Source organism: Hydractinia symbiolongicarpus, chromosome 4 (genome assembly GCF_029227915.1).
Source record: "Hydractinia symbiolongicarpus strain clone_291-10 chromosome 4, HSymV2.1, whole genome shotgun sequence".
Taxonomy (NCBI): Eukaryota; Metazoa; Cnidaria; class Hydrozoa; order Anthoathecata; family Hydractiniidae; genus Hydractinia; species Hydractinia symbiolongicarpus.
Window position 1 is genome coordinate 12,112,163 of NC_079878.1, and position 113,338 is coordinate 12,225,500.

General features: G+C 33.0%; 11 protein-coding genes across 16 annotated transcripts; 3 read left to right on the top strand and 8 right to left on the bottom strand.

The window, feature by feature from the left end:
* Positions 1-9,975: 9,975 nt before the first annotated feature.
* Positions 9,976-15,815, top strand: LOC130641315 (calcium-binding protein P-like). The gene is made up of 3 exons (XM_057448060.1): positions 9,976-10,132; positions 15,007-15,364; positions 15,543-15,815. Exons 1-3 carry the CDS (start codon positions 10,126-10,128, stop codon positions 15,643-15,645), a joined length of 468 nt encoding a protein of 155 aa, XP_057304043.1. The 5' UTR covers positions 9,976-10,125; the 3' UTR covers positions 15,646-15,815.
* A 2,396-nt stretch (positions 15,816-18,211) lies between these two features.
* LOC130641310 (transmembrane emp24 domain-containing protein 7-like) lies at positions 18,212-19,071 on the bottom strand. Its single transcript, XM_057448053.1, has one exon. The coding sequence runs from the start codon at positions 19,004-19,006 to the stop codon at positions 18,392-18,394; it is 615 nt and encodes a 204-aa protein (XP_057304036.1). The 5' UTR covers positions 19,007-19,071; the 3' UTR covers positions 18,212-18,391.
* A 330-nt stretch (positions 19,072-19,401) lies between these two features.
* LOC130641313 (uncharacterized) lies at positions 19,402-35,458 on the bottom strand. Of its 4 annotated transcripts, none has more exons than XM_057448056.1 (6): positions 35,231-35,458; positions 31,173-31,266; positions 30,845-31,004; positions 30,306-30,365; positions 28,498-28,623; positions 19,402-19,875 (listed from the first exon to the last, which is right to left on the bottom strand). In XM_057448056.1, exons 1-5 carry the CDS (start codon positions 35,300-35,302, stop codon positions 28,500-28,502), a joined length of 510 nt encoding a protein of 169 aa, XP_057304039.1. In that variant the 5' UTR covers positions 35,303-35,458; the 3' UTR covers positions 19,402-19,875; positions 28,498-28,499. The 4 variants fall into 4 exon arrangements, with proteins under 4 accessions (XP_057304039.1, XP_057304041.1, XP_057304042.1 ...); XM_057448058.1 differs by lacking the exon at positions 19,402-19,875 and adding an exon at positions 21,140-21,463; XM_057448059.1 differs by lacking the exon at positions 19,402-19,875 and adding an exon at positions 25,229-26,885.
* LOC130641299 (muscarinic acetylcholine receptor M3-like) lies at positions 23,803-28,493 on the bottom strand. Its single transcript, XM_057448040.1, has 2 exons — positions 27,654-28,493; positions 23,803-25,222 (listed from the first exon to the last, which is right to left on the bottom strand). The coding sequence occupies exon 2, from the start codon at positions 25,207-25,209 to the stop codon at positions 23,947-23,949; it is 1,263 nt and encodes a 420-aa protein (XP_057304023.1). The 5' UTR covers positions 25,210-25,222; positions 27,654-28,493; the 3' UTR covers positions 23,803-23,946.
* A 305-nt stretch (positions 35,459-35,763) lies between the features above and the next one.
* LOC130641301 (ADP-ribosylhydrolase ARH1-like) lies at positions 35,764-37,875 on the bottom strand. The gene has a single exon (XM_057448044.1). The coding sequence runs from the start codon at positions 37,861-37,863 to the stop codon at positions 36,724-36,726; it is 1,140 nt and encodes a 379-aa protein (XP_057304027.1). The 5' UTR covers positions 37,864-37,875; the 3' UTR covers positions 35,764-36,723.
* Positions 37,876-38,131: 256 nt separating this feature from the next.
* On the bottom strand, positions 38,132-41,147 carry LOC130641307 (histone-lysine N-methyltransferase SETMAR-like). Its single transcript, XM_057448050.1, has 3 exons — positions 40,972-41,147; positions 39,289-39,454; positions 38,132-38,885 (listed from the first exon to the last, which is right to left on the bottom strand). Exons 1-3 carry the CDS (start codon positions 41,008-41,010, stop codon positions 38,326-38,328), a joined length of 765 nt encoding a protein of 254 aa, XP_057304033.1. The 5' UTR covers positions 41,011-41,147; the 3' UTR covers positions 38,132-38,325.
* Positions 41,148-41,685: 538 nt separating this feature from the next.
* LOC130641300 (endonuclease 8-like 1) lies at positions 41,686-50,160 on the bottom strand. Of its 2 annotated transcripts, none has more exons than XM_057448043.1 (8): positions 48,702-50,160; positions 48,103-48,300; positions 46,740-46,824; positions 46,506-46,575; positions 46,303-46,427; positions 42,455-42,482; positions 42,348-42,385; positions 41,686-42,133 (listed from the first exon to the last, which is right to left on the bottom strand). In XM_057448043.1, the coding sequence occupies exons 1-8, from the start codon at positions 49,184-49,186 to the stop codon at positions 41,930-41,932; spliced, it is 1,233 nt and encodes a 410-aa protein (XP_057304026.1). In that variant the 5' UTR covers positions 49,187-50,160; the 3' UTR covers positions 41,686-41,929. The 2 variants fall into 2 exon arrangements, with proteins under 2 accessions (XP_057304026.1, XP_057304025.1); XM_057448042.1 differs by having other exon boundaries at positions 46,303-46,430; positions 48,702-50,156.
* A 280-nt stretch (positions 50,161-50,440) lies between these two features.
* Positions 50,441-55,348, bottom strand: LOC130641311 (COMM domain-containing protein 7-like). Its single transcript, XM_057448054.1, has 2 exons — positions 55,013-55,348; positions 50,441-51,751 (listed from the first exon to the last, which is right to left on the bottom strand). The coding sequence occupies exons 1-2, from the start codon at positions 55,290-55,292 to the stop codon at positions 51,444-51,446; spliced, it is 588 nt and encodes a 195-aa protein (XP_057304037.1). The 5' UTR covers positions 55,293-55,348; the 3' UTR covers positions 50,441-51,443.
* Positions 55,349-56,979: 1,631 nt separating this feature from the next.
* Positions 56,980-62,928, top strand: LOC130641318 (signal recognition particle 14 kDa protein-like). Its single transcript, XM_057448066.1, has 5 exons — positions 56,980-57,169; positions 60,945-61,017; positions 61,088-61,209; positions 61,284-61,316; positions 61,834-62,928. The coding sequence occupies exons 1-5, from the start codon at positions 57,146-57,148 to the stop codon at positions 61,924-61,926; spliced, it is 345 nt and encodes a 114-aa protein (XP_057304049.1). The 5' UTR covers positions 56,980-57,145; the 3' UTR covers positions 61,927-62,928.
* Positions 62,929-68,244: 5,316 nt separating this feature from the next.
* Positions 68,245-69,726, top strand: LOC130641319 (probable glutathione S-transferase 7). Of its 2 annotated transcripts, none has more exons than XM_057448068.1 (4): positions 68,245-68,527; positions 68,656-68,876; positions 69,129-69,236; positions 69,510-69,726. In XM_057448068.1, the coding sequence occupies exons 1-4, from the start codon at positions 68,389-68,391 to the stop codon at positions 69,669-69,671; spliced, it is 630 nt and encodes a 209-aa protein (XP_057304051.1). In that variant the 5' UTR covers positions 68,245-68,388; the 3' UTR covers positions 69,672-69,726. The 2 variants fall into 2 exon arrangements, with proteins under 2 accessions (XP_057304051.1, XP_057304050.1); XM_057448067.1 differs by having other exon boundaries at positions 68,336-68,527; positions 69,129-69,241.
* A 33,711-nt stretch (positions 69,727-103,437) lies between these two features.
* On the bottom strand, positions 103,438-107,502 carry LOC130641320 (uncharacterized). Its single transcript, XM_057448069.1, has 2 exons — positions 107,343-107,502; positions 103,438-106,408 (listed from the first exon to the last, which is right to left on the bottom strand). The coding sequence occupies exon 2, from the start codon at positions 106,406-106,408 to the stop codon at positions 104,939-104,941; it is 1,470 nt and encodes a 489-aa protein (XP_057304052.1). The 5' UTR covers positions 107,343-107,502; the 3' UTR covers positions 103,438-104,938.
* Positions 107,503-113,338: the final 5,836 nt, after the last annotated feature.

Sequence of the window (113,338 nt, forward strand, 5' to 3'; positions counted from 1 at the left end):
ATTTTTTAAAAACAAGAGTTGTTAAAAAAGGAGAGGAGAAAGAGGGAATCCACAACTCAATTTTTTAAATTCAAACCTAAGTTTTAATGCTCTTTAGGTAGACTTGCTTTCAAAGTACCTGAAAAAGGTATAATACCAAAAATATTGCAAAACAACTAACTGTGTATGTCAATCTATCTCTTTTGAAAATAAAAGGGACAGTGAAGATCATCCGCATTAAGTAATTCTTACCTGTTTTAAACTCAATATAGAAAAGTAATAACAAAAATTATTAAAATGTTCAGCTTCCATCGAAAAGGATGAAGTAACTTGATGTTGAGTAAGTCAACTAATTAATCCAGCTAGAAAATTTGTTCAGGCTGGCAGAAAATGATGAAACTTCCTTTGTTTTATTTTTTCTTTATATTAATGATTCTCGATAATTTATTCAACTTTTTTGTTCTGCCTCTAAATATTTGATTTCTCTTCAAATATTTAAAATACTGTTAAACAAAGACTAGAAGCACTAATTGTACAAGAAGAGTCTCTAGTGAGAGAAATCTTTAACTCCTAATATGGGCAAAATAGTGAATATAAGATTAGGGATCATAGTGTGCGTGAAACGGCAGCTTTTTAATCGGTAATAGGCATGTCTCTTCATGTGCAAAAGGGTCTGGTTCCCTCCCCCTGGGAGATTTTCTCTTTCAACAGGATTTTCTTAACACGATTTAATGCCAAATAAAAAATTCAGGAAGAGCAGAGACTTCTTTAAACTAACTTACAATAAAGACCATAGCATCCTCTTTTTGCAATACACTAAAAATTTCAAGAGATTGAAGTGATAAGATATAAATGGGAATCCTTTTTTTATTTTAAAAGCTTTGACACATCTCCTATCTACATAATAGATACTATACAGCAGTTAGGGTCGTCTTTGTTGCCAGTGTCTCATGGTCCCTAATACTAATACTAAATTAAAGGGCAGAGTATTAGGGAAGGGATTTATCAGGAGTCAATCCCTCCAGATAAGGTGGTGTTGAGAGGAAATTTACTGGAAGTCAACTTACCAGGGGTTAATTTTCCGAGGAGGAAGGTAGCTGTTTCATGGATACCTATTTAATCATTTTTTGCAATTGACAAAAACCATCAACTATCCAGTATTACAATGCAATTTGAAAGTCCTATTTTCGCAGATACGTAGGCTAAAAAAGTAAGGCATTTAAAACGTACTGGTCGCGTTTTCTGACTTGCCAATAATTAAAAAGACCATGGCGACGTTAGCAACAATTGTATTCATTTTAAGTTTTGCATCTAATAAATATAATAAAATAATAAGCGTGTCTATCACATCATAACACTGTATATAACATAACACACCATGCATAGGACTGCTTGTGTATACATATGTAGAGACTGCTTTTCTTATATGTCCACTAGTATTACGTTGTAATACTGAATTTCATTTATTTCTTGTGCATCATATTTTACTAAATAGCAAAAAGTTTTCCCTATTTTAATGGAAATGCTTGCCTTATTACTTGCTTTGGTATGAAGAGAAATTGAATTTTTTTTGAATACTTTTCTTATGCTACTGATGTTGCTAAGGTAAGGTCCTGAAACATAATAAACTGACTATTTAATATTCATTATTTTTGTCATGTAGGGGTTCCCTTTTATATTAAAAGAAACCGAATGTCATTGCAACTACTTATACATGAAAAAATAAAAATAATTTGCGGACCATACCTTAAATAATGATCAGAATATTGAGATATTGTGATAATAAAAGATCATAGACCGAAAGTCAAGTTGGGCAGCAAAAAAAGTGAAAGAAACCGTAAAATAGTATAGAGAAAAATACTTATATCGATAGCAATTCCTACCAATTTCTAGAAATATTGTTGCCTGTACTTTAAAAAGCGAAGATTTAGAAAATTGCAAAATGTTCCGAGAAACATGTAACTAAAAGCGAACTTTTTAAAAAGAGATGAAGAAATGTTAATTACTTTAATTGCTGTGCTCTTATTGGTTGATTTCGAGTCTAAAATAAACTTGACATGATAATATCTATTTTTTGTTTTTGTTTTGTAGCTGTGGTATAATGTAAACAAGAAAAAAGGCAGTTTCAAGAATGATGAAACTGTAATACACCTTTACGATAATTCAATTGTACATGCGTTCCTACAGCTCTCCATCGTTTTACAATATCGAAAAAAAGGAGGTAAAAATCGTGTTTTTATGAGAGTTTGTTAGAGACGAAAGCGTGTTTTCTCCAGTTTTTTAACTTCCGTCGTCACAATTTCTTTCAAATTTTCAGGAAACGTTAATAATAATAAGATACAACTTATGTATGCTTTTCATTAAAAACAAACCGCGGCAAAAAAAGTTATCACGAAAAAACGTGTTTTCTCCTTAATAAACTCTTATAAAAGTGTAATGTTTATATCCTCCGATCGCAAAATAAGCTGCGATGGAGTGTTAGTTTTCCCGAATTATCGTGAAGGTGTATTAATTTAATTTTTTTGAAAAACCTGCCAACTCACACCGAAAAAGATGGCAGGAGGAGTCAAGCTGGCTATCCGTCACAAGGTCACCTACCTTATTTTATGAAATTAACGGGTCATGAAATTAACGCGGTTTTCAAAATTCGTGTTAATTTAATGACTGTTAATTAAATGCAGTGAAAATTTAAAGACTGTTAATTTGACTCTTTAATATACTGTTAATTTGGTAACTTTTTTACAATATAAAAGAATAAAAAACACAAAAATATAATTTTTTTTACAAATTTTCTACTATTTCCTCCTCATCGGACGATAGCTCAACGGTGTTCTGTTTTTCAGCGATCCTTTTTAAAATAGCTTTTGTATCATCATAATTTGATTCAAGTGGAAAATTAACTGAAAGAACCTTAAATTTTTCAATTTTTAACATTGTCTTTCCAAACAACTTTTATTTCGATTTCCAAACCGCCTTGTAATTTTTTTTATTATTCCGAATATTTATACCCTAGTAACTTCAGTGTTTGAAACACTGTTATTAATGTGGGTCCTGTGTTCGGAATGTATACATTAGGTATACACCAGCATTGCCTACCAATTTCCCTCACATGGCATGGGGCGTAAAGACACTTAGTAAACATGCCCGCGCTGTTAACCGAACCACGGACCTTGTGATTACGAAGCGAACTCCATAACCACAAGACCACAAGCCATAATAGAGGAGACCGCTTAACTACCGTGGATTTGACTGTTGCCGTAATTTGCTTCGTGTGATATTGCATATTCTCAAATTCACGTTAATTAAATGCTTCTTTTAAAATAATTTCATTGAACCGCGTTAATTTCTTGACCGTAAATTTGCGTTAATTTCTTGACTCGTTAATTTCATGGAATAAGGTAACATGTCTTAACAAAAACACAACGACAGCTGACATAACAGGGAATCGCATTACAGCAATTCCTGTAGTACATTCATTACGAGCTACTAGCGTCAATGACATGTCCGTCTTGTTAAGTACAAATTTGGTAACAAAGTGTGGTTGTGTGCAATTTTATTTTTGTATTACTGGATACTAATATTTTAATAAGTATTAACCTAACTAAGTTTTTGTTAGCATGGTGTGTAGTGACGGTGCAGCATGGTCTTTTCAGATTTACAAAGTCAAGTTGGCCATGTAGATTATTATTACGGTACACTTTTGACTGTGATAACTGTATTGTATTCGTTGTCAACTTAATGTTACTGTAGCAAACCATATTGACTGAAATTTAAAATGCTCAGTATGAATAAGGCGAACGTTTTTTTTGCTATTATAGAGGAATTCTTTGCGTGTAAGTAACACTTTTTGCTGATCGTTTTAAAGATTCCAGCGTTGATTTTCTTGTTGTTATCAACGGAATTTTTTTTTTGCAATTGCAGTTTTGCAATGTATAATCTGGTGGAAAGCTAGTGTACGCAAACTTCCAGCGCATTCGATACTTTCGAAGCTCAAGTTGCGAAAAGTTGTAATTTATCTAAGCTGCACCTTTGATTTCAGGTTATCAGTCTGCCATAAACTACGAAATGGTCAAATAAATGAATGTGGGTGAGCTAAAGATGCTCCTCGTGCTTCGTGGTTTAAAGGTTTCAGGTAAAAAGGTTGAATTGGTAGCTAGACTGTTTGTGGCTGACCTTTAAGACTTGACCAGGTGAAGCACTGAGTGTACAATACCTTTCTTCATAAAGTTTTGTAAAAATTCACTAGAGCCTAAGAATGTTTTTTTACACCTTGTCTAAATCCAACCCGTCTTAAGAGCATCTCGAACCTTTTCCGCACTCCAGCATCGCGATCTGTTTTCTAAGAACGAGGCTGACCCAAATTTTGTTTCTAGCGTGTGTTGTTTCATTGTTTATATCGGAGCGGAGTATTATCCTCTTTTTTAGCGTGGTTTCCAGGCGTGCCATTTTTTGCTTGCGACCATAAGAAACAAGTTCCTGCTTCAAAACCCTTTATAGACTGATAAACCTTTTTGGAAGTTAACATTCCAGCAACCAATATATTGTAATTCCTTAAATTTATACTACGTCAGCAATTTACCATGTGACCAAGCATGAAATCGAGACAAGGTCAAAGGCACAGAGATAGGGAACGTTATAGGATTATGGGAGGAGACAATGTTTCTAGTCCAAAATTGAGTGACCACCTTGTAAACGGATAGTAGAGAGAACACGAAAACAGTCTTGTGTCAGCCTCTACACTCATCTTCTAAAAAAACGGTTGAGCGTAGCAGAGAAAAAAGAGAGCTGAGAAGAAAAGAACGAAACAAAAGTTGATGACCAGAGCAGGTAAAATGTTCCAATTAAAGAATAAGAACAAAAAAAATCATTGAATATAAGCTATTTATATAGTTTTCGAAAATTTGTCAACAAAAATGACTAAATTACGTCACCAGTGAGTACATTTTTCGCAGATTTCTATTATTTGCCAATTTTTTTCCTTCCTTATTTTTTCCCTATCGTAATAAAGTATTTACTGCGTTCAAGTATTTAAGTCATTTTATTTATGTCCAAAAACTTATTCCCAAAAGTTTTCCTTTATTGTTGCATCTCATATACAAGTGACATTTTTATTTTTTTTGAACAGCTTAACCTCAACTTTATTAGCCAAATTCATAGGCCGGAGGAATGGGCGCTAATGTTTTGCTTGTGGGGAAAAAAATCCATAATGGGGGGTTTGTTGGGCTTCTAAAGTGAAGCAAATGGAGTTAAACACAAAACGTCCAGCTTTATATTATGTTATAACGTTATTATAAACATTTAGCTGCATAATCGTATAGTTTAACACTTGGTGGAGACCTTTCAGAATATACTGGAAGGTGTCATTACAAACGTTAGCTAGCTAAAAACTACAACAAACAATGGTTAAGTGGTCTTTTGCATCAGCCTTGTGTTTCAACAACCACACAACTTTGGGTATTGATGGGAAACCTTTAAAATTTTATCGTTTACCAAGATTAGAATCTTTAAAATCGCAATATCGGAAGATTTTAAAAACAGATGGTATTAACTGGAAAAATGGGTATATTTGCTGTGAACACTGGAGCTCCAATAAGAGATTATCAGTGACAGACTTGCCAGATGTTGTCGTTTCAGAAAGAAATTTCCAAAAGCTTGAACAGAAATATGAGAATGCTAATACCTTGGTAAAAAAATCAGCCACAAAACTTTACAAAAAAAGATTAATTTGAGGGTACCCATTTTCAAAAACAAGCACTGCTGGCCTTGCTTCAGTACCATATGACTTTTTGACCATTGCTTTTACATATGTACACAAATTATTAACTAAAGTTTTAACAGTTACTATCTTTCTACTCTGTAACATTCTAATAGCCTTTTCTTGCTGGCCTAAACTACCATATTTTTTCATTTTGCAGTAGTTCTTAAATATATCTCCATTGATAAGTGGTAGATCCTCATCCTTTTTACACCATGTAGCTGTAGTTGGAGGAATATCTGTGGGATCTAAGCTACAACTAAACTTGTAATTTTTCTTTGCTTTGTCTTCTAGACGTTTTACTAAACGAGGATATCGCATAAACTTTCTAATTTTTATCTGCAGTTCTTAAACATTTCCTGTGGCACACTGACCTATATTTTTTAGCCATTCTGAACATTCTTCAAAGCTATAATTGCTAACATCCTTTGTATTGTCCATGTTTATAAACTTTAAAGATAATTAACTCCTATATATACGGAGGTGTGGCACCCAAGGGCTAAAATATGCTGATATCAGCAGCAAAAATCTGAAAATCATAAGGCAGAACCACATTTTTTCAAAGTTACCCAGGGTTCCTCGACGTTGTCCATCACATTGGCTAGCGCTGAAACTTGTGAACGAGACGCAGTTGGAAGCTAAGGAATCGTGGCTTCGAACTGAAGACATGCTGAGAAATGCCATGAGTCGTGCAAGGGAAAGGAGAGGAAGTCTTAGTAATTTTTTTTCATTGGATTTACAAGAATTTGAGATACCCCACAATGAGAAGTAAAGAACAGAAACGCCTTTCTGATGTCTGATGATGAGGGATGGTCACATCTGGATAATATTCATTTTGTGATTTTAAGCTACCTAGCTAATACCATGCCAGTACTTCAGGGGCACATTTGTTATTAAATAATTAAGTGTTAAAGTACAAGAGCTAAATATATTAGTTTTATAAGGCTAGCTATACAAAAGATTTTTCAAGGCATTCTGTCATTTCAAATAAAGATAGCTACTTGCTAGCAATTTGGACCTCCCATAACAGTGAACAGTCAAGACATGAGTATATAGCTAGTTAGGTATGCAAGGCATTGCATGTTGGTTAAATATGTTGTCACGACAAACAGAAACCTATATTTCATAAATAAATTTCTGCAAATGTTCAGGTTTCTTTTATCGAACAGAAACCTGTTTTTCATAAATAAATATTTGTAGATTTTCAGTTTTCTTTTATGAAATAACAAAATTTTGGAAAGTATAGCCAGAAGTAATATTCGCTTGGAGCCGGAAGACGTAAGTCTCTGTCCAGGTTAAGACTTAGTAAAGGGTAAACTGTGTCACACGGAGGACACTTAGTGTAATGTGTTACAAATCCAGTGGAGCGCTTATAGCATAAAGGTATAATACATTTTTCATAAACCAACATTCACAGGACTTATGATGAAGCCTATTGTTACTTCTGCAAAGCAAATACAGTTGTTTAGCATTTTTCATTTTGCATAATAAGTTCCTGTAGATATTCAAAGATTAATTGTGAGTGGCACCAGGCTGAGCGATTAGTGCAAGTAAACGTGTTGCAGATCCAGGTGGACAAAAAAATAACTTCTAACAACTTTGTATTTATAGAGCTGGATAAGGTATATGGTCCTAAACCTGGGACACATTTTATCTGTTTGAATTATTTTAAATCCTGAGAATCACTTTGAATGTTATCTGTACACATGGCTTGTCAAAATAATATGCTTTCAAAAAAGGTTTATCGGCGTCCCCAAAAATGGCTAAATTCAGGAACTCAAGAACTATAATAGTAGCAAAAAAATTTTTTGGGTTCATTTCATCAAACTGGTCTAAAAACATGTAATACTAAGTTTCAAGTCATTATTTCAATTTTTACTGAAGTAATAGGACTTTTACTTATTACGGTTTTAGCATAGTTTTTCATACTGCTGACACCAAAATGGCTGCAGGGACTAATCGGTTTGAAATTAATTTATATTATTTTTATAACAACCTTTTTCTATTTATGTGTTTTTATTTTCCTGCAAAAGTTGTTCCATAGCTTATGTATATCACATTATGATAAGGACGAAAAAGTTACTGTGCGACATGGGTTTTGAACCTTATAAATTTCCAGCGAGAAATTTGAAAACTAATAAATGACAAAATCGCAAAATCTTAAAAATTTTCAATTTTGTTAATGTGAAAGTAATCCACTTGAAAAGGTTTCTGAGGTTTTTTATGAAGAAATCTTCCATATTACCCATTATGGGGTAACTTGATGAACAATGAGATTTCCCGCAGGTGTTCTGTAGTATGTGTAATATAATTTTAAAAACTGCGATGTAATTTTCCTCTTAAGTTTTGATTTTAAACCCAGCTAAAAAGCTCAGCCTTGTCCTTTTATACTTAGTCTAGCTAGCTATAGCGAAAAAATTTAATATTTAAACTTGACCTATTTTACTGAGTATTAAGTAATTAATTAGTAGTAGTTTAATCCTTAATGTAGCTATATAGGGTAGCTAAGCTACCTGTAAGAACAACATAAAACAACGTCGAGGCTGTTCTCTTTTGTAAACAAACCCAGTGGTATTTTTGTAATAAGTACCAAATGTGTGCATTTCTTGCGCTTATGAGTGTAATCAAAGTGCCGTGTACGTAAATCCTAAAAATTTATGTCATTGGCTCACTCTTTACGAATGACACCACATAACAAAAAAACCGTGCTTTGCTATTTCCCTTAACCTCTACCGAGATTTGGTTGTGATATATATCAGAATTAATTGTCTTTAATAATCGATATCATAAATAAACTATATACTTTTGCAATATACAACGTTTTTCTTCGATTTATTATTATTTATCTAGCCAAGTACATCAAAACAATCGCCGCCATTATGATTTTTTTCCCTACAAGTGAATTCAGACGAACTTGACCGCGCCGTATGAATTTGGCTAATTGCCTACCAAATACCATCTGTCCCAGGGTATCTTCGCCCCTGAACCGTTATTACGCCGCTATTAAATTAACTAAAAAGGAAAATGCGCTGGGAACGAAGGTTGATCAGATACGCGTTGGTGTAAAGCAATCAAGCAGTGAAAAAATAGTTCTTTTGTGGACACAGATTATATTTATAATAAATAATAATAATAATAATAATAATAATAATAATAATAATAATAATAATAATATAATAATAATAATAATAATAATAATAATAATAATAATACGTGTAATTTTATTAGTTAGCAAAAAAAAAGACAGCTGTTTCAACATTTCTCAGTTGTTACTCATTTTAATTAGAAGTCCCAGGGCATCCCAAGCCCAGCGTCGCAAAGGTCGCAGGTTCCAGCTTGACTTTAATCGGTTGTCTAGTTTGAGACAAATGTGAGATTTCCAAAACACATGTAAAAGCTTTAAATAATCTAGAACCGATTTTGTGTCCCTTACTGAATGTAATTGCTGGGTATATCTTACAAAATGTGAGAAGTAGTATCACTGGTGCAGGGTTTCTACAAGCATCAGCTAAAAGTGAGGCAGCATTAACAGGCTTAACATCTTTTAGCTTTCAATATATATTTATAATTTTCTTATATTTAAAATCATTGTAATCTCATCCCTTCCCTGGAAAAAGAGGTAAAATTATTTCCTTTTTCTTGACCCAAGTGAGAAAATACGAAAAAAAGGATTTTTGAAACTCTTCACGCATTCTTTGTCTTCTTTACTAGCTACAGTTGTTAAAGAATCAGAAAATTAGACTTCGGCGTGTGATATTTTCCATAACACAAACATTTCTCTCGTGATGCCATAAGCCAATCTTTGATGCAGAATGTCAACACTGCTTAAGAATTTTCGTGAATTTAGAAGAGCAGGGGAGAGCCCCCACTTTGGAAATTGTAGCGCCACCCCTAAAGAGTCATGCCGGGAGTAGTTCAGGCAGACAAACAGACGTGGAGCTATTTTTGGAATCAAATTACCAAATCAAAAACAAACTTTTTGTAACTTTTGTTCATTTTTAGCTGTTTACATTGTTCAATGACTGTTTACACTTCCCTAACTAAAACCTCTGCGTTAAAGGGTGTGTATTATTGTTGATATAGTTCATCTTATATCAGATTTCAAGAAAGGCCTATACACACGTCGAGTATATTTTACGCACTACATTTTATTCATGTTTTATGTTATTCATGTATTTTCTGAAAAGAGGCAAGTTTTTTTTTGCTTCTTTGTAAAACACAAGACTAAAACGTAAGTAAATAAATATGTAACTTCATGTAAAATGCATATGATATCTCAGGCGAGATATCATATGCACGAACTTCTTATAAATGTAAACATACTTTTATTGACAATTGCTTGAAAAACTGACAGTAATTAGTTTCGTTGTGGCATCCGACAAACACTAAAGATGGCTGGTAAGACTATGTTTTGAAGTATTTCACTTGGAAAACTAAAAACTTGTGCATTTTTCTGCTGTTCTTCTTTCACATTTACAATTTCCTTTACAGTAAGCTCCCAGTAACTCGAACCTCCGATAACTCGAACATACTTCAGCTCGACCCATTTTTGGCCACAATATGGCCAATTTTTTTTGATAAATCGAACGTTTTACTCGAGAAAAGGAAATCAAAGATTAGATAAATTTCAGATTTTAATTTTTTTTTTCGATTTTTGCCACGTGAGTTAGAATCTTCAGTATCGCCTGATGATATGTAGATAGAGACAGTGCAGACCTGGATGCCTCTAAGTTGATGGTATCCAGACTACTAGAAGCTATCAGCTTCGATTTCGTTTTTTTACCAAAAAGGTCCTTGGAACCAGGTTATTATGATTTCTAACAATAAGATAATAAGGACAGTAATGCATTATGGGCCCTATTACAGGGACCGCTGAGGTTCGGAGAAATTTTCGGTTTTTTTCTGATGCGAGAAAAGTTGTTCTGCTGTAGTAAGTTGTTTGATGAATTGCGCTTTGCTGCTGTCTGTTTACCAGCATTAATATCGCCAGGTTTATGTATAAATCACAAACAAGAAAACGAACAACTTGTTGATTTGTATTAAAATCATGGCTTGAAATGTCGTCGACTGCTACCCTACTAAGCTAATTTTAGGATTAGCCTATTCAGTTAATATTTTGCCAATGCAAAAACAGCTGTTTTAACAGGGCGGGCAAATGGCAATTTTTTGCTGTCATAAAAAAAAAATAATTAAAACGACTGAAATTTTTGGATTGCGTATATTTTAATTGCTCTTATCTTGGTTAGGAGAGACGTCCTCACCAAACTTGCCATGCTTATCGGCTATATGCGTGATGTGGCAATGTGGCACTCCACATTTTCCTTTCCTTTTTTACACATCGCCGTTAAAGATAGTGTATGCATGTCTAAAACCTTAGGGTATAGCCAAAATGTTCTCGTTTTCAAATCAGCCGTTATCAAAACATCGACCATCGACATTTTCAAAAAATATTGAGCTACGTATTTGAACGCCTAAATACTAAAAAAATATCGAGTTAAAATTTCGCTTTTTTTAAAATATCGCTGCCTTAAAATCTGTAATATTAATGTTTTATATATTTAGTTGTATTGTGTATACACTTTTTTATAATAACAAAAAAAAGTGTTCCTAATTTTTCTAAAGCTTGGTATTTTACAAATCTTTGAGACCTGGAATATATTATTTGAGTCTGTGAAAAATCCTACGTTAAAAGATATTTTTAATGTTGACTTTCACAAAAAAGAGAAAATCGGTAAAATTCCAGACTTGCCATTGTTTTTATTTTGTTTTTATTGTTCAACAATTTTCAGCCATATTGTTGTTCTTATAAAATTATTTTATGTATGCAATTAAAGTCGGTTATGATTCAAAGTTCCAACAAGAAGCCCTGGGGGCTCTAAGAATTTCCGCTCGCTACCAAAATATTTGATGACAACCTGCTAATTCGTTGTTATCGTGCCAAACATTCGAAGAGGTTTGGTGCTTGAAGCTCTGAAGATAAAACACACAAGTGACATTACATCTTACAACAAACGCAAACAAAACGAAACGTGTCAAAATAAACTCACACTTTAAAAGAAATTGCGAACAAAAATTATAGCCTATCATTCATGGTTGAAACGTTTATGGTCTTAAACGGCATTTAGTTGACCAAAAAACAAGATTTTGATGCCACCATCATGTTCAGCATACTTTTTTTATTAACTGTGTCAAATTTTGTCGAAAATAAAGTAGTTTAAATTTTTGGACCAATTTTGGCCTAAAATGACATTTCAGGTGGCAAAAAATCAAAATTTTGATGTCACCATCATGTTCAGCATATTTTTTTGTGATCTGTGCAGAATTTTGTCGAAAATAAAGTAGTTTTAATTTTTGGACCAATTTTTGCTAAAATGAGATTTAGGTGGCCAAAAATCGAAGTTTTGATGTCACCATCATGTTCAGTATACTTTTTTTGTTAACTGTGCCAAATATTGTGGAAAATAAAGTAGTTTTAATTTTTGAACCAATTTTGGCGTAAAATGAAATTTAGGTAACCAAAAATCAGAGGAACGTGAAATCCCAGGGTCGATTTTTTCTCAAAAAATGCTCCAAAAGAAAAAACGACGGTTTCAAAGAATTTCCTACGCCTTCGGGCGCGGAAATTCAATAATAATAATTAAGAATTGAATTTTAAAATTTTTAGAATATTCAATGATTTTGTTTTCTACATATTACTCGGTTAAGATCCACTTCAGTATTTTTTTTCAGATTATTCCTCTATAGCGCAAATATTTAAGTCGCAGGGTTTAGTTTTTATAGGAGAGGTGAAAAACCTTTTTGCTACCTCGCCACAAAATAAATTTTAGGCGAGGTAGCAAAAATTAAGCAACGTCTAAATCCCAAAATCTAATAAATTAACTACTATAACCACACACAAATAACTATGTTTCATAAATAAATAATCATATTCCTTTGTAGCAACATTTTTACAAAGTTTTTATGGCTGTGTTGGTAAAAAATAAGACCTTTAACTCAAGATAACCAAGTATATTTTACATACAATCGTAGTGCTAGCCAGGAGACCCAGCGTAATTTTTCTTATCACCGGGAAATCGGAGTAGTTAAGGTGGGAAAAAACGATATTTCTGCGGCTAAAATCTGACCGCGCTTTTTTAATGACTAATTCTATTGCTCTTTGCTCACGTGGTCCATGTCGGGGAAACCCTTTTCATCGAATATTCCAGCGAGTGGTTTCACTCACCCTAACAAACATTAGTAAACTATAACGTTTTTACCATAGTAAGATGTGGCCAAGCATGGTAAACAACTCACAGATAAATTAAAATGGCCTCCGAAGCGATCAGTCACATTGTTTAATTTAAACTCGGGGTTTCCGCTGAGTCATTCGTTCACGTCTAGAATTTGCTTGAGAGAAACTCATTTTATCAACTCGAAGAGAAAGCTTAGTTAACTAGGCTATCGTAGTGCCAGCATTAGGTTTCGCGGTTTTTGGGGCCTTTCCGCGAAAGTTTCTTCTGCGAATTTTTCTAAAACGTATGTCCGCGAAAGTTTTTTCCCGCGAATTATTTTGTAAATTTAGTTCCCAGTGAAGGCTATTTATATTAATTGTATTTAACTACTCAGTAAAAGCAAAAAACAAGTATCATTGTGAGTTTATAGGAATGGCTTTGAGAAAAAAAGGCTTAGAAACTATAACGAAGGTGATAAAGAAGCAAAACAATAATTTTTGTAATTTTCGTCAACGAGAAAATAATTTTCATTCAAAACGCTAATGAAATTTCGGAAGATTGCGAAGACATTATAATCATAGACTAAGAATATTATATAGTATTTTTTTTGTGATAAAATAATTACAACATTCATATCCTCTGTTTTATATTGTTTTTTAATACTTCATTATCGGTTCGCGTAAGTTCTTTCCCGTAAAAAAATTCCAAATTGCTTGTCCGCGAAAGTTTTTTCCCGCGAAATGCAAAATTTTCGCGGTTCTTTCGAACCGCAAAACTTTCTTGCAGCGGGTTCGCTTTTTCACAACATACATCCAACTTCGAACGAGAAGTTGTGATGAGATGGCAATTTCAATAACAAATCGAACGTGCAATATGGCGGTTTCAGCTTTGTTTACAAATCTTTATCTTCTTTATCTTTACTCATGAATATGGAGGCGGGTTGGCTGGGTAAACGGGCTGGCTCACTTGCCGGGTTGGCTTTTAACTTGTGTTTATACGAAGAAAAAGCTACTGCAGTTAGGCGGGCTGGCTCTGAACAATAAAAACATTAAGCAATGTAGAACAAAAGATTTAATTTTCATAACAAAAGATTTTATTAGTTGAGCATAATAAACCATCTCGCCTAGGCGGGCTAGCCCGCTTTGTTTCGGTCAATATGAGATAATGTTCATCCCACCTACCTGGATCCCGCCTCTGAGTAACGAGATCTCGCCTACCGAGCCAGCCTGTTTGACCATATAACCAAATGAGCAAAATATGAGGAAAATGAGAAACAAGCGAGATATCGTTAAACGGGTCAGCCCGCCAACCGGGTCATATATAAACAGCCTCTAAGTCCAGTAATAAAAATAAAAATATTTTCGTCGTGATGTAATATAGATAGATAATGTCAAAGAAAATTCAATTTACAAAGGAAATTGCATGTCATTTCCATCGCCAAATTTAAGTTTTTCCCAGTAACTATTGCCTCACCTTGTAATCTTAATTTAGGTTAAATTCGACTAACGGAAGCTTCGTTTAACTCAAACATTCGTTAAGTCGAACTAAACTCCTCGGCCTCTTGGAAGTTCAAGTAACCGTAGTTAACGATTGCATCAAGTTATTTTGAGTTAAGAATTCAATAATATGGCAAATATTATTTATCAACTTAGTCTTGATTTGTATTGCTTTGACAGCGTTTTGTCGTAAAAGTATATCGCAAATGAATATAAGACTTTTCCCTTTCTTTGCAATTTGCGAACATTATTAATGCGAAATTATTTCAAAACAGTTATCGCGACATTCTCAATGTAAAAGGTTTTACTGCATTGAACATACTGTGCTATGCAACAATGAGTTCGAGTTTACACTAGTTGCAGTAGAGATGGTTTTTGTGAATCGTGTGTACGTTGAAAAACAAAGCTGTTTTAAAAATGCTTACGTACCGCAAGGTTGTAAATTTTCGTAATTAGGCAAAGGGTTTAATTAAGAGCTTCGTGAACATTTAAGAAATCACTGATGTGGTTTTTGACAGTGGTGTCCAGAAAAAATTTTTAAATTTAATTTTTTTCATAATTTTAGAAAATCCACCAGCTTATGTCGAAAAAGAACCCAGTAGCCAGCCTGGCTATTCGCCACAAGGTCAACCCGGCTATCCGCCGCAAGGACAGCCTGGTTATCCTCCACAGGGCCAACCTGGCTATCCGCCACAAGAGCAGCCTGGCTATCCTCCACAGGGTCAGCCTGGTTTTACACCCAATATGCCTCAACAAAACGCTACAATCATAACAGGGCAACCCATCACAGCAATTCCTGTTGTATTTGGCGACCAACCAGTTGCAATGACCTGTCCATTTTGTCAAGCACAAATTGCAACAATCATAACATTTAAAGCTGGTGAAAAAACGTGGTTATGGGCGGCTTTATTTTGTTTTCTTGGGTAGGAGTCTTTAATAAAGTATTGGTTCAACCTTACATAATAATGTAATGTCTCCGGAGATATACAGAGGGTTAAGAAGCTTTTAACATATAAAAGGTTTCGACTACTCTTGCAACATAAATTATGCTCATGCTGGGGAGAAAATTTGAATAAGATAAAGTGTTCTTTTCTTTTATAGGGGACTTCTTTGCGTGTGGATACCATTTGTTGTCGATGGTTTTAAAGATTGTCGTCATTCGTGCCCAAATTGCCAAAGACATGTCGGTACATTGAAACGTTAATTTTGTTGTTATTATTGGAATAATTCTATTGCACACATTTAAATATTATATAAGACATTGTAATTACGTTAATGAACATTGCATTGCTCTTAACACTCTCTTTGTAAGAGTTTTTTTTAGTTATGTTATGTTTTGTTTGAAATGATACTTCAGATAATCTAGCAGAAGGATAGGAATAATATATTCTAAAAAAAGAGAATCAGGGCATCTTGTATCTTTTTCACATCGGGATGACGAGATATCAGAAAAGATACAAGATGCCCTGTGAACTAGGTTGATTATCCGAGGCCTTATGACCTCGCGCCTTTTGTATGAATTTGGCTTTGCAATCCGCTGAAATTTTCTATTTTCTCGTGGTTAATTAGGAAAAAGGGGCAGAAGGTTTACAGATTCAATTACTTGTACAGATTTTGCATCGGAAATATATTATTGCAAAAAAAAAGCAACATGGAAGAGATTTTTAAAAGAATGGGATGTGCGAAAGTGTATTCGCTAAAATTATTTTCTCTTTTCATTTAAAATATGAATAACATTTCATGCAATATGTTCTTCAACGAAAATAAGACACATCATGCTCGAGTATTTTACGAATGAGACGGTCCCATATCTTCTTCTCAAATTTCTAGCCTCCACCATCTTTTAGCCATATACAATGGAACCTGCCTAAGGCAGGCACTGACAAAAAATTTTTTCCACCGACTGGATCCTATAGAAAACTCTGATAACAAAACCTCTTTAATGCGGACACTGAAACACAGAAAAAAACAACACCAAAACCAACGTCGCAGAGACGTCGGCTTCTGTTTTATATTATTTTAGCAAGTTTCTTGTTAATTTATTAACGTACTTTTTAAATTTTCTTAATATTTCGAGACTTGGAAGTTGAAAGTAAAATGCGTTTCTTGTAAAAAAAACCATCTGTATCGTGTATAAATCTAACAAAATACTTCCGCCTAAAAAAACAAAGCTATAATTAAAAACATACGAAAGAATTGCATGGCTCTCCATCTTAGTTAATGAAAGAGTACTTAATAAATAATTTGCTCACAATTTTTTATGAAATTGATTGAATAGTGACTGCGACGGTTAGCAACGTTTTCAAACAGTGGTACAAAAGTTATTATCTATGAACCTTCTCAACTTGTGTTACAGGAATACCATTTGACGGCACAAAGTAGATATGTTTTATTAAAAATATGTCTTTACACGTACAGGAAACCTCAACTTTGGATTAAATTGTACATTTTCGTTGTTTTTTTAATCTGCGTCGCAGTGACGTCGACGCAACGTCATGCTTCAGTATCAATCTGACGTCTGACCAACATCTGTTAAAGGTCTGGATCCGACGTCGCGTCATTCACGGCCATACACCGACGCCTATACACATCCTGTGCAAGCTGGAATAGCTTATCCTATTTAAATTCTTTCATAAACATTTATTTACAGCAATCCACTCCACGATCTTTTTTGTAACCAGAGCTATAATATTTTAAAAGTACTTCTTACCCTATCCTCCTCCTCTATTAACTCTTTCTCCAGCGACTTTAGTTTCTAAAAAACGCCTGGGAAGAGAGAAAAACATTCAGTAAAGTAAGGGGGAGGAGTCCAAGAGAAAGTCGATCTAGTACAAAAAATTACGTAGCTATCTATATTTAGGAACTTTTTAGTTCTAAGCTCTCCAAGGCAGATACCTCTCTGAAGCGGACAAAATTTATGGTCCCGTAAGTGTCCGCTATTTGGAGGTTCTATTGTACCTTTATGTTTTCTCCTTGGTAATTTTGGCGTAAAACAATCAGGCAGTTGGAAAAAACTTTCTTCTTAATAAACAGTTCTTTTGTTAACACATATTAACTTTGGTACATTAACTTCTATATAAGAATTAATATTTGAAGTTTAATTAGAAAGTACAATAATAAAAATCAGCTGTTTCTACGTTACTCAGTTGTTAGCGACAGGTTACAAAATGAAAATTCTAGTGAGAGCTTACAAATTGTACACTCTAGCGACCTTACAAATTGAAAACTCTAGCGACCTAACAAATTGAAAACTCTAGCGATAGCTTACAAATTGAAATCTTTAGCGATAGCTTACAAATTGAAAACTCTAAGGCCAGTTTTTAAAAATCGTCCTCAAGCAGTTATTTATAATCTAAAACATACATTACTGTTTGCCACTTTCATTTGTGACTGATTGCAGCTTGGGTAAGTATGTTTGGGTTAAATAGGGAATTTCCTATCATAATTCGAATCTTTAAATACGCTACAGGCTATACAGGAAGCAGAGAGGTTTTAGCAGGAGGGAGTGATGATATTTGTCTACTACGACCAGGCCCTACGCTTGCATCGTCATCTAGATGTTAAAAGCAACAAGACCGTGGGGAAAGGTTGAAAAAATCAACTTCTCCTTCTCTAAGTTAAAATTATTTCTTATTAAAATGTAAATTTTTAAAACACTTAATTGTTGTATTCTTCTCAGTGCCGTTGAGAAGTGCTTTGCCATTAAAGGAAGTTTGTCGTGAAAGTAAAGGGAATCGTACTTAAACATGTTACAAAAAATACAAAAAACAGAGGCTTTCTTGAAATTCAGGTTAAGCAGAGACAAATACAATCTATAGTCAATAATTACCAGGTCGTATCGGTTTCCGTAAAAACGTGAAGTTTTTTTGTAGAAAAGGGCCGGACTCTCTATCAATAATATGATATACAATGCGCAAAACCTAAAAAAGTCGATATCTTATGTTATGAAATTATATTTCCTCTTTTTTGGTGGTAAAAAATTGTCTAAGAACAAATACTTGCACTATAGCGATAACAACAAATATCAAGGATTGTCCAAGGCTCCACATCATGACTTTATTGTTTAACGATTGTGCCACGAGTCGACCGTTTGCTTCTCGAATGCGGTGATGGTTTTGATAAAGCTCAACAACTTTCATCGCATCGTAGATATTTACAATTGACGATTCTACCTGGGTCATGGGTGTCGTAGATTTATCATCGAGGCGAACCATTTTGCCTTCTTCACCCACAACAAAATCAAAATAAACGACGTTACTATACATCATCAAGTCGTAAATGTTACTGAAACAAACGCGATACGTTCCGGTAACGTTGGTTTCGAACTTTATATAGTCATATTCTTGTTGTGTCTTCCTATAAAAAACATGTTGGTTCGGATCTTCTATAGTAACATCGACATGAGGTTTTGAACCACTTATAGGAGCATATTCAACTGAAGATTTTGTGCCAGTTTTTATTTCATGATAAAAGCATTCGTATCCATTTAAATAGAATTGAATGTGTCTTGTGTCTGCCAACCAAAAGTTAAGAGTAATGAAAATAAAACTATGAACTAAAAACATGATTTAAACTTGCGACGCAACTCAATTTTCTTATTCTCTAACTTTGTTTTGCAACGTTTTGTGCGCATAAATTTCTATACAGAATAATAAATTACTTGCCATTCTTTGCGAACAAAAGAATTAACGTAACAGGTGCTTAAAAGTTAATTATGCGTAAATAAATTAAGTGCGCAATGTAGTATTAAAAATGGCGCATTTTTTTAATTTATGCAAGTTCCACGTGTAAGAAGAAAAATATCAAAATTCTAACCAGGCTGGTCATCATCATATCTTTGTAAAAGAAAAAAGCGTGTTGTTAAAAAAGCAATCTTTTGCGCTCATTTCACATAACAATCATCCAGTAAAGTAGTTTCCATGGTAACTGTAAAGCATGTTCCAGCAAAACTTCTAATTTAACGCGTAAGAAAAATAATTATTTTGACTGGTACGCATAGAAAATTGGAAGAAAATCAATTATAAAAATTATATAGCCTGAACGCGCGCTAATAATTCGCGAAAATAACGCGTAATATTAAATTTTTTTGATAGAAAATCAAGTTACATATATATAAAAAAAAAAAAATAAATAAAAAAAAAAAATGGTAAAACTATTTCTTTTTCATCTTCTTCTTATAAAAAGTTAGCAATTCTTTTGTTTTTCATACGCTGCACGTTAATTATTAAAGGAAATAAAACACAATTCCAAACATGTTTGCAAAAGACCGTTTTTTCGAATTTCTCGAAACAACCAAAAGGCAACACTTGACCAGGTCTCTGGTCAAGTTAGAGGTTGCACTTTAACTGAAGTGTAGGCCGAGTAACTATATTAAAAACACCCTCTAGGTGCACTTTCCACAAAATCTGCATTTTGGAAGAAGCCGCTCCAATACCTAAAGCAAAAAAAAATCCAAAATACTATGAAAACCGGGCGTGCTGACGGCAGCAAAAATTAGCGCACTTTAGCATTTAGAATCTAACCAAATAACTTAGATTCAGAGTCCTAACTCCGCTGTGAACAATGAAAAGTGAACTTTAAGAAGTTCGGAGTGCGTGTTATTTACACAGAAACGGCTTTAGTAAAGTTAAAAATAATTTATGCAGACACAAAGTTTGGCTTTCGTCTCCAATACCATTATATTTTAAGAATCCAAAACACCGCCGGCATAGACCTTAAGCAGTTTCCACCATTTGATGTCAAAATGGAATACCGGATTTTGAAAATAAAAGAAACCGACACAGTCCAATATTTAAAATTGAAACAGTGAAATTCTTAGTAATTGCTTTGATTCCAATTGTGTCAAGGATAGATTTGGATTAACCTTTGCCCAGTGTGGAATTCAAGATTAGGTATTATTTCCCGAGCGATTTTCTCAAAATATTCAGGCTAATTTATATTTACAAAACTGACGAAAACTAGCAAAATCTACGGAAATTAGTTCCAGCAAAAAAGGTAAATACTTTAACAAAATCAAAAAGGATTTGACATATTTTGACATGTTCTGGCAAAATATCACATTGCCATTCAGCCAGCCTTGAAAGAGCTCGGTATATGCAGAAAACGCTTAATATAACTACTAAAGTCTGATCCACACGCTCTATATTACTAGCCATAGTTACCACTAATGCGCCCCGAATTACTAATAACGATTTCAAACATTCAAATTTAGAACGGGATTTAAAATTAAAATGGAAAATGGTGGACGTTTGAAATCTATAAAAACTGCAGTGTTAGAACTTATTATTTTCGTTATTTTCACATTTGGCTAAGGCTCTATCTATAAAGTTAGATCTTGATTAAATATATGTACACTTTAAACGCCTCTAGCCTTCTTGTTGTGTAATTTCACGTAATCATTGATTTTGATTTTTGGTTAAAATTCGTTCAAAAGACTTACGCATACATTTTTGACTTATCAAATCTCCAAAAATTCTTGTGCTGTGATAACAAATTGTGTCTGAAAGCTATTCTGCTGAAACATTTTCCGCCAAATATGACGAATATGATAGAAATGCAGTACAGAATTGCATAGAGGCTTGCGAATAAGCTTATTGCCCAGGGGAAAATTTTTAAATAAGAAGCCCTGCGACTTGAAGATTTCCGTCATTAGCCTAAAAGCTTCTGAAATTTGAAGTAGACTTTAAACACATCATAAGTATCCTAATTCTCAATTATTATTGTAATTAACGTAAAATACAACTTGATAAATAAAAAATAATTTTTTTTTTACATATATATAGTATATATTCTAAAACAATAGTTAAAACTTTAACTGGATTTTTTTATAACTGATCTCGAAAATTCCAGGATGCAGGTTTGCTATGTATGAACTTCACGATTCGAATATATATAATAACTTCTGAACAATTTCAATTTCAATGAATTATTACTCTGTTAAGTTACCAATAAAATCCTTAAAAATTTCTCTCGTTGAAGATTTTTCGAAAATGCTGATGGTGCATGGTTTCATAACAAATGATCTGAAAAAGAAAGTATATTTAAAATTGAGAAAGAAGAATACAATTTTACCAGAACTGAATTAATACTAGGTTGTTTAATTATTGTCTACTTATCTGATTTAAAGTTAGAATTTATTAAAAAGATACAAATCAATGCCATGTGATACACAAAAGGTATACTATATAAATAAAAATATATATAAATTTAGTCAAGCTGGCTTTGATATCATTGTTAAACAAGTATAATATTAAGCAGGCGATACAAGATTTTCAAACCTGTGGACAATACAGGACTTATTTTGTTGAAATCGATTTATTGAATTTTACAAATTTGATTGTTTATTATCGAGGAAATTGATTGGTCATTGTTTTCGAATTGAATTGAACAAGTTGATACAAAAAAGGGTAGACACTCAATTAATAAATTTGTCAGATTTGATAAATCAACAACATCATTTATAATTTCAAGAAAAAACATAAAAAAGGGAAGAAAACAAAGAAACCTGTAACATACTGTGGGTAGCGTCTAGTTGTACTGCAAGGGCTAACTATGTTATGTTATTGGTTAATTTATCAGTTCAACTTGACTGTTCCGTGCAATGAACAACAATATTTTTTCATGATTCAACAAATATCTTTTTATATATATTCTTGCGGTCGGATTCGTGTCAACCAATCACGGGCAGCCATTATGAAATGGGGTACAAATGCCGTAATTAATGTTTTTGTGGTGAAATCTTCATAAATACAATACTGGATTTTCAAGGAATTCTTTTTTTTTTAGTCAAATCTTTAATATGTTTTAGATACTGCTTAATTTTTGCCATTTTGCGACATTTTAACGACGTTTTACTTGTAAATTCTGTTTAAGTAAGGTTGCTACTTTGAAGGTTTGACCGTGAAAAGTCCACTTTTTCTCCATCGGATAGCAACGAAGGAGAACATTCTGACCGCAAGAATACATGATAGCAGCCTCACAAAGGTTCCTTTAGAAGTTATTTTACTCACCCAAAACGCCTATACTTTTTACGGTGTATGTGGCTTATCAGCACCCTTGTTGATAAAATTACACAGGGCAGGATAAAAGTTTTTTGTTGCTTCTGAAAAAAGGGACTCTAATGAAAGCACTATTTTGTGCAGTTCTAGCTTGATAGCTGTAGTACAAGTGAGAGTAGTTTTACGACTATTAACTTATAAAATGCAAGAATTTAAAAATAAGTATTTAGCTCCCTAGCTACATCATTAAAGCTATTACGACAAGCCAGACCATCGGGAAGGGAAGACCAACAAAATGCAAGCAGTTTTAGTCATGGCCATACACGGAATGTTCTGTTCTTGATTGACTTTAAATTGTGATGCATTTATAAATTGCGGCCTTTGGATCAACGCCATAAACCGTTCTGAGTTTAATTTCATATAAAATATAAGTAATCCTTCTACTTACTGTTAACAAGTTTCGAAACAACTTGGACAAAGAAAAACAAACCTTTTCTTGAAGATAAATTCACGTGGGCTGCAGTGACATTTAGGCATATTAAACGAGACAATATTACAAAGCTTTAAATTAACATAACAAAAGAATCTCGATTAATATTTTTTATGGCAGTCAAATCTTCAGAGACAACAAAGAAACCGAGACAAGATAAGTTTTGCTCGATCAGTGTTATTTTTGTCTTGATGGTACCAAACACACAGGTTGTGTTATATCAACCTATATATTATATAGGTTGGATGTTCGAGCCGAAGTTCCCCCGCGAAGTTGAGAGTAAGAAAAAAACTTCTCCCATACATAAAACAAACACTATATACCCGCGGTCCACTAAATGTGCGCCCCTTCGGCGGGGCGCAATAACCACATACACTTTAGACCTGACTCACCTTAAGGATTTATTGATGCTGGTTACATCTTCAACGGAACAAATTTTGTTAAGAAAAATATTTATTGTTTTGGATAATTATTTCTAGTCTTTATTTTAGCGAACCTAATATCATCAACCATTTTTTAATCCCGTGTTGCAAAAATTAAAGAGATGTAATAAATTTTTCTCTTGCGTATTTTATTTAGGCCAATCTATGTCTATGATTTGGATTTTGACAATTTAAAAAAAGAATATCAAAGAAATTTAAAAACGTGCTGCACTTTTCATTGGCTAAATTCCGTATAGTAACAGGGGGATTATCCCAATGGCATTCCATCTTAATGTCAGTAGGTTAATTACCAATACCAAAAGAAGAATTGCTTTAAGTAAAGCGGGATAATCAAATAACAGAAAATCTTTCGGATTAGGTAAGGGAAACAAAATTTGCTTGAACAACAATCGTCAGGATAAATACGGATGAAGCAATTAATTAATGGAAAGTCCTGAAAAATTAAAGTAATGATATCTTTTTACTAAAAATATTTTATCTCGTCTATATATTCTTAATACCTTTTAAATAACTTTTATATATAATTACAATTGCTGCTCGATGTGGAAAGGTGTTCGGTAAAATACGAACATCCTTTATTCGGATTCTTCAAATTCAACTGTCTTGCAAAGTTTCTGCACAATGGATTTCGATTTTGACTTTTTTGCAACTGCTAGCTTTGGCTCATTCTGTATGGAGCTAATCCTCCGCGTAGGACACAATAATTTCTTGAAAGCAACACGAAACTCTCTGTTACCCAAAGAATAACAAAACGGGTTCACGGTAGAGTTGATATAACAGAACATATAACTGAAGTCCCAAAGAGCGGTCGGTATACACGATTTGCAGAATGGAGATATCAAAGTTAAAATATAATACGGACACCACGTGATTGTAAATGTAGCAAAAACGATACTCAACATTCTCGCGCATTTGCGTTGCTTGAGAACGTTAGTGAGTTTAGACAGTTGCGCCTTCCCGATCGCGTTGAGCGTGTCACACACGGCGACTGAATTTTTATTCCCAATACGTGGCGAACCAGTCATCGAAGCATCTATAGTATTGTACGAATTCAAAATCTCTAAGTTGGGCTTTGATGATTTAGGACCTTTTGTTAACTTGTTGAACGCTTTTTCTCTTTCCTTCATGAGAAAATAAATACGTAAATACACCACTCCCATAATAAGTACTGGAACATAATACGCAGCTATGGATGTTATAATGGAGATATACCAACTCTCCGTAAGAAACTGCACATAACACGCATTCTCAGGCACAGTTCTGCCTACCATAAACGGATAGCTTACAATCCACGGCGCCCATTGGAAGAAGGCAAGAAACCAAGCGAGTAATATCGCAACGATGGCGCGAAAGCGCGTACGCTTTGCTCGATAACTCAGAGGCTTTGTGACAGAGAAATAGCGATCAATACATATAACTATGAGATGAATAACCGAGGCTTGACAACAAGCGTAATCCAAACATAACCATATATCGCACACGACCACACCTAGCAACCATTCCTTTTTAGCAACATATATTGTATACAAGTTAATCGACACAACGCCGACAGTTATATCAGATATCGACAATGAAAAAATAAATAGATTCGTTACCGACTTGTTTATTCTCGGATTGGTCCAATACGCAATCACTACAAGCACATTTCCACCAATGGTAACGATACTTAACAAAAATCCCGATAAATAAATAAAAAACAACTCTGCTATTGAATAAAACGGCGTCGTTGTAACTGAAGTATATGACGTTTTAACCAATTCCGTTGTGGAGACGTTGACGGAACTCGTTAAATTTAAATACGGCGTCGGCAAAAAAGACGCGTTTAAGGACACGCTCATAACGGCACAAACTCTAAATAAAATAAACATACAATAAATAAAATGTCTCTAGTAAAAAGTAATAATTATTTAAATTTTTTAGGCGCTATAATATTATTAAAACAAAAACAAAAAACAACAAAAAATTGGAAAAAGTCTAGTACATCCAGGTGTCAACACTCTTCTTAACATTCTTGACTGTCTTTATTTACCGACGAAAATACTTCACTTTCCATACCAATACAAGTATAAAAGTATAACTTTCCTACATAAGAATGTTAAGAGAACATTCGAAGAAACAGTAAAATGCGACGCTAGCCTTCGTAAAAAGGAGAGCTTTAATGCTATGGTAAAAAATCATAACATATCATATACCAACTATCTTCCTGATTTTAAGCCTTTATAGTTATCAACCCGAAACAAACAAATAAACAAGCAAAGAAACAAAAAACAGACAAAGAAACAAACAAAAATATAACCAAACAAACAAAATCTTCGTTTTTCATTAAAAACGAGGTCATCGCATTGGTAATAAGAAAGTTGACAGAAATGGCGACCTGTTACCAACTAGCGCCATCTGTTAATCTACAAAGCACGAAAAACACGCATTTGACTTCTTTAAACAAACAGATTAATATAAGCAAAATTGCCCATTTTTATTCCTAAGCGAGATGAACAGAGTCGTGTTACTTCATAGCACGACCTGTTCAATTAAATTTTCTCCTAACAAAGCAAGAAATTAGAACAGACACAAAAAAACATTTCTTAAGACTTAATTACAAAGAAAACTGAACGGATACCGGTGCTTGTAATGGCGAAAAAACACAAGTTGTTTTGTGTTATTTCAATATTAAGTTGTATTTCTTTAAATGAAATTAGTGATAGTGTATTGTATACCTTGTAAATTACACCAGCACATAAACATAAAAAAAAAGGAAAACAAAGAAAAAATATGAATAATATTAAAACACGAATTAAAATCTAACAATTGGAACATTTACAAACTCAGTTAGAATATATAAAACACAAACAAATCAATTATTAGAAATGAAATCATTTTTTTTAACCAACAAGATCTACATAAACCAAGTTAAAATTTCAATTAACGTAGACAACAGGCTAAACACGAATAAAAATAAATATAACCATTCAATTTCCAAAAACAAAAAACAACGACTAAATCAATTTGAAACAGAGAAACGACTAGATTGTTTGACGGACTTTGAGTAACACAATATTCATGTAAATGAATCACGAAAAAGTGAACACGCAAACTTGTTTGTGACACAAGTAAAAGGATGAGTTTATTCTTAGAATAATCTTAACTTTTTTTAATCATCTTGAATATTGTTAGCATATATTCCAATAAACCAAACACCTATTACTTTCTACCAAATGTATGAAAGATCCTAAAAATTAAAACTCATTTCACACGAATAATTAACTATTGTAATTTCGAAATCGAATTAATGAATTCCGTGGAAAAAACATCACGATTTTATCTGTCGTAGTTACTTCTTCTAGCCATCAGATTTTAACCAACGTACTCGAGGAAACAGACATTTCAAAATAAAGAAATTAAATTAAAGACTGAAGTCAAAGATCTTATAAATAACGAATTCGTCAAAAACGTGGATATCGAGCAAAACACATCTATTTCTTGCCCACCGAGACACGGTGTCGGAGGAGGGTGTTTCCTAAATATAACAAATTCTCATCCTGATCTCTTACGTGTTGACTTAGTTCCAATTCTACTTTTAGTTCCCCTCTTAAGATCTAATTTCAATTTCTATCCTCCTGATTTCAACTAAAATAAAATATTTGCAGTCAAGGTTATGGAAAATGCTAGATATATTGTTTCCCAATATTTAAGCAATTAATGTTTCATTTAAAATTCTTTGTGTTTTGAGAATTTTTAACAAGATGAAAAAAACCATCAGTAATTTATTTATATGTTTGGAATAGATCGATAATTTAGCGCCCCATCTCAGTTCATGCGCCCACCTGAAAAAAACACCTTTTATCATACACTTTGAAGTACGCCTTTCTCAACAGAGAGTGGTATGGTGTTTGTCTCCAGTCCAGTATATAACAGAAAAAATGTTGTTGGTTTCTGTGTTATTTTCTTATTTATTTGAAAAGTACCATGATCAAATGTCTTATTAAGCGCCCTGCGTGATTAGACGGCTTTCCCAGAGATGAGATTTTTAATGATCGCGAAGAATTAAGGATCTACGGTAAATAAATGCAAGCTCCCTACCCTTCCAATTTCAACGCCACTTCAAATTAACTCAGGTGTATGCTTGGTGGATATATAAGTAAATTCTAAGTGCATACTAGAAACATATAAATCCCAAAGAAGAAAAAAAAGAGATAAAAAATAATTTTAAAAAAAAGATTAGGAAATAATACTTATTAGTAAAAAAATTAAAAAAACGCAAAACAAAGCAAACATTTTAACTTACCGAGGATATAAAACAGCTTTGTGTATGAAAGTTTTGGTGTATGATATAGAGGAAGAAATATGTTTTCTTCTTTTTTCGAAATGATGAAAATACAATAAAAACGTGTTTCATTTAATATTTTTATTTTAATTGCTGGTGTTAAACGGACAAACAATAAACGAAAAAACACACGCAAAAAAAATATACTTAAAAACAAAAATAAAAACAAATATAATTAAATAAAAAACGCAAATAGAAATAGGATTTCATATAAACAGAAGCTCAAAAATAAATACAAAAAAACTAGTTTTAAAGAATATTAAATCAAAAAAAATTTAATTAAAGAAAAAAATAACACATATTGCCGTAAAAAGTCCACGAAAAAAAACAGAAAAAATAAAAAAAAAATGTAACCTTCTTACGCAATTTTTTCATATTTTCACCCCTGCTACTTCTAAGCAAATTCAACTTACACCTTTAACATCACCTTAGTTCTAATGGGGCAGGGTGTAGAGCTGGAAGGTGGTTATTGTCTCCCTTTTATAGTACTACAGGGGATTTACCCGTTGGAGTGGCCCAAACATGGACTTACAACACACTTACAATCAGTTTTTTAAAGAATACAGAGAACAAATATTAAAGTAATGTTGTAAAAAGCAAGAAAATAGAAGTATTTTTCAATTTTTTTTTTAATTTGCGGCGAATGTAGTTTGAGGCGGCGAATGTAGTTTGAGGCGGCGAATGTAGTTTGAGGCGGCGAATGTAGTTTGATTATTTAACAGCGATGGAGAGCACTGTGGAGGAGAACGCAAAACAAGATTTGCAACACTTTAACAATTGGATTTTCAGTTGTGTAAAAAGTTACCTTTAATTTTCTTGAAGTTCTTCTCTCTGCATGAGATATTTCACGTGATCACTTATCGCAAATAGTGGATCCTCCTGAAATTTCTGATGTGTTAAAATCTTTTGAAATAACGCTATGTCGTTCACACTAAAAACAAACACAAAACACTGCATTTTAGTCATGGAACCGAGTTACAGAACACTGGGAAACCGTTACGATCGACCAAACATTGGATTACAACGAAATATTAAATTTTAATGACTGATCATCAAGTGCTGTCATAAATGACACATTCAACAAGAAATGCCAGTAAATGTCAGAAAACTCACTAGTCAATAGTCGAGCAACTAACACAATAAATATCGCAAATCTACTGTTACATATATACCGCTAAATGTCATATAACAGAAATCGCTTCTCATCAAGTAACATTTATTTGCGCATTTTCTTTTAATGTACCAATTCCTTTAAGTCTGTTTTAATGTTGCCTAGAGGCATATTAATTTAAAACTGCATTATTGCAACACCTTGCGTTTAGTTGTCACATTATGTTGCGTAGCGACATTACTGTGAATGTTTTGCGACATGATAGTGAATGGTTTGCGATATTTAGTGGATGGTTTGCGACATTTAGCAAATGTTTTGCGATATTTAATGAATGTTTTGCGATATTTAATGAATGTTTTGCCACATTAGTGAATGGTTTGCGACATTTAGGACATGGTTTGCAACAATTAGTGATTGGTTTGCAAAATTAGTGATTGGTTTGCAACATTTTGCAGGATTAAGTAATGAGTTTGCGACACAGCAATCTATTACCGACATGTTAGAGTTATAAAGATAGTTATAAAAGCCACAATATGGACACCCTTATGGTCGTCGTCACTGGAACAATGAGAACACGCTACACTCGCAAAGGTTTACAATGCCGAGAAAAATATATACTAATAAAAATAATGTTTGAGTTATCGTGTTGTGCAAATGTCAACTCATATATGTTTGGTTACTACATACCCCTTTGAATAAACGTTTAGGGAAAACCTTTTGATAAATTCTCTATACAAAACCTAGTTTAAATAAACAGTCCAGGGTTTACACTTTCGTATAAAGCAAGTAGGAAGTTGACACCTGGGTAAGATGTTATTTTTTGTTAAAAAAAAAAAACACGCTACCTACCCTGATAAACTTCCACGAATAAAAGTTTCACAAACGATCACTCTCAAAAATTTTTAAAAAAAATCAACCTACAATCAGTTTATTGATTACACGTACAGTTCGACCGGTCGTATTGATTTCAAACCGCAATTAAAATTGCGAAAATTTGTTAAAGATTTATAAGCAGGTGATGAAATAAAAAACTCCTCAGAAGAGTCAATACGTTTATAAGCATGTGGAGAAGATTTCAATGCAAAAAAGAAGTTTTAATAACCGATAAAACAATTGGTCTTTAAAAACGTCAGTCAATACGACGACAAACACTTCTCTTCTTTCTAGATTTAATTTTCACGACATAGCGGAACGGGACGAAAACAACTGAATGTTCCTCACGAAACGACCAAAGCGGAGATTACGTATAAACAGATTTTCACACTTGGCTGCAAAACTCCTCGTTGTTATATAGACGGTGATTCCACGAAAAGGAGATTAGATAGGGAAAGAAACTACACAATTAGTTAAATCAACAAAAACACAACAAAAAAATAACTGGAAAGTATAAAAGGGGAAGAGAGTAGAAAGAAAATGGAATGGAAGTCGAAAGGATGTTACAGGCAATGATAATAGACACGTGGATAGAATTTAAAATCAAAATATAACCTGTAGCTACTTACTCTGACTGCTGTCTGCGTTTCTCTGAAGCAATTTTTTTTTTACATTCTCTAGCTGGTTTGCTATAAATAAAAGCAGGAAAAAAATGAAAGGGAGAATACTTTTCTGATGAACAATGCCTTTTTTAACTATTACTAAATTTGAAGATAAATAAAGTATAGAAAGATGATATGAAACACATATTAAAGCTGAAAAAAAAAACAAGTAAAAAAACAAAAGAATGAGTAGATAACAAACCGAAAAAATCAGACACAAATTAGAAACAAAATAAAATAGATAAAAGATGGACTCATAGTAAAGAAAATATAGACACTATCTTTGAAAAATAAGGATACAAACCGGAAATAACACATACACAAATCAGCAGAAATATAAATACAAATCATGGAAAAAACAGACGTAAGCCAGGAAAGCACAGACATTGTGGAAATACAGACATTAGGGAATTACAGAACAAAAAAAATCAATAAATGTGAATAGCTAATAAAAAGACACAAGAAATAAAAAAAATAGTAAAAACACACCAAAATTGACACACTACCTGTTCTTTTGTGGTTTTATATTTTTCTTCTCCGTAATGCTGGCTTCAGAGATATCCACCAACGCATCAAGCAAAGGATCCATGTTACCAACGATGGCTGTTTGAGATTTTCTTTTTGCGTTCTTTAACTTCGTTCTTGCTTCTTCATTTACAGTCAGTTCTAGATTATAATAGCAGTTGATAATAGTTGTTATTTGATAAAATCTGTCTGTCTGTCTGTCTGTCTGTCTGTCTGTCTAGTAAAATTCATATTAAGAAATGCGATAGTACGCCATTAGGATCACGACATAAAGATATATTTAAGTTAAAAATCTAAATGAATGCTTACTTGAAACAAACTGCGCTGTCTTCTGTAATCTTTTTGATTTCTTTGACACCTTTCCAGAATCCTTTTTGTCATTGATTTTAATTGCTGCAACTTTCTAAAATAAAGAATTTTACTTGCACTGGCCAGGATGAAGAAAATGAGAGTACATGTGCATGGATATAAAATAACTTGAATGATAATATCTTGTAACAGTTACAGTCATAAAATTCTATAAAGTGTGATGAAGAACCTCGCAAATCTTAATTCTTAATGAATGCAACTGATTTTATTAAACGATTTATTTCGTTAACCGTTCGTTTTGAATACACATGTTTATGTTTAGGCCAAAATAAAGTCATCATGCCAACTATAAAATAAATAAATAAAATCAACACAACTTAACAAGGCTGAACGATTTAAAAAATAATTTACGAAGCTTAAGTTTTTCATGTTTTCAAGATTTTTGCCACATTTGAAAACTCTTAAAAGCACACAAGCATAAAATACCACAATTGAAAAAGCCTAAAAGCCATTGCCAAAAATCGAAGCATATTTTTTAAGTAAACATTCATATTTCAAGGCTTCCAGGGTTTCTTTTAAAATAAATAAACATCTTTAAAATCACCTAGTTTGCTGCTACTTTTGACGAAAGGATAAAGATTTTTTGATTTTAACTTTTAAAGTTTGAAGTGATCAAGGTGCGGCAGACGTCTTTTAAATAAATACCCGTGACTTTATTATTATAACTATTATTGAAATTATTTACCCAAGATGACCTTTTCAGTTCCTATTGGTACTGTTATCAACGAGGGTCCTGCGAAGGGGGTCCAAGTGCATTTAAAGCTCCCATTTGAGCTACGAAAGTCGTGCAAGCACAGCAATCGCTTAACTAGACAAGCGACTAAGATATCATTATTCTTGTGCTAAACGCTAACCAGAAAGGATAGATTCACACTTTTATAGATTCACACTTTTATAGTCTCTGGCATGTCTCGGCCGGTTTGAACCCAAGACCTCCCACACTGCAAGCGAACGCTCTACCACAAGGCTACCAATCGGCTACATTTATGGACAAAATTTTTAAAACAAAGGCAGTTATTTCCTTATTGTTCAATATAATCACAATCACAAGGTAGATAACACTAGGTTGAGGATGGCTAGTGTAAATGTTGGTACTCTGAGAGGTAGAGCAGGTGAAGTAGTTGAAATGTTAGAACGTAGATCTGTTGATATGTGTTGTGTTCAGGAAGTTAGGTGGAGAGGAGCTTCAGTGAGATTTGTGGAAGGTAGGAGGGCAAGGTATAAGCTTTTTTGGATTGGTAATAGTGATGGATGGATGGATGGATGAGTCAGGTGGTTGTAAGACACAGATAGATTACTTTTTGGTTAGAAAGTCAGACAAGAAAGTGGTGAAGGACGTGAAAGTTATATCGGGGGAAGAGTGTGTTTCCCAGCATAGGTTGCTGGTTTGTGATATTATCTTGAAGAGTGTTAAAGAAGCCAAGGGAAAGTACAGGCCCCGTCGAAAAGTCTGGAAGCTGAAGGAAGAGATTGTAGCAAGACAATTTAGTGCAAAAGTTCAGCAGTTAGCCTACAATAGTCAATGTGATAGTGACAATGTTAAAAGTACTTGGACTACTTTGAAGAATTGTCTTCTAGAAGCTTCTGATGATACCTGTGGGTGGACGAAAGGACCAGCTAGACATAGACAGACCTGGTGGTGGAATAATGAGGTTGACCAGTGTATAAAGGAAAAGAGGAAACTTTGGAAAGAGTGGAAGTCAGGTGGTAGTAAAAATATTTACTTAGAAGCTAAGCGTCGCACTCGTACAGCAGTGTATAAGGCAAAATCAGAAGCAGAGAGAAACAGATTTGCAGATGTGTTAAGAAGGGAAGACCAGCGCAATGAGGTATTCAAGATAGCAAAGCAAATGAAGAAGACTAATCAAGATATTGTAGGTGAGAAGTGTATACGTAATGATGAAGGTGTTTTGGCTAGCACAGAGGAGGGTAGCTTGGAAGAATCATTATCAGAGGTTGCTTAACACTGAGTTTGATTGGGACGAGGATAATTTGTCTGATGATGATGTCGTAGAAGGGCCAGCTATGCAGATCAAGACAGAATGGGTAGTGGAGGCTATTAGGAAATTGAAGATTGGCAAGGCTGCAGGAGTATCAGGTATTGTTGCAGAGATGGTAAAAGCATCTGGATATATTGGAGTTGAGCTTATTACAAGTCTTGCTAACCAGATTATAAAGGATGGTGCTATTCCGAGTGAGTGGCAGTCGAGTGTAATAGTGAACTGTTTCAAGGGCAAGGGTGATGCATTAGAAAGGGGTAACTATAGAGGTTTGAAGTTGGTTGATCAAGTAATGAAAGTTATTGAAAGAGTGATTGATAAGTTACTTAGAGAAAAAATTGATATAGATAAGATGCAATTTGGTTTTGTTCCAGGGCGTGGCACAACAGATGCAATATTTTTACTCAGACAGCTTCAGGAAAAGTATTTAGGAAAGAGAAAGAATCTCTATTTTGCCTTTGTAGATTTAGAGAAAGCTTTTGATAGAGTGCCACGTAAAGTTATTTGGTGGGCTATGAGAAAATTAGGTGTGGATGAGTGGCTAGTTACGATGGTTCAGTCTATGTACAGCAATGCTAGAAGTCGTGTCAGGATTAACGATTCACTTAGTGATGAATTTAGTGTAAATGTTGGTGTACATCAGGGTTCTGTACTTAGTCCTTTGTTGTTTATTCTAGTCTTAGAAGCGCTGTCGATGGAGTTCAGAACAGGTTGTCCATGGGAGTTATTGTATGCAGATGATTTGGTTCTCATAGCAGAGTCGATGGAAGAATTAGTTGAAAAGTTTGAGAAGTGGAAGAAAGGACTAGAAGAGAAAGGGCTGAAGGTAAACACAGCAAAGTCTAAAGTCATGATAAGTAGCATTGCAGCCAAGTGTGACCTTGTAGTTGGAAAGTGGCCTTGTGGAGTTTGCAGGAAAGGGGTTGGTAGTAACTCAATTTTTGTCAGACTTGCAAGCATTGGGTACATAAGAAGTGCAGTAGTATTAGTGGCAGGTTAAGAGCTGACATACAGTTTGTATGCAAGCGTTGCAAAGGTGAGATTATAGAGAATGAAGTATTTCCAGCTTTAATGATGTACAACAGTGGCTCGTTAGAGATAGTTAAGAACTTCTGTTACTTAGGTGATATGTTGGGCAGTGAAGGGGGTGTTGGAAGAAGTGTTACTTGCAGGATAGGTTCTGCTTGGAAAAAGTTTAGAGAGTTACTTCCTTTACTGACTAGCAGAGTCCTGTCAATTGAGGTAAAAGGTAGGTTGTATGAGGCCTGTGTAAGAAGTGTTATGTTGTACGGTAGTGAGACATGGGCAGTGAAGCAGGAAGATCTTGACCGTTTAGAAAGGAATGATATGAGAATGGTTAGGTGGATGTGTAATGCCAGTCTGAGAGACAGAAAGAGTTCAGATGAGCTAAGAAGCAGGCTAAGTCTCTGTAGAATTAAAGATGTTATCCAGATAAGAAGATTGAATTGGCTGGGGCACTTGGAAAGAATGGAGGAGGATAATTGGGTAAGAAAGTGTAGAGACTTGATAGTTCCTGGGGCAAAGCCCAGAGGCAGACCGAGAAGGACTTGGCAGGAGGTTATAAGGACAGACTTGATAGAGAGGAAGTTGAGTTTAGATCTAACACAGTTTAGATCAGATTGGAAGAGGGTCATTAATATACCCCGTCCAACCCATGCTAGCATGGAAAACGGACGTAAAGCCGAGAATGATGATGATGATGATAATGACACAAGGATTAAATGCTTCGCAGGCAGATTCAAATAATATTTTCAATATATAGTAGTTTCTATATTTGTCGATGATTGTAGATCATTTTTAGGCTTCAAAACTTTTTAGCTATATTTATACATGAATTTTTTGTTTAATTATTTCACTCTAGGATAGGGAATAAAAATACAGTTTTATATCATTAATTCTCCTTCTGAAAGCATGCTCTGGTCAAAACTACTTTTTATTGGTTGTAATGGTGACCACAACGTTGAAAATAGTACTTACGTTGTTACTAACAACAGGTTGATTATTTAGTCTTCGGAAAGGCTTTATACTCTTTTTTGAATTTTTAGCCATTTCTTATGATCCTAAAAAGAAGGCAAACAAAAATATAAAATATAGGAAGTTAGTCGTGTTAATTGCATACATCATTTTTTCTATAAACACAGGGCTAAGAGGGTGCTCAATAAAGGCTTTTAACTTCTCGGGACAAATGAATAAATTTAGTACTAGAAACTATGAAGATAAGAAAGAGATAAGTTTTTGTAATTACTGATAAACACTTCTTGAGTTTTCTTAGAACACATTTCAAATTGAAGTAGAGAACAGGGTCAAACACATGTCTATTTTGACAGAACTCAGTATAGTGGATTCAGTAGAGGATAAAAAGCTTTGAGTTAGACAACTTGTTAGGTTTCTTAAATAACTGTGGTGTAATACATATTACCCTCAATCAAAATAAAAATTCTATGCATGTACAATAAAAAAAAAATAAAGAAGAATAAAACGGGTAAAGATGCTTAGTTAAAATATTACTGTGACTTTCGACATTCATTTTGCTTTGAAAACAATGCTAACTTCTCAATTACACAACACATAATGTAAATTAAAGTGTGGAATATTTGCACATGACACAAACGCATATTAGAAGAGCTTTTACAAGTACATGGCACCAATTTATGTTTAAAAAACGTTGTTGAATACTTTGTCCAAGGTTTGAACTACACCGTAATACTATTTTTATATGTGGAAAGGTATATAAAGTTCAAATAATACATATAAAAACATAAACACATTAAAAGTTCAAATTTAATGATTTACAGACTTGACATAACACACAAGTGACTATGTATATCAAACAACATTATAGATGATAAAATAATTTAAAATATGTTTGTATATAGAAAACACAAAACGAATGATGGATACATTAGTGTAAAAGGAAATTTTAATTGGGCGCAAAACATGTGTTGAACTAAAAAGGTAAAAAATCCCACAGTGCCTATAAAAAACTCAAAAACAGCTTTTTAAACATAATTTATCAACATAATTTAAGAAAAGAAATTTCACCTAATGGATTAACCAGTACTAAAAATCACCAAATAAATGCGCACTGCTTAAATAGCTATGTAAAAAAAGCATACCGTTCTTAAAATATGTTTTAAATAAAGTGCCCGTGTTCAAGTATGTATCCAAATCAAATATCTAAACTCGATAGAGAGAAATCTAAAAAACACATAACGATACTAAGATTTTCACTAACTGTTTTTACTATAATTTTCATCGTATTTTAAATAAAAAATTTAATATGCAAGAAGGATTGATTTAATGTCTTAAACTTAAATAGTATTTATTGTCTCGTATTTTTTTGCAATTCGATATAGAACTAACTTATAATAAATGATGCAATTTGATTGATATGGTAAACTCAATATGTTATTTTTAACTTACATCATCAGACAGTATATTCGCAAAATGTATATTTACTAAATCTTGCACTACTGCAGAAATAATTTTTCAACAGGCAGTTCACAACCATCAGTCGACTTTACAAGATAACCATTTGTTGAGGCTATTTGATACAACATACGTCCAGCATTAGTTAACCTTTCGCTGTATTCAACTCTTTTGTAATTACAATCAGGGACATCTTTGAATCCATACATTGCACCGTAACAGAACCCAGCAATGACACCAGTTGAGTCATTGTCACCGCTGTGCAACATACCATGTTTACATAACGTCATCCATTGATCATTTGCATACAAAAGAGCATCATATGCAATCATGGGGGCATCATGTCCACTTGCGCCACCCCATCTACACTGGTAAGCTAGAGATTTATAAAAAGCATCCCTGTCTTTAACTCCATAATTATTTGGAAAAACTGGCTTACTCTTGCCATCTAGTAGATTACGCAATGTTAAATATTTTTGCCATTGCTCTTGGAAATATGACCATGCCTTTTCATTTTCCTCCACATCTCTACCTTCTTTCTTAACATAAGTCAGTACTTTGGGTAAGAGAGACATAAGAACAAATCCCCATCTTAGTAAAGGCAATTTTTGTATGGCCATAGCACCAAACAAAGCAGTTGCAAACGAACCCAAGAATCCTGTTGGATGGTTGTGAGTCATACGTCCGCTTTCAACACTTACTGCTATTAATTTTTCCAGACATGCAACATTAAAGATATTTGGGTAGCGCAAACCGATGCACATTGTCCTCATTGCTGCACCACACCCTCCACCACGAGGATTAAATGGAATTTGCCAACCATTTGGTGCGCTTGGTCGCAAAGCATAACATGAACTCGCTGTTGTTAAACCTCCAGATCGATTACACATGTCTGCCACAAAATCTCGCTTATAATGAAAAGCAATTTCTGAATAAATCTCTTCCAGGTTTTCAGTTTTCGCTTTTTTAATGAGAGCTTCAGCTGTCGAAAGCAGCAATACAGTATCATCACTAACAATAAAGTTTGGCTTAGAAATGACCAGTTTCTTCACACCACCGAGACTTTTGACTTCCTTGTGAATTTCCTCACCATCAAAACAAAATTCCCAAGAACCATTTTTATAGCCCATGGCATCACCAACACCTGCTAATACCATAGCAGCGATATACTTTTCTTCCATAGTAAATTTTTACTACAAATAGTGTTAGAACATATTTTAGTACAAGCTAAATTATTTATTGTAATACAGGGGAACACTCCAAACACTGAGTTATCTCTTTATCTGTTCAAACTTGCATTGCCTAAGCTATCACAGTATCTTAAAAAGGTAAATTTTAAAATCGATTGTGCGTCACCGAAAATGTAGAGGTGAGAAATATATGCATCGTAACATCCTTTTCTTACAAATACAGTGCATAATAGAATCATTCCAAGTCAATAGAATACAATTAAAACAGATTGTCGCTCATTAAAGTAAAGCCATAATTTCAATTACTATATTTCTAGTGGGTCATACCATAAGTAAACCAGCGTACACTTTCATATGTCTCATTGTGGTTGTTTATCGGTCATTGTGCATGTTGCACAAGAAGAAGCCTCCATGCCAAATCGATATTCTCAGGTTAGGTCTCACGAAATTATCTCACAAAAACAAACTTTGATCAAATGGTAAAACACCACAACAATTAGAAGAGTTGCAAAAACATTCACATTGTTTTTGCTCATCTACTATATCCATATGTCGCACACCATAATCAAAAGTAAGCTCATTGCCAATTGGAATATCTTTTAAAGCGAAGAGTGCAAAGTGAGGAAATAGGGTATTAGCACGAACTGGTATCATGATTAGATTTGGATCACACGAGTGATTTATGAATCTTGACTCATTACCGACTTTACTAGCATCTATAAAATGTGAAGTTTTCTTGTTACCAAAAAATTCTCTTAAAGCATATAGATAACAACTGCTGTGGGACGTATATTTTGAGATTCTTGTTTTCGCTTCAGTCTCTGTGAGTAATTCACCAACATATTCGATAACAAATGAGCCTTTGGTAACATGCATGCTTGATTTCAGTCCAAATCCTTTGTTTTCAGTTTGAAACACTTGAAACACGTATTTTGAACCTAATTGAACTAACCGATTTCTACATTCATCAGAACACGAACAGCACTCGTTGCATTCAAAAAGAGGCTCTTTATCTACAAGAAATAAATTACTAAAATCATTAAGATAATGCCGAGACTAAACCTTGATCGTTTGTGAGTTCAGTCGGATAAAAAAAGTTGATTTGATCCTTTTTGTGGATTCTTAATCTTTATCCATTTACTTATAGTTAGGCATGCTAGAGGATTGAAGTAAATCTTTTTCTATTTTGATTCGTCATAAATGCAAAAATGAAATAAAAACAATTAAACAAGAAAAAAAAATTGCAACATACAACTAACCTTGGCACAAAAACAAAAATTAATTTTGTTCGACTTGCTTTTAGACCAGCAACAAAATAGCATTGTGCTTTTTTAGGGCCAATTAATATTTCAATTTAATTTTTAACAGCCGAAACAGTATCAAATCGAACACGAATTTAAAAAGTATCAAACCTACTAATAAGATCACAAAGATGATCGTCAACATAAAGGCAATTGTGTTGAGCTAGACATAAACAAATTTCCTCATCTTCGCAAGATTTCAAACATCCACAGCCAAATGGTATTGGCTCCAACGCATTTGTTTCTAGAAAAGCCTTTGATGGAATGCAAACTCTGCTGTACTAAAATAAGAACATAACACAAACATAAACACAAGTTAAAATAGTGTATAACAAGGCTGGGAACGGACTTCAATATATGCATGCTTTATCTTGACTACTTGCCATACTGAAAAACTGACATACAGGCCTTAAAAGATTTGATTTTATCGTACACAATAAATCGGGCTCAGTATTTAAGTAATGTTACACGATCGTGTATGATCGGAAACGGGTTACATGGAATCAGGCACCGTGATGTGTAAACTTGTTCAGGAAGACCTATTTTTATACATATGCACAAAACCTTTTTTCTATCGACGTGTACAGCATTGCTTTTCTGTGAATTATCAACATCTCGAGGACCAAGTGATTTGTTACAGAATAGAAATTCATTTTGTGTAGGCACTGACCTTGTTGGTGCTGGGAATTCTTACAAATTTCATGTGCACGACTTTTCGGGCCCAATCTTTGATGTTGCGTACCAATCAGTGAATAATGCTGATCGTGCACGTAATTTTTTGAGGCCTGACATAGAACGCACTAGTAAACTTTTTCTTATTTGTCAATCCTGTTTTTAAAGTTTAAGATACTGTACCTCAGGTAAAAAAAATTGTTTGCAGAAAAAAAAAATTTGCAAATAGGACCTCAAGAAGTGCAAAATCAGGATTAAAAATTGTGAAGCACAACTTTTGATTAAATATAATAGCTATTATTTGTTTAAAGTAAATTTTATATAAATTGCAAACAAGCAGAGAACAAGGTAAAATTTGATATAAATATTGTGAATATTATCTCGAGAACCAATAAAGATTTTTTTTAAAAAAAAAGATTCCTAGATACTTTTAAAGGTTTTTTATAGTAACTGAACTCTAAGTCAAATTTGTCTTTTTTTCAATTCCTGCAAAATAGTGTTATTAACGCAACAATAAAGATTTGGTTTAAACATAAAGTCGAGAGACCAGTTTTATTCATATATAGAAAGACCTGAAGATGTGCTATGTTGTTATCAGTTATTCCGCAGGTAGACCTGACAATGGCAAAAGCTAAAAAACCTTTGTCAATTTCAATAGATATATAATTTAACCAATGTGGCAAATAATTTACTTATTTTTATTTATATTATACCAGTTTTTAAAAATAAAAAATAAATCAGATAATTCGGAGATTTGAATATCAGTAGTTACAAAATACAATTGTTTGAGATGAAAGTGCTTATAGCAAGAAAAATTTTAGCCCACTGTGAAAATTCTTATTATGCATCAATTTATTTCGGAATAATTTTTGGCCTATTATATGTCATATAAATCAAAATATTTAAAATATGCTCAACATTTTATTACCATTATTCACTGACAATATTTTCTTTAAAAAGGAGTTTAACAGAAACTTATTTATTAAAAAAATTTGACTTAATTTTTTGAATATATATTGAAGCACAATGGCAATTGCTGACCATATGAAAACAAATAAAATGAACCAACATTCAAATTATCCAAAGTACACAAAAAATAAACACACCAACATCCGAAAAGCTATACCTTATATTGGGGTGTAACTATATCTTGCTTTACGTCCATTTTATGCTCCAAACATTTTTTTATTTATACAATAAACAGCTATTTATTTAGGTCTAGCCATCACGGTCCCTCTTTATTGCAGGTGCTGCACAAACTGTATACACATACCTATATATCTACATAATAATAAACAACTCTTGAGAATATACAATAAGTTTATTTATCACTACACATGTTTAACTGTTCTCAAATTTCGCAAATGGGATTTTTCAAAACAAAGGCAAATGAAATTGTCTAGACCTGAGCTAGAAAAACACAAAATACAGATTCGGTTTGATCTTCTTTGTTACAAAAGTCAACAAACAAACATGGTAAAACAAACACCAGGAAAATTACAAGGTAAAACTTGAAAAACTCAATTAACCTGCTCACACTGCTACAAATTAGACATTTTATAAAAAAGCCTAAATCGTTGCTGTGTCTATTTTAGAGATAAAAGATCAATTTTTTATAAGACCCAGGTTGTAAATGGTGTAATAAATTACTATAATATGCAATGTACGCCAATGTCACACTGATATCCACTTATACTAAGTTTGAGGTAGGTAATGTTTTAACAAAACTTTCATAAATTACTACTAGCATTTAGAAAATCGACTCTTTAAAATAAAAACATAACATTTTTTAACCTTTTAAAAAAAAATATATAAAATATACACGAGTCAAACATAAGTAAGATGTACATGTAAGAATAACAAAGGTCTGTTAAACAAAAAACAATATATACATACTATCTACATCAAAACGGTTAAAAGTCAAGCTAGCTACACACATTGTGTGATGATTATTTCGAAAGAAAATAATGCTACCTATTTATAACACAATCAGGCAGTATATATATTTATGCCGAATAAAAATGTAAAATCCAACAAAGGCCAAAAGCACTTCAATTCAAAATAAACTTCAGCACAACCAAATACTATAACTTTTTTCTCAATTGCATTGCAAGACGGCTTGACCAACGAACTGATTTAAGATGATTGTCATGCTGATCAGTTTTTGTAGTTTTTTTTTCTTTTTTCGTTGAAAAATCCTTATTAAAAACTTCATCTTCCTTTTTTGAAGCACCAGTGCTATCAGCTTTAACTCTCTTGGTAGGCGTTGTCTTGTCATTTTTAATTTTCTATAAGAGTTACAAAAAAATTAATATCATCAGAAAAGTTATCACACTAACAAAGCATTTACCAACACATGATTTTAAAATTGCCAATGTACATTCAGTACTTAGCACTCAGGGTGAAGATATTTCTAACCACCTAAATCTCTAATAGTTTATTTACAATATATATCAGTAACCTTTTGATTACTATCTATAAGAATGCTTCTAAACATTTTACCTTGCTTTTTCGGACATGTCTTGATTTTAATTTTTCTCCTGAAGTAACAAAAAGTAACATTTACAGATTGCAAAGGGAAATTGGTGGTAAAGAAAACTAGTAGTTACCTTTTGGAGCTAGAGTTCCTGCCTGTCCCTACAAAATAATTTAACTAATGATGAAAATAAAACAATTCTCATGCAATAATAACAGAATATTTCAGGTCGTACTGCTAAATATATAGCTTGAGGGCTAAGTGCCGAAGAAGCTTGCAAGGTCAGTGCAATGACCGAGTTTAGTTTAGTGTCAGGGGCGGATACATACCACGTCAAAGACGTCAAGTGACGAAGGTAAATTATCTACCTGTATAACGGACGATGTCATTGCTTTGATTAGGTTTGTTTAAACTTTTTTCTGATCCCTAAAGCTTTGTTTTTGTTAATAGACTGTGAAGTTTACAATTTAGTTCTTGTTCAGCTATAACAATACAATAATTCAGTCATTAACTGAAACAAAAGCCAAAGATTTAATATGCCTGACGTTAATTGTTTTTATTAAACATTCTTTTGTTTTTTTCTCAGAATAATTTTATTTTATAAAACGTGTCATAAACAAATATATAAATGATATCTGAGTTGTATTGTTATTTTTTTGAATGTATTACTAGCTAGGCACAAGACTTAGGTTGGCTTTGTTTTTCTTATTTTAGCTCTGAAACAAGTGGTAACTGCTTATACAGCTCGGTATCATTAATGTCAGGGGATAATTCATTGTGCCATGATTTAAGGTTACTTACTTCTTTAGAGTTGTTTATTCATGCTAAGTTTTATTCTACGCATCCCCTTCTACACTCTATTTTTGAACAAGGACAACTAAATAATAACCAACTTTTTAAGAATTTCAAGCAAGTATTTTATATGTCCCTGGCTATATCTGATAAAGATGGTTCTTCACTTACAGAATTAGTGCGATTTGAAGAGGGTTTAAGTGGTGCAGATTTAGCCCAGCTTATGTTGTCTGCTCTGCAAAATTTAAATCTAGATTTCAGTAATTGCAGGGGCCAGGGTTATGGTGGGGCTGTTAATGTTGCTGGACATTTAAATGGTTTATCAGTTTGTCTTCTGTCAGTTAACAAAAAGGCTTTTTATGTTCATTGCATAACCACCGTTTAAACCTTTGTGTTGCTAAATCTTGTTCCATCACACTGGTAAGAAATGTCATGAACAAAATTAAAGAAATTTCCTACTTCTTCAACTTTTCACAAAAAGGCAACAGCTCCTTGAAAAAAATGTCATTCAATATTGTCCTAATTCTGATAAGTCTAAACTTAAAGATGTCTGCTGAACACAGTGGATTGAGCGTATTGATGTCATGAAAGTTTCTCAAGAACTTTATGTTGCAAATTTCAGACTTGATATGACAGTTAATAAAATTGTCAATAATGAAACTGCCACCAAAGCACACTCTTTTTTTTTCTACCTTTAAGTTTATTGTATCTGTTGTTGTGACCAGAAACGTTTTGGCACTAACACATGGTGTTACAACTTTGCTTCAAGATAGAAGTATTGATATTACAGATAATGTTCAATACATTACTAATTTGAAAAATACAACTATGAGGAACAATGTAGATTTTTTCACAACTCATGGTACAAGGAGGTATTAGATGTTGCGGAAAGTGTGAGAGTTGAGGAGAAAATGAAATGGGTTATCAGAAGGCAAACATTAAGGGACAACCAACCTGCTATCAATCCAAAGGATTATTATAAAAAAGCCTTAACCATACCAATCTTGGACCATTTAAACAGTGAACTTAACTCGAGGTTTGATTTTGAAAACTTTGTAGTGTATAATGGATTGTGCATTGTACCAGCCAAAGTAGTTTCAATGGTTTCCTCTGACAAAGATTGGAAGAGTAAATTCATAAGGTTTGTAGATTTTTACAAATCTGACATGCCAAATCCTCTTGCTCTAGAGTCTGAGTTAGAGCTGTGGGAAAAGTTTGTTTTGGATTATCAGGGTACAAGACCTGAAACCATTGCTCAAACTTTAAAGTCAATAAACCTGTCTGTATTTACTAATATAAATGTTGCTATTCGCATTCTTGCTACTATCCCTATCACTCCATGTGAATGAAGTTTTTCATCATGGAGACAATTGCCGTAGTACCATGACAGAAGATTCATCAAGAAATTATTCCAAAGGTAGATGATGTACTTAATATTTTTGCCCAAGATCCTAGAAGATTACAGTTAATTTAAATTCACTTAAAACTTAATACATATTTAAACAATTTAGTTTATCCTTACTTACCCATACTTACCTTTACTTACTCATCTTTTGCTAAGTCTTACTTTTAAGTTGGTAATTTACGCTTAACATCTTAGGTTCACCCTAAAATTTTCTCAACTTTGGATTTTCTGAAGTCTTAACTCCTATTTTATAACATACATTTATTACAATGCTTTGAGCACAACCCCTGATTTATATCTTAATGCTGCTTTTCAGCAAGAGTCCTTTCAGTTTATAAATTTACTTTTTGAGCTTGTTTTTTATATGCTTTGTTTTTTTTATATATTTTACTGAAATAGTTCTTGCACATTCATTTTTTTTTATGTAATTCTTTGTTATCATGTCAACCCGGTATACTGATGTTTAAATGTCAGATTTGATAGATTCATTCATTATTCCATTGTCCGGTTTTGACAATTTGCTCAATTTGACCCATTTATGTTAGATTCAATTTGTCCATGGTTTTCTACATTACGTGATGTGCAAGAAAGAAGAAGAAGAAAGAAGATTTTTATGGGTTATTAATGTAACCCTTCAAGTTTTCAAAAAACATTATTTTGGAATACCAGCTGCTATGAAAAAGTAGCTAGATTTCTGTTGTTTTTTCTTTCAATTTATTCTTATGAAATAGGTGTCTGGTAATTATACATTAAAAAAATTGATAATTGAGGCATTTGCGACAAAAATTTTTTGGCTTCACAAAAAATTTTGACTAAGGACTAATTAAACCTGTATCCGCCGCTGAGTGTTCTTAAAAGAATATAATTCATACTTTTGTTAATGCTCAAGGTAAAAGTTGAAAAGAGTCCTGTATAAAAACAGAAACATTCCATGCAGAATGTTTGCTGCATAAATTATGATGTCATATTTGAAGTAATAGCAGATTTTTTCTATTATCATTTTCTATTATCAGTAATTTTATACCTGTCAAGGAATGTATATTTAAACTTTATCAATGCATAGATATTATAAAGGTGAATTGGTTAACAAATTTTTTGCCAAAGTGACACTCTCTTGCTCGTCACAAGCATTTTATTGCAAACTAAGCTGCAGATCCAGAGTTATTGGGTCTTTTAGCAAAAAAAATTATGAAAAGAGCTGTAGGACTGAGTCTGAAAATTGGGAAAGATTATTATAAATTTGTTTCATAAACTTTTAAAATGCGATCTAAGAAAGCATTTCTATCGCCGCTTTTCGTTTTTAATCTTTTAAAATGCGATGTAAAAAAATATTTCTATCGCCGCTTTTCGTTTTTAAACTTTTAAAATGCAATCTAAAAAAACATTTCTATCGCCGCAGACAAATTTAACTTTTCTAGACAAATGACATTTCGTAAAAATAAAACCGCGTCCATGACGAAAAGGTATACACCAAGCAAAAACTACAAATATGCTTTTTTAACTCGATAAAAGCTGAAAAAAACAAATTAACTTTAATCAAAGACTTTTTTGAAAAGACTTTTTAAACCACATCTTTCTTGAAGATGGGCAATACCTCTCCATATTGGTTTACCAGTTGTCTTAGCATGGCTTTTGTGTATCCTCGTTTGGCTGTTAGGGCGTCAAGTAATGAAAGTACTTTGCGAGAGTATAGGTATAAATAGAGCTGCAGTGCAACCATTTTTAACAGACAAATACCATGTTTTACTATTACAGTTATAAAACAAATGGGGATAAATATGTACCTGAAACCAAATGGTCCTGCCGTCATGATCAATAAGATTATTCATTTCAGGATTGTTGTAACACTGTAACCATTTTTGAAATAAACTGTAATCACTGTTACTATCAGAAGGATCATATCCAACCCCTTCTAAAAACAAATTAAACTGAAATTTTGTGAAAAATAATATTCAGAATAAATATATTTAATTAGCAACAAACTTACCTAACATCATAACTTCATTGGGAACAATAGCACAATAATCTAGCAGATCAAATTCAATGTTGTTTTTGCCCTGATAAAAAGAAAAACCAAGGATTAGTTTTTGATTCAATAGTGGTATAATAAAAAGAAACTTTCCACGACTATATTCTTGCTCAGCAACTAATGTAAGAGCACATGACTTAGTCCGTCAAAATCCACTCATAAAATTTCTTGTTTAAACCACTCAAAGCACACCTTTTCTTTGCAGAAAGGTTCTTTTTTATCTACTTCCAGTTTTTCCAAAACACTCCTTGCTTCTTCAAATGGTGGTGTGCCTGACCTAATAAGAAATTGTTCAATTTAGCAATACAAAATTTAAATGTTTCAACTAGCTATTTCAGTTCTGTACTATCATCAGGGTTCCCACACTTTTTTCGAAACAAATTTGAGGACTTTTCAGGAGATTTTTGTGATCTTTGAGGAGCTTTTGTTAACAAAATTGAGGAGAATTAAGGACTTACACCTGTAAAAATTAAGGAGCACATACTGGCATCTCAATATTTTCTTGCAAAAGATAACTAAGAAACTTTGCTCCTAAATACAAACACAACAAAAAAAGTAATGTTTGCAGGCCACAGCAACTAGAAATTGTTGTGATTTAAAATAAATAATATAAAAAATAACTAACAGTTACATTTTTTTGAGGAGATTTGAGGAAACCTAAATATCAAAAACAATTGAGGAGACCTTTTGAATTTGAAGAGATTTGAGGAGTTATAAGGAGGTGTGGGAACCCTGATCATCTTCAGAATTAAATTTTCATTTTTTAGCAACACCTTACTGTTGATTACAATTTTTTTGCCTTCCATAAATATATTGTTTATGACATCCAAAAGAACTTCAATAAAATGTTAAAAACAAACAAAGTGTTTAATTCTTGAAAAATATTGTTGAAGTACTAATGCCAATACAATAACAAGGCTTCATGCACACTACAGAAATTTCATGCATAACAATTTTAGTGTATGCAAACTTGTCCTCATGCAAATGTAGTACGTAATGTTTTTAACTCTTGCGATTCATTTACACTTACAACGAATTTAACTTTGATTTATTATGGAACTGTAATTGTTTGCAAGAAAAAACAGAAGAAAGAAAATGTTCTTAAGGGGGGATTTCCACAAAGCCAACAAAAGCACGGCAAATTTGCCAGCAAAATGTATTGGAGCATGCACATTTTTGTTCCTAAAGTAGAAACAGTTTCTACTCTTTAGTGGCAAAATTCTTCAATGTTTTTTCTAAAAACCTCGTTACTGGAAATAATTTAAAATAATAACTGCTGTTTAAAATACCAGAGGAGTGCTTATACTCAGTATTTCAAATTCGCCACATGTTTTTCGTTTTTTGTAAAAATCAAATGTATATTTCACACCTATTTCACTGCTGAATTTTGCTTTTACGTTATGGTTAACAAAGTTGTTTTAAGAATTGTTACACTTGTCTAAAATTCAATACTGGTGAATGTGCACATTATACACTAAATGATTTACATTTGCATTCTTGTCACAGTGCACACAATTCAAAAAGCCCTGATGCGGATAACAAATAGCACACATACCTATACAATATTTCAGCTCTCAAATAATTCCCAATTCCATTAAAATATTTTTGATTATGAAGAACTTCACAAATAGCTTTTGAAAAAACTTTTTCTTTAAGACCTCCAAGAACATTTTTACGAAATTCACTGTATTCGCAAACCGGATCTGGTCCACGATCTTCTGACCAATTATCATCAATTCTCCATTTCCCAAATCTAAATTTGTACATGTATAAATTTATAAAATCTATAGTTGAGTGGGCTTGTGTTTGAACCAGCAGGTTTGGAAATGCTCCTTTGTAACACATCCAACGTACCACTTTCATGTATTTGTACCTGTCCACCATAAAAAATTAATGCTTGTGACTTTTCCTACTTGCAAAAGGATTAAAAGATTATAGCACAAAATTTCGAAAATCTATTTACAGAATTCAATCTAAAAATAATAAAGCAACCTGTCAATCAGCAATTGATGATCTCAATGGAAACAAACGAGTTGCATTTCCTTCTCTTTTAAACCTCTTTGATTTAACAACAAAAGATCAAAAGGTTAAAAAGTGACACAGAAATAAAATGAAATACAGATCGGACATTTTGATCAACTAAAACTTTATTACCTCCTTGTGTCAACATAACTTAAAATCATGTTTTCTTTATCAGTAAAAAACATCAGATGTGCATGTTTATGTATATCCTCCTGTTTCGTGAATTCAAATTTGCCAGACATACCAAACTGAAAAACTATATTTATTTGTTGAGGTGCATGCTTTTCTTCTTTGTTCTTTTTATTCAATTTAACCTCAGATTCATTTTCTTGTTCTTGCTTTACGCTAACTTTAGAAGTGGAGCAACCTGTCTGAACTTTGTTAACACAGCCCTTCTTGGCTTTTGTTTTAACAATACAGTCTTTCAGACTTTCAGTTAAAGTTATCATTAACTCTTTTCCTCTAGCCTTTGCATAAATAGTATACTGTTTCACATTAAACGTTATTTCAGGATTTTTGTTCACGCTTGACTTTATAACCTTACCAGAAAACAAACAACTGCAACAACATTTGTTTATCAAAGAAGCAGCTTTGAAATGTTCTGGCCCCTCAGGCATGATGTATTATATTGAAATAGAATATTATTATTTAATCTATGTCATCTCAAAACAGTTACTAGTTAAGTGTTAACATGCTAAAGGTGGCAAACTATATAAACTGCAAGAAAGATTTAATAAGTTGCATAATAAAACTCCTAAAAAAAGGGAAATGAACATAAATGATAAAAGTACAGATTTGTGTGCATAATTATGTATAAAAAAATAAATAAAATATAAGCAAATTAAAAAACCCTTTCAAATTCAAAATAAATTGCTGAAAGGAGGAACCATTTGCCAAAATTGTGTTTCAAATTAGCAGTTTACATTTTGTGAGTGCATACTACCATAAAGGTCCAACAGTTAAAATAGGAGAGAAAGTATATGCAAAACTTTTGTCAAATAAATTCACATCCAATTTAAAGAAAAAACCGTCAGTGAAAAGTTTTTGATGTGTATCAAGGATTTTCGTGAACACATAAACAACTTTGGCAGTTGCAAAATGTCAACATGAAATAGAAATGCTGAGCAAGGACCAATTCCTGTCAGTTGAAAATCTAAAGTTTTGAGTCGAAGTTCATCAATAAAGATGACACATTCTAATTAACATTAATTTTTTTTGTTGACTCAGGACATAAGCCTTCTGACTGTGTAGATCAGAAACCTGCATATAACATCCTAACCAATTCTAGTTACTTGCATGTGACTTTTTATTCATTGATAAAAAGGCATTCGCCTCATAAGTACTCCCTTTGGCAAATATGGCATAAATTAATGAGAAACTATTATAAAATAAAAACAGTTTAAATTGATGAATAATACAGGAATTTGTCTCGGTCGGGGTGACCAACAAAAACATTATAAGAAATTAGATCAACAAAATATCCATAACATTTTAACATTTTTAAGAACATGGAATAAACAGTACTGTCAATACACTGACTGGAAAAGCTGCAAATATCAAACTTTATTATCAAACTTTATTATTTAGAGGTAATCTTTTATACTAAGGAGGATACAAAATAGAATAACTTAAGATGCTGCTTGCCAAAGAGTTCTAAGTGTTTTTTTTTAAGTATACTTCCATAAACAAAAAAAATCCGTATCAATTCAAGTTGGTCTGCCACCCTGTTCAGTCCAACAAATTACTAACACTGCAGAATCACAGAAAAACGTATAATAAAATAGTAAACACATAATTTTTTCTTCATTTTCACAATAAAGTATCATTGTAAAAATGAAGAAAAAATTAACATAGTTTTAAAAAACATCAAATTTTATTATATCAAATATATTTCAACAATTAAAAAATATGTACAGTGTAGATAATTTCTATAAAGTTAAATTTAATCCTCAGTTACTTATTTTTTTATTATATTATTGAAACTAGTTAATAAAGCCCGTGGAAAAATCCACTTAGGCAGGATATAACAGAGAAAAACAACCGTCATTTAAATTTTGCTGACGTTAGCAGAAAGCAGATTTTTCAGAAATCTGTATACCTGTTGCCTTCATTGTATAGATCTTGCAACGCTGATGAAGAAAATGTATAGGATTGTGTACTTTGGACAAACGGATGCAGAGATATTAGGGTTTAAAGGTTTTTTGATGACGTCATTATAGATTATTATAGATTATTTACCCAGCATAGCCTCTTCAGTTCCTCTTGGTACGGCTATCAACGAGGGTCCTGCAAAGGGGGTTCTAGTACATTTAAAGCTTCCATTTGAGCTAGCAATCGCTCAACTAGACAACAGCTTAAACTTTTATAGTCTCTGCCATGACTCGGCTAGGATTTGAACCCAGGACCTCCTGCACTGGAAAAAACTGTCTACCACAAGGCTACCAGTTGTTATTATCAAGAGGCAGTGACAACAGTTGAGTTGCTTTTTAATTCAAAATAGAGTAAAAAAAGGATAGATTTATCTGATATATATACAAACATTAATCATTGAAAATTATCAGATTCAATACAGTATCATATATATTTTCTGAAAAGTTTCATTTATTTAACGACTATATATAAACTTTTTGATAATGTTATGAAAGATAAACATTCCAAGTAAGAATTACAAAAGAATTGCAAAAGGGTGCATCTATTATTTTGTTTTGCTAGCATGCATCTAAAAAAGCATTTATTGCTGCAAAGTGCACCATGTTTTGGTTTTTATTTGAACTGAAGTTTCATAAACTAAGGAAATTCCCAATTTTTATACATTACATTGTAGTAACAATAACAAAAATCTTGTTGTAATAAGCCATAATATGCATAACAAAACTAAGACAACAATTCTAAGTCAGCTCTTGCCTTTTCCATTTCATGTAAAAAAGAGTAAAATTGTGGCAAAGTTAATTCCATACACACAGCTTCAGTCTCATTATTTCCTTTATCTATTATAAGTTTCAATTGCAAGAAAGAGTGCCCAACTTGATTTTTATCAGACGTTCCAGCAGTAACACCAAACTTCCACTCCATGTCAACAAGTTGGTTAATCATAAACACCTGACCAACAATTGATCTGCATATTGAAATGTAGTTACTCCTCCAGCCATTTGCTAATGCTATAGACTTCTCAGAATGCAGTCCTGTAAAAATGCAAATTTTAATTTATACATATTTAATAAACTAAAATCCGCTATATATATCTTACAGTAGTATTTCTAGTTTTTGTACAAAGGGTTGCAAGTGAAAAATTTGTTGTAACAGCCTCCTTCATTATGATTATATAAGTTTGAAATTGTGCTAGCTAAAATGTGATACTGCAAGACTTTTAGTCAATAGTATTAAGAATACTATTGACTAAAAGTCGAAAAAATAAAAATAAGGTAGAATAAGCTTTTGTAACACCCTACATAATTTTAATACATAATTTAATGCTGCAAAAGACTTTAAATATTGTCAACTAAACTATAGTCTGTATAAAGATTTTGCACTTAGATTTAGATTTTCTTATAGGACTGTGCAAAAAACCTTAAAAGAACAAAAAAATTTTTTATAAAAATAATTTTTCTGGTTTTTTTTATTATTTTAAGAGGGAGGAGAATAACTTCTGTATAACTTTTAGAACAACACAAGTATATTCTGTATACATAGCTTTCAAAATAGCACAAATAATTCTTGCTGTATAACTTTCAAAACAAGTAGTTTCTTGTTCACCATATAGGAGATGATTTTAATACGACATTTTTATATATATATGAATTTATCAAATTAAAAAAAAAGCTTTTCTTAAGTGTCTCTGAAAACAACTAAAGAAGCAACAGTAGTGAGTATATACACGAGTTTAGTAATATACGTAATAAATACTTTTCTGCTAAAACTTCCACTATATTTATTTTTCATATTTTTTTGTAACAATGGATAAAAATGACCATTATTTTTGCTGATGACAATTGTGGTAATTTACTATGAACAAAGAATTAACTGTGAGTGGCCTAATCAAATATAATATACAGTTGACTCTCTCTATCTCGAACTCGCAAGGGACCAGAAAATTTGTTCGAGATAGAGAAAGTTCGAGATAGAGAAAAATTGACAAAAATTGGATTTTTTCGTAAAAAACGTATTTTTAACCTTCAGTGTATCGGGAGTTGATAGAGGTCAATGAGAGATGTTAAAATGTTAATATTCAATGCACAAGACTTCTTTTAAAATAAATACATAAAATAAATTTACAGCTTCATTTAAAGAAATCGGTTATGTCTTTTTGTTTAAGTGATGCCACTCTGTCTTCATTATACATTTTTTCGAATTTGGAGATAAGCATTTCATTGCCTTTTTTTTTTTGAATTAAAGAAACGTTATTGAGTTTTCATTTTAAAGCCGACATCTTCACCTCAAGAAGGTTTCTGGTTCAAAACACTGTAAACAATGTTTTGTGAGTGACTTTAGAATTAGAACGTCAAACATTTTCGTTCGAAAATGGAACATTTTAATTCGATTTTTAGTGTAAATAGGTTCTTAAATCCGGAAAAGTTCGAGATAGAGAGAGAAACAGTCAGACGGGACCGAGATTTTGGTTCGAGATAGAGAGGTATTCGAGATAGAGAGGTTCGAGATAAAGAGAGGAAAATAGCTTAGAGCCTACACAAATGTCCAAGGGACCGAGACTTTGGTTCGAGATAGAGAGATGTTCGAGATAGAGGGTAGTCGAGATAGAGAGAGTCAACTGTAAATTTAAATTTTCGGTGTATTTAGAATCCTAATTTTAGAACATATGCTCTTCCTATTGCTTTTTTTGATGAATTATAACCCCATACACACTTTCAAGTCATTAATTTCCTTTTAACCAGCACTCTAAGTATTTTCTTCAAAAAACAGCACTCGAAGTAACTCTTTCGAAAAAAATCTGGCAATTTAAGCTTCAGTACTGGTACCGTCTCCTAAGTATTTTTTAGCTTAAAGAACTGTTAGCGTATACAGTCCTAATTACATTGACGTCATAATTCTGTGATTTCACCTTTCACTGTAACTTTCTCCTTTCACTGACAACAATAGATAGCTATGACATAATATCCTAAGTCTTACGCCTAGGATCTACCATATAACCATTTTTATGGGCACCAAAACATATGCATTTTAGAGAACAGACAGCCTAAACATCGCTGGGGTAATTCACAGATGAGAAAATTTTCGTGTGGTGGGGGTATGACATTTTAATCTATTGTTATCTTTGTAATCATTCATTAAATACCAAACCTATATTATTATGAAACTATAGACAGGCTGAAGAATTTTTTGTGTACCCTCCTCCACAGATCCCCTTTGGTAATTCACTTCACCAATTTTCCTAATGTGACGTCTGTTTTTTGAGCATCCGAAAAAGGTACATGCCGATGTTTGAAGATGTTTGTCCATCTGCTGCTGAGACAAGTTGCCAAACATTGCATTTATATATAAATTAGACTTTAGAAATAACTCCAGTGGATTTTACATTAAAAAAAAACACATCACGGAATTAAGAAATATAAATCACGGAAATTGGACATTATAGTCAATATGTTTTTCGCTCGACCCTGCGCAAATGGCCACTTTGTTCAGCAGCAATTTTGCAAAGTTGTTTCTAAAGATAGCTTATAGTTGAAACCATTAAGTCATGCGGCAAGTGGAGTTGCGAGACCGTCGCTAGAGCTGTTTCTTTAGATAATCACGTAATTAGGATGGTATGGTTGTAGCATACAAAGGTACTATTTTGCCATAGGTACAATTTCACCAGGAAGAAATAAATTCTGTTCATGCCAAAGTCAGGCGTTTACACTAGCTTTTATTGATTTACGGCTCTTCTATGGATTCATTTTTAATAAAATACAAGGTTTGGATAATCGAAGCAAACTTCCGTGGATGGCTACACCGTATCTTTCCAGACCCTTATTTTCCTCCCGAATGTGGTACTACTTTGCCAGACTTCATTTTCATAGATATAAGGAGATTTACTTTGTAAACCCATTTTTTACCTAGGCACGTCACAAGGTACTTAGAGAATAGTATTACGCTGAGTTACATAGATTACAAAGAATATCTTGTTTCTTTCTCACAGTTAAAAACCTAGCTTGCAAAATTGTACCTATGCTGGCGAAATTGTACCACTCTGCTGGTTCCATTCTTTCAAGCCATTTGTGTTACTCGGGCCGTTAGGATTTAACTTTATTTTTACTTGTCTATGTTTAATCTCTAAAATAAGCCACAACAGGGTGGCGCAACGCAAAGCACAAGATAAATACTATTTTTTTCGTAAAAAGTGGCAAAATTGTAGCTACCATTGTAGCTTTTATTATACGCCATTTCACACCGATTATTTTGGTAAATAACTGCCTTGTATGAAATATGAAAAAATTCCAAGCACATACCTAGTCTGTCCAGACGATCTTGTAACAACTCTGGTGAAAGAGTTTTTCTTGCTGAATCTCTTAAGAACGAAATTAAAGATTTGACTAAATTTTTAATTCCAGCAACACTGGCTCCAATGCTTTCAGCAAATGCTTCTAACTCACTCATTAATTCCGCAAAATCCTTTGGGGTAACAAGAAAATTTAAAACAAGCTTAGTAAAGTCGCTAAATGGTTCATCAGGAAACCGGTTTAAGGCTTGTATATCTGACTCATTCATGTATGCACCTTGGTCGGCCATGTTTCAACAGTAGTGGCTAGAACACATAGAATAGCCAACCATAAAGAACATGGATCCAACACAGTCTAATTCATTCACCCTCCATCGCTGGTGCTTTAATTTGATTTTATGATAAGCGTGTTGCGTCCTCCCTTATCGGTGCAGAATGTCATTACACTAGCTCAGCAGATTTATCAAACTTTGTAAAAAACACCACAATAGTTCTCTGCCAACTCGTTATAAATTTTATATCTCACTTTGCGATTCATAATTAGTCTTAGTTTTGCGCGCGATAAACAAGAATATGTTTTTATAAGAATATTAGGCCGAGAGATTATAGATCCAAAACAATAGATTTATTGTTTAAAACAATAGGGTGTAAGTAGTGGAAATGTTTATGGTCAAATACGCACAAAATAAAGAATCAAGAAGGAGTTAAAGATCAAAATAGCAAAAAATGTTGAACAACATGTGACGATCATATTTTTAATTTTTATTATTTTATACTACTAAACGTACTGAACAAACTGATTGTCACTTTGTGAGTAAAGATAAAGAAAGTAAAGATTTGTGAATAAAGATGAAGCAACCATATTGCGCGTTCGATTTGTTGTTGAATGTTTCCGGTCTGTATAATTATTCAAACTTCTTCGTTTAAAGCTCGTAGTATGTTCTGGAAAAGTCAAAACATGAGAAAAATGTTGTTGTTGGTCATTACAGATATTTCTTAAGTTCAAAGAAGTTTAAGGTTATAAGTGATGTTACTATAGTACGTAAAATATTTTTAGTTAAGTCAAAGATCTTAGTTTTGATGTTTTCTAGTAAGTACATCTAAAACCTACTTATTTTCACCCCATACAGTCACGATAATTCTGTAAAAAAATGTTGTTATGAAGATATATAGGTACTTAGAGCCTGATTATATGAGGTGAGTGCATCTGGATTGGCTCGCCATATGCTCAGCATAATAAAATTAAACAGCTCGGCAGTAATAGAAGATCACTATTAAAAATAATTGACATTATATGAGGCGAGTCAACCCGCCTAAGGGGTTGGCTCGCTTTTTTAACCCGGGACAGGTTGGTTAGGTGGGTTGACTCGGTTCATATAATATCACTTTGCCGAGACGGGCGCCGGGTTAAAAATGAAGAGCATGTGCATTGCGGTCCAAAAACAGTAAAACAATAATGGCGAGCAAAAAGCTCGTTCAACTAACTTTCGTGAAGCTCATTCAACTTTGAATGCCCTTTTTAACATCACGGAACGCATTCGGCAAGCTCTTGACGATTGCAACTTTGCCTGTAGAGTTTTTGTTGACTTCCAAAACTTCCTTCGATACTATTGACCACATTATCCTGATTTCAAAATTGCATCACTAAGGAGTTGCATTAAATTAGTTTAAATCTTATTTATCTTATTTATCAAGTATTATAAAGTGAGACAGGAGTGTTGGTTGGGTACTCTTTGTCATCTAGCCACTATCTTTTCGATGGGAATGAAGAACAGTAACCTGAGTACGAAGTTTTATTGTCCAGACAAGAATAGAATAGTTCTTAGTTTTGTTATGTTCTTTTGAAAAAGCTTTTACTGGAACAAAGTTTTCTTTCTTTATTCTTTTTAGTTTAATTTTGTTTTGTCTATAATCGATTATCATAAGTTTGAACAGCCGTTGTAAAATCGTATTTGTTTTTTCTTGAAATCGAGGCCAGAAAAATATGGTACAACAACACGTTACTCACATTCGAATTACTTTTGGTTTTGTTTTGTGGTCTTCAACCGGAAGAACCAGTTCGTTAGTCTAGCCTTTTGTCAATTGTGTAGCTGATTATCATTCATTTGAAGATACGATGTACAAAGGATTGTAATTTTTTATAATGGTATTGCTTGACAACGATGGGGTAAGGTTATTTTTACTAGCTAGCTACCTGGCTACATTTTTTCGATTTCAAACATTTCTACTATTACAAAATTGGATCTGGAGTGCCTCTCTCCCCATTTCCCAATAATATATGCAAATGTCCCTGAAAATGTTGTCTTATATAGACCTTTTTCGTTTCCAAAATCTACGATATCTTTCAGAAATACATGGCTTTATATTGTTTGGATGAGTAGGAAGAGTAAAAATTAGAACGTTTCTAGTGCATCAGTACTGGCTCTTTAAGCTTAAAATCGCTTATAGAACCGGTAAATTTAAAAATGGCATGTGCACAACAATATTTAAGAAATTGACATGATATTTGTTAACTGAATAAATTATTACACCTTCTGGATCTTAACAATGCAGTTTTTTTGTTAAATAATCAATGTGAATGGCTTATATAAGAGCTACCGGTGCTTTAAGCTGAAAGCGTTCTGAAGCTTAAAGTTCCCTGGTTTTTTTGTAAAAGAAAGTAGACTAAGAGTGCCGGGTTTTTTTGCAGTAATACTTAGAGAACTGGTTTTTTTCGTATGACTCAATAGACTAGAGAGCCGGATTTTTCTATAGGACTTATTAGACCTAGAGAGCTGAGTTTTTTGTAAGATACTTACAAGATTTAGAGTGTCGGTTTTTTGTAGAAGACAAGGTTACCTTAAAGTGCCGGGTTTTTTGTAGAGATATTAGAGTGCCAGGTTTTTTCATGAGACTCATTAGGAGTGCCAGTTTTTTCGTGCGATTTAATAGACTTAAAGCACCGGTTTTTTTCAGAGATAGTTAAAGTGCTGGTTAAAAGTTTTTTTAAGGAAGACAAGTAATCAGTAACTTCTGAAATAAAAGTGGATATTGAAGTACTATATGATCAAAAATGCAATGCGAAGAGAACATTCTATAATTAGAATTATAAAACCTTAAATATATATTTATTCACTTGTCATGCCATATCTCCAAATGCTGCTTTTGTGGACTGTATCTGCAAAAAAGAAAAAAAGTAGCATAACCAAAGAGAGGCCATTACCTTTGGCCCTATAAACTCCTGCCAGAATTTGAACCTGGATCTCTTATGAAATTCTTCACAAGAATCTTACCCTTAGACCACAGGGGTTTTAACAATTCCTAACGAACTGTGAAAATTGCATTACAGTAAAAACTTACGCAATAACAGCGCTAATTATGAAATTCCGTGGTGCGTTATTTGTCACGGTCATAAACCCCACCTCAAAACATCCAACATTATGTAATGGCAGCATGAGTATGAAAGGAACCCTCTTAGCTTGTTACCAGACTGCCTTAATAAAAGGATAATATGCCTCTTGTTCTTTTTTATTTAAACTTGAGGAAATTATATAAAAGATCTTTTACTGGAGATGAGCCTCTAATAATTGTTGAAGGCAAATATTAACCAAGAAAAATATAACAATTTGAACAATTAGGTGTGCATTGAATAGGGCATACTTAACTCACTGACAGGATTTAATTGCAAGTGTTTTCCATCCTTAGACACTCTTACAGCTATGGGAAAGGGGCATCCTTGTTGCATACTTCTATGGAAAACATTGCAAAATAAAAGAGCTGACAATTTAGGAGAATCTTCTCACTAAAAAGCATAAATAAATAAAAAATTACTTACGATGAAGTTCGCAATCCTGATTTGAACGATCTTCCTCCGTTTTACACATGCATACTTTAACTCGTAATACTTCAAATCAGGATTTAATTCTTTTTTAACCCTTCCCTGTGCTGTTTTTATGGTTCTACAATCCCTTATCCACAATTCAGTATATTTTCTGTGCTTATACAAGCTAATTTTTTGTTGTAGTTCTTCAAACGAAGAGTACAACTGACGCAACGAGAGTTGCTTTGGAAAGAGCATGGATGAGGGATGCACGCCGTATGCATGGTGTAGAGATGAATCACGTGTCCTAAAAATTTACTGGTTCTTAAGTTGAAGAGCCGGCTAAAAATTTACCGGTTCATTAGTTTAAGAGCCGGTACCGGTTCTTTAGCCACGCCGTAAAAATTATATGTCCATCACAAGAACGTTATATGCATAGCAACATAAGTGACAGAAGGCACCCCTTACCATAACTTTAAAGCTTACCTTCTACTTTAAAACAAATTAATCTAAAAACACTCAAAAAAGTAACTTTCAGAATAGGTGTTCCAGGTGGACAAAGTTCAGTGAGTTACTTTCATTGTTAAACAACAGAGTTTATTGGGCAGTCAGAGATATTTGCAAATTAAGCCATGATAGTCTAATTCATCTTGGATAGGTTACTTAGGCGATTTACCTCTCCTAATAAGGCTATCAACATGATTTCCACTGCCTATCATTGTTACTTAGCTTAAGTCACAACGAATTTATTAGCTAAAAATAATCTATTAAACCTCCTTTTGATGCCCAAATATATTTTTCTTTATTATTTGTCAGAAAATATGGCATTTGTTTTAAATTAAGAATGTGTGCGCCCTATTATGGCTCCTTTGTTTTAAGGCCACAGTTGCTTCTGGAAAAGAGCTAAATTTATTGTTGCATATTTTCAGCATGGCTCCGCATAATAAGACGATCCTATGACTTTTGATGCATTATTTTTTAGTCCAACTATACAAAATTTTGCTCTAACAAAGATGACCTAACGACCAACCAAATTCAGAAAAAGTGGTGGTTGTTGAGATAATAAGAAGTAAAAGAAGAAAATAATTCTCCCGAATAGGAAATGATCTTCTAACTAATCTATGAAAAATCTCCTAAGCTATACTATCCTGATTTGACGTAATAGTCTAAATTGTGGTTGTCCCTGATTGTAGGTTAAAAGGTCAGTTGTGTGAGACCTGCATGGAAATTGTTACAGTAGTGAAATATGAAATTGGTTAGGTGGATGTGTCGCAACAGTTTAGTTCAGATGAGCTATAAGAAGCAGGTTAAATATTTGTAGCGTTAGAGATGTTATCTATAGATCAAAAGATTGATTTGATTGAGACACTGGAGAAAGAATAAAAGAGGATGGGTAAGAAAGTGTTGGGACCTAATATTTCCCGCAACTAAGCTTAAAGATGACCAAGGAAGACAGGAATGTGTAGCAGACTCTTAAAATCCCGAAAACACTAAAAAACACAAATTTGAACAAGTGCCCTTAAAAACCCTGTAAATGTTTCAAAAAGCCTAAAATTTTGTAATAGCCAGTAATAGCCAAACAGACAAGTTGCATTTTTAAGATGTAAAAAACACCTTTTTTCTCCTATGGCTTTTGGTATGTTTCATCACAGGTTTCAGGGAGATATATGATAACTATAAATTACATCCATTATAGTCTTTTATGCTGAGGTTAAAATCTTTTAAATTTATCAAACGATAACCCTGAAAAATCACAATATTACTCAGTAAATGACCCTAAATTTGATCCAAAAAATTTGCAAGGAACTAACGCAATTAAGTAAGATTGGAAAAAGGTCATTAATATACCCTGCCTAATCCATGCTGGCATGGAAAACGGACATTTAAGCTGATGTTTAATAAAATTGGAAAAACAAATAATAAGATTTAAAATGTGTAACAAATTTTTTTACAGCCAAAATCAATCATAAAATTAATATAATTATTGATAATCCAATGCAAGCTGGTGCTTTTGAGCACCAATCAGACATACAAACGTATTACCCAAAAAAAATGCGCAAAAAAAAGAAAGAAAAAATATAAACTTGTTCAAAAATTTCATGAGTGAAGATAGTATATGTATTCTTTTTTCTTCTCTTTTTAGTTTTTAACCCAATTAACAGCACTTTTTAACAAATCGAAAACACAAGGAACTGTCTATGTGACCATGAAACAATGTAAGTTTTTCTTTTTCAAGTTGTTTATCCAGATTGATAATATGATTTGAAAATCACATATAATATTTAGATCACGGCGAAACCAAACCAAAACCTAGAAATTTAAAGACATCAGATCCTAATCCACACGCCACTGGTGAACCACGATGTTTATTTCGTGCAACTAATGGAAAGAAAAAACTTTCAACTATAGTGAGTATTGAGATTAGTCAAATCTTTTCTAATTTTAATTTTTATAATTTCTGCTATGCTTTTTATGTTTTTAGGTAATGCATAAAGATGTAAATAAATTCCAACTTGTGAGTACTATTTTTGACATGTTATCATTCAAAGTATATACAAAGCTGAAGATATATTAAATAACGTTTAGTTAGTTAATAAAAACGGCAGAATTACAACCACCACACCCCCTTGGTTTACATGCTTCAAAAAAACCCAGTATGTAGAAAGTCAATACAGATGGTGTAAAATTATAATTTTTTTTACACTTGTCCTAGCCCTCGTTATTCGCTCATGAAAAAGCTTGCATAAACTGTTACAACAACTTGCCACCTCGTGTGTTTTGATATTGAAAGGTTAACCACCCAACCCCCTGGTGTTCTCAAAAAACACCAGTTTAAACACCAATGCAGATGGTGTAAAGTTGTAAATGTTTTACACTTGTCACAGCAACAACTTGTCACCTCGTGTATTTTGATATTGGAAAGTTATTGTTTTATCTGCTTCTCATCTAGCAGAGAATGCTAATGGTTAATTAACTACTGGTCTACAATATGTTGCAGTTTGCTATTTATGTTTTATGTTCTCTGTCTTTAGGCGTATGCATCGTTATTGAAGACAAATATAGATAGTTTGAAAAAAAGGGATAGAAAATCAAAGAAAAACAAAAAATCGAAAGCAACTCAATAACGCATCGTTGGATTGCATGATCTTTTTATTTGAATATTTATTTGAATTTATTTTCTCGGAAAATAGACGATTTTTATTCCGGGTATTTTCTTTACCATAGATACACGGTATCTTGTGTTCGTAATTTTTTGATTTTTTAACTACTTCTGTTACGGCATGTCGTAATTTTATGTTAATCCTTTACGGATGGCTGATTACTAATAAAGGTTTTAAAATTATATGTATAATTATATGTAAAGGTTTTAAAATTATAATAACTATGTTATGCATCAGTATATTGTGTCGTTAAAGATTGATTAAAAGACCTAGCTGGTACATTAGCCAGCTATGGTTTTACGTATTGCAATTTTGCGATTTTATATGTGTACTTAGTCATCTTTTTTAAAAAAATATGGTTGCTTATAACAGGTCGACCAAAAACAGAAGTGTTACAGGAAAGTGTCTCGAAAATCTAAGTGAAGTTATCTACCCTACAAAGATCCAAGTATAGGTTTGTTTTAAAAATGCTAGTCAAATTTTAAGTCAATTTTTAGCGTTTTTTTTTTATGAATAATATGCGTTATTTAAACTTGTATGATATGCAGTAGCTTTGCTCTGTTATCTAGGCTTGCTCTGCCATCTCGAGTATTTTTAAACATTTTATGCTATTGTTTCATGATGGCTTTGCATTTGAACGGTATAAAAAATTATAAAAATTAGGCTACAGAACCTAAAAATCGAAGTTACGAATTTGGTTGACTACAGTCGCCTAATTAGCACCATGTTAATTACACATAATGTCTTTATAATTTTTGTGTCTTTTGTAAGCATTAACGAGCTAGCATTTGGGCAATATAGTTGTGAAAATATAAACGCCTTACTTGTTTTCAGCATTATTATTATTATTATTATTATTATTATTATTATTATTATTATTATTATTATTATTATTATTATTATTATTATTATTAGCTACGATATTGAAATTTACTGTAGAGAGAAGAAAATAAAGTGTTGTTTCAATGTGTTTTCGTGTTGTTGATTCAACTAACCGCACGGTGTAGCGGACATAACAATAACGTACAAAAGTTAAAGGGTGTCGATTATTTTGTTTGCTAGTTAATTTGGAACGAGGAAACAAATCCAACGAGAAACCTCAATTTGCTATTTCAAATAAGATGAAACGTCCCTTGTGAGGTCAAAAAAAAAGTTATTGGTTTGATCTAAAAAAAATTTCAGTGTTTACGCGAAATCGCAAAAAAAATGTTTGCTTTGGAGACACGTTCAGCGAAGAGAAGAGAGTTTCTTAATAAAGTTATTTAAGGAAAACACCAAAATATCTGTTTCACAGAGGTGTTCGCTTCAAGGAAGTTCTCTACTGCTTCGCCGACGAGCAACGTAGTGCCGTCAAAAACACTTGTTTGCTATTTTGTGCAGCAGCCTTCATTCAAGATGCCGGTTTTCTGAATCGGATTTAAATTATTATTCTCTTGTAAATCAATACGTTATATGAATGTTTTGAGATTAGGTTCTTTAGATGAGGAAGTATGTTTTTAAGTGCGACAGATTTTGTGCATGAAATTAAATCATAAAGTAGATTATTTGAGAAAAAAACAAAGTAGCGATGTCCGAGATAGGTACGACGGTTAATCTGAGGACTGGAATTATAGGACGAACAAACCCGTGGACTATATACTACAAAATAGTTTAAGATATCTCAGTATATTATATGCAACAAAATTAGTTTTGGCGTATAACATTAATTAAATCTCAGTCCTAGTGAGTTTTTTTATATATATAGCTAAGAGACCAGGACGAAAACCGTGATTATATTGCGAGTTAATCTTGCGTACAATCTGAATGTAAAAAATGCTGACGAAAAAAAAACAATTATTTTGGACAGCGAAAAAAAAAATTGCTTTGTGATTTTAATTTACAAATTATCTATAGTTTTTTATGAATTTTTCTGCTTTCTTAACGTTTTTTTAAGTCAGTAAACGGATACGTTTTTACTACCTGTTTAGATATCTCGTTCTTACAGTCGCAAAAAAGAGCTATTATCAGCAGAATGTTTTTTCATGCAACCTTCTAAAACAACTTCTTACAGTAGAACCTCTTCAAAGCTGACTGCATAAACATTTACTAGGGCCAGAGAGTTGGAGGCAATCTCATCCCCAGGGCATCTTGTATCTTTTCTAACATCAAACGACAAGAAGAACATGTTCGTCTCGCCGTCCCGAGATAAAAACAGAGACAACAGGCGCTGGAAACGAGGTTGGGGTGGAGGCTAAATTCTCTCCTTCCCCTCGGGCATTTTTTTAATAACATTTTGAAGCATACAGTATTAAGGGTTAAATTTAGTGACTTTTTATCATTTTTAAAAAACAAATTTGTTATGACGTCACACGGAGACTCGTAAGGTGTTAAGTTAAAATAAATCAATCAAATAATTTTACCATCTAGATCGTTCGCAATTCTGTATGCCAAAGTTTATGATTCACTGTTTAGTCGTTTTAAGTTTCGACAATATATTATGCTGTTTGCACCGAATTTCTTTTTATCCCAAATGTCTTTCTTTCCTCGTCACGTTTGTAGGCTCTTTAAAGTCCCCCAAATATCCGGTCTTTTGGAGAGGGTTTTTGATGTTAAATTTGAACATATTATCACATTTAATAAAGACAGCTTTTTTGAGCTTTACGACTCCTAGAAGATGGATTAAAAGTCCCTTGTAGTTATTGCTTGACGAATGAAAAAAAGACAAAAACTGTATTCCTAAAGATCATAAAGGGAAAATTTATTTAATTTTATAAAAAAAGGATTGATGATGTCAGATTTAGGAGGCCAATTTTTATCCGAAATATGGCATAAAAAACGGGCGAAAAGTCTATTTATTTTATAGAGGTTTTAAAATAAAAGTTTTGAAGATCTTAATATTTCCCAACCTCGTTTCCAGGGAATTTTGCGTTGTTGAAATGAAGTTGAACGGCTCAGGGGCCAGAGGACCCCTGGGAACGAGGTTTCTATTTTATACCGCGACGACGAGACACGGTATACAAAAGAGACAAAGAACACTGGAACAGAGGTTGGCTTCAATTTAATCCGTATCTTAGGTTCTGTTTACATTGGACGTAAACAGACAATCTTGTTAACAACTCTTGCACAATTGCACAAAATCTGATAACTCAACCTAAAACAGGCTATGGTAATCAAATCATATTAATAACGGATTCATACACAGTCAATTAGTGTTGTAACGGGTAATTTAAACAACTTTGAACAAGATCGTGCGAATGCCAGTATAATCTTCTTTGCGCCAGCTCTGTTATAAATACATTGACGCTTGCATTATCGTTCCCTTCTAGACAGAATACTGGAAAAGAAAAAACATGCTTTCCATCTGGATGGGAAATTAAAGCAGGCAGCAGCTTGTTTGATTGTTGTTTTTTTGTGTCTATGCGTGTTATTTATTGCATTTGTTTTTTGTTCTATGTTTTACAAGCTTATTATGTTACCATTTACTTTTGAACTGGAGCAGATAAGTATAGATGAAAAGGGAAATTTGCGTTCTGGAATTTTTAAATGTTTTCCAATGCGGCTTGTAAATTCTGTTTCTACTGTAAGTGTTGGCTGCTACGTTATAACGTGTTATTTTGTAAACGAATAAGTATGCGATATTGGTGCGTTGATGATGTAAAAGACATTATGGTTTTATATAGAGAAATTATAAAGCAATGGCTGCTTCTCGCACGTGTTTTTTTAATTTCCTTTTCTTAACTATTTTTACATAAAAAACAGGAAATTTAGATCCAAAGTTGTAGCTTTTGTGAGTTTTGTGACAAAAAATACATAAAGAAAGAAGTTTTGAATCTGCGAGGAAGAGCACTAATTATTCTAGACGAGTGAAAATTTCCCAACCTCGCTCCCAGGGCCTCTTCTCTCTTTGCATGCTTAACGCTGTCATGTATTAAAAAGAGACACGGAGGACTGAGCACGAGGTTGAGAATACCAGCATTATGAATAACACAGAAGTTCAGGTCAGCATTTTATTTGTTAAAAGTCACATGCATGGTTTCGTGTTACTTTGCGTCTACACGCGAAAAACCGTTAAGTTGTTTTGAAAACAAATAGTTTTGCAATTCTCCTACACAATTTATGGAGGTTCGTATTGCGAGGATGTCTGCTTTGCAAGGAATATTTAGTTCTACGACAAACTCTGTAAATAAGTTATATTTTTGGATTCTTACTGCTGTGGAATTAGAGTTGAAACATATTACATACTCAAACCCTCTTAAATGTGTGTATATTCTGCACGTTTAAAGAGTTGTTCTTGTAAACTTTCTACAGTTTTTTAAAGGGCGTGTCTCTTATGCATTTGTTTAAAAAAATACCAGAGACATGGTAGTCTAAATTGGTGCTACTACAGTTGATATGCTGATATTTTTAACAATCATTATTTAGATTTCTGTCGGAGCTTATACTATTACAATCTCGAACCCAGGATCTGTATCTTTTTTAGATATGAGGATGAAAAGCATTTCACAAAAAGCTACAGGCCCTGGGTTTGAGGTTGATGTGGTTGCATTAGGGGCCATTTTATAATTACGTAACGCCTGAGGGGTGTGGGTATGATAATTTTTGTTATTTTTGTGTATGGTCTACACATGTCATTTTGTATGCAAAATAAATGGCTCTGTTATATCTTTTTTCATATTAAAGCACTAATTTGGCTGATTAAGTTTTACATAAAGGTTTTTGATACTATAGGAAATGAATAGATAAGGCCTGAAGATTCGAAATATTATGTAACAAAGTAGGTTGGGGGTGGGGGGGGGGTGGATGATACTAGATTAGTTACGATGGGGTGGGTGGGTGTGAAAAATTGGCAAATTTAGTTGTTACGTAATTTTTGAATGGTCCCTTAGATTTCAACCTTATTTCAATGCATTATACTTTCTTTTCTTGAAACAGCTCATCCTAATAAAAAAAGAAGGGTCGTGTGCTTAAAAATTGTTTATATTATTTAGTCATAAAACAACGTTGACGAAATTTTAGGCTATGCAACCAACCAATTAAAAATCTAGGTTTTTTGAGTTCTATGCACGAGGTTTGCGAGTAATACACAAGTCATCTTTTCTACTACCATAGCAGAGAAAATGTAATTCTGGGTCAACGAATTTGTGAATTTCGTGAGGAAGTATTTTTTGAATATAGATCTATTAAATCTTTGTGTATCTACTGTTAGTTAGATAGCATTATTACATATTTTTAATCTTGTAACAATTAAATTTATTGAATTTAATACTGTACTAACACTTTACTACTGTATATACCTTTGTTTACGAAAAATATCTATCTATATCTATATACTATGATATTGCTCTCTTGTAGGACTTATCCATAAACCATCAATTAAAAAAATTGATTAAAAGCTATTCATTGGAATTTACAATAGATTTTTTTAATCAGAAAATATAAATAAATTAATTTTAATTAATTTTTCTTTCATATGTAATTTGTCTGGTTACATTAATCATGATAACTGGGATGTTTTCGCAACTTTCAATTTTCATTGATAAACCAATATAAATTGTTTATATTTGTATAATTGCATAAATATCTTATAAAGAGTGCCGACAGATTTCAAAGTTCAAAGGTTAAACTTTACAGAACATCATAGCAACTACAGATGACTCGCAATCCTACAACATTTTTAAACGGAAAGCTGGATTTTGAGAGTTGTCCCCGGGACGAAGGGTGGGATCTTGAGGATTTCCCCGCGATGGAGGGCTGGACTTTGAGGAATATCCCCGCGACGGAGGGTCGGATTTCACAGTTTGTTCCTGCAAGAAATTATATTATGAATGCTATTACCGCAAAAGACATGCTTACTACAAAGTTACACCAATTCTGTTGTGACAGTGGTTTTTGAATCATAGATTAATTCTTGCTCAAGGTTGTAGCAACGCAACATTTTTTTAAAAAAGGATTAAAGGTGTTAATAATAGACGTTTTAAGATGAAAATTTTGTCCTAATTTTTCGAAAATAGGATTGTTAAAAATCGATACAATATTATTAAAATAGATAAAAATTAGGTATTTGAAAGGGACCACTATACGTCTTGGAAGCCACCAAGATTACAGCAAAAACAAATTTCGTAACTCTTCAACACAGCACGTGTCTGCAAATTAAACCGTGACTCGCATATTCCCTGATAGAAAAGTTTTATTGGACCTTAGAATTTACATTTCTATACTAACAATTACCGTATTACGTCTTGTGTGTGTGTATGTGAGTAAAAAAAGCTTCCTAAGGAAGACACATGAATAAGCAAATGCGATATAATTTTGTCCACTTTGTTGCGACGGGTGAATTCTCGCGGAATTAAAGGACAGGCGGTACAGTGCATTCTTTCACTTGTTAACGTACAGTTACTATATATTCTTTGTTTATTATTTATCAAACAACAAGAAGAACTAAACGTCATGTCGAAGAAATATGTTTTGAATTACTTTCCAAGTGGAGGTCGTGCAGAGTTGGCAAGATTTTTATTCCTGGTAGCAGGTGTGGAATTCACCGACAACCACATTTCGAAAGAAGAATGGCCTAAAGTAAAGAACGATAGTAAGTGTGACACTTGATCTTTTTTCTCAACCACGCCGATCCGTGACATAGTAAGTGTGACACTTGATCTTTTTTCTTAACCACACTGATCCGTGACATAGTTTTTGTCACTTTTCTTTTTTTTTTAGCTAAAAAATTTCCGTTGAATCAATTACCAACACTCGAGGTTGACGGTCGCGTGATTTGTCAATCCAAGGCTATTTACAGATATTTAGCAAGCGAGTTCAACTTATACGGAGCCAATAACGATGAAGCAAGTATCATTGATCAGGTCGGAGCAACTCTGTTTGAATTTGTAGAACAACTTGCGAAAATTCATTTTAACCCAGCTCTATCAGAGGACGAAAAGGTACTTAAAATTTGGATTTTTACTTTTTTTCCTCTTTGTAGCTTATAAATAGCACAAAATTCTGAAATTATCTATTTTTGTTATTTGCCATTAGCCCTTATATTAATTTGACTGTCAACGTTAGAAAAATATTGATTATGCTCGGCGTAAAATTGAATTAGGTAACTCAGGGTCGGCAGTCTGTTTTAAAAGTGGAGGTAATGTAATATGAGAGTATATCAATGGTTTTGAAAATCACAATTTTTTATTTAGAAATCGCAGATACTTGAAGTATACGCCAAGGACTCAACCAAAAGATATTTCGACTACTTATCAGAAATATTTAAAGCTAATGGAACTGGCTATTTTGTTGGAGACAAGGTAAGGTGTAAAATAGCAAAGTTTATTTTAGTGAATAATTTCGCGTTACATTTTTTCTCTTTCGTCTTTCACACGTGGAAACATTTGTCAACTGTCACGGTGTTAGCTTTGAACTCACAGGTGGTCAAAAGACAAGAAAGGATTTAGCCTGAGAACGGCCTTACGTGGTTATTTCAAATATTTTTTAGTAGCCTAATTCATTTTCTGATTTTAAAAAAATGTTAAGAATCTTCAAGGAAAGAACATTTAATAATGCGCAAATTTTATTTTCAGATTACTTTGGCTGATATTGTCTTCTTTTCCATCGGCGGTTTGGTTCTCAAATTTAACCCAACATTTTTGGAACCTTACCCAGAATTAACTGGGTTGGTAGAGAAAGTAAAATCAATTGAGAGCGTCAAGAAGCATTTAGAAACAAAAAAGTACGACATGTAAAAAAACATTTGTAATTTACAAAAGTAAATATTTCAATATTATTTCGTATTGAGAACTTCGACTGTACCCTCTACCCTGCCCCGCCAAGCGCCTACCCCTACTCCTACCTGTACCCCTACCCAACCCAACCTTTTAGCCCATCGTCGTGGATAGCTCTAAGATTTATTTTTATTCTCTCTTTAACAATGTTTAAAGCTAAAATGTCACATTTAAACTTAAAGACGAACCTAAAGGCTTGTCCGCCTTATTCTTGGGCGCGGTTACCCTATAATTTCATTGTTTTTTACGATTTCCTTTGCACATAACTTGATGTATGTAAAAAGACCAAATCAAACATCTGCTGAAGGCACACAAGTTTGAGTATATGGATTTCTCATTCTCTTTCAAGTGCTCTTTGAGATTAAAAGTAGTTTAACTCAAGAGCTCAGGGGTCGAGAATGTTTATTATCAAAAATGGTAGCTCATAAAGTGCTTAACACATTTTGACTTAGCTGTCTACAATGAAATTAAATCTTCAGTTTCAATCTAAAACTTAATCTCAGCAATTCCGGTAATGAGATTAGCATCACAGACGGTGGCAGTAAAAAACAACCAGTTTCAACCAAAGAAAAACACACCGCATGTCACCATAACAGGATACAACCATGGCAACGTTGATTTCACCAGAAGTCGACTACAAGTCATCTTGTCAACAGCAATTACTCTGCCAATAATCCTGACCTTAAAAAATAACAAAATTAACTATTCTTTGTTCTACTTCAGATTGTGATATCAGAGAAACTGCTTTCGTTGGGCCGTATTTTTACCGTAGAAGACAGGGACAGTACCGTATGTAACAGTAGGAGTATCGGTGCTCTCCATAAACTTACCCTCAAAAACAACTTTCTGAAAAAGCACTTGATTATTGAATTAAAGTAATTTAGTGAAGAAGCGGCAATAAATTATTTAAGCAATAATTGTCAAAGGATTTAACTTAATTTTCGAAATTTGACAAAATATTGCGTCATTTAGATTTGACGGTTTATCCAAATTGTTAAAATACTTGTAGTAAAGGGAAAATAAAATTGAGCGTATTCTCCTGCATATGTATTATGAACGCCCTTTCAAATAAACGCCCTTGAATGCTTTACCTCTTAGCAAACATCACGGGTGTTTATTTTAATATATTGAATTATAAACAAAGTGGACTGTTCTAATCACTTAAGCGTTGTCAACCGGAAATTACCAGTTAAAAAAAGGAAACATCTGGGATATTGAGAGTAATTTAACTGAGTATAGTACACAGTGAGTATTATACACTTCATATATCTCAATTTCAAACTAAGAGCGCTGAAATCCTGTTTTAAGAGTTTATATTCGCTCCCCTTATGCTAAATAAAGCCTAGGGTCGAGGAGAATCTAGGGTTATCTTACTCTCACACTTACTCTCCGACTAGAACATTTGATGACTACTGACCAGTGATAGCAAACACAAAGGTATTCCAGAATGGTAATGATTCAGTACCATCGAGGCAAGGGGTGTTCACCTCCATATGTGGTGCGAATTGACCTCACAGCATTTGATGTCATTGTTTAATAATTTTTATGTGTGGTCACATAAAAATAGGGTAATCCATACCTATAACACAAGACATGACACCTTGACATGACACCAGACGTGACACCTTAACAAGACATCTGAGTGCAAATGATACAGTGTCATTATGACGTCGTACCAAGAAGTTAGTTACTTGAAGAAATGCCGCGTAATTACGAAGGTTGCATCGGTGTTACATTGAAGATGTCAGCAACATCCTTAGGTCTGAGAGGCTATCGCCAATGCTAGCACTAAAGTTCAACATAATAATTAAAAATTCTAATTTCTTGCACAGGGTTATGTCGCCTAGAATTGACTGGTTAATTCGAAATCTTTTGTTAGTTTATTGCAGGAAATGTGTTGCAATTAAAAAATTTGCAACCATCAGGTTAGAAGTAACGACAACATGTAAACATGCTTGTTTGTTTTCGCTCGACAATTTCCTTGCAGTTTTAAAACAACTTCGGACTTATTTCCCCTTGTTTTGTGCAGAAAAAGTTAACTGGGAATTAAGTTTACGAAGAAATGACGCCATTACCATATGACCCAGTGTGGTTAAGTTATTAAATAGTGATGCCGACAATGCGATCTGTTTATAACAGCGTGGTAGACATCACTTCAGTCTGAGCAAGGAAAGAAGAAGAAGCTATACAAAGAGAGCAAAGAGATATAATCAGTAAGTTTTTTTGTCTTTCCTATGAGCTTTCTTAATTTTGAAGACATCTAACGGTAGGTCGGGTTGTTTCGATTCTATCATGGATCAATTTTACTACCTGAGCAGAGAGCGCTATAAGAAACAAGGCCTGTGCGTCTGATAAAGCCCTTGTTTCTTAGGTCATCCCTTAACAGCATCCCTACATACGATACTGAGAAAATGTGTGTTAGATGAATTGTGGCAGATTTAAAAGAAGCAGATCTCTTATCTTGACGTGTGTATGTCCACCGATTGTGTGAACTTATCGTGTATTTGATCATCGGAACAAATTTTGCGTTTGCCCGATCCGAGATAGTATTTCTGATATTTTTTAACGTCCATTTATTTCAATGCCAAAACAAGGGGGTCCAGTCCGGACGTAGTGATTTCGCACACTTACCGTACGATTTGCCTGCTATTTAGAAATCTGGCATATAAACGGGAGAAATCGGATTTTCGGAAAACTTCAGCGATTTTACTTCATAAAGTATGTAAAAGCCTGAAAATATGTTAATTAACTTTTATTTATCTATCAGACACTTTAAAGAAAACATGTCAAAACTCCATGTCAAAACATGTCAAAAAAGTAAAATAAACAAAGTTTTTAAATTTTGGTGACCCCACAGCTGACTTAAGCACAAACTTTCGCGAGCACAAGTTTCGCAAGTTTTGCGATTTTTTGTCATTTTTGCAAAAGTTTATGCCGCGAAATTTATAAAATCCCGAATTTGCGAAAGTTTTTTCCGCGAAATTATGTAGGAATTGTCTATTCGCGAATTATAAAATGAAATACAGATTAGGTTAACTAAAAATGCAAAATTTCGCGATTTTTTTCTCGCAAAACTTTCTGCCCACGAAAGTTGGTGCCCTTAAAGTACCAGTTTTAATTTTATATCATCGGGTGGAATTAACAAGAACTCTTTTCCCTTAAAAAATATGCTGACTTTCAGGTTTATCTTAATTCTGTTTGAAGGGTAGGGTGGAGGAAAAGGTTAGAAACCTTCATTTTCTTTTTCTTGGTAACATTTCAGATTATGATCCCTATATATTATTCCATTTATTATTTCGTATTTTTGCTAACGTCAGCAACTAAACACGTGACCAAAAATGAAAACGAGGCTGCCATCATTGTTACCTCTAATGAGTGTTATATCGTAGTTCAGGTACAAGGGTATATCATTTTTACCTCTTCCTTAATCTTGCTCAGAGTCTTTCGTACCAACCCGAAGAGAGCTCTGGGAACGAGATGGATTTCAAATGCCACCTCTGAGCATCCAGGAAGTGAAAGCTTACCAAGTGTTTTTGAGGTTAACCACACTAGAAGCTGATAGCTTTTTGGTTTTTAATTGGATATGCATTTTTGTTTTATTCAGGAAAAACACGCCTTGATTCAAACAATCCCTGGAAACAAGGTATTTTGTATTGCATTCACGGTAGAAACACACGCACCTTATCTCTATTACGAAACCATTACTCTATTTAGAAACCAGGGATGGATTACTAAATCGAAGAGAGAATTAACCCCCGTTTAAGTAAATTTTATTACTTCATGTTAACAAGCGCACAAAGATGCACGAAATACCAATAAGGGAAATATGTACAACAGGCGATCATTCATGAGATGTTCCACAGGCCGACGACTAGTTCAATCAGATATAAAATTAATAATAAGTTTTATCGCATACGAAAACTGTGGGACTCGGGATCCTGGGACCCTGGAGGGTGGGACTCGGGACCTTAGACACAAGGCAATTTTTTTCTAGGAAATATTACTAAGATAACAACAAATATCTGGGCATAGTTCTCAATAAAATAAAACTTATAATGGGAAATAACTATAAAGGAGGCACTTTTTCCATAAGAACATAAGGCTAAGATTTTGCAACAAGTTAAGAACATAATAAGAACGTATCCAGCCTAAATTTCAACCATGATATTGGTATAATGCGAGTAAACAACTACTAAAAAAAACAAGTATTTCTGAAGTTTTTTTTTTTTTTGCGACTAGACGTTTTTTATAAGAATTTTAAAAAAAATTAGTAACAGTTTCACTATTCTCGTCCCCAGGGCTCTTGGAGATAAAATTCGCAGTTTTATCTCAAAAAGCTCTGGGGACGAGAATGCAGTTTTACAACGTCTTTCGTGAGAACACAAATAAGGATATTTGAGGCTGGAAAAGTGACTTTCGTAGCCCAAACGGGAGCTGTATATACACTAGGAACCTCTTCGCTGGACCCTTGTTGATAGCAGTGCCAATAGGAACTAAATAGACTATCCTGGTTAAACAAATTCGATCATATAAAAAATAAGAACATCCAGTCTAAGTTAAAATTTAGACGTTCTTATAAAAAAGGCATCTACTCCATCCACGTAGAAGAATAAAATGAATATACAATTTAAATGTACTTCATCATAATCACTTTTAGACTTGATTAAAAATTGAAATTGTCAGACAAAATTTTCTCTTGAGGTTTCAACTTAAGGTCAGATCTACCTTGCGACGGAAAGGCAACACCTGTTAACTAGACAGCAGTACAGAAAAAAATGAAAACAAAAGGAAATTAATTTTTTTGAAACAATCACAGGATGTATGGAGAGTTTTTTTTTAACAAACAAGAGAAAGAATAATGAGATGAAAGACTTGAAAGAGTTTCTTGACAAACAGGCAGAAAAGAAAAGAATAAACCAATCTTGACTGATACATTTTTGTTTGGGTGGCTACACTAATCCAGCCTTTTTAATCGCGTTTAAAACTATAGCTAGCTACTAACGCTGACACAAATTTGCTTCCACTACTAGCTAATTGTTTTTCTTTTAGTGAATATGGAAAGGTTTTCGTCATTATTACCTCCATATAAATTTCTTAAAGCTCTCGTATTACAACCTCGATCCCAGGACATGTTGTCTCTTTTTGCATATCGGACAGCGAGCCTTTTTTTTCGTCTGGACCTATCTATAAGTGCAGCGCTGAGGAGAGGCAAAAAGCCATGGAAATCAGGTTGTTCGTATCAGTTACTATTATTTTCAGGAATAACATCCTTTTGATATTTTAACTTAAATATTGCACAAAACAAAGTTTTGTGAAAGTCCCTTACCTGTGTCATCTTCTTCCAATATTTGCGTTTGCAGCATTCTGGCCTTCGCAATATTTTTAATTTAGGAATTTACCATGTGTCTCAGGTCCCTGGATCCCGGGGCCCACTTTTCCCGTATGCCTATATTTTTAAAACAAGCTAAAAAAAATATTTTTTTCCAACAAGAAAGTTCAAGTCAAAATAACATTACATACAAGATACGTTTTTCTACATTTAAAATTAGATGCCTTATTTCATACAATCTTGGAATGAAAAAGGGAAGCTTTTGTATAGAAAATTTTTTCTTTCGGTCTGCTTAGCTTGCAGAATATGTTGAGACATAATAGTTCTCGGGTACAACTAATCCTGTCTTAAAATTATTTCGATCTGAATAATCGCCTTTACTGTGTGATAAGACGGAAGAACTGAGGCGAACCGTAAACTGTTAACATATTTTAAATAATTTCATTTCATTTTTAAATTCTTTTTTTTAACTTCGTTTCCGCTATTTACAGAGTTAAGTTGTTTTGACGGGGCAATTCCTGAAATATTTCTTTCATTCTTTATGTACTGTCGATATAATAGATAAAGAAATTGGTATTTTTAGAACATTTATAAACAAACAAATTGTGAGATACCTCCCAATAAAAGACAGCTTTGTTTGATAATACAACGTGCAATATAACATGAACAAAAATTACTTACTTAAATAGGGTGTTTACCTAAGGTTTTTATAACGCCAGCCCTAAGTGGCTTAATTTAGGCCAGCGTGATAAATGAGGGAATAATTGAAATTTTTCAATGTACCCAATTATCCTATATCATCTTCAACTTATGCTGGTCATTTCAAACCGTGTACAGTAAAAAAATGGGTCGGCAATCTCTGGTATTTAACCCGGAGTCTTTAAATTGTGTAGTCAGATTTCAAAATAAAACAATATTGCATAATTTTGCATAAATATTGCAATGGTGGCATAGAATAAAAGATAGAAAAGAAAAAACAAAACCATGACCACAGGGTGTCCATTCAATGACCCACCATATATGACGTTTCTTCTTTGCCCATACCCTCTGGTAATGCAATCTAATCTTCCTAGGTGCAACGTACTACAAAGCTTAGCTGACGTCATCCCCATTTTTGATTAATTTTAAGCATTCTGGCGTGTATGAACGTAAACAATTATTCAGAGGTTATTTTGACATGTTTAACAATTTTCTAATTGCTACATTTTTTATTGTTTTTGTTTAGAACTTATGCGACTTCAAAAAAAACCAACTCAAACAAACAAAATAACTTCAAGACACTCTTCCCGACGCCGAAACTTTGATTGTTGTTTTTTTTATTGTGACGTTAAGTGTTAACGTTCGGATTATCATTGCTAAAAGTCATTGTTGATTCAAAAACAAAACAAAGAAAAACAGAATAGCGAGAATTTTACTACAAACAGAAGAATAATACATTGGGCTGTCTGTTGCAAGATATATTGACACTACCCCAGACTCCAACTTTATATAAAGGCAACTGTTCCACAGAATCTGAATATTACAAACACTAAACTTGAGAAGAACGTTAAAAAAGAACACTTAAGATGGAAATGGATATAGGAGTGTTGGTACTGGTAGCCGTAGCAACGTTATTATCAACGGTTGATGCTGAAAGCAATGACGTATACAGATACAGAAAAAACTTTTTCATTGGGAACCGAACATTTTCTGTTAACTATGTTGGGAGTGTCTTGCTACATCGAGATTGCAGCGGAATTCCTTACACGCATATAGTGCGACAAAGAGGCTGCTTTCCAGTGTATGTCAAAAACAATTTATGTGGCGGTTTATGCAAGTCAATGACTGTACCGAAACAAAATCAACTTTCAAGATATTCTGATAACGTAATTTCAACATGTGTTGCATGTGGACCTGAAAAGTTAGTAAGGAAAGAAGTTCATATGTTGTGCAAGAGAAAACACCGGTCAGGTATAAACAAAAGCAAGTTTCGAGTGGTAAAAAGAGTTGTGAAAGTAATTAAAACTTGTTCATGCCAAAAGTATAAATGCTCAAATTACTTGAACGAACATGGAAACCTACGACGGTAATCGTGGTAGAAATTTAGAATTGTGTGTTTTAACATGAGAGTATATTGTTACGCCTTCTTGGCGAAAATCTATTGTTACGCCTTCTTGGCGAAAATCTATTGTTACGCCTTCTTGCTGAGAACGTTGTTTAACTTTTATCACCTTTTTGATGAAGGAATTGAATTTCTAGTGAAATATTATCTCATCTGAAAAAATTATTAGCGATTTTATTTCGAATGCGTGCGAATGCGTCAATAGTCACCATGACTATTGACTATAGGATCCGCATTTGTTAGTATTTCTAGAGACCTCACAAAATACAATGTTTTTGAGCTAAAGTTATACCAAATATCTTCTTTAATAACCGTGAATTTTCCTACTGAAAACGCCATTATAAACTCGCGATATAATCATAGTAATAACCCCCGTCATAATAAAATTCATCACGTCGTGCTACCAGCTAGGCAAGGATCTATGAAATACCGATGCATAAAATATGTACAATGGGCGACCTCCCATAGAAGGCTCCATAGCCTAACGGCTTGTGTGATATACTTTACGCTGGCTTCATATTTTTTAATAAAATCAATACATACATATAGATTAGATATATTTACTTTTTTTGGAATCATAATGTGGGGGGAAGTAGCCACAGGGAGAAGTTTAGAAAACTAATATTAATTCAGAAGCACATTATTAGAAAATGTATAAACACTCAACACTAAAATGATAAAAAAATTTTCAAAGGTCGACGCATATATATGTCCACCTTCTTGTTTTTAATCACGATGGCATAGTTATGCTACAATCATTTAATAACAAAGCAGTATAAACGTTTTTTTTATCTAATAATACACTGACTGGTGAATGTTGCAGTTAGGTCGTAATCAAGGACATATATACAGAGCTGTTTTTTAATTTAATTAATGAAAGGGATAGAATTTATAATTCAGTAATAAATCCTTTTTGTGATTTTTATATCTCGTTTTTAAACATATAACGAAATTTAGCATAATTAAAGATCTCCACATGGAAAACAGAGTATAATTAAAACCAGAGCTGTTCTACCAAGACATGGTTTTACTTCAAAGTCAAGATGCTTTTTCTACTTCCTGGATAAACGACAAATTTAAACGAAACCTTATGTTTAATCCTTTCACGTGTTTCCGATGCGACAAGATTAGATTTTAAAGGAATTTTTATTATTTGATCTATTTTTTCTCCAGCTTACTTGTATCAGGCTTGCACTAGGGTTTTCCTGAAAATGCATCCAGTCCTGAAAAATAAGTTGGAGGAATTATTAAAGTACTGTTGGTGCATAAAATAATATTGCTTCTTCCTGACTTGTTCAAAATATCCCTTCAAGTTTACCTAACTAATTATTATAGAAAGATATTTTAATGTTGACATGACCTTCAAAGAAGCGAAATGAAGAAGTAACTAAATAATTTAATGTCCACAAAAATAGATTACTTGCTAATTTTTGCAAAACTTAAAAAGTTTGCGGGTTTTTTTGCACAAGCGGCATTTGTGTAGGTAGAAAATATAAACAATAGAGCACAGTAATCAAAGAAATCCATCCTCCAATAATGAAAGATTTGCTTTAAATTGGTGAATTTTTTTAAGAAGAATTAGAAAAATATAGTTTAATTCGTGTCTTTCTTGGATCTTATGCTTCCCGAAATATCTTTAATCTTTATTAGTAGCCATTTTATTCTGTGTGAATCCAGCTCTCTTACCTACACAAAAAACCTTTGTTCTCAACCCTCTTTTTGTTCTCAAAAACAACCCTCTGTACGCGAAGAGTGGTTTATATAAAGCACTCAATTATCTGTCGTATCAGTGACCTTAAAAAACAAAGACGGCAGCCTCTACGCTAGTAATTTTATTTATTTTTAAAACGCATGTGCAAATCAGGGTGACCCCTAAAACAAAGTTACCGTTCTCCCTTCGACTCGAAAAGGGTTATTTTCAGGTTGTAGGAAGAATGTCGAATATTTTAAAGATGTAAAAATGTTACATAGAAATACTACTGATAAAACACGCAAAGAAGCGAATATAATTTTTCATTCTAAATCTAGTGTGTTCAACGACTTATTGTTAGTTTTTTCGTCAGTTAATATTTTTCGCAATTTTAACATTTCACGTTGTCGCTTTCGTTTAATTTTCGTGTAATGAATTTTTGGCGCGCTTTTTATATGACATGTTTTCATAAAATAGTAATAGTTTTCTATATCAACCGTAATAATAGTAGGAAAAGCGGTTCGTAGGCCAGCGTTTTTATCAGAATTTTCGGACTGCAAAATCTTGTGACCATACAACATTAACAAGGTGGTATAAAACACTTGGTGTAAAAAAAGGAACAGTTGGTCAGGAAATGAAAATCAATTTGGTGCCAAATTTTCTCGTTATACAAGGTCTTTTTCATCACTCTATAGGGGGTTAGCACTTTTCTATGCTTTTCCTGAAAAACCCTGATCCGTACAGGGCTAAACTATTCTTTAAATTAATTTCAGAAATAATTTTTTTAATACTCGGAATAACGTTCAAAATTCCCCAGAGCACACATAGCACACACACGCAGTTTTACGGAACAGCGATTTTTCGGAACACAGATAAGCAATTTTGCGGAACACAAATAAGTAATTTTACGGAACACACATAAGCAATTTTACGGAAGACACACACGCAATTTTGCGGAACATACATAAGCAATTTTACGTGAAAACGAGCTTTAATATAGCAAAAAGCAATAAATAAAAGTGTAAGTGTTTTAGCATCATGGTTATTATTCATACTTTATTCTTCAATCTTGGAACTTTAATTTTTAAAAACTCTATACTTATAAACAATGTATTTTGGTTTGGTTACACTAAAAATTCTTTTCAGCATCCATTACTGCTCCAATTTTGGATATATCAGAACACGCAGGGTCGTCAACAATATTTATAAAAAATAAAATAAAAATAAACCCAAAATGCCTTAAAAACAATTTAGACTGGTTTAAATTTTCAAAAAAGAGGCGAAAAATATTAAATTTGGCATTATAGAAGGGGAAAAGTTAAAAATTTCCTCTGCCTGATCAAACACAACCATGTTTATTGTATCCTCAATAAAATATTGGCCGATACACTTTAATTTTGTTGACGGCTCTTAGCAAGTACTAAATGCACAAAAATATATTAGAACTTATCGCCTAATGGCAATCCTGCATTTAATGCTTCAATGTTATGTTGCACTACAGAGTTTATGTTTTAAACGCGAAAAGTATGCATGTTTTTTTTTTTATTTTCATGTTCACCATGACTTTGTAATTGGTAGGAGTGTACATTTTGAATATACTTCGACCTCAGGAAGTATTGTCCTGGATATTACCAACATCTTTCTAATTATCCATGTTGTTGCGCCACGTCTTAAACGAAGTAGAATTTATTCGAAGTAGCTATGATGAAACCAAAAATTTTACTAATAACTTTGAATTATCATTTTTCTTATTTTTCTTGTTAAATCCTAGATCCGGGCTCAAGAAGGCGATTCACTTAGCTTCCTGAAGATATAATGTAAACCTTTGGAATATGATAAACAAAAATGTCTCAGGAAGTGGTGGAATCAACATGGCTACTTTATAAACCGAAAAGGTATATTTGTTTAGAGATGCTAAAAGTATTTATGTAATAAAAAACCATATTTATTTTTTGGAGAATAACCACAGAAGGGAGAAGGAGGTTTCTGTACATAAAAAACATTTGGTGAGTGTGCAATAAACAGTATAACTTCCTATAAGTTCAAAGACGCCATTTCTTGTACATTTTGACATCAGACGGAAGCACAGTCACTATCACTTTCTTCCAATGCATTGGAAGTCAAAGGTTAAAAAACATTTTCTAAAAATAATATTTTTTTCTATTTATAACCGCGGATGTAAACTTAAGATGCTATATTAATAATTCCATTTTAATTGTTATTTAAAAAAAAACTTTTCCTTTTGTTATTTTTTTCTGATTGGTTGCTAAGGGATACAATGCATGTTGTTTTTACATTTTTCTAAAGTTTATAAAATTTCAGTACTTCATTTGACTATGTGGAAGTCAATAATCTTTTGTTTTTAGGAATTGAGTTGCTTAGGTGATCTGGTTTGTATTAAGATAACTTGCAAAAATTTATTTATCGACGAACATTTCCTACGTCTTTCCAAGATTTCGGACATTTATAATTTTGGCAAGCACAATTTTCCACAACTTTTACCATCTTCTTCTGCACTCGAAATTTACTAATTCTAGTATCCATTCGATTTTTTCGTTTGCACAGCATCCAGACGACTTTCTGAACTAATTTACCTGGACCACACGCGACACATGTTGAAGTATCATTGTCCAAATATTTTGACTGTTTATTTTGTTTCGGTATGGCCACTGACTGGCACAAGCCACCACATAAATTATTTTTGATGTAGACAGGGAAGCAACCCTTCTCTCGAACAATATGTGTGTAAGGGATTGCACCACAATCTCTATTTAATAAGATATGTCCAATGTAGTTGACAGAATATGTCTGGTTACCAACGAAGAAATTATCTCTGTATCTGTATACTTCATTACTTTCTGAATCTCCTGCTAAAAGTAAGGTTACGTGAACCAATACTAGCACACATTGAATCAAAGCCACCTTCATATTTTAAATGCACTTTTCCAATTCTTCAAAATCGCCGCAAATGGTAATACAAAATTCTTGATAAACTCTCACAACACGAAGTATAGACTTGTGCACTGTTATTTAAATTCCACCTATATATGATTCTCTGTTAAGCTGTTTACTCTTGCAAGGACAACCCCACAATTGCAATAACTCGATGCTTTATTTTTTATATAAGAAAGGTTTCTATATATACATATGACGTAACGAAGGGAGAAGAAAACAAAGCTTCGGCGTCGAATAAAGTGGCTTGCTTTGTTTGTTTACTTTTGGATTCCTTGGTGTCGCACGAGATCTAAATAATAAAAATCAAATATAACAGTTAATCATTGTCATTGTTGTTCATGTCATCACCTTTCATCCTTCCATAGTACCCTAGTTACGGCTAATATGTATTGTTGTGTCGCTATAGAAGAGAATTGTCCAGCTCCTTTGTGATCAAGGTTGTTGAAATGGGACAGGAAGTAACAAGATCACTACCATCTGATCAGAACTAGCATAAAAAACAGGACCGAAAAACAATTTTTACCATTAAAGTCGAAGATAAAGCAATCCAAGCAATAGGCGTTACATAAAAAAAAACGCATCGCTACTTTGAATTTGCTTTTACAGGCAATTATGGCTTCAGTAGGTTAACTGACCTTCTAATCGTTGGCGACATTTTGCGCGAAGTTTGTTGTGCTTAGTTGAATTTTCATTTCCTTCACTCTGAGATATATATTACGTATAATACATTTTATACTTTTCAAGAAAAATAAATTAATCCCACAAAAATTAATAAGAAAATAATTGTTGTTGATGCTTGTAAATGCAAAACCCAGTATTAATTGATTGAATGAAGTTCCGTAACATATTCTTAATATTTAGCTTTTGAAATTGTGGAAATGTTTATAATGAATGATCCTATAAGTTTGTTCCTTTGGTTTTTCGAACCAAATCTTTGACCTATAACAAACTTATGCGTTTTTTTGTACACACGTTCTGATAAACACACGGTGTGATTATAAATGCAGCTCCAAGCATTATATGGTTTTTTACTCTAAAGAAGATAATTAATAACTAAAAATATAAGATTTCGTGTTTCCCAATTAAAACTAATTACAAAATGTAATCAAATCAATGTTTGCATCATGCAAATGCTGACACCACTGGCCATTAAGAAGACTGGATCGAATAAAACTGATGATGCAACAAAGGCATCGCGAAAGGAAACCATGAATGTTATTTCCTGATAATTAGAGAGTATCTGCATATTGGGCCACTGTACTTTTGATTAATGTGCTTGTGAGATAGTTGTAAAGTTTCCAATGTCATGTTTCCTCACTTGGTACTTTGGAGGGTTGGAGGGGAATTGACGGACGTAGGAAAGTGTTATTATCTCACCCAAAATCAATTGTTTTCGTTGTAACACTTCTAATATAGATTTTTAAAAAATCATCTCTTCCAAACTAATTATACACTTGTCCCTGAAGTATTGTCAGCAATCATAAATTGAATCAATAAAAAAATGTTAAAAAATTAAAAAAAAATTTATTCAGCAAAAATAAAGACGCTCGCATTGTTTCTTTGATGTGACTGTGCTATATTTCATATTTAAGACATTTGTCTTTATTGTATTCTATAGGGTTGGTGAAACTACCCTTCGCTCCTTTTGAAACAAGCTTGTTAGTAATACTAAAGAACCGACCCGAAAACCGTTTTAATTCTCAACACGTTTATCGTATGTAAACACGGACGGCCGACATATTGTTTTCTTTGGTTTTATTTCTTAAATGGCTTATTTAATAACTATTTTCAAAAGATTTAAAACCACGAATAAAATGCCATATTTTGTTTCACTACCTGGGAGTAGCAAGAGCATAAACAGCAGTATTTGAATAACTTGCTTTCATGAAATGGATAGATTGGTTTACCTACCTTTTGTTAAGACATCGCAACCCCGTTTTGTCAAGTTATTTCGAACATATTATGACCGGGGGCTTATAGTACGTCGCAGGGAACAAAATGGCAGCAATAAATTTTAGCTTATTAGCAGCTTTTCCTGTGACGATATCTAAACCTTATGGTACTTGCTGAATTTCACTATTTATCTATTAGACACCTGCATCCCAAAATTTTTGGTGCCATACCTCTTAGAGCCTTTGATATTGGCTATTGCTCGAAACTGCCCCTAAAAATTTCTATGAAATCCTTTTAATCAGGAAATTAGAGTAAATCTCGTAAGGATTATTTTTAGAAGTCGAATCCTTCTGTATGTTTTGGACACGTGATTAATGGGACTTTCTGATCTTTTCGGATTTCACCCAAAAATCGTGAAAAACAGAATCGGGCAATTTTTTAAAATTTTTGGGCGAACTATGTAAAAACCGGAATATATGTTAAATAACTTTTAGAAAAGTTAAACAGGTTATAAAAATTTGCTTAAGCAGGTAGTGGTATTTTAACGAATTGAAAGCTTTCGGTGACGTCACAGAAAAAGTGCTGACATAAGCAAAAATTTATTGCTACCATTGTGCTTCATTTGTGACGTACTAGAAATGTGCCAAGTTCGAAGAAACCTGCACCAAATAGGGTCAAGTGTTAAAGCAAAACAGGTCAAACATTCCACAGCGCTACGAAATTACTGAATTTTAAACTCACATGCAGGCAGAACAGGCGTGAAATACCCAAAAAGTTGACAGCTATCCAGCATGATTTTTTAAAAAGCAACAAGAATTATCCAGCTAAAATGCAGTATATATGGTAAAAAAAAGTGCAAGTGCAGCACGAGTTTTATTTGAGTCGAAGTTGCGTTAAAGTTGTGGATATAATCCTGCCCTGCTCTTTTGCTAATCAAGGCTTACGCAGCCCTTACCAAAACTTTCATTTCAGGTGCGAAATGAAAATACTATTTCCGATTCTTGTCTAGCCCTTATGGCGCATGTAAACTACAAACTCGATATAAAGAAACTTCATGTACACCATAGTCTATAGAAATAATCATCTATTTATATAGACTATGATGTAAACGCAACGAACTTTTATATTGGTTTTGAATCTAATTTCGGGGTATGTTAAGGTTACCTTAAATGCCTTGCACGTTTTCTTTAACGTTCCAAAAATCTTATAAATTTCCCGATTGATGCTGTTTATTGAAAAATCTTCCTTGTTAAATAAGTAACGGTAATTTTTGATTTTTTCTTATAAAAAACTTTATGTGATACTGAAATACACCTCTGCACGTATTGCACGCAACACATTCTTGCATAATTACACATTCTTGCATAAGTTAAACAAAGTTGCAATGTTTATTAAAATGGCGCCAATCTTAATTGGTTATTAGAAATCATGCAATTTTATTTTCACAGTATATTTTGCATTCAGTTTTGGCGGGAATCTGCTCTCCACCTTTGTCGTAACTTACGAAATAACTAAAGAAATGCGCTCCAGCTTTTTAACATTGCGAAAAAGGTTCAAAATTTCGCAGCGATTTCGTTAATTTTAATATTTACGAACTGATCCTCTCCAAATTTTTGTTGTTGTTCTACAGTCTCCCCAAGCTTCACCAAATTTATTATTTTTGAACGCACTTCGTTTTAAGAAAATTCTTTTTTTCTCGCAACTACTTTTAAAAATCTAACTTGTTGTGAGAGCAAAAGAACAGAGTATTAAACACATACTACAAATACTTCAAACAGCACATTGATTGCGGTACAGAAGCCGAAAAGATTTTTTTCTCGTAATCTTTATAATCCGGAAACATCTTATTTTACTGGCCATAATGCAACACGTGATTAGCTCCTTTCCGGCACAAAGAAACTCCACTACGTATAAATTCTCATTTTTTTAAATCGCTATTTTAGCGGATTCGTTAAGTGTTAATCACCTAAGCAATATATTACTAAAAATTTAAAATTGCTTATAGAAAAAAATATACATTTTTTAATTTTAGCTACTTACAGACTACATCAAATACCAATACCGTGTCTTTCGTCGTCTTCGCATGAACTGGGTTGATTCATGCAATCAGCCTTTTTATATCTTTAGTATCAATCAACAAACTCATTTGTCATGCGAAATGACATACCCAAGTCGGGTTTTTATTGACGTTCATTATTGTAACTGTTTCACATTGATTAAAAAATAAAACTTCTGTTCCAGTCACTCTCCTTTTTAACCGAGAGAAGAACTGGGTAGGAAGTCGAAGAGCATAACGATATCGTTAACTGGTAAACATAACTTTTTTTGATAGTCGTTACATTAATCCGATTATTAAAATGAGTCTCAGTTTAATTAAAACAGATTTCCGGTAATATGCTCACGTGAGATTAGTATCAAAATTAACGAGAGAATTTTAAGTGTAGGTTTATCATACTGCGAAAATAAATCTCTATATAAATTATTTTGTTTCAGTTAAAGAAAACAATTTTTTCTTTGAAGGTTTTAATTAAATAGATAATCGTGATCTATATTCTAACTCAGTGTCTGTTTGTGACTTAAAGATGGTAGCTGCGTGTAGCGGTGGGTGTAATTTCAATGAAGTTTGCTGCAGTATTGATGACACTAAACTCGATATTAGTGTATTACTTCTTTATTATCTTAAACAAAAAATAATGCATCTTTTTTCAATGGAAGTGTAATTCGTTGTTCTAAATTCCTGCCACGTGGTGATAGAATCAAAATCTTGACCAATTTTATATTTCTTTTATTTTTTATGCGTTTTTTTTCTATAAAAAACTGTTTTATAAGAATGTTAAGGTTGGGATTCTAATAAAAAAAATTAATAACAAATCTTTTCATAGAATAAAAATATAATAATTAATTTTTCATGTCAACATTAATATTGTGAGCTTTTGGGCAAAATCATCCTGAAATATTTTCAACAAATATCTCAAATATCTCAGAACATCCTGTTGTTTAAGCAGTTCAAGTAAAGAATACTTACTAAGTTCAAGTAAAGAATTACACCTGCAAAAATAATAAAATTAATGTGGAAAAAATATAGTCTTTAAATAAACCTTAGTAAATAATTGTAGAAATAATTTTCTTTTTTCTTAAATGGTTTAATTTTTGAGGTCAGTGTAAAAAATTTATGACGTCAACAAAAAAATTGACATCAAGATTCTCTTTATATTACTAAAGGGCAGGTAAACAAATAATTAATATAAGAGAATTAATTCTCTCTAAAATTGATTTTTGCGAATTTCGCGAATTTCGCGAGTATTTATTAAATTCGAGAAACCTAGTTTCTGCTAATTTTGTTCTTGTTATTTTCAAATTTGAACTTGTTTAAAAAAAATTTGCATTACTTAGAATAATAGTCGTTTATACAGCCTTATTTTCACTTTCTTTTACAAAATTTTTTACAAAAAATAATTTTTTCAAATTAAGCAATATTCCAAAAAAAATAAATAATAATAATAATAATAAAAAAAAATTGGATAGTAAACGACCATACAAGCAATGAAACTAAATAAATATAAATAAATATAAATATTTTTTTTTTTGGAGACAGAAATTGATGACAAATTGTTATTTAATCTATGAAAAATATTATTTACAGAGGCAAAATTTGGTGACTTTGTACACATTTTTATCGAAAAGGTAACAAGTCCCCCATATATAGAAGTATCAAAGTATTTTCTGCGAATGTGTGTTTGTTATACAGGATATGTCCGCAGAAAGTATATAAACACACTAAATTATTACATGTTGTCACTACTTTGCTAAAAGCCGTTGCAAACACCCTGAAATATCTTACTTTGTTTTCCTGTAAAAACTCTTCTTCTTATAACCTTACTATATGATTTGATTTGAGAGATAAATATCTAACAGAACAACTTTTTGTTTGTTTCTGAGTATTTGTTTAAAAAATAGCTGCGCTTGCCTTAATGAGCCACAATTATGAAGATAGGAAAATTGATGTTCTGTCACCGGAAGTATGGTCAGCAAGATGCTCAACCTTGAATTTAAGGATTAAACTTTAATTGACTGAATTTACATGAAAATTGCTAAAAGGATCTTTCCAGCAAAATGCCAAAATGGACACCAGACCTTGACTTTAGGTAAATGCGAATCAACCAAAATTACCACCTTCTTCCCCACCTTGCATTTTTTGAAATATGTACATCTTTTTTATATAAGTATCACCATTAATTTATTAAGCGTTGGTTTAACATCAAGCATATTTTAAACAATGTAAAAGATTCCATAAAACTATTTTGTAAACGCTCCGATCATTGCATATTTTTATATCGATAAAATGAGGCATACTTTCAAAGTTAAATGTCAAAAACAAAACCTGTTTTTTCTTGAGAGAAAAGATATTTTTTCTTTTGATTCACTTCAACACCAAGATTTTTAACCATCCCTTTCGATAAAGCATCCGTAAAGAAGGAAAACCCAAAAAATTGCCTTTTTAGTACTTCCTATCCATGTTTTAGTCAGTTATATGCCAAAGTGTACACTTCCCAAACAAAAATAAATAGAAAAGGTAAATCAGAAAATATGTTGTTCAAAAAATGGAAATAATTTTTATGATTACTGGGTTGGTCTAAAATATACCAATTTTACACTCTCTATAAGAAATTTCAGCCTCGTGTAATATACTTACTTTTTAAGAGAATGGGGGCTGGGGGAGGAGAAGTTGTGATTTTGAAAACAAGGTGCACTTTTGAGTTTTAAATACCAACAAAATATTGCGTCAGTTGTTATTGTTTCTTATTTGTTTTTTTATTAACGGAGAGGACTAAGAAGATTGATTCGAAAGAAGAAGGTTTCTTAAGAATGAAGAAAAACCTTTCGCCTCACTTTCAATTACATGCTACAATGTTACGATTGTTGTAGCTTGTTGTAGTCATTTTAAAAGGCTGTGATCTTATCCAAAAATGTTTCCAGAGCAGTAATTAAAAAAAGGGTTACTTGGATAACTAGCAATTAGATAACAAATACAATAACTCTTGCGTCTCAACACAAGGATAACTTATTGGAATAATGTATTTCTTCCTGCTCTGCAAACTACATCTAATTTTTGGTAGTCCACCTCGTGTGGTGGCTGAATCATAGTACCGCCATGTTTATGGAAGGCATTGTTACCGGAGAAACAAATTGTCGCAACGAAACAGTTCATGTGACGGTTTTTTGGGGGAATTGTACAACATTGACGTTTATTTGAAATAATGGCAATTTTTTTTTTTACTAAAAGAAATACAACGCTTGCGTGATTATCAAGGTTCAGGTCTACACGACATATCTTTTTGTTGAAAGTGTCTCTTTTCTGGTTCGCAGTGGCTGTAGTATTCTCTTTATTTTTTAGAGTGGCTCTAGCTATATTTTAAAAACCCAATAAAAATTTTTTGTTCAGATGTATTTCCAGATATCATTGATAAAGAAACTATTTTATTTTTATTTATCTGTGTATTAATATGAGTTAATAAAAAAGTTTTAATTTTACAACCCTCAATACCTTTACATTGTTGATTTCCGCCAGCGAAGGCGGAATCTTTAAAATCGCCTGAGGAGGTAGAGAGATAGATAGATAGAGACAGCGCAGCTTATCCAGGCTAAAGATGGTAGAAAAGCTGTGCATAAACTGTGTGTAAACAAAAAAATTTTAAGGGCATCCAACATTCATCTAACATTCATCCAACATTTGTCCAACAATTCATTTTTAATGTTGGATGGAATGTTGGAATCGTTTGCCCCAGCCTTTATATTTCAATGATATTGTAAAAGTGTATCAGGGCCTTTACAATAAGAATTGAGAATACTCAATGATTTGTTTACCCCATAATTCTCCGTTTTCAAGATTAACTTCAAATTTTAAAATCTTCAAGCCCCTGGTCTTCTTGTTCTATTTAAAAAACCTACTAGATATTGTCAAAGACCACTTGAATAGCTTATCGAGGGAGTTATTAAAAACATGTGTGCTTTTTACATAGAAACCTCAAAACGTAAATAACAACAACAATGTATTTCATCTACTTTAAAATTTATTTTCATTACAGAAACCGTGTTTGTCTTATGAAGATAAAGTTAATATGATGTCTTCTCTTCCCTTTGTGCAGTTTGGATGGGAAGTGATTTCTTAAATACTTTACCATATATTCACACAAAGTTTCTAAGATGCGTTATCAAGTAACCTCTTGGTGTGGCTTTCTTAAAGCAGCCTTACCAAAACAGAATATGGTGGAAAAGTACATTTCTTCTTTCAAGAATTAAGAATTATTGAGTGTGCAACACGCCCAAGGTTTTTCAACGTCCGTGACACATAGTAGGAAGATAGTCAGGAACGAGTTGGGAACGAGGTTGTTCTTTGCCAACTTTAAGCCTAACTATTCTGGATCTGTTAGGCTAATTACAGATTAATCGAAAGACTTTGCGTTCTATCGGCAGGCTAACAAACAGAATGCAATTTCCAAAATTTGACCACTAGTCAGGTTGTTAAGAGGAAATGCTTTATTACTTTAGAAAAATCTGTCTAAGGAAATTAGGTCACATAATCCGTTTGTTATGTTCATGACGGACTGCATTTTCATTCATTTTGTTCTTCCTGAGGAGGTTGAGAGTGCATAGTAACATCAACCCAGCGGCTTTGTTGGTAAATGTATAGACGTTTACTCATACAGAAGCGAAAGCATTACACCGCAACTTTACCGCACGTATTAATACACATTTCTGATTTTCACATACTTCTTTGAAAACCGATGACCACTTCACACGGAAACAACTTACGTTAACGGAAAAGGAACTCCCCTTGGATGACACGTAACATAATTTCAATTTCTTGCTGGTGTGTGTGTGTCCATCAAGAGAAAAGTCATACAAAATAATAAATGACAGAAAGGCGTCGGAGTTTCATTGATTTTAGTAGGTTAACATTTTCTTTTGTGCCCAAGAGCAACAGAGCACAGAGCAACGTCAAGGTCATGTTGTTCTCAGTTACTTTTTGAAGTTTGCGCAAAAGTAGAATGCGAGCGTACGACTTTTTCAGATGTGTAACAACCTTGGTCCCAAGGCATCTTGTACTTTTCCGACATCGCAATCGCCGTATTCGTGTCAAAAAGATACAAGATACCCTAGGGTCAGGTTGAGATGTTTAGGTCAGGTAGCTAGGGTATAAATGTGCTCACTTTTTAACATTTTTAAATTACGAAAACACTCGCACCAGCATTTGGCGCAAAGCAAAGAGGGCAATCCTGACGTCAGCAATAATTTACTCATTTTAACAGTTTGGCCCTAACTTTGTTGAAACATCAAACGAGTGAAGTGTTTTAGAAATATCAAGGAAACAAACACTCAAACATGTATGGTTTATGTAAAAGTTGATAAAAATTCCGACAGTGATACACTAACGGCGCTGTTTTCACGATAAAAAGAAAAATGACGGGATGTTACATTTTTTTTAAATTTTAATAGTTAAAATAATGTAAAAATAATCATCCTATAGCAATCTTTACTCAAAGAAAATTTGAATCCACGAGTTACACGCGCTCTTCTTTTAAAGAAAAGTAGAATAAACCAACAAGCGCATAGATTTGCCCTACATTCTTACTAAAAACAGAACAACCTTGCTTACAGATCTGAAGAAATCGAATAATCAATAGAGAATCAGCTTCGCACAAAAATAGAAAAACTTGACAAAAGCGTGTACATGTTTTATTTTGACTTCATTTTGAGTCATGTAAATGGTTTCGCATACGTAAATGGTTTCGCATGTTTTAGAAAGAGAATGAATTGGGCTAAACAACGGCACTTAACAATAACCATGTGGGACTTGCCCTCAACCACCATTTGCGGCTCAAATTTCAGGAGCTGATTATTTCTCGACCGAAAAAAGGATCTTTTTTAGCAAGAGAATTCCAATATATCCAATTGGTTTTTCGGATAACTAGCAATTAGAAAATAAAAAGGGTAACTTTTTGGAATAATATGTTTCTTCTTGTTCTGTAAAATATATCTAATTTGTTCATTTTTTTTATTAAAATAATGACAATAAATTCATAGCAGATTGTTTTGTGCTTGTGTTTTTGTGTCAAACAGCTTACAATTAATGCGCTACTTACCTTCCCTAAGATACTTATCTTAGGGAAGGTAATGTCAGCAAGAGACCTGCCAATATATATCAATACACATATCATTCGAGTTGGCAGTTTAAGGTACCGTGAATTCCGCATACATTTTACCATAGCCTGGCGTAATATAGTGCGAAAAAGAAGAAGAAGAAGAAAAAAAGAGAGAAAAGAAATATATATACAATTTCCATACCTTAGCAGCATATGTGTCCTCTTCTCTGCAGCCACACGATCAATGTAATGGTCTATCTAATGAGGTGCACTGATTTATATACGACATATAGCGGTTGTTTATTTAAGAGAAGGAAATGTATTTAAAGAGATGACAAAAATAACAGCTAGCCCTACTCGAGTAAGAATATAAAATTGAATCTTAAAGTAGTTACTGTGGGTCCCGAATTGTCACGATATTTTTGGTATGTCTGTCTGTCTGTTCGTTACGTTTCCATTTTGCACATCACATGTTCATTCTGATGAGAAGGCGTGGGTATAATAATAAAAAAATTGTGATGAGAAGCTATTAGAGCACATGTTTTTAATCCTAATAACCAACGTGTCAAAGCAACAGGGCGCTCTCAAGTATTTTTATTCTCATTAACCAGTGTTAATGTGGAAAACATTCCTTTTTATAATAGTATTTTACGAGAGCTCCACTATTTTAACTTGAAAAATTAGTATATAATCTCCAAAAAAAAGATTCCAAAAAAATAAAATAAAAGTTGGAAAAAGTAACAACGTATCAAACTAAGCCCAAAAAAAGTGATGAAACAATGTTGAATTCCCTCATCACGAATACTAAATCAATTTAAATCTTTCTATTTTGTTAGGGTTACTTCTTACCCGGTTTAAGTTATTACTATTCACATAGTTAGAAATTCAATACATCAACCAACAATTTTTGTGTTTCCGTTACATTCCTGTCTCAGTTTACTAATAAAATCAAAAAAGCAAATTACACATATATTTCTTTTCTTTTATACATCTGTTTCATCTTCCGTCAAAAACTCTCCTTCGCTTTGCAGTTTTGGTCGTTCCATACGGTCTTGGAAAGATACTGATTTCTCATGTAAAATATGTAACCCAGTACTAAGATTTGGTTGAGCATTATTATGCGATTATGCGATTAATAAAAAAATAAATAGAAAGTTATGCTCTTATAAATAGTCATATTTTAATGTTTTATTGTTTTGCGTTCATTTTAACTAACCATAAAATCAAGGTTTAAGGTTTGGCCCCATATTTTTTACTAATGCAGCTATTAGGCTCCGTTTAAGTGGTAGCGTGCTTTCGCCTAAGAAAAACGTTGTTTATTTTTAAAGTTTCATTAACCCATGCAATTGCATTCTTTCACCAAGCTCGTTCCCAGGGCTTTTTGTCTCTTATCGGCGGTGCGCTTTTTAATTGCCGTCCGATATGAAAAAAGAGACAACTTGTCCTGGGATCGAGGTTGATTCTTTCACAAGATCACAGGACGTTTTCTGTTTGTTTAAGGCGGTCTGATTGAGTACAGTAGCTACCGTCGCATTTTTTTTCTTACTTTTAACTAATTTTCTAAAGAAATCTTTTGGATGCTTTTATCTGTTGTTATCCTAGAAAAGTTTCTAAAAAATAAGAAATCTTTAAAACCACCTATCGCAAGCGACTGGGAAAAACATAATAAATTATTTTCTTAAAAATATAAAATATTCCAAAGGAATAGAAGTATATTAAAAATGATTTAAAAGAAAAAGGTTCGAATTACACAAAACACGTCACGAAAACCCCATTACCAAACCCCAAATTATTATAAATAATTTAGTACATAAGCATTGATTCGCCTTGTTATTGTTGCAGTGTGAGGACATTTGTTGTCGTTGGACTAATTCTGGTCTTTAAAATATTTAACTTAGCCAATTAGTCACGTGCTATAAATATTAATAATCTCAGCACAGCACTCAGTTTCTCAAGTGGCGGTTTTTCGTGAGAATATTTGAGGAATATAGATAAGCGGTGGTAAGAAATTTAAACTCTGAGGAAGTAACGTATAAGTTCATTCAAATGACTAAATGATGGTACCACTTACTGGATTTGTAACAGCTCTCTGATGGAAATACATCTATCATTTTAACATAAAACTGTTGGTCCAGGTTTTACTTAATTCTTAGAAAGAATTCTATAGCTGAGCTAACCAACTTAATTAACTTCTCAATCACCTTGGATAACTTTTAAATAATGGTCTAAGCTATGGTAATGAATGCTGACAAAAATGTAGTATAAAGCAAAATGTTCGCCAAAGAGAACATTGTCGAAATACACTAATCTCAATTCACGATATAGGAATATCAAATTAATCAATTACTTAAAAAGTGGAAAAAAACTTTAATATAATGGTTTGTGAAAAAAAAAAATGCTTTCGATAAAAAAATTGAAGGTAATAAATCGGCACGATGGCGTTGTATTTTCTAACTCTATGACTCGATTTTTGAGGAAGCTAAATACATTCACCCACCGGACCGGGTCTACACCACATTTAGCGAAATTCTTGATTCATCAAATTAAATTCACGCCAAAAAAACCCCTCATTTCAGCCGATATCCAAATGAAATCTACATCATCTCTTTTTCTTTCTTTTATTCTTTTTTTTATATTCGCATTTATACTTTTTTTATATCTTTAGTACTGAGTTAATTGAAAGTGTATGCTATCACAAGACAAAGAGAGATAGTAGAAAAGAGAACGTGATATTAATGCGGATCGGGGGTGTTAATGCGAAACATTAGATTCTGTTTTATACGCCGTTAAACTTTGCAAGACCCCCTTTTCAACTTGCACAAGCACGACCTTTTTTATGTCAAATACGTGATGCAGTAAATTAACAGCAGCAGACAGTATCTTTGAACTACTATTTAAGCTGACCAATTTCACCCGCGCGCCCAACGAATTCATGACTATTTTAAACAGCAAAAGTATATAATTTCCGCCATTTTGACTGTTTTCATCAGGCCTCTTGTTTCCTTTACAACTTGCAAATTATCAAGTGGCCAGTATCAGCGTGTGATAACTCTTGACTTTAAACCCATGAAGTTTGCCTTGTTTCTGAAACAATGATCTGATGAAAGAGAACTTGATTATAAAGACCTCCTTATGCATCACCGGAGTACGATAATGAGAAAGAAAAGTCAAGCTGAAAACTCGAGATAGGACAATTTAGCACATTAAGTGTCCCATTGTGTCTAAAATTTTATCTTACAGATGACATGATAAATGTTTTTTAATCCATTCACATAAACATTCGGCACACCCCCTCCTTCAATGATCGTCTGCTATCAAATATTTAAACAACTAGTCGTTAGCCCGTGGAAAAATCCACGGGGACGCCCGTCCTTTAAATTAACCCGTTGCAACAAAGTGGACAGAAATATATCGCCTTTGGTATTGGTGCGCATTTTAAAAATTTCGTGTTTCCGTTACGGGACACGGCTTTCGCGGACACACAGACAGACAGACGGAATACGGCTATTATTAAAGAGATGCTGGAAACAAGTTTGTAATTAATGTCTCTCTTATTTTTTAATTAATGTCTCTCTTAGGCTTGTTTTACAGACGAACGGTTTTTTACTGCTTTACTAGAATTATGTACTTAAAATTAAAAAAAGTAAAATTTAAGGCATTAAACCCGTAGAAAGATCAAGTATTCAGCTTATATATTGAGTTACGTTTGTTTACAACTATGCAATATAGTAGAATAGTTTTCTCTGTTTCATTTTTGCAAAATATCGCCCGAGGTCTAAGTGCCGACCGAGCTTGCGAGGTCGGTGCAATGACTGAAGTTTAAGCTAGATAAAAATAAGAATTTTTGTTTAATATTCTTATAATAATATAATCCACTAGCACTACTTTCGTTAACACTCGAGGTCAAAATTCGAAACAGTCCTGTCTAAAAACAAACATTCTATGCACAATTCGAAAGTTCCTATAGAATAAATCTCTTTAAACAAAACATTACGTTCGGCACTTACAGAAGAATGTGAAAAGTTGAACGTGCAACTAAAATTTAGTTAATAATTTAGTCAAAATAGAGCATTGACTAGAAGAAAATGTCTAAGCTTTTATTTTAATACAAAGAGACAAGGAGATGGTAACTAATAAGCCCTGACAAAACATATACTCTATTTTATATAAGGTGACAGTAACCCTTTTACAAATCGGATTTTTTTTTTTTACATAATTAGTTAAAAAAAAATTTTTCAGACTATATATTCATATTTTTTCTGTTATAACACACTTGTCACGATTTTATGGCTTAAATACTATTATATTTCACCAAAAATATTCAGCCTCAACAATACTTCTTTAAAATAAAATTCATGAATAATAAATTAGTTCTGCCGAATATAGTTAAGTAATTATTAAAGAGAAACGTTAATAACAACAAAGATGGCGCATTGTTTAGAAATTTAAGACGATCTTCATTATGCTATACTGCACGAGCTTTAACTTTCGATAGCATTTTTGTTTTACTTTAAAATTTTCAGACATGCTTGGTGAACCATGCAGCTGATACGGTCTGCGGAAATCTTTTTTTTTCGGAATAATTTTCTTTGAACAGGTTCAATACAGCAGGGGATGCTAACAAAGAATCTTTAAAAAAAAAGGATATTGTTAAAAAATAAGAATGAACTAAAATAACCCGCAAACCGTTTTAACAGGGTTAATCCAAGGTTCATTTAAAAACACAAGCTGATGAAAAATAACGAGATTGTAAAAAGTTGGAGCTCGTAGAAGCCGATTTTTTCTTGTTTTTGATACATTTTTAAAAAGAAATTTCTGCTGACTCAGCAATTTTAGCGTTAAGTTAGAATCATTTTATTATGTATTAAGGCCTATATTTCTAGGAAATAATAAAAAAATAAATATAAATGAAACACTGAGTAAATAATTCAGCTATTTAGACAGCTAAAAAGGGGTTACTGCCACCTTAATTAAGAAGGCTTTAAATAACCGTTTTGTTTAATACCACATTAATTTGTGTTTTGAGTTATGTCAAGCACGTTACATGGTTTTCCAGGTGTCAATTGAGCTGAAACTAGGGCTAATTAATTATTAATTAATACATACTTTATAACCAAAAAAAATATCGGCAACTTTTTCGGCGTTCTTTAAAAAAATAGAATAGAAATAGAATCACTCGTGCTTAAAAATTTTATTAACCTTTTTGAGTGAGAAAGTCCTGAATAATCGAATATTTTTTGAAAAGACATAAAAATTGATTAATTTTACTGCGATCACAAAGTTTCAAGAACTCAGTTTTTCATAGCCTAACAGAGCTGGAGAACGAGAAATTTCTCTCACAGTCTACTGCGATACACTTAATTTTTCGCCTACACTTTTCATACGTTATTTGGTATTGTTGACTTTCATTGATCTGCACATATTGCAAAAAGAAAACTTTTTGAAGGTAGTTTGCTACTTGTACTTTATTAATCAATCTCAACGCAGTTTATGGTAAAAATGAAATCAAAGAAACGTATCAAGGACAACACATCTATCATGTTTCCAGGTCCATATGACTTTTTTTCTAAAATTTAAGGTCAAATATCATTATTTATTACATCTTATTTTTCTGTGAATCCCCTTCCTTTAAACATTTAAATTACTGCAATTAAAATCCTTTAATAAGGATTCCGAGACGAGGTATAATTTTCCTATAAACTTTTAAAGGGAAACCAATCGTGATATTATATAAGAAATACATTTCAAAAAACATCGAAAAAAATTGAAAAATTAGAAATACTACAAATATGTTTTATTGATAAATTAATGAAGAACACCCATTACGCTGTCCAATGACACGCCATATTTTGGACAAATCACCTCATTAAGAAGTTGGCAAGCAGGCGGATTATAAAACAAGAAATAAGACACCTTCTTATCAATTGCAAAATATTTGCGTAATATGATGTTTGTTGTCATATTGACGCAGGTCAAGTAAACAAGACTGAAACAAACAAAGAACAAAAACAGAAAATAAAAAAATTTAGCGTGAAAAAATTAACACTCTATTCAGTACACTTCATTGCGCATAATCATCTGAATTGTTCACACAATCCAGGAATGTGTGTTTGGTTTAGCCTTTCTTCGTCTCCGGATAAAAAATGAACACATTGGCGAATCTATTACGCAGAACCAGCTCTTATGCGCTCATACGTGAAGTTCTAAGCATATTTTCTTTTCTTAAACTAACTTCCAAATCTTTTTGATGTGCATTAACTGGCTAAGTATCGTTTACTGCGAGGCCAGGTTTTGTTGGAAAATCGACAAAAAATTTGAAGAAAGTTTTCGGTAGAGCTTTAGTTAGCAAATAAATATTGTTGACATATATTTTGTTACCTAAACGAGTGAAATGTTTTTGTATTTTTTGATTAGTAGCTAACTAGCCTAGCTAGTGTTTATGAACTATACCACTAGCCTAATTTCTCTGATGTAGCTAGATAGCTAGTTATATAGGCTAGCTAGCTACGGCAGAAGCTAGCTAGCTATAATTAGCAGAATAATCTAGCTTAATTTGGATGACGATTGCCTAATTAAGCTAACAAATTCCAAATCATGGAATCCTTTTTTTGCGAATCATTTGTTTTCCACCATTTTTAAAGCGCACGTGGCTTGAATCTCCTACAGTCTCTCCTTTAAATAAGTGAAAAAGTACGATGCCTTTTCTAATTATGTACATAGCTACTAAACCAGAGCTTAGCCTTATGAAGGTAAAATGATAGATTTAGTGTTTGTGTATCAAAGGGGGATAAACTGAGATTTTGAAAAAATGTTATATATAGCCTATATTGCTTCGTGTTACACTTAAATTAGAGAATCGCCTAATTAGCATAATTTGTTACTTAGCACCTTCCTTACTGCATATCAAAAAGGTGTGTGTGGGCAATATTACAATAAAGTACAATATTACATTCCCCCGTACCAAGAATGTTTACAAACCCTTGTTTAACCACAGAGGTAGAATGATAGTACAAAAAAACATTAGGTAATCCTTCAGCAGACCGTTTGTTTATATATCTATAAGAAGAAAAATGTTGCGATGGTATTGATTGTCACTTGATACATTTGGACATATCATGTGAAGTTGAAATAATACCAGAGAATCCTGCTGATTTATTTAGCTAAATTTTGAAGTAATGGAACCATACATGTGTATATATAGCTGTATTTGTAAATTTCATATAGCTATAAACAAGTTTTGGTTTACATCTTCCTTTTGCGCTTGCTCAGGCATTTTCCCGGGCGGGAAATGTCACGTGATACTTTTAATCCATTTACAGGTCCGTATTTCTCAGGGTAGTCAATATGATTTAAGGGAAAACACACCGTTTACTCAGTCACCTCTTCAAGTATAGGGGTCTAATTTTTCACAGATTCTTTGTTTTCTAACTTCAAACCTGTCATATTGTGTAGTTTTAGGTGAGTTTTGCTAGTTTAGCTTTACTTTAATTCAGATAATTGGAGTTCTTGTTTTATCAAAGCTTGTTTTGTGAGAGTTTGAGCGTGAAACGTGTGTGTTTTCTCTCCACCGAAAATTATACCACGTGACAATCTGACGGGGAAAAATTTTGTAAAAGCAGGACCATGTAGTGTAAATTCCCTATTTATAGATTACTTTTTTATTATAACAATGAAATTGACTTTTTAACTTTTAACTGGATTTCTTTAATCTGGTGATCTGTTGTTTATATTTTCTTCTTGTGCTAACATACGCAAATGGTATATACCTATAGATCCATTAAAATAATGTTTGAGTAGTTCTTATACAGTGAGTTGAAATGGTGTGACCTTTACATTTATAAATTTAGAAATTAACTTCTGTCGTTTTATAACCTATTTGACTATTTTACAATATGTACCTTTACACCACACAAATTTCTAAAATTTAGGCCATAATGTCCAATGCAAGAATGCATGGGATGAAGAGAAGTCTTTTGTTGCTCATTTATTTCTAATATAAGATAGAGTTATAATGAGAAAAAATGTTGTATATATTTAATATAGTGTATAAATAATTGTTTATTTTATGAAGTCTATTTCATATTCCTACACATGTTCTTTTTCTTTCATCGACAGATATTTATGACCATATTTTGGTTGATTTATAAGATTGAATTGTGTGCTCAAACCAACTGGTTTTCTTGTTGTTTTTGAAACTAGCAACTTAAATCATCTGTCGCCTTTCAACAGAATTTAATACAAGAAATAACACAAGAGAAATTCCATAATAAATTCGAATACACATAATACTTATATTTTCAAAGCGATAAACTCATGTTTGAACCTATATTTATGAAAATAAAACATTATTTATATTCTGCAAAAGATATTTATTTCAAAACATGATGAATAAAATTACATTCAGACACAAATTTCCCCGTTTAGCATTCCATCGCTCAGTTCATTCAGAATGCGTTTATTTACATCCCCGCGGAATTATATCACACAAGTTAGTAATTTACGGAACAGAAAGTTTTAATCGACACCGTCATGGCGGCGACCGTAGCACTACTTTTACCTTAACTATCTCGAGAATCAGAGCTCAGCACAACTTGTTAACAATCGTTAGTTCTCCTTTATCTCTGTTCGATCCGGGGTTTTTTGACCCTATTATGACGAAATCCGCCCCTCTCAATAACTTTATTAAGGTTTGTCGAAATTTTAATAAACTTGGCACTCTTATAATACGTCAAAAATGGAGCAAGGTAGTTTCGAGTAATAGCTAATATTTAAGCCTTTGATGGATATTTGACCTAGAAATGTGGCATGCAAATGCCTAATAGATAAATGTTGGAACTCAATAAGTATCATTGCCATGCAATGTAGCATAACGGAGTTATTAAAAAAAATGTCAAGGAAGCAGAACCCGCCCTCTCCCGGAATGTTTTATACAAAAAAAGGTAAAGACACATCTAGCAACAAAAATAACCTATAAAACATAAATTATTATAAATTTAAATTTAAAGCACCACTAGTTATACCATTCTGTAGAGTCTCCAATCAATTTCCATCTTTCTGGACCCTGTCTTTCCCATTCAAAATCTGTTGACTTTCCCATGCAAAATGCACTTATTACAATTAGCCGGAGAAGGGATGAAAAAGAAGAACAAAAGAAAAATATAAAGAAGGCAGAAATTTTCCTGATAATACTTTTTGTATGGTTTAAGGGAATGTTTCAAATTGGCTTTCATATACCATATACATTACGTATTTGTGTTATATTGTGATTTGCCACTACAACTTTCCTAGTAATGCTGATCGGAAGGTTTTCTACTTGTCATACTGTATTCGTATAAATTGTGCTGTGAAATTTTTGGTAATTAATTCTGCACATTTTAGTTGTCTGATCTGAAAGCACTTGAGTTCCAGCTTACAATCACTTAAATGTGGTTCTAATACTACCAACACAATACTGATATTTGTGACAGAAATCTTTTATATGGCTAGCTATAGTGGGTTAAATTTTGTGTGGTTAGTCTCATTAAGGGATATAGCTACTCTTTTCGTTGCAATCCAATCATTTTACACGTTTTAGAGCAGCTTCTGAAACTTAAATAGAAATAAGATAGTAGATAGCTAAAGCTGTTTTGATAAAACATCTCTATAATAATAGCCGTCGTCTGTCTGTCTGTTCAAAAGGGTTACCGATATTCCTTTGATCTTTCCGCGAATTTTTAGAAAACAGGGGGTTGTTTAATAGAAAACTTTATAATTAATTGAACTAAACCCAAAAAATTAATTTATTTCCTTACATAATTTAATTAATTTAATTGATAATCTTCTAATTTAAAAAACAAATTAGGTGATTAAAATAAATTCATTATTTAAAAGCGCCTTTTTTAATAATAATTTACCCCCGTGACCTTTATCGCCGATTCCGCTCAGGAGCCACCGAAAACAAATAGGATGGTTTTACTGACAGTTTAACTGACTTTGTTTTGACCGCTCGCACGTTTTTACCAATCAAAACGCCTGATTCTTTGAAAAACCAATCAAGACTTTCGCGGCCTAGACATGCCAACGAAGAAACATGATGGCCATTTTAGTTTTTAGAAGAAGGTCAGTTCAGTGCTGTTTATAAGTCTGTTTCACCTTTGTGTCTTCTATAAGCTTTTTATTTTCGTAATATTGGTTTTTTGTATGTTCTAAAATGTTAAGATAAATATATTGTCATGTTTTTAGTCACGTACAGATCTTAAACGCACCAGTTTTAGGATTTTTGGCTAGGAAACGAAGATTGAGGCTAGCTAGCTAGCTAGAACCTTACTTATTCCACCATTTATTTTTGTGTTGAGACTGTAGCCATTTAGCTAGCTCCTATCTTTGGCTAGAAGTAAGAGTATAAAAATGCAGTTTGGCTACAACAATATTGTTAAACAATAAGTGTTATGCTATAAATGGAGTTAGCTAAGTTATTTTTTCCTGAAAACTTTTTGTGCAAATAAAATGACTGACAGATTATTTTAGCTGAACCGGTAATGAGCTGTTCCCAGTGTTTTCATTAAAACCGAAGTTGCAATGAAGTTTTTTTGGAAAGGGGTATTACGCCTATACGCCTGTTCAACTCTGTTTAACTATACTAAGCAGTTAGCCCAGTGTTAACAACAGACTGTTGTTTTTGGTAAAGGCTGTTAAGCCCATGCGCATTTACAACGTGGTTTACCTGTACTAAGGGGTCAACCCAATGTGAAAATTCATTTTCAAACTTTCTCGGTAATCACACCTGTACGGATGTGCAACAATGTTTACCTGGACTAACCGCACAGCCCTGTTGTGTTTTTTTAAACAGAGTCTGTGAGAAGGTTTTTCCAAAGGCGTATTATTCCTATATGCCTGTGCAACACGGTTTAACTGTGTCACGATAAATTCTTTACCTTTCACAAACATTTATTCCGCAAAATAAAATAATATTGACTGATTGTTTTTGCTATGATGGGGTTCCGACTGTTGTTTGTAAACTGTGTTTTTATTTCAGCTATCGTTGCAGGGAATATTTTTTGAAAAATATGTTACAGTCGCAAGACTATAATGGTGTACTTAATTTACGAAATACTGTATACCTGTACTAAAGCGCTCCACCTGATCGTGTGGCACAGTTTACGGCTCTTATTAAGAGCTCCACAGAGTGTTAAACGTCAGATCGCACCTTGACTTTGGCTTACCCCGGCGTTTCGACACCAGGGTAAGCTTAAGTGGTATAAAAAGGATGGGCGCACCCGTGGATTTTTCCACGGGCTATCGACTAGTCTATATTATAATACCCGTATACGTCTGTCTGTCACGCAAAATGGTAGATTAGCTGCGAAGGTAGCGAGACGCACGCAATGCGGTATAAAATGGACGGGCGAACCCGTGGATTTTTTCACGGGCTAACGACTAGTTTCAATAAGATAACTAAGCTTGCTTTTTTTACACAAACTTTTAGGTTTTTAAGTCAAGAGTTTAAAAACAATCTAGCAACCCGACAATCGGCAACAGTTGGTTTCGATAGAAACTGCTGAGATGTACCTCCTACTCTCTTTAAACCTCCTTAGTGTGACTTATATATAAGCTGACGGAAATAATTTACATTAAAGTATGGGAAGGAAGTCGTAACACAAACTGAAATACAGCTTCTTAATTGCACTCTCAATAATTTATTTTATAGGTATTGTAGCCATACATATGTTCTTATTGTAGCTATAAGAAAATTGAATTGTTCTTATGAAGAAATCAACAGGTAAGCCGAGGTCAAAAAACAAAACTCTTCCAAAAAACATTCTAGACGTTCTAGTCCTATCTTTCGCGTTTTATATTTTTTTATACTTTACAAACTTTGGCTGTTTTTTTATTTATTCTTCGCAACAGTGTTCTGAATGTTAAATACGATATCATTGTTTAAAGGAAAATTGATTGGTGGAAATTAAAAAGGTCGATAAAAAATTAGAAATCGGTCCTACTTTTAAAATTGATTAACACCGGTTTCGATCGAACAAGGAAAGGTAATGTGCAAAAAACTACAGTAGATGTCCGTTAATTCGAATGCAGCTTAATTCGAACTTTTCGTTATTTCGAACAAATTTCAAAGTTCCTTGAGTTTGTTTCAATAAATTCTTATATTTTGAGCTGCTTAATTCGAACTTCGTTAATTCGAACATTTCGCTAATTCGAACAATTTTTTAATTTAAAGGCTGCATTATGCTCGTTAATTCGAAATTTTGTGTATCGATTAATAAAATCTTATGGAAAAATAAAAAATATTTTCATTTTTATTCATTTTTATTGCATCAATGGTGGTAAAATTTCTTTCAATTTATCAATTAAAGTAGCGTTTCCAATGAAGTTTACCAGGAATTAGGAGGCCTTTCCATCGCCAAGCAAAAAAAGATTTTATAAAAGTTGTACTAAAGTTGTAATAAAGTTATATTAGCATAAAACCTTTTAACATTAATTAAAATTGTTGTTTTTTCTGAACTTCCGATAATTCGAACATTCGTTAATTCGAACAAATAATTTAGTCTCTTGCGTGTTCGAATTAATGGACGTCTACTGTACATTCGTTGAAGTATGAAAGCCCGCCTTTAAAAAAAAAACGAATCTCTCGGGCAGGTAAAACGTAAATAAGCACAAAAGTAATGGCTTGAAAGAAAAGTAATTTTTTGAGAAGTAACGTAGAAAGGTTTATTTATATAATGCCATCAAAACAAATTATTAAAAATATATTTTTATAAAAAAAACAGAAAGTTTCGTGAATCACAAACAAGTTTGAGGTGAATCTATTTATGTAGACAAACAACGGGAAGATAATGGATTCCAAAGAGTTATTTAGAAATATCGTCTATTTGAATGTACTCAATTATGGAAAGGCATCAAATTTACTTAGCTTCTGTCAAGTTTTTCGATCTAATAGTTAAAAGTGCAATATATAGCTTCAGTATCCTTAACAATTTCTTTCCCGCACACACCTTGCCTTAAACTGAAAAAAATGTCTAAGTTGCATTATATCTACTTTGCATGTCACCAATAAACACAGCATATTATTAAAATACATAAAAAACTGCACCTTCAAAAATGAAAAAATCTACAGTCTATTTATATTTAACAGAATTTCAGGGAAAGACAACCAATGAAACATAATTCTGTTATGCAACCAACTTTGGCGCCAAAACTGCCCTTTGGTGTATCTATTTTGGCTCCAACACCTTTTTTAATGTTTTTCGAAACTTCAAAACCGGCACCTATACCAATCCCCCCACCAAACGGTCCTATATTAAAGCTTGCACTTGGTCCTTCTAAGCCAGCTTTAAGGTGGTTATCTCTATCTGTTACTCCGGCTTTTACCGATATATCTCCTCCAACGCCAAAACCATGACTTGAGGCTTGACCTGAAGGACCATGTATTTTAACATGAGCTCCTTCTTTACCGGCATATGCGGATGCACCGACACCTAAACTACCTTGAGCTTTACTATAGCCCGATCTGACCTCGCCACTAATGCCTCCAGAATGCGCTAAATATCTCTTTCCACCATTGACGTTTTCAGCCTTTGCATGTGGATCTGTTATTTTACCAGATAAATGATCTTTATGGTGCTTAGGAATCCATCCGCCAGTGAAGTCGATAACACCAATTTTCGTTCCCTTACCTCGTTTCCCAAACCCTTTTGTTCGAAATCTGCTTTTAGAAAATGATCGTCTTGAATTCGAATTTGACTTTCGACTACTTATTACCCAACGAAACCTTTTTTTAGACCGTTGTTTTTTATTTTTTCCATCATCTTTAGTTTTTGTTTTCTTCTTTTCGTCTTTATCGTCTAGATTTACTCCACATCCTCCCAAAGATCTTCTTTTTCTTTTTGAGCAATCATGGTTACCTCGTTTCGACTGTTTGCTATCGTCATTATTTCCTTCACCATCTGAACTGCGATACCTCTTAGATCTTTCTGAGCCTACTTCGAACGCCGTCAAAGCATAATCTGATAACATTTTGGCAGATAGCTCGGTTATTTTGCCAGTTCGAACAATTTTTCCTTTTTCGGTTTTGTAGTAGGAAAATGGTGGATCTAATCGTGCGCCAATTGCACGGTTTGTACTTCTATCTCCAGGAAAGAGATTGGCAGGGCTATTAAATAGTTTTCGCAAGAGAGATTGCTTTTTTGCTTTTCTATCGTTATCGTTTGATGCTGTTTTTACTTTGTCAATAAGCTTCAAGGACTCGTCTCTATACTTTTTGGCCAGGTTCTCATATTCGGTTCTTGTTTTTGGATCTAAATTTTGAACATACGCTGCGTCTGTATGGACTTGTGTTATGTCTCGCACAAATTGCTTCATTTTAGCATCGTCGAATCCATTTGGTGTCTGATAAGCAGCAACAATGTTTTGCGTTTTCTGCCATGGAAAGATGTGAGCTTTATCGAAACTTCTTTTATTATTCCAGCTCCAGTTGTTATCCTTTGCCACTTTGTCCAACATCTTTGTTGTGTCACCTGCCCATGAAGGACGATTTTGTCCAACAACAATACAAATGCATGTTATGGCAACAACGACGCTCACGATTAAACGTGACATCTAAATGCACAAAATACAAAATTTACTCAATTAGTTGACTTAAAACAATGTGTTAGTGACATACTCATATCAACAGCAATGGTCTACTAGAGCATGTTTCGCAAATTTTGATAGTGGCGCATTCTATAATGGGCAATTTTGATTCATCAAGACCCATTATCGACATTTACGTATTCTCACAAGATAGCCAGTAGCCTGAGAAGTAAAAATTTCTACTGTTTTGGTTGCAGCAAATGTCCTGCGTAATACCTCTCTGTAGATCATATCATTATATAAGGAGATTAATTTGAGTTTTCTAGTAATTTTTTCAGTCTTGTAATGGCGTTCCTCTGCAAACATGCAGTTCATTTGGTATTAATGGTTAGCCACAGTTTAAAACAAGAAACCCATAAGCTGATAGCATAATACGTGCTTAGATGTTATACGCAGTATTGCGACTTTAAAAGTCGTGACCACACCTACTTAACTATAACTCGGACGATCAACAAAAATAACCTTTCAAAAAGTGCGTTTACGGTCGCAAGATAAAGGATGATAAAGTCCGAAATTTGCAGAGGAACGCTGGCCGTTACAGGACTAGGATATCCCCCAGTAATTAAAATTTACAATCAAATGAATAAAGAATAATGATTTTTAAATTTGCTTATTAGTCACGGAAAAATAGAAATAATAATAATAAAGAAAACATTGGAAGTTTTAATTTTTTTTAAAGATATATTTTCCCAAAGACAAAATTAAATTTCCCACTCAAATATCTATAGACTTTTCAACCTTTATCCCAGGGCTTGTAGCGCTTTTTAATGTGTGAGAACGCTTCAAGTCCCGACGATTGAAGTTGTACACTTCTTTCTCGCCATGATGCAAAAGCCAAAAATCTTGTTCAGAAAGTTAAACTCAAATAACATAATGTGTATAGAAAATAAGAAGCACTTACCACGGTTGTTGACAGCTCAAATGCGACTCGTTATCTGCAACTCACGAGTTTTATTTTATAATCAGTGAATTTGAGAACACTTCTAGGAATGGTACAAAAAGTATCGGTAACATTGATCAATGACACATAATGTTATTTTACCCAACCTCATAAACTTTTGATTATAAAGCCTTTTTTCTGTTTATACACAAGAAAGAATCGGAGAATAGGAGTGTTTACTTTACGAGTGTTTACTTATTATGTTACTAGGAACAACAAAAACAAGGAAGATTCAGTTATAAGAAATGTTCATGTCTTTGCAAATATATATTTCGCTTTCTAAAATTAGTTCTTTGCATTGTTTTTGAAAAAGGCAACGTCGGAATTTGTTGTGTGTGGAAGAGTGAGTGAGGAGTGAAAGGTATTTTCAGAAAGAAAGAATTGATACACCAACATGGTGGAAAATAATAAAAAATAAATTTGCGAGATTTTTTAAAGCTTTGTCCTTGATAACAAAGACATTGTGTTTGCATGTAAGCTGTAAGCTATTTGTAGTGAACCTTTTCAATTTCCTGAAATAATGACCTTCTTTTTAACTTCCTTTAGAAGTTCAGTACTTTTTCATATGCAAAGTAAACAAGAGCTGTAGATCCCTTGTTACATAACATAGAATTTTATAAATGTTTTGTCTTATTAACGTTGTTCTGTTAAGAGCGTTGTAACTAATCGTTCCTCTAAGTTATTTAGATTTTTGCCATTTAGAGTTCAGTCAACACCTGTACTTAGATTAGGAAAAAAGTTCCAAAATTTGGTTACTAAATATAACTCATATGTTTAATAATTTCAAGGTGGGTATATTTAAGAATGAAAACAAAACCAACCAAAAACGCTAATTTTTTTAATTTGTCATAATTTTATTGAAAGAGATTGGTAAAGAATGATGAATTTAAGAGTTAAGAATAAGCGGTAAAAAGTTTATACCAAACTGGGAACAAAAAATCTCCCTTGTTATGCATTAAAAAAAGTGAAAGTGAAAATTGACAAAGGTAAAATTTTGACGTATAGAATAAGTCAGCAAAAATGTTTTAACCAAAATTAGCCAAAATATGGTCACTTCGAATGGACCATAACACAGCGAATATAATCAGCCTCCTAGCAAGGATATTTTTAATACGCTAATGAAGTTACAGTTGCTTTATAAAACAATCGCACCAAAAAGTCCCGAGCCACCATTCTATTAATCACATTGTAGGAACTATAAAAATCAAAGAAAAAATCTATATAAGCATGAATTCTATTTTTTTAATTTAGAACTATGAAACCGAAGTTACGTTTGTTTTACGAAAAATGTCTTTCCTTAGTAAAAAGACGCACAGGCTCGCTTCTTAAGAAACTTACGAAACATCGTCAATATGCTTAAAACAATACGTAACGCTATTTTTGATTTGAAAGTGGTTTCCGATGGCCGTTTTCTACGAACAAACATTTTTCCGCTTGGCGGAAGGAATCTTTTTAAGGGAAATGATACTTTCTGTGTCAAAAAAACTTAAATTCACTTGAACCTTTTTTAAGTCATTTCGCGGAAAATGTGTTTAAGATTTAGGATTACATCCGAGATCTTATTAAAACGGGCGGTCTTTTTCTTCTTCTTCTTCTTCTTCTTCTTTTTCTTCTTCTTCTTCTTCTTCTTCTTCTTCATCGACCGATTTTTTAACCGATTGCCATAACGTTAGTATTCGTAAAATTGGAAAAGAATGAAGACTGTGTTACGAATTTAATGGTACCTTAGCTGCGCAAATAGCGAGACGCATGCAATGCGGTATAAAAGGACGGGCGAACCTTTGGATTTTTTCACGGGCTAACGACTAGTTACTAAACAATTAATAGAAATGGCACGATGAAAAATTGTATCTAATCAAGTTTGTAACGGCCATACCACCATTAAAATTACCAATCTTATATTTCTTTTAACCAAGTTTATTGTCTAAATGAACATCATCCCAAAACAATCGTACTTTAAAATCATAACATAATTTGTCAACTTCGCATTTCTTTAATTTTTGTATAACGATGCTCATAACTTTGTTTATCTCCACCACGCGAAGAATACATTGTACCAGCTTGTGAATCTTTAGACATTACAGATTTAAGATCTGGTAAATAACTTATGGTACATTTGCATATTTAAATAAAGCTAAAATCGTTTCTTCTGGGTTGGATAAAAAGTCTTCATACTTCACAGATCGTATTTTGTATCTTTTTGATAACAACTTGTTGTATGCTGCTACCCCCGTGATCCAAATAAGTGCACCTCAAATCATTAACGTAATTGGCAGTATAGGTAGCATAGTCCATTAAAATCTTGTTATACCCAATACCGCTGAACAGCATAGCTACATCTGCAGGTAAATGCGACGATTTAAAGATAATGCCTAATCTCTCATTGGATTTAACAAAGGTACTCGCTGTCAATACATGTACAGATGACTTACGGAGGGCGATACCTCAATTAGAAGATCGGTGATGTATGCAACAACATTTTTGCATTTGAAGAAGACTAAAAATGATTGTCGACTATTGACATTTTTAACATACACATCATTGTACTAAAACAAAGTTGTTTTAAAAAATCTTCGCCGTGCTCACTACTTCTTGATATTTCTGCTACTCCAGAAAATACAAAAATGTCTGAGATCGAAAGTGCTTCTGGTATACCTCCATAGGCTTGCGATAAAATTGTGGAGCACCACAACGTCCATGAGTTGCAAGATGAACGATGGGGATTTTTAATAAAAGATGATATGGGTACAATTATAAGTTGAACAGGGGAATTAAATTGAGCATTATAAGTAAATGGATTAACACGAGAATCAAACACATCCACCTTGCCACAATTAACAAATATGGCTTCATCAGCTGTGATTTGGTATAACGAGACTTCGTCCTTTAAAATGATATTGGGATGCGTGTGAACAGAATGAAAATGTAAATAATATGTTCTTTGCTTGACGAAACGGTTTTTTCAGGTCATTTATAAGGAAACCATATATTGCAGACGTCAGCGCTTTCTTCGTATTGATACTTCTTTGGAGTTTAAAACTTTGATAGAATAGAATGTGAAAACTTTAAGTTAAAGATAATTAACTCCTATATATACGGAGGTGTGGCACTCAAGGGCTAAAATATGCTGATATCAGCAGCAAAAATCTGAAAATCATAAGGCAGAACCACATTTTTTCAAAATTACCCAGGGTTCCTCGACGTTGTCCATCATATTGGCTAGCGCCGAAACTTGTGAACCAGACGCAGTTGGAAGCTAAGGAATCGTGGCTTCGAACTGAAGACATGCTAAGAAATGCCATGAGTGGTCCAAGAGAAAGAAGAGGAAGTCTTAAGTAATTTTTTTTTCATTGGATTTACAAGAATATGAGGTACCCCATAATGAGAAGTAAAGAACAGAAACGCCTTTCTGATGTCTGATGATGAGGGATGGTCACATCTGGATAATATTTATTTTGTGATTTTGGGCTACCTAGTTAGTACCATGCCAGCACACCAGGGACACATTTGTTATTGAATAATTAAGTGATAAAGTACAAGAGCTAAATATATTATTTTTATGTAACTAGCTACACAAAAGATTTTTCAAGGCATTCTGTCATTTTAAATAACGATAGCTATAAACCAACATTCACAGGACTTATGATGATTACTTCTGCAAAGCAAATACAGTTGTTTAGCATTTTTCATTTTACTTAATAAGTTCCTGTAAATATTCAAAAATTAATTGTGAGTGGCACCAGGCTGAGCGATTAGTGCAAGTAAACGTGTTGCAGATCCATGTGGACAAAAAAATAACTTCTAACCACTTTGTGTTTGTACGGCATAAAATTTAGATTATGTATTTGGCACTGTGCTTTAGAAGCTCATTCCAACTTTCTCTGAGCTGGATAAGGTATTTTACCTAAACCTGGGACACATCTTATCTGCTTGAATTATTTTGAATCCTGAGAATTACTTTGAACGTTTTCTGTACACATGGCTTGTCAAAATGATATGCTGTCAAAAACAGTTTATCGGCATCTCCAAAAATGGCTAAATACAGGAACTCAAAAACTATGATAGTAGTAAAAAAAATTTTGGGTTCATTTCATCAAACTGGTCTAAAAACATATAATACTAAGTTGCAAGTCATTATTTCAATTTTTACTGAAGTAATAGGACTTTTACTTAGTTTTAGCATAGTTTTTCATACCGCTGACACCAAAATGACTGCAGGGACTAATCGGTTTGAAATTAATTTATAATATTTTTATAACAACCTTTTTCTCTTTATGTGTTTTTATTTTCCTGCAGAAGTTGTTGCATAGCTTATGTATATGACATTATGATAAGGACGAAAAAGTTACTGTGCGACATGGATTTTAAACCTTAAAAATCTCCAGCGAGAAATTTGAAAACTAATAAATGACAAAATCGCAAAAGTTTATCTTAAAAATTTTTAATTTTTGATAATGTGAAAGTAATCCACTTAAAAAGCTTTCTTAGGTTTTTTATGAAGAAATCTTCCATATTACCCATATGGGGTAATTTGATGAACAATGAATTTTCCTGCAGGTGTTCTGTAGTATGTGTAATATAATTTTAAAAACTGTGATTTAATTTTCCTCTTAAGTTTTGATTTTTAACCCATCTAAAAATCTCAACCTTGTCCTTTCATACTTAGTCTAGCTAGCTATAGTGAAAAGGTTAATTTTTAAACTTGACCTATTTTACTGAGTATTAAGTAATAAATTCTGGTTTAATCCTTAATCGGCGATTCGGTTCAGCTTTGTTGCCGTAGTGATGATTGACATTTTGCTTAATTGACGAATATCACATTTGTGCTACATCCGCCATTTTTAAAATTTCGCAGGGTGAAAACAGACCTAGTTCGTACTGGGAGGAATGCTAAAAAATGTGGAAATGGAAGAATAATTAGCTACGAAAGGTAACCACAATAAAAATCTGTCTGGAAATGATGCTTAGCTATCTAGATTTTGCTCCAAAAAATTATCTTTGCTCAAGCTTTCTAACATTGTTCTTAAAACTCCAAAATGTGTCTGCACTCTGTTCACCTAAAAGACAGAAACTTTTCACCTCCAAAAAATTTGTTATGACGTCAAACCGAATCGCCGAATAGGGTAGCTAAGCTACCTGTAAGAACAACATCAAACAACGTCGAGGCTGTTCTCTTTTGTACACAAAACCAGTGGTATTTTTGTAATGAGTACCAAATTTTATGTGTACATTTCTTGCGCTTATGAGTGTAACAAAAGTGCCCTGTACGTAAATCCTAAAAATTTATGTCATTGGCTCACTCTTTACGAATGACACCACATAACAAAAAAACCGTGCTTTGCTATTTCCCCTGACCTCTATCGAGATTTGGTTGTGATATATATCAGAATTAATTGTCTTTAAACAATTTCAATTTTACGCCAGCAATTCTATTGTATTATAACTTGGGATTGTTTTTATAACAAAAACACGATTCTTCATAAACGGAATATTTAATAACAGAAGCCATTTGGAGCGTGGCTATAACACGTAAAGTAATAATTATTTGCTACCTTTTTCACGACAATTCAATTTTCTACACAAAGTTTTTCACATGGATGTTACATATATTTACTACAATAAGTATAGATCGTGTCGTGTTTTTTCCACAGCCTTTTTCTTATACTTTTTAATTGTCTATTGAGTGTTGTTTCGTATTTTCACTTTTCCATTGATGTTGACAATACAAAAGGGAAAGAGAACATCACATGCTAGGAGTCCTCTTTATTTAACTTAATAAGTCATAAGTTTACGGCCACTGTGCGTTGTTAAAATCCGAGAACTTTACTAGTTTCAAAGAAACACCTTTTATGCGCCTTTCAGGTGACAAATGTTTATGCGCTACGACCTTACATTTAGAACCGTCGGGAAAGCATTTGCCGACTAACTGGCGAACTGTCGTTCAATAATATTTTATG

Excerpts from the sequence above, each read along its gene's own strand:
- LOC130641315 (XM_057448060.1), top strand. Across the intron at positions 15,365-15,542 it reads GCTTTATTTTGTTTTCTTGG|GGGACTTCTTTGCGTGTGGA; the intron begins GTAGGAGTCTTT and ends TTTCTTTTATAG.
- LOC130641310 (XM_057448053.1), bottom strand. The coding sequence starts at position 19,006 with ATGTTTTTAGTTCATAGTTTTATTTTCATTACTCTTAACTTTTGGTTG.
- LOC130641299 (XM_057448040.1), bottom strand. The coding sequence starts at position 25,209 with ATGAGCGTGTCCTTAAACGCGTCTTTTTTGCCGACGCCGTATTTAAAT.
- LOC130641313 (XM_057448056.1), bottom strand. The coding sequence starts at position 35,302 with ATGGCTAAAAATTCAAAAAAGAGTATAAAGCCTTTCCGAAGACTAAAT. Across the intron at positions 31,267-35,230 it reads AACCTGTTGTTAGTAACAAC|AAAGTTGCAGCAATTAAAAT; the intron begins GTAAGTACTATT and ends TCTTTATTTTAG. Across the intron at positions 31,005-31,172 it reads GACAGCGCAGTTTGTTTCAA|AACTGACTGTAAATGAAGAA; the intron begins GTAAGCATTCAT and ends ATTATAATCTAG.
- LOC130641301 (XM_057448044.1), bottom strand. The coding sequence starts at position 37,863 with ATGGAAGAAAAGTATATCGCTGCTATGGTATTAGCAGGTGTTGGTGAT.
- LOC130641307 (XM_057448050.1), bottom strand. The coding sequence starts at position 41,010 with ATGGACGTAAAGCAAGATATAGTTACACCCCAATATAAG. Across the intron at positions 39,455-40,971 it reads TAGTTACACCCCAATATAAG|TACAGCAGAGTTTGCATTCC; the intron begins GTATAGCTTTTC and ends TTCTTATTTTAG. Across the intron at positions 38,886-39,288 it reads TCATCTTTGTGATCTTATTA|ATAAAGAGCCTCTTTTTGAA; the intron begins GTAGGTTTGATA and ends TATTTCTTGTAG.
- LOC130641300 (XM_057448042.1), bottom strand. The coding sequence starts at position 49,186 with ATGCCTGAGGGGCCAGAACATTTCAAAGCTGCTTCTTTGATAAACAAA. Across the intron at positions 46,431-46,505 it reads CAATGAAGTTATGATGTTAG|AAGGGGTTGGATATGATCCT; the intron begins GTAAGTTTGTTG and ends ATTTGTTTTTAG. Across the intron at positions 42,483-46,302 it reads GCAGGACCATTTGGTTTCAG|GGACAGGCAGGAACTCTAGC; the intron begins GTACATATTTAT and ends ATTATTTTGTAG.
- LOC130641311 (XM_057448054.1), bottom strand. The coding sequence starts at position 55,292 with ATGGCCGACCAAGGTGCATACATGAATGAGTCAGATATACAAGCCTTA. Across the intron at positions 51,752-55,012 it reads AGATCGTCTGGACAGACTAG|GACTGCATTCTGAGAAGTCT; the intron begins GTATGTGCTTGG and ends GCATTTTTACAG.
- LOC130641318 (XM_057448066.1), top strand. The coding sequence starts at position 57,146 with ATGGTATTGCTTGACAACGATGGG. Across the intron at positions 57,170-60,944 it reads TATTGCTTGACAACGATGGG|TTTTTAACCCAATTAACAGC; the intron begins GTAAGGTTATTT and ends TTCTCTTTTTAG. Across the intron at positions 61,018-61,087 it reads CTATGTGACCATGAAACAAT|ATCACGGCGAAACCAAACCA; the intron begins GTAAGTTTTTCT and ends TATAATATTTAG.
- LOC130641319 (XM_057448068.1), top strand. The coding sequence starts at position 68,389 with ATGTCGAAGAAATATGTTTTGAATTACTTTCCAAGTGGAGGTCGTGCA. Across the intron at positions 68,877-69,128 it reads CTCTATCAGAGGACGAAAAG|AAATCGCAGATACTTGAAGT; the intron begins GTACTTAAAATT and ends TTTTTTATTTAG. Across the intron at positions 69,237-69,509 it reads GCTATTTTGTTGGAGACAAG|ATTACTTTGGCTGATATTGT; the intron begins GTAAGGTGTAAA and ends TTTTATTTTCAG.
- LOC130641320 (XM_057448069.1), bottom strand. The coding sequence starts at position 106,408 with ATGTCACGTTTAATCGTGAGCGTCGTTGTTGCCATAACATGCATTTGT.